Source organism: Oncorhynchus nerka, linkage group LG27 (assembly GCF_034236695.1).
Source record: "Oncorhynchus nerka isolate Pitt River linkage group LG27, Oner_Uvic_2.0, whole genome shotgun sequence".
Classification (NCBI taxonomy): Eukaryota; Metazoa; Chordata; class Actinopteri; order Salmoniformes; family Salmonidae; genus Oncorhynchus; species Oncorhynchus nerka.
Genome location: NC_088422.1, coordinates 51,315,172 through 51,459,350, shown reverse-complemented (window position 1 = coordinate 51,459,350; position 144,179 = coordinate 51,315,172). Strand labels below are relative to the sequence as shown.

Here is a 144,179-nt window from a genome sequence, read left to right as displayed (position 1 = left end):
GCCTTGCGGAAGTATTCGGCCCCCTTGAACTTTGCGACCTTTTGCCACATTTCAGGCTTCAAACATAAAGATATAAACTGTATTTTTTTGTGAAGAATCAACAACAAGTGGGACACAATCATGAAGTGGAACGACATTTATTTGATATTTCAAACTTTTTTAACAAATCAAAAACTGAAAAATTGGGCGTGCAAGGTATCCTCTCACAACGTTGAACGTTTTGGTCTTCATACCCACCATTCATTGACTGAACATGTTTAATAAAGTGTTGAATCTTCTCACATGTATGTAGTGATGAGTACCAAATACTGCCTATGAGTACTGTATGTCTAAGATCTGAGTGTACCTTATTTTAAAGTGACAGACCTACAAACATAACGGAGTTACCAAAATGTATATACACTACCGGTCAAAAATGTTAGAACACATACTCATTCAAGGGTTGTTATTTATTTTAACTATTTTCTACATTGTAGAATAAATAGTGAAGATATCAAAACTGTGAAATAACACATGGAATCATGTCGTAAACAAAAAAATGTTAATCAAAATAGATTTTATATTTCAGATTCTTTAAAGTAGCTACCCTTTGCCTTGACAGCTTTGCACACTCTTGGCATTCTCTCAACCAGCTTCACCCGGAATGCTTATCCAGTCTTGAATGCGTTCCCACATATGCTGAGCACTTGTTGGCTGCTTTTCCTTCACTCTGCTGTCCGACTCATCCCAAACCATCTCAATTTGGTTGAGGTCAGGGGATTGTGGAGGCCATGTATCTGATGCAACACTCCATCACTCTCCTTGGTAAAATAGCCCTTACATAGCCTAGAGGTGTGTTGGGTCATTATCCTGTTGAAAAACAAATGATAGTCGCCCTAAGCCCAAACCAGATGGGATGGTGTATCTCTGAAGAATGCTGTGGTAGCCTAGCCATGCTAGTTAAGTGTGCCTTGAATTCTAAATAAATCACAGACAGTGTCACCAGCAAAGCACCCCCACACCATAACACCTCCTCCATGCTTTATAGTCAGAAATACACATGCGGCAATCATCCGTTCGCCCACACCGTGTCTCACAAAGACATGGCGGTTGGAATCAAATATCTCCAATTTCCAAGGACACATTTCCACCGGACTAATGTCCATTGCACGTGTTTCTTGGCCCAAGCAAGTCTCTTCTTATTGGTGTCCTTTAGTAGTGGTTTCTTTGCAGCAAATCGACCATGGAGGCCTGATCCACAGTCTCCTCTGAACAGTTGATGTTGAGATGTGTCTGTTACTTGAACTCTTCGTCTTCCATTCCTGTGGCGGTCCTCGTGTGAGCCAGTTTCATCATAGTGCTTGTGATGGTTTTTGCTACTGCACTTGAAGAAACTTTCAAAGTTCTTGAAATTTTCCAGATTGCCATAATATGGATTTAGTCTTTTACCAAATAGGGCTATCTTCTGTATACCACCCCATACCTTGTCACAACACAACTGATTGGCTCAAACGCATAAAGAAGGAAAGAAATTCCACAAATTAACTTTTAAGAAGGCACACCTGTTAATTGAAATGCATTCCAGTGAAATGTCTATCTGTGGTTAATATTTCCTAGCTAGCTAGGTACGACAAAGGTGCTAGCAAACGTTAGCTAGCTGAGCAGCATGCTAAATTATACAGCAGAACTTCTGTATTCAAAAGTGAAACAAATTACATAGAGGATTTCTCCTGTGTGAAAATGTGTATCTTGTGAACGTTTCTTTCGCACAATCTCTTCTCTCTGGCCTTTACACACTTCTCATAACCTCGTCCATCATGATTCTTCACGACGCACTGTCACATGATGTCAGTGTCAACAACATTCTGGGCACGTTCTAGGTCGTCTTTATTTCAAGCCTGTTTCACAGGGTATTTTTCAGAAACCCGCAAACCACACCAATAATATGACTTGAGATCTTGAGATATAGAGTTAAAGTGTACCAATGTATCATCAGGGTTTCAGATGTAAGACCCATCGTGGGAGTTGACCTTTGGTCTGAAACCAAACATTTCTGTTCCTGGAACAGAGCAAGAATGCATCACATCCAAAAGTGAGAAAATAAATATTGTTTAACTATGCAACCATTGGGAAAAAGTTTGCATGATACAGTACATAAGCGTTCAATATTATACGCATTTGTAAGTGTATATATAAATGGTTAATAGTTGGAGGTAAATAGTAGCTCACTATTTGGCAAGCACTGACTGGCTATCACACTGTTTTGACCAATTTGTTATAACCCATTTATTAATGGCTGATAATGCATTTACAAATGATTAATTAACAGTTAATAACAATTACAAACCCTTTACAAATGGAACCATATTGTAAAGTGTTACCCTTTCTTGTTTATGTGCAATCAAGATTATTATTAGCTCATTGTGGAGCTCCGGTTGTGACCACTGTTAGAAATCTGACGCTGACACGCAATAGCACTTTACAATTGCCCCACCATGTTTAAAACTATGATGTTGGTGTTGTATCCATAGCTCCAAATGAATCTAAAAGTGGTTACATTTCATCAGCTCTATTAATTTACAGTGGCAGGGTCAGGCTGTTGAAATTACAGATTGTCCCTTTTAATATATCAAAACCCTTTTACCTCTAGTCTATGTTTGGAGGGGTGTCAATTCATTAGAAAAATACATATTATTATTAATCAGTCCACTACTAACATCACATCTGCAGATAACCATTAGATTATCATTGCAGTACAAATCCTACATGAATGCTGGCTAGATAATCAGAAGCTGACTTTCAAAATCAAGTTTTCATGCCCTTCCTCAATCTTTAATTGCAAGAATATCCTTTTCAATATAGTCTTTAGACAATAATCCAAGCAGTATCGGATAATACCCACTTATCCTCCATAACTTATGAGTTATCCTTTCCATATTATAAGAAATAACAGGAACATCCAGCTCTTTCTTTAATCACAGACGAGTAGTCATTTGTGTGCAGTGTCCTGTGTGTCTGGCTCCTAGTTGGCACATAGACGCAGTATGCACACTATGTACTCAGCATGCCAAGTTGGGACAGGCACTGCATTGCAGCGCTGTGCATTTGCCCAAGTCTTGGCACACAGGCTGTCTGATCACACAGTGTAGATCATCTACTGTAAAGAACATAAGTCGACAGTATTATACCATAGTGTGCGTGACAACCCGTATGCCGGAGCTCTTCATCTGTCCTCTGTATTTTAGACGGTCTCAGTAACAATGAATCTTCCGTCTTATTAATCTCTGAAACAGATGAGGTATGTAATACATGTCTCCATTTCCCAGCTCTATAGTACACAGTCACCCTCTGCAGGGCAGTTATCCGCATTAGCTCTCTCTATGTCCTTAAATGACTCCTCCTCTCCGTCTCACACCCTCCCTTCCTCTGTCTGTGTCTATAGCCTACCCCCCTTTCCCTGTGACACATACGCTAGACGTTGCATTGATTGTGCATAGAGAACCTCACCCTCTTCTACCACCTCAGTCTCGAATGGAGAAGGAGAGAATTGGAGTGCTTCTGTTCTTTCTGGTGGGCAACCTTATCTTTATTCTGAATTTATGTTTGACTTGTTTAGAGAGGACTGTGCAGTACAGGTTAGACACTGTTTGTAATAGGAGGATGAGTGTTGGCTGACTTTCTGTGCAGGTAACAGTTAGTACAGTCTATTGAATACCTGAAAGCATATGCAGAGCAGTTCAAAACTTGCATCTCATTCCTCTGTATTAACTGTATAAGTTCTGGAAAATAAATGTTAGCTTACTGACATTTTTTGTTGGAAATAGTTGCAAAGATACTGTGAACTCTTACTCTTTTTTTAAATAGCATATTAATATGCATGTTGTCTTGTCTGAATGTGGATAACTTTTTTTTCCATCTCCTCTATCTGTCTTTGTCGGCAGATGCCCTTTCAGCCGGTCCTGTCTCCAGTGAAGACCTGCTCTCATCATAATGTCCCAGCTCCTGCATGTGGAGATCCCCAACTTTGGAAGCTCTGTGCTGGAGAGTCTGAACGAGCAGCGCCTGCAGGGCCAGTACTGTGATGTAGCCGTCATGGTCAACGGCCAGTCCTTTAAGGCCCACCGCGCCGTGCTGGCCGCCAGCAGCCTCTACTTCAGAGACCTGTTCAGTGGCAGCTCTCAGGGCATGTTTGAACTACCCTCCTCGGTCACCCCGTCCTGCTTCCAGCAGATCCTCTCCTTCTGCTACACGGGCAGGCTGACCATGGCCGCCAGCGAACAGCTCGTGCTCATGTACACGGCCGGCTACCTCCAGATCCAGAACATTGTGGAGCGCAGGATGAATCTCATGCTAAAGGCCAACTCTCCACACTGCGATTCCCAGACGGCCACCACCGAGGATCTGGGCTTCGAACCGTCAAGCCCCAACTACAACCATCCGGCCCTGTTGCCAGGCGACACACTAATGGCCACTTGTAGGATTAAGCAGGAAAGATGTGAGTCCCCAATGAGTGAGGAGCACACAGCTAAGGGCCTCAAGGGCTACGCCACAAGGAGCAGTGCGCAATGTTACATGAGGGCAGGAGGGAGTGGTATTGTACCCGGAGTACAGTCGTACCCTATGGCCTCTGGTGAGCGCTCTAGCCCAGGGGCCTCCAGCCTCCCAGCCACTGACAGCCCCAATTCCCACCCCAACGAGGAGGAGTTTGAAGAGGAGTTCTACGGCAGCAGCAATACAAACGGGGTTTATGGGCAGAATTATGGGCACCCAACCAACTCCTACAGCAGTAAATTATCCATCCTCTGTGTTACTTTTTTGAAGCACCAGTAGTTCTCATTTGAAACACAACTTCAGCTTTTGAATACACTGTCTAGTATTGAAATTCTGCCTCCACTTGTTCCCCCCAGTGCAGGATAAGTTGGACGTGTTGTCCCTACCTCTGGCCACTGAGAGGCGCTGTGTGCTGATCGGCAGGGACACGATGGCGCTGCCACCCAGTCTCATCAGCCAGATTGGCTACCGCTGCCATCCCACCCTGTACACAGAAGGGGATCCCGGGGAGAAGGTGGAGCTGGTGGGAGGTAAGACATAAGCAGTGACCCCTGATATAGGCCACTCTATAATATGTATGTCTATGGTGCATCTCAGCTCGCCTCAAGCACTGACTCAGTTAACACTAGAACCGCTGGGCCTTTCCGCCTTTAAGGACCCGCTAGAGAACATTGCCGGGAGTCTCCTTTAGCGTCCGCATCAGATGAATATCAACCTGCAAGGTGTGCAAACATAAGCACCAACTCTTGAAAATATATTGTAAAGGTTCAACTCTATAAAGAAATACTAATAGAAATATATACATGTAAAAATATAACAATAGTTATTTGTTTAGATGGTGTCAAGTTTTTTATTTTTTATAATTCTACTGAGTCCTACTGAAAAACGTAAAGCCTATTTTAATTTCCTTTATAATAAAACATTAGTGTAATACATGTGATACATTTATTTCTAGGTTTGATTAGTAATAGAGTTATAATAAGTATTACAGTCCAGTTACAGATTCTTTTGACAAAGTAGAAACAGAAAATCCAGGTGTGCAGGTGAAATGATTTGCCATATTCCTCAACAGAAGTGCCAGTGCATGAATAATTGTAAAGGATTAATTGCATGAATAAATATTTGTGGAAGTATATACAGTGGAGCAAAAAAGTATTTAGTCAGCCACCAATTGTGCAAGTTCTCCCACTTAAAAAGATGAGAGAGGCATAGGTACACTTCAACTATGACAGACAAAATGAGAGAAAAAATCCAGAAAATCACATTGTAGGATTTTTTATGAATTTATTTGCAAATTATGGTGGAAAATAAGTATTTGGTCAATAACAAAAGTTGATCTCAATACTTTGTTATATACCCTTTGTTGGCAATGACAGAGGTCAAACGTTTTCTGTAAGTCTTCACAAGGTTTTCACACACTGTTGCTGGTATTTTGGCCCATTCCTCCATGCAGATCTCCTCTAGAGCAGTGATGTTTTGGGGCTGTTGCTGGGCAACACGGACTTTCAACTCCCTCCAAAGATGTTCTATGGGATTGAGATCTGGAGACTGGCTAGGCCACTCCAGGACCTTGAAATGCTTCTTATGAAGCCACTCCTTCGTTGCCCGGGCGGTGTGTTTGGGATCATTGTCATGCTGAAAGACCCAGCCATGTTTCATCTTCAATGCCCTTGCTGATGGAAGGAGGTTTTCACTCAAAATCTCACGATACATGGCCCCATTCATTCTTTCCTTTACACGGATCAGTCGTCCTGGTCCCTTTGCAGAAAAACAGCCCCAAAGCATGATGTTTCCACCCCCATGCTTCACAGTAGGTATGGCGTTCTTTGGATGCAACTCAGCATTCTTTGTCCTCCAAACACGACGAGTTGAGTTTTTACCAAAAAGTTATATTTTGGTTTCATCTGACCATATGACATTCTCCCAATCTTCTTCTGGATCATCCAAATGCCTTCTAGCAAACTTCAGACAGGCCTGGACATGTACTGGCTTAAGCAGGGGACACGTCTGGCACTGCAGGATTTGAGTCCCTGGCGGCATAGTGTGTTACTAATGGTAGGCTTTGTTACTTTGGTCCCAGCTCTCTGCAGGTCATTCACTTAGGTCCCCCCGTGCGCTTCTGGGATTTTTGCTCACCGTTCTTTTGATCATTTTGACCCCACTGTGTGAGATCTTGTGTGGAGCCCCAGATCGAGGGAGATTATCAGTGGACTTGTATGTCTTCCATTTCCTAATAATTGCTCCCACAGTTGATTTCTTCAAACCAAGCTGCTTACCTATTGCAGATTCAGTGGAGTTTGGAGTGTGACTGTTTGAGGTTGTGGACAGGTGTCTTTTTATACTGATAACAAGTTCAAACAGGTGCCATTAATACAGGTAACGAGTGGAGGACAGAGGAGCCTCTTAAAGAAGTTACAGGTCTGTGAGAGCCGGAAATCTTGCTTGTTTGTAGGTGACCAAATACTTATTTTCCACCATAATTTGCAAATAAATTCATTAAAAATCATACAATGTGATTTTCTGGAGAAAAAAAATCTCATTTTGTCTGTCATAGTTGAAGTGTACTATGAAAAAAATTACAGGCCTCATCTTTTTAAGTGGGAGAACTTGCACAATTGGTGGCTGACTAAATACTTTTTTGCCCCACTGTATATGACTAGATATAAAAACAATAGTTCTTTTTTTGGATAGAGTCAAGGATATTTTTTGTATAATTCTACAAAGTCCTAGCGAAAAAGGTAGGCATACAGCCTATTTTCGTTTCCATTACAATAATAACATTAGTGCAATACATTTGAGCAACTTTATTTGTAGATTAGTAATAGTTATAGTAAGTATTACAGTCCAGTTACAGCTTCTCTGACAAAGTAGAAAACAAAAATATATAATAATATAAACAGTCAGGTGCTCATGTGAAGTGATTTGATGTATTCCTAAATAAAACCACCAGTGCATGAACAATTGTAAAGGATGAATTACATAAAGAAAAAGTTGTGGAAATATATCAATGACAAGATTTTTTTTTTTTAAACAACGTAATTTGACATTGTCCTCTTTTTCCCGAGTGGGAGCTATGGTGCGTAGGGAAAAGGGAGAGCAGGACGCGCTGCTGCCTTGGCGGCTGTAGCTGCTTTCTTGGCGTTCATGTGGTTCTCACGAAGCTCACATGCCAGGTCCATGATGAAGTCTCTACTGACTATCTTGTCAAGGCATTGCTTGTACAACAACACATGCGCATTGATAGCAGCCACGTCGATCACGTTGTAGGACACTGCAACAGGCCAGCGGCAAGTACCTCCTTTTACAGAGTACAGTCTTGCCATCTGGTCGAGTGCATCCACACCAAGCTATTGCATAAAACAAAATAGAATAGAAAAGGTTTGAATTATATATAATAAAACTAATAGTAATATCAATAATATTAACGTAAGACAATATAATGAAAGGAGAAAATATTTGTTGCATGGCAGATGGAAAGGCTATCTGTATACCTTTGTGCGATTGTAGTCTGTCACTGTCTCCGATGTCTTCTTCTGGTAACTGCTGGTGGGATGCATGGTGCTGAGGGTTGCAAACACTCTTGTTTATTTTCCATCTGTACACTGTGAGTGTTGCTTTTACCACTCTCCATCACTGATGTGGAGTAAAGCTCCGCTGGTATGTTGTTTTGTGCAGAGGGCGGAAGCTCCAGTCTCTGTTTGTTCACTGTTCCGCGCAGGCTAGTTTTCTTTGCCAGACTCGTCTCACTGTGGCAGGTAGGATCACCGTCTCAGTTGGCCCTGTTCTGGTTTTGCTGCGGCGAGGCTCAGGCATCAGAGGCAGAGTCTCGAATCAGATGAATAATCTTCATCAGAAACGTTGATCTCAAGCTCAATATCCGATCCTCCATCCGATTCCAGCTCATCTAAATTCTACAGCATGTGCAATGCTGTCCGTGTGTCCATTCGTTTGGTTCGGCTTGCCATTGTGAACGACACACATTGTGTGTTGTTCTCAGTTTCTGATTTGACTCTCTGAGCTGAGATTATACAATTTCCAGGTTTTTAGAATCAAATAATTAGACCTCCCCACAATTCTTTATCATCATTACACTATTGTTCTAAATTCAAACCCCTTCTCCCTCCTCATTCAGGTCATTAAAATTCAATCACCCTCTTCAGCTTCCTCCTCATCATTCAAGTTCATTCAAATTCAGTTGTGAAGTCACGTGCACAATTATCGGTTTTTATCTGGTTTCTATCACCCATTCATCCATTGACAACACTCATTCAGAGTGAGGAGAGAGATGCATTAGAGCCTCTATACCAACACCCTTCGGCACGTTTGTCTTGGCCCCTTAAGTTAGAAGAAGATATGAAAAAACAACAGGTAAACAGCCTCTAAATACCTTTCTGTTTGTGATTGAAAAATTCTGACAACTGAGCAATGTAAAACAAATATTTAGGAAAAGTCAGGGAAGGTAGCAGGGCGTTGCTATTTTGGGGGGGGGGCAGATTTTTTTTAATTGACAAAATCAAACGTCAGTGGCCATTGGCTGTTGTAGTGTTGAAGACCCAATCCCTCACATGCAGACAGCATATTTTCTTCTTTACAACTGTATCATACAACACAGAGATGTTACCATGGACATAGAGATCATTAGGGAGGCCCGCCATTTTATTGTTTTCATCATGGATGTGAACGTGAGCAGCATTGCACTGTCCTTTTCCCCAGGTTCTGGTGTATATATGACTCGTGGCCAGTTGATGAACTGTCATTTGTGTGCCGGCATTAAGCACAAAGTCCTGCTGCGTCGGCTGCTCGCCACCTTCTTTGACAGGTTAGACTGTTAAATTATACAGTGCATTTATAACTATATTGTCGTAGCCAGATTCTGGACCTAGACAGTAGGCTCCTAGCTCTTTATAAAGCATATTTTGTCATTTTAGACAGAGAAAATGAGAGAGGGGGGCAGAGAAAATGGTAGAAAGGAGAAAGGGAAAGCCCTATATGGATACTGATTATGCTATTGTATACATAGAAACACACTGGCCAATAGCTGTGGAACTGGAATTCGCTCCTCCACCAATGATCCCAGCCGAAAACCGTTGGACAACCGAGTCCTAAACACTGTCAAACGTAGGTGCCCTTCTGTTTTCTCGGGTGTTAAACACCATACTGGATTAATTTTGGCTCAACACTGTATGTAACGTTGACAATATGCATCTCTTTCAATGTTGTCTTGTCTCTTTCCTCTCGTTTGCAGTCTACTGCCAGAACTTTGCACCTAATTTCAAAGAGAGTGAGATGAACGTGATTGCAGCCGACATGTGCACAAACGCCCGGCGTGTGCGAAAGCGCTGGCTGCCCAAGATCCAGTCCATGCTCCCAGAGACCAAGGAGAGCAGCAGAAGCTCCTGCAAGGGGCAGTCCAGGGCCTGTGCGTCATCCCAGACAAGTGTGCTGTCGTCGGCCTTGCCCTTTGAAATGGACTTCAGACACCTGACGTCGTCCTACCTGACCCTAGAACAGCAGCTCTACGCCGAGAGCCGCAAAGAGACTCTCCTACCTCACCTGCAGTTTGTGGGAACCACCAGGTCAGAGGAGGGGGCTGCAGCAGCAGAGCTGGCTGAGTCCGAGACAGAGCATGGGCCTGAGCGAGGAGGACGAGGAGCCCAGGCGGGCCAAGGAACTGAACGCCTCTCTGAGTGCTTGGAGAGAGCAGCTGAGGTCCCCTCCCTCAGCACACAGGGTAAGGCTGGGGCCGGGGGCTCCCCCTCCTCCAAACACACAGGACAGCAGGAGGACAAGTTGCTAGAAGATGACCAGTGAGGTCCTAACATCCCTCTTCTCCACCAATCTATATATGTCTATGTATGTGTATTTAAGCTTTGGCTACTCAACTGCATGTAACATCGCAGAAATTGCAGAAAAAATGAAATGCAGTATAATAATTCCTTGAAGGAGAAGAGAAGAATTGCTACTACTGTGGCACCTTGATGGACTCGCTGATAGATAAGGTGGGTGAACAGACATGGGGCGAATGAGGAAAAATGTTGAGTTTTTAGTTGTCGTTTGTACTCTTGTAAAGCCTACAAGACCAGAGGTCTAGGATTGTCTTTTATGTGCATTTCCCCTCTACTACACCACTGGTCATAATGTACGACTCACTACTTCTACCAAAAGTTCGGTACCACTTTATTTTACAGTACAGAAATTACCTGGTATTTTACATAGAAATAGAAATACATAGAAATTGCATTGTAAAATGCAATTAAACAATTATAATAACCTATAACCGACATTTGTTTATTTGAGGCTCAATGCAAGTAGCACCACTCAGCACCATTTGGTACCAGGTAGTTACCAATAGTTTAAAGGTCTTTGAAGTAAGTAGCAGAAAGTACCCATTAATACCTCACAATTTCCTAGAAAATACCAAGCAATTTCTCTTCCTTAAAATAAAGTGCAACAAACACTTCTTTATTGAATTCTGTTTTCTAATTGTTCTGCTTCCACCTAATTACCTCTAATGTGACATTATGTTCATCTATATAATCAACTGTTGGCACTGAATAAGACAAACATTACCAATAACAAAATGAGGAGGCCACATAATATTGCTTCTATATTCCTTTATTTTAATCAGCTTCAAACTGTCGGTCCACTGCGATGCATTGAAGGTATAGCCCCAGTGAGATTGATCTGTTCTTTACCTTATATCCAGTACTGTTTTGATATTACTGATTGGAATATGTTGAAAGATTCATCCACCCAGGACTCATCCATCAACATTGAGGAATATACACCATCAATCAGAGGCTTCATTAGGAAATGTGTTGATATTGTTCCCACAATAGCAATCCGGACATGGCCCAACTAAAAACCCTGGATCAACAGAGATCTCCGTACCATGCTCAGAGCCCATACTGCAGCATTCAATGTCAGCAGAACGGACCCTGATGACTCGGTGGGGCGCGATGCGTACAAGGCAAGCAGTTACGAGCTCCTCATCCATAAGTGACGCAAAAAGACCGTGCAGACTCAAACTTTAATTGATGTTTGACAACCTAGACTCGCGACACGTGGCAAGGACTACAGACTACAAAGGCAAATCTAGCTGTGTGGTGCCCACCGAAGCCTCCCTCCCAGATGAGCTTAACACATTCTATGGTCGCTTCGAGGCAGACAATACCGAGCCATCCAGGAAGACACTCGCTGCTCCGGACAACCAAGTGCTTTCACTCTGAGGCTGACGTGAAGAAAACTCTCAAAAGAGTGAATACTCACAAAACCGCCAGACCAGTTGGCATCCCTGGCCACATTCTCAGAGTGTGTGCTGACCAGCTGGTGAGCGTCTTCTCAGATATCTTCAACCTCTCCCTGGCTGTAGTCCTCACCTGCTTCAAGGAGACTACCATTGTCTCAGTGCCCACGAAAAACAAGGTGACATTCCCAAATGACTACCGACCAGTCTCACTCACCCCAGTCATCATGAAGTGCCTCGAGAGGCTGGTCATGGCCCACATCAAGGCCAGCATGCCAGGCACACTGGACCCACGCCAATTATCCTACCGCTCCAACAGATCCATGGAAGATCCCATTTCCATCGCTATTCACACGGCCCTAACACATCAGGACAAGAGGAACACCTATGTGAGAATCCTGTTCATTGACTACAGTTCAGCATTCAACACTATTGTTCCCTCAAAGCTTGACACCAAGCTCAGAGCACTGGGTCTGGGCAGCACCATCTGCAACTGGGTCCTGGTCTTCCTGACGGGCAGACCACAGGAACAACACCACTTCTATACTAACTCTTAACACAGGGGACCCTCTGGGGTATCTCCTCAGCCCTCTGCTGTACTCCCTATTCACCCATGACTGCGTGGCTTTGCATGACACCAACTCCATCAAGTTTGCTCACGACACCACAATTGTAGGCCTGGTAACCAACAATGACGTGTCAGTCTATAGGGAGGTTGTAAGTAAACCGGCATTGTGGTGCTCCCAATTCAACTGTGGGAGCATGGCGGCTCTCAACACCAGGCAACAAAAAGAGCTGGCCACTACTATATGAGAGATTGTTTGTGAGGAGATTACCTCTGCCCTCGTCTTACAATTAAAACCGATAATTGAATCATTGGCTGTGCTCACTGCTAACGTGGATACCTATTCTAAAGTGGAAAGCCTGGAGAAGGCAACCAATGCGACAGAGGTGTGACTCCATGACCTGGAAACAGCGCAAGCTAAGTTGGAAGGGATAATCAAACTCCTGTAAATTCAATGTGCAGGTCACAGGACTTGAAACTGGTGTGGAGGCGGGCAACCCAACTTCCTTCGTGAGCAAAATCTTTTCTATGAGCTGTTCGGGCGGGAGGTCCCATGTCGCTGATTAACAGTGAGCACTGCAGCGGTCAACTCCAACGGCTCTCACTGTATGATTGTACGGATCCACAGCTTTGAAGTAAAGCGGAGAATTGTTCACCTTGTAGTGTAATCTGGGGGTTTGACTATGCAGGGAAGAGGATCAACATCTACCCAGACCTGAGTGCCAAAATGCTAAAACACAGGGAAACCTACGACAAGGTGCGATATCAGCTACGCAAGCTAAACCTGAGATTCGGCTTCATCCACTCGACAAAACTCCTCTTGACCTTCCAGAACACCACACACATGTTTTCCACTGCCAAGGAAGCTCAAGACTTCTTCAAGAAGCACATCAAACCCAACACACAACGGGACAAGCCAACAGAAGGAACCTCATGACTGGCACATTTTTTAAGGTATGCTATCCATGCACAATCACGCGGCCTAGCCTATGGCTATAATGCTGCCCTCAGCATAAGACAATGATGACACCCCCTAATGTTTGGGTACAAGGAACAATAATAATATTATTGCTGAGCATTAAACTTGTTATAAGTATATTGCCTATGGTCCTGGACATTTACACAGTAATGGCACCACACCAATTAATGAGCAATGGACAATATAGTTATATATAGTCAAGTAGTTTAAGTTAGTAGCTATTCCCCTACTATTTTATGTTTCATTTTGTATAGATGTTTTGCTACTGCCAAGGAGAGATGGCCAGTCCAATACGGGCTACTACTATACAATAGCTGTTTTGTTTTTGCTTTTTTTCCTTCTTGTTGATTCCTTTCCCCCTCTATTTAGGCACTAAATGTATCTCCCAGGGAGGACTTGCCCTACAGGCAATGATAAATTATTATATACAGTAGCATCTAGAGTATAGACTTCACTTTTTGCACATACCCTCTTATTTGTTTTGTACATAGAACAGAGCACTTAAAGGAGGGCAAATATATGTTTAAAGTCATTCAAAGCATATTGCTAATCATTTATGCATATCATGGATTAAGATCTATTGCTCCTCCTATTTTTGACTGTTTAGGCATTAGACTTGCATATCTGTCATCTTGTTTTTATTTTCTTTATTTTTTCCTTCATTCCCCACCCTTACTCATCAAGTCTGCTAACTTAACTGTAAAGGTCTAAATTGGTTGCTTATTTTATGTTTTATTTAACAATAATAATGTGTTTTTTTAATGTTATAGCTTAAGACCCCCCCCCCCCCCCTGCTGCTTAAGAGAAACAGGAGAACAGGAGAAGGAGGGCTGGGGGAACAAGAGAAGGAGGGCTGGGGGAACAGGAGAAGGAGGGCTGGGGGAATAGGAGAAGGAGGGCGGGGGGAACAGGAGAAGGAGGGCTGGGAGCTACATAGGAAGGAGGGGCTGAGGAAGGGGGGACAGGGAAGGGGGAACGGTTTATAGAGACCCAGTGGGTCGTGCTATTTTATTTTACATCCATGATCTTATCAACACTAAGGATAACAATTACATTTTAGAAAAACAATGGCAACACTAGCTATTGTCTCATGGAATCTGAAAGGCTTTAATAATCCTATCAAACATTCCAGCTGTCTTGATATTCAAGCAAGAAACCATATTGATATAGCAATGCTCCAAGAAACACACTTTCTCCATAAGGACGCACATAGAATAGAGAACCATTTGTACAAACTGGCGGCTTTTCAATGAGCCCCAAACAAAACTAAGGGTGTTATCATAATGATGCATAAGAAACTCAAAATCACAGTATCCCTGGTGAAGGCGAAGACCAAGAAGGCAGAATCACTTTCCTTAAATGTCCATAATGGGAAGAGAATTGCCTTTATCAATGTGTATGCTCCAAATTCATTTGATCCCAAGTTTTTTTTAAATTCTCTGACCAGTATATTGTTAGAATTGACTGAATTCCAACTGGTTATTCGGACAGACATGAATGCCATTTTGGACATGCGGGACAAATCTAATGAGACCAACATACTCTCCAACATACGCTGTATTCAGAAAGTATTCAGACCCCTTGACTTCTTCCAGATTTTGTTACTTTACAGCCTTGTTCTGAAATTAATTAAATTGTTTTTATCTCTCGTCAATCTGAACACAATACCCCACAATGACAGAGCAAAAACAGGTTTTCAGACATTTTTGCAAATGGATTAAAAAAAACTGAAATATCACAGTTACGTAAGTATTCAGACCCTTTACTCAGTACTTTGTTGAAGCACCCTTGGCAGCGATTACAGCCTCGAGTCTTCTTGGGTATGATGCTACAAGCTTGGCACACCTGTTTGGGGAGTTGCTCCCATTCTTCTCTGCAAATCCTCTCAAGCTCTGTCAGGTTGGATGGGAAGCGTCGCTGCACAGCTATTTTCAGGTCTCTCCAGAGATGTTCGATCGGGTTCAAGTCTGGGCTCTGGCTGGGACACTCAATGACATTCAGAGACTTGTCCCAATGCTACTCCTGCGTTGTCTTGGCTGTGTGATTAGGGTCGTTGTCCTGTTGGAAGGTGAATCTTCTCCCCATTTTGAGGTCCTGAGAGCTCTGGAGCAGGTTTTCATCAAGGACCTCTTTGTACTTTGCTCTGTTCATCTTTCCTTCAATCCTGACTAGTCTCCCTGTCCCTGCCACTGAAAACCATCCCCACAGCATGATGCTGCCACCACCATGCTTCACCGTAGGGATGGTGCCAGGTTTCCTCCAGACGTTGACGCTTGGCATTCAGGCTAAAGAGTTCAATCTTGGTTTCATCAGACCAGAGAATCTTGTTTCTCATGGTCTGAGAGTCCTTTAGGGGCCTTTTGGTAAACTCCAAGCGGGATGTTATGTGCCTTTTACAGAGGAGTGGCTTCCGTCTGGCCACCCTACCATAAATGCCTGATTGCTGGAGTGCTGCAGAGGTCGTTGTCCTTCTGGAAGTTTCTCTCATCTCCCAGGAGGAATTCTTGATCTCTGTCAAAGTGACCATTGGGTTCTTGGTCATTCCCTGACAAAGGCCCTTCTCCATCGATTGCTCAGTTTGGCCGGGCAGCCAGCACTAGGAAGATTCTTGGTGGTTCCAAACTTCTTTCATTTAAGAGGCCACTGTGTTTTTGGGGACCTTCAATGCTGCAGGCATTTTTTGGTACTCTTCCCCAGATCTGCGCCTTGACACAATCCTTTCTCGGCGCTCTACGGACAATTCCTTCGGCCTCATGGCTTGTTTTTTGCTTTGATATGAATTGTGGGACCTTATATAGACAGGTGTGTGCCTTTCCAAATTATTCCTAATCAATTAATTTCACCATAGGTGGACTCTAATAAAGTTGTTGAAACATTTCAAGGATGATCAATGGAAACAGAATGCACCTGAGCTCAGTTTCGAGTCTCATAGCAAAGGGTCTGAATACTTACGTAAACAAGGTATTTTTGTTTTTATTTGTAATAAATTAGCAAGCATTTATAAAAATAAAATAAAACGTTTTTTTGCTTTGTTATTATTGGGTATTGTGTGTAGATTGATGAAGATTTTTATTTATTTAATCTATTTTATAAAAAGGGGGGGGGGGATCTGTTATTCAATGCGTTTGTATGGGCTAATAATAGTAAGGCCAAATAAAATTGTTAATCAAACTGGGTCGTGTTTTGGAGGACACATGACTCTCGACCTTCGCCTCTCCCGAGTTTGTAGGGAAGTTGCAGCGATGAGACAAGACTAACTATCAATGGGATATCATGAAATTTGGGAGAAAAGGGGTAAAAATATATATATATTTAACATTGGTCATCAAATATTAATTTTTAATATATTTTTTATACATCAAGGGTTCTTAAAATTATGATAATTTAAATTAATATGAAATAACAAAACGAACCCTGGTATGACCTTCTTAAAACAATTCCATATACAGTAGCTTAGTAGAATCCCCCCCCCATTGAGCCCCTGGCCCAGGCAATTCGACATTCAAAAGAAGTTACACCAATATGCCTCAATTCTACGGCTCAAATCATCTCATTATACGCTGAAGATGTATCTCAATCCCTCCCAAATGCTTTGAAGATCATAGACAAATTCCCACTCCAGCTCAAGTTATAAAATAAATCTAACTAAATCTCCCCTACTCCCCCTCAAGAACCTGAAAAGAGTACCCCAACTCTACTCTTGAATCCCAATCGTTTCCCATTTTAAATATTATATTTAGGAATAGATATATTTCCTTCGTTAGGCAAAACCATTGTCTAAACCTTCAACAGAATGCTCAGTGAAGATGCGGGAGGAGGTGTGCTTGGTAGGGTGGGAAGGGGTGGGAAAATGGTTTCTGGGTGGGGAGGGAGGGAGGGAGGATGCAGGTGTGTGGATATGGACTGAGGGGGTGGGGGAATGGTTTGGTGAGGCGGAGCCTTTTTTGTTTATTTTCCTTGCGTAAAAAGTATTACAAAAATGTTGATACACAAAACTATTGATACTGTTCTTTATGCATGTATGCATTTCTCTGGTTGTTTTTTTTCTTCTTCTTTCGAGTGGCATCCCACAGGTACAAAAAAATATGAAAGGAAAATATGATAACTGAATACATCTGAATTGATTTGACTTTGAATGTTATACCGGTACCTGTAACCCCCTTCTGAAAAAATGACCAACAAAATAAAAAAATGTGTTAAAAAAAAGGAAGCAGAGGACGGACACATGCCCTGATCCACATATATGGGATTGCAGTAAAAAGAGTCAACAGTTTTAAGTTCCCGGTGTCCACATCACCAGGGACTTGACATGGACCAACAGCACCACCACTCTTGTCAACAGGGCGCAATAGCGTCTCTACCTCCTAAGGCGGCTGACGATATTCCGCATACGGGTTTGTATTGCACAAAGATTGGTCTGGCTATTGGAATATTTTCAAAACCTAATGGCTGGCTGTTTGTCACACATGTTATTTTAATTACACTTTTGCTATACAGTATTAATTGAGTATTGTTTGTAGAAATACATGTCAATACTTATACTACCCAAAACATACTACTACACATACTACTGTACCTTGGATAACTTGAACATTGGAGGGTGAATGTTCATGTGTCATTGTTGTTTTGTGATGCTTTTTTGTGAGGTCCTTCTGGTCCATGAGCTTCTCCAGGAGGAGGACGTGTCCCTAAATGTGAAGAGGAGGTTCCGAAACGTCCAGACAGTGTGGAACTGGTTGTTCTGTTTGAGGTGGTTGTTCTCCAGGCGAAAGAGATACACCGTCTGGAGGAAGAAGAACGAAAAAACAGGCTTCTGGCAAAAAAGTTGTGGCAAACCTTTGGCCAATTTGCCAAAAATGTTTGCAAATTTGTTTTGTGGCAAACTGTTGCAGTAAATATGCGGCAGCTCGTACAACTTCTGGCAAACAATTCTAGGAAACTTGTGGCGAACATTGTGACAAACAGTATGAATATGCAAATTAAATCCGTTTTTTGTTATAATGTGTTAAACAATTCAAATTTATCTACATAAACCAAATCACATAACTTTAAATTAATTTACACTACAGATCAAAAGTTTTAGCACACCTCCTCATTCAAGTTTTTATTTTATTTTTTACTATTTTCTACAGTGTAGAATAATAGTGAAGACATCAAAACTATAAAATAACACATTGAATCATGTAGTAACCAAAACAGTGTTAATCAAATCAAAATATATTTGAGATTCTTCAAATAGCCACCCTTTGACTTGATGACAGCTTTGTACACTCTTGGAATTCTCTCAACCAGCTTCATAAGTTAGTCACCTGGAATGAATTTAAATTAACAGGTGTGCCTTCTTAAAAGTTAATTTGTGGAATTTCTTTCCTTCTTAATGTATTTGAGCCAATCAGTTATGTTGTGACAAGTTAGGGGTGGTATACAGAAGATAGCCCTATTTGGTAAAAGACCAAGTCCATTTTATAGCAAGAACAGCTCAAATAAGCAAATAGAAACGACAGTCCATCATTACTTTAAGACATGTAGATCAGTCAATATGGAACATTTCAAGAACTTTGAAAGTTTCTTCAAGTGCAGTCGCAAAAACCATCAAGCACTATGATGAAACTGGCTCTCATGAGCACCGCCACAGGAATGGAAGTCCCAGAGTTACCTCTGCTGCAGAGGATAAGTTCATTAGAGTTACCAGTCTCAGAAATTGCAGCCCAAATAAATGCTTCACAGAGTTCAAGTAACAGACACATCTCAACATCAACTGTTCAGAGGAGACTGTGTGAATTGCTGCAAAGAAACCACTACTAAAGGACACCAATAATAAGAAGAGACTTGTTTGGGCGAGCAATGGACAGTAGACCGGTGGAAATTTGTCCTTTGGTCTGGAGTCCAAATTGGAGATTTTTGGTTTAGAATTCAAGGCACACTCAACCATCATGGCTACCACAGCATTCTGCAACAATACTCCATCCCATCTGGTTTGGGCTTAGTGGGACTATCAATTGTTTTTCATCAGGACAATTACCTCCAGGCTGTGTAAGGGCTATTTTACCAAGAAGGAGAGTGATGGAGTGCTGCATCAGATGACCTGGCCTCCACAATCCCCCGACGTCAACCAAATTGAGATGGTTTGGGACGAGTCGGGCTGCAAAGTGACGGAAAAGCAGCCAACAAGTGCTCAGCATATATGGGAACTCCTTCAAGACTGTTGGAAAAGCATTCCAGTTGAAGCTGGTTGAGAGAATGCCAAGAGTGTGCAAATCTGTCATCAAGGCAAAGGGTAGCATTTTGAAGAATCTCAAATATAAAATCAATTTTGATTTGATTAACACTTTTTTGGTTTCTATATGATTCCATATGTGTTACTTCATAGTTTTGATGTCTTCACTATTATTCTACAATGTAGAAAATAGTAAAAAATAAAGAAAAGTCCTTGAATCAGTAGGTGTTCTAAAACTTTTGACCGGTTGTGTACTTCACATAGAGAAGAAAATGAAACATACTAAATGTAGTAACTAAACAACATATATTCAATGTCTTTAACAAAAAAAAAATAATAATACAATACAACTTGAAATCATCAGCATGGTAAACGAAGAAAATAGCTAAGACTGGATATTTCCCAAATAAATAGTTTATTTAATCTTGTTATGTATAAATAGAACATTTACATGAGAGGAATGTGAACACTATCAGGATGTTGACCTTAGTGTTCACATTGTTGTCACACATGCTAAGGTCAACATCCTGATAGTGTTCACATTGTTGTCACACATGCTATCAGGATGTTGACCTTAGCATGTGTGACAGCCAAATACATTTAAACTCAGTTTTTCACAATTCCTGACATTTAATCCTAGTAAAAAATCTCTGTCAGAGAGAATACAGTAGACGGCACACGTCAAAAAGTGATTGAGTTATTTTATGGGTCACGTTGTTACGCCCATATATGTACATCCTGTCCTTCTGTTCTCACGCTATGGAGTGAGTGTTTATGCCCATATATGTGCATCCTGTCCTTCCATTCTCACGCTATTGAGTGAGTGTTTATGCCCATATATGTGCATCCTGTCCTTCCATTCTCACGCTATTGAGTGAGTGTTTATGTTAAAGCTTGAAGCTGTCATGATGATTGATGTGTAGTGACCTCGTTGAACTGTGGAATGTGTTTGAGCCTTTGAAAGAGTATGGCCCCTGTTCTAGTGAACTTAGGGCCTGGCTGTTGTATATGAAACAGTAACGTCCGGGGTATTGGTCAACCGGAGTATAAGTAAGAGCTGTGAACACTACTAATAAACCCCAGAACACTAAAGAAGAAATTAAACATGGATTTTTTTTATCACTGACACACCCATGATGACCTTAACAACAGAAGCAGGACCCTGGTTAAAACATAGAGAAAGGGAAGTGTATAAAGCATCAATAAAAAGCGTTTTCCAAATATGTATAGAACCCAAATGCCGCCCGCAACTGTGTTGAAAGATCAAGTGCTGATGTCTAATGGACAACTATGGGCTTATCTGTTTGATTACCCAGCCTGTAGAGTGAAACTCTATACTGTAGCCGAAGGAGAAGAATTTACAGACCAGACTTTAGGAGTGGACTACAGGCTTGAAGACTGGCATGTATTTCGCAAGGTGGTATGTCCCGAACTGAGAGTTATCACAAAGGGTTATAGCTTGTTCACGGGCTACGAGACCCGTTGGGAAGGTGCCCCTGACTCCTCAGGAAGAATATTTCATAGGGTCAAAATACAAAGAAAGAATGGACGACCATGTGGGTGCGTGGAGTTCTATATCAGCAACGAGAAAATCCGCAACGGTAACATCCATGATGGTGGACTAACTGGGATTTTAGGTTGCGTATGCTGATTCCTTTTAAACGTTGGGATATAATGGAATTGAAAATGTTAGTTTAGTGGATGCTCTTTTTGTACAGAGCCAACAAAGGCAGAGTATTGTTAAAACTTCTTATTTCGAAGTTTGACGTCTGGATGAGAAGAGTGCCCAAAGTAAACTGACTGTTACTCAGGCCCAGAAGCTAGGGTATGCATATAATTGTTAGATTTGGATAGAAAACACTCTAAAGTTTCCAAAACTGTTAAAATACTGTCTGTGAGTATAACAGAACTGATTTGGCAGGCGAAAACCTGAGGAAATGTGGGTAGTTTTCAATTGAATGCCTAATAGAGTATCCAAGGGGGTAGGACCCAGATTGCAGTTCCTATGGCTTCCACTAGATGTCAACAGTCTTTAGACATTGTTTCAGGCTTGTTTTCTGAAAAATGAAGAAGAATGAGACCTTTCTGTTAGTGGACTATAGAATCATGCAGTGCTGGTTTGCACGCGTGACCGAGTGCGCGCCCTTCATTGTTTTTCCTTTCTATTGAATACGCTATTGTTCGGTTGAAATATGATCGATTATTTAGACAATTGACAACCTGAGGATTAATTATAAACATCGTTTGACATGTTTCGACTTTACCGGTAATTATTAGGATGTATTCGTCTGCATGTTTTGACCGCCTTTAAGCCAGTGGATTACTGAACAAAACGCGCCAACAAAACTGAGTTTTTGGGATATAAAGAGGGACTTTATTGAACAAAACAAACATTTATTGTGTAGCTGGGACTCTTGTGACTGCAACCATATGAAGATATTCAAAGGTAAGTGATTAATTTTATTGCTATTTCTGACTTTTGTCATTCCTTTACTTGGTTGTAAAATGTTTGTCAGCGGGGCGCTGTCCTCATATAATCGCATGGTATGCTTTTGCCATAAAGCCTTTTTGAAATCTGACTAAGCGGCTGGATTAACAAGAATTAATCTTTAAGTCAGTGTATAACACTTGTATTTTTTATGAATGTTTATTGTGACTATTTCTGTATTTTAAAACACGCCTGTGCCAGAAAGGTTAAACTAAGGAAGTGCATGATATATATGAATCCTAAGGATTATGATTCAAAGGAACCCCCAGAAGGGTCATCCTCAGAAGGGTCATCCCCTGAAAAAAACGAAGTATGTGGCTGTTACATCCACGCCCCTATACCAAAGGAATGGTTCAACAATAAAAAGGGTGACCATAAAGCCCTCTGGTTCTTCATTTCAGCATATACCATGGATATTCATATACCATATCGGGACTCCAATACGTCATGGGTACCAGACCCTAAGTACTCTATGCCTCACAGCCCTCCTTTCTACTCCCCCCAGGGAAGCCCCCTGACACCCCCTACATGTACACAGCCTGAGGATGTGTTTGATGGGGTGGGCAGTAGTATTTTTATGGACACCATCAAGGCCTCTGTAGCCACACTTTTAGATGTGGTGATCGGAGAGTATATAAGAGAGAAATGCCACGGTCGTGAGATCAGTCACCCCCAGCCAACGACGACCTCCATGTTTATATGACCCACCCAGGTACTTCTTCAACCACTGAGGAGCTGGTGAAAAGACTGTGGTCCTGCTGCTTTATACCATTGATGGTCAGAGCCCTGGAGTCTATGGGTCTTGTGCCATCTATTCCCAGGGCTTACGGTGTAACCAAGGCTTTCCTACATGAACTGAAGGAGGTGATCCTACATCCATGAGAAACTCAAAGAAATCAGGCACGCACTGGTGGACGACAACAAATACATGGAAGCTTTGGTGGCTGATGTGGTGACTTTCTGGGTCTGTAAACCCCAAGAGAACGAGTAACAATATATATATGTTTTATTTAGATATAAAGCAATGGGTAATTACTCTATATGAATACGATGTTAGAAAATTAATACATTTTTTCTTTTGAGAGGATTTACAAATGTTATGCAGCAAATTATTGAAAATAAAGTGAGCAATGTATCGCTCTACACAACCCACAAAACAGGGGTTAATGCAGAGCGTGTGCTAAAAATGGAACAAATCATGAGTCGTGTACGACATACATACATACGGGGGAGACTCTACAATGGTCACAACTGGTATCCCGTCTTCTGGATGATTCTGAAGAAATAGAAACATCCTTGTCTGAGATTTTAGTTTATTTGTTTGAAACATCATTTAATTGTAACATGTATCATATTTGTTGTTTATCTACTTATAGAACGGATGTATGTGTTTTAAAAATTCAGCGATATAAGCCTGTAAATGTAAACCAAGTATACAAGGTGTTGCATGCATGGGTCATTGAGAAAACGGGACATAATATTCTGCTACGTATCCTGAATTGTATGGATGTGTCACGGTCTTCATAAAGAGGAGACCAAGGCGCAGCGTGGTTAGCGAACATAACTCTTTAATAAAAGAGAGAACACTGAACAGAACTAAACCAAACTAACCGTGAAGCAATATGGCTAATGCAGAACAGGCAACTAAACATAGAATAACAACTCACAAAATAACCAAGGAATATGGCTACCTAAATATGGTTCCCAATCAGAGACAACGATAAACACCTGCCTCTGATTGAGAACCAATCAAGGCAACCATAGACATATAAACACCTAGACTAGAAAAACCCCTGGACATACAAAACCCCCTAGACAATACAAAAACTAAACAAACCACCCTTGTCGCACCCTGACCTAACCAAATAATAAAGAAAACAAAGATAACTAAGGTCAGGGTGTGACAGGATGCGTAAATACTTTTTTTTAAATTGCAGAAATAAAATGCAAAATGAAAATGAAATGTTCTCGTTATTTGAAAGGGGCTCATTAATGTTATTGTACATCAGATAGGCAAGAATGATGGCGGAGCAGATTATGAAAAACATTTATTATACCCCCTCTAACCCAGGATCTAATGGGGGGGGGGGGGAAGAGGTTCCAGAGAGCTATAGCTGAAGAAACAGGTAGCAGGTTAGGCGCTGCTCAAGTGATTGATTGGCTAGCAGAGCAGGATGCTTATACTCTACATTAACCTGTGCGAAAACAATTTCCACGAAATAGAGTTTTTTCTACTCATCTCTTGTCCCAGTTTCAGGCAGATCTATGGGATAAGCAGGCCCTTGCAGATAGAAAATTATGGAAATCGATACATGCTAACGGTTATAGATATTATCCTCTAAAATAGCATTTTGTAAGGGTCTTCAAAAATAAGAGTGGGGCAGAGGTGACCCGGGCCTTTGAATCTATCTTGAAGGAAGGAGACTGACGGTGCAGACTGACGGTGGTAAAGAATATTTTAATAATACTTTTCAGAAACTCATGAAGAAGCACAATATCGTACATTTTGCTACAGGTTCGGATACAAGTTGAAAGCTTCAGTTGTTGAACGCTTTAACAGAACTTTGAAGGAGAGGATGTGGAAATACTTTACGGCTCACAACACCCATAGATATGTGGATATAGTTCAAGATTTAGTAAAGGGTTATAACTACTATAACTAGTTAAAGGAGGTGTGAGTGTGTGGGGGGTGTTGAAGATGTGCTCTCATTCATTTGGTTAATTAAGGATATGAGTTCAGGGGTGACCTCTGATAATGGGTGTTCATGTGTCTGAGTTATTGATGGTGAGGGCTGTTGTGGGGAGGTTGGCCCTGTCTGGGTCTTGGACTTCCTGACGGGCCGTCCCCAGGTGGTTAGGGTAGGTAACAACATCTCCACCCCGCTGATCCTCAACACTGGGGCCCCACAAGGGTGTGTTCTCAGCCCTCTCCTGTACTCCCTGTTCACCCACGACTGCATGGCCATGCACGCCTCCAACTCAATCATCAAGTTTGCAGACGACACTACAGTGGTAGGCTTGATTACCAACAACGACGAGACGGCCTACAGGGAGGAGGTGAGGGCCCTCGGAGTGTGGTGTCAGGAAAATAACCGAACAGAACACAAGACTGGTAGGAGACCTGAGGAAGGTTGTTATGTTTGTGACAGCAGCAATCAATTGCACAGAAATATTTCAATCAAGGACTAAGAAGATCAAGATCATAGTGCAGCAGGCAGTGAGGTATCTTGGGATCACAGGACTGACATGGGGAAATGTACAGGATGACCTCAATAAGATTGAAAATCAATCCAGCCAGGAATCATATATTGGTTCATTTGCATTATGATGGAATGCCAGAAGTTTGATGGCTAATGGGCAAGAGTTCAAACAGTTTCTTGAGTTACCAGCCAAACCTGATATAATATGTAACCTAATTCAGAAAACTAGGCATATGTCATAAGTAACAACTTCACAGGAGAGCCATTTGAACGTAAAAAATATTTTTTTAATCTAAATGAGTTTTTAGGCAGAAATGCCTTCTCGAGCATGTGAACTTTCATGTGCCTTAATAACAAACTTGCATGCCATCTGTAAATATGAATACAATTGATACATTTATGAGCCTTGTTTGTTAAGCCACAGAAAAAGTCAGCAACCTTCCCCACTAGCCATGATTGGCTGAGATAATGAGTGGGCTGGACATGCCGAGAGAGGAGTTCAGATTGGTCTGCCATAGAAGCTCGTCAGTCTGTGTTGGTAATCCTGTCGAACGTGTCTTTTTTAAAAATGCATTGTGTAGTGGAGTTGCATAAGTGTTGCTCTCCACTTTCTGGAGGATCAAGTATTAAAGTATGATAGCTAAAGAGATGGAGAAAACACCTGTCTCCGGATTATATCTTCAAACTAAGGGCAACTGTGGTATGGCATTCCTGACAGGCAGACGTGTCCATGCACAATGATGTATACAGGTAAGATAGTCTAGTGTTAGCTAGCTACAGTACATTTTCAGATATTAAACGTCTTCTAATTTTGACAGAAAGTGGTTTCATTTCAAGCTAAAGTGTACTGTTAGTTAGCTAGCTAACGTTAGCTGGCTGGCTCCCTAGCTGACATTATTATTTGTTTCCCAGAGCCCGTTTGCTGTCCTAGTCAGAGCCTAATGTTAGCTAGCTAACATTGAACATGGCTGGTTAGCTCCCAGCACTGTGGCATTGTTGGCACTGTTCATTGTTGTTTAACTAACTAACGTTGGCTGGCTGGCTCATTAGCTAACGTTGCGTGACGTGTGTACGACACCCATTGAATATGGCCAGTGTCAGTAAATGTCTGCAAAAAGCATAATGAAATTGTTGCCAGCAGAGCTGGTTAGGCTGTTTTCGTGTTATCCAGAGGTAAACAAATCATCGGCCAGAGTGTCACGTGTGCGCTTCAAGAGCAAAATGAGATGGGTGAGGCTAAAGCTTAAGAGGGTGTGAACGATGCTGAATGGGTGTAGACAAAGAAGAGCTCTTCACTAGATACCAAAACATTCAAAGGCGATTTTCTCAAAAGTGAGTTTACAAGTTGATCACATTTCAAAGCAGAATTATTTTTCCATTGTTCCTCAAATGCAGTGCATGATATACCATTATTATGTAGCTCTAAGTCTCTACTTTTATCTAATGTGAAAAACACAATTTCAAATTTTGCTACATAAGACAGAATCCAGGTGGTGAGTCACATATGTCTCCAGGAGACATGGCTAAAACCTACGCTAGATTTTGTATTACAAGGTTATGTTGCAGCCCGTAGAGATAGGGGGAGGGTGTGCTTCCTTTATAAAGCGTGGGATCCCATATAGGTGTGTGGGAAAGGGAGTTGAAGTGGTAGAGGTGTGGTTGGGAGGGGGGGAATATGGTAATAGTGAACTTTTACAACCCGTATAAGAGACTGGAGTTTCTGGCCCCTGGGAATGTAGAAGGTCAAGATAGGAGACAGGTAATGTGGTGTGGGGACTCATAGCACGCTCTGGGGAGGGTTATGGACTGATGTAAACGGACAAGTGTTGGAGGAACTACTGGATGAGATAGGGCCTGTGATGGCCGGGGAACCAGGATTGACCCAGTAACAGGAAATTAATCTGCTCTGGATCTTACTTTGATCTCAAGTTCAATGGCAGGTAGATGCATTTGGGAGGTTTTGGAGGAATCTACAGTGTCACTATCCTATCTTGTGCACTGTAGGGTTGAGGGAGGAAGAATCAGTAGGAAATGGATTGAGGAGATGGATTTTTGGGAAAGCAGAGTGGGGTCAGTTTCAGGAGATCTTAATTCAGATATAGAAACAGTCAATGATGGAATTAGAGGAGCAATAGTAAGGGCCCGCAAGGCAGGTGATTCCTATGGGTACAGGGCGAAGAAAGAGAAACGCAGTCCCCTGGTGGAGTGAAGAGTGTGGAGAAGTAGTGAAGAGTCAGAACAGTGCTTTCAGAATGCTGAAAAGGTCCCTTAATTACCAGCACCCGATTCAGTATAAACACCCCAGGGAATTGTCATTAGTCCTTTGTTGTTCTCCATTATGATTGACGATGTATTCTCTCAGGTGAGACCTGATGTTGGGAGGTCATTGGAGCGCTGTGGAAGAGTGGGAGAAATATTACCCATTTAGCCAGAAGAGTTAAAGAAGCGATTAGTGAAGTAGAGCAGTGGTCCCTCAGGTGGGGCTTCAAGTTTTCAGTTGAGAAAACACAGACAGTTTTTTTCTAGAAGGAAGGTTGGGGAGGAAATATACTTGAAGTTGTATGGAAGGAATCTGGAGAGGTTGGGAGTGTTTAGATTCCTGGGGGTCTGGTTTGACACTCGAATGACACAGGCAGAGCATGTTAACAGAGTAGTTGTCAAAGGAAAGAAAATATTGAATGTGATACGTTGCTTGTCAGGAATGGAGTGGGGGGGGGCAGATAGAATGCCGTTGAAAATGATATACAGTGGGGCAAAAAAGTATTTAGTCAGCCACCAATTGTGCAAGTTCTCCCACTTAAAAAGATGAGAGGCCTCTAATTTTCATCATAGGTACACTTCAACTATGACATACAAAATGAGAAAAAAAAATCCAGAAAATCACATTGTAGGATTTTTAATGAATTTATTTGCAAATTATGGTACCTGTAGTATGTACTGTCTTTACACACTAGGTAAGACCTGGGCGGACCATCCCCTGTGTTTTGGTTAGTGCACCATGTGGTGCTAGTAAGGTAGGAGAGGGGGCTCTTTAACTTTAACTTTCTTTGCTTTGGTTTCCTCCAAACATAACGATGGTCATTATGGCCCAACAGTTCTATTTTTGTTTTCTCCAAAAAGTATGATCTTTGTCCCCATATGCAGTTGCAAACCATAGTCTGGCTTTTCATGGTGGTTTTGGAGCAGTGGCTTCTTCCTTGCTGAGCGGCCTTTTAGGATGTGTCGATATAGGACTCGTTTTACTGTGGATATAAATACTTATATCTGTTTCCTCCAGCATCTTCACAGGGTCCTTTCCTGTTCTGGGATTGACTTGCACTTTTCGCACCAAAATATGTTAATCTCTAGGAGACAGAACGCGCCTCCTTCCTGAGCGGTATGACGGCTACGTGGTCCCAAGGTGTTTATACTTGTGTACTACTGTTTGTACAGATGAATGTGGTACCTCCAGGCGTTTGGAAATTGCTCCCAAGGATGAACCAGACTTGTTGGAGGTCTACAAAAAAAGATTCTGAGGTCTTGGCTGATTTTCTTTTTGATTTTCCCATGATGTCAAGCAAAGTTTGAACGTAGGCCTTGAAATACATCCACAGGTACACCTCCAGTTGACTCAAATAATGTAAATTCGCCTTTTAAAAGCTTCTAAAGCCATGACATTTTCTGGAATTTTCCCAGCTGTTTAAAGGCAAAAATGTGTATGTAGTGTATGTAAACTTCTGACCCACTGGAATTGTGATAGTGAAATAATCTGTCTGTAAACAATTGCTGGAAAAATGTTGTGTCATGCACAAAGTAGATGTCCTAACCGACTTGCCAACATTAGTTTGTTAACAAGAAATATGTGGAGTGGTTGAAAACAAGTTTTAATGACTCCAAACTAAGTGTATGTAAACTTTCAACTTCAACTGTATGTGGTAGTGGTGGAGTAGGGGCCTGAGGGCACACAGTCTGTGAATGTATTGTAATGTTTTTAAAATTGTATAAACTGCCTTAATTTTCCTGGACCCCAGGAAGAGTAGCTGCTGCTTTGGCAGCAGTTAATGGGGATCCATAATAAATACTACAGTCCCTAGTTTGAATCCAGGCTGTATCACATCCGGTTGTAATTAGGGGTCCCATAGGTTGGTGCACAATTGGCCCAGTGTCATCCGGGTTTGGCCGTCATTGTAAATAAGAATGTGTTTTTAACTGACTTGCCTAGTTAAATAAAGGTTAAAATAACTAAAACAATTAAATAATACAATCAGGGCACAGCAGAGGAGAGGGAGAACTCTGCAGTGTTGATTTATAACATTTGAATGTGCCTTAGATGGCAACAAGATCATATTGTACAGGTAACGTGAATACAAAGCCGGCTAGAGGTGGGTAGAATAGAATGGGAGGCCAGGAGTCCGTGTAACCAATAGAGAGTCAGTGTCCCGAGTGTGGGAACACACACAGACTGTCCCACGGTTGGGTAAACAAGCAAGTTCCTTGTGAACAAAGCATGCAGGAGTCATGAGGCAAATGGCATAAAGCACAAGAGAAAAATATATCAACTTGGGGCTAGCCATTGTTAGTTCAGAGTCACTCGCCCCAACAGTGCACATGTGCTGGAGGCGAGCGAACGCTCGGGAGCGAGGGGGGAGTGTGATGGGGGTACCTGTACCAGACAGGGGGAGACAGGCCAGGGCAGACAGTGAACGAATCAAAGCTGCAGTGGGAGCAGGCAACGGGAGTATGTCTCACACCCACTTGGGAGAAGCTTTTTTCGGGAGGCAGATTCCTTGTAGAAAGTCCCGGCTAGCAAGTTAACATAGCTAGTAAGTCTCTATCCATCTTTTCCACGTGGAAAAGGAGGTCGTTAGCTAGCTATATCTTTTCAGTGTCGATGAGGATATCTTTCAGTTTTGTGTTGGATGGTATTTCCAGGTTCCGCTGTGTTTCTTCTGCAGGTTTTGGCTTGTTAGAGGTTTTTTATTGATCATCTGTGGTAGTAGTAGTCCATTCAGGTAATTTAGTCCAAAATCAAAGTTGTAGGTATGGAATTGTGATCTGGATTCAAGGTTTTGATGTTGAGGTTAGTGCCATGTATAAATCCTTGTAAAAAATAAATAAATGCAGGTACATCTGCTGCTTCCTCTGCTGGAGCTTAGTCCACGCTCTCTTCCACTCTCCTATTCTCTCTCTTTCTCACATAAAACTCCATCTGTTTCCCTGTCCTCTCCTTCAAAACTAGACAATTCAAGACTTTAAACCTGTTGCATTGATATAAAACAATGACGATGTATCTTAAATTGCTAATCTACAAAGTTTATAGTTGGCTTACTTATTTTTGCTACTACGCCGTGCATCTGATGCAGATCCAGGGGGTGGATTCCTGCAATGTATTCTGGTAGGTATTGCCTCGGAGGACAGTGTCTTCCATTGAACCCTGTTGAAAGAGACATTTTCAACAGAAAAGTTTCAGATATGACTGAAATTCATTTTTATTGATAAAGATAGTAGCTCTACATAATCATAATAAAACACTCTTCAAGGTGCTCCTCGCACACAGCATAAACCCCTTCAGGTCTTTGAAGGACTTCTGCAGACTGATGTCCCTGATGTCTGATGTTTAACAGCCATATCTTCCTCCTGAGTAATTGAAACGTTTGTAAGGTTTAATATCACATTTATTGAATTCACAGCAGAGGTGTGTCTGAACACACACTGACTGAGATCCTTATTTTAATGTGTTAAATTAAGTGATTTGTGTGTAGCCAGCACATTTATATGTGAAGCTTGTCTTACTTCAATTCTATGTTCTACCTTCTATTAGTATTCATTAGTTGAATATTTCAGAAGCATGTTGTTGATACATGCTATGTTGCTCATTGGTAGTGTTTGGTTGGACTGGTTGACTGGTAATCTTTTGTCTTTCTAAAACGTGTGTAATTACGGTCTTTATGTTTTCCATTTTATGGAAATATGACTGGCTAATGTGTTCTCTTTCTCTCGCACGACAAGAGCAGCTTCTACCCTTTCCAGGAGCAGAAGAGGCCTCTGGAGTTTCTGGTGTTAGGTTCTAAATATCAGAGAAAGAACTCGACGGACACAGTTTATTCATCCCAAAGGATCGAACAACTAAACAGAAAAATACATATTCACACAAGCACTGGTATTTAACCCTTTCTCCTATGCTGAGTCTCCCTCTACACATCTGAACAGCCAATGCATCTCTGTTGCTAGACAGAGCCTTAGTGATATCTGTTCTTCCTCACTTCATCTGACCTGACCTCTGTCCCAACGCGCTCACTCAACTCCAAATCACAGCGGTCATGGTGACTGATACCAGACTGTCTCTTCTCCTCCCATAGGATCCCTGATGGCTAAAAATAACAAATCCTGACGTAATGTAAACATTATACATTCCCCTCTCTCCCTCAGTGACATGAATAAGTACATTTTATGATTTCATATAAGTCAAGAAATCAGAACCCATCACTGGGAATCAGTTGTTTTTAAACCTCTTCTCTGGAACCCCCAGTCATTGTGTGTAAATAGGCCAGTACCAGTGTTTTTAAGTTTAATTAAAGTTTATGGTTGTGTTCTAGATCCTTGTTCTCTTATTCTTCTACACAATACACTGAAGTTTAAGAAGTCCTTTAGAGCCTAAGGACACCACCTTTTTACATTTAAGTCATTTTAGCAGAAGCTCTTATCCACTCCTTCTGTCACCTGAACCTGCTGCAGAACTACATTTGGCATCTGCTGGGGTTGTGGGTCTATGCTTATGGTCTCCTGTTCTCTCCTGTTCTCTTTCTCACCTCTACTCTAGTTTCTGCTGGATGTCTCCCGTTTCCTTATTCCCTCCTAACACCTCCTCCCCTATTCTCATTTCCTCACCTTCTGCCCCACCTTGTCTCCCGTTTCCTTATTCCCTCCCAACACCTCCTCCCTTATTCTCCTTCCCTCACCCCCCCTTATTGGCCGCCAAGATCAGTCCGACTGTTAAAATGAGGATGCTTAAGGTCTCCTGTTTTATAGTTCATTTAGTAGTGTAGTTATTGTTATAACATCTGTGGTAGTATATATTGTAGTTTGTAGATAATAGTTTATGGTTATGTCCTCTCCCTGTTATTCACCCTGATTTAAAAAAATAAAAATTGTACTCCGTAGTTAATTTAAACAGCAGCCACGTAGTTTTTCTCTCTATGTATAAGAGGAGTATGACGTAGACCACAGAAGTCAGCAGAAAGGCAGCCTTACTTGCTACTCTTTTGACCCAGAACCCAAATGAGGATCTTAGTCTTTACTGATCGTGTCCTGCCATAGTTGTGTACAGTACGTTCGGAAAGTATTCAGACCCCTTGACTTGTTCCACATTTTGTTACATTACAGCCTTATTCTAAAATGGATTAAATATACCCCATAATGACAAGTCAAAAACAGGTTTAGACATGTTTGCTCATGTATAAAAAATAAATAAAAACTGAAATATTATATTTACATAAGAATTCAGACCGCTGCACAGCTATTTTCAGGTCTCTACCGAGATATTCGATCGGGTTGAAGTCCGGGCTCTGGCTGGGCCACTCAAGGACATTCAGAGACTTTGCCTGAGGCCAATCCTGCGTTGTCTTGGCTGGGTGCTTAGGCTCGTTGTCCTGTTGCAAGGTGAACCTTCGCCACAGTCTGAGCTCCGGTTTTTATCCAGGACCTCTGTACTTTTCTCCGTTCATCTTTCCCTCAATCCTGACTAGTCTCCCAGTCCATGCCGCCGAAAACATCCCCACAGCATGATGCTGCTACCACCATGCTTCACCGTAGGGATGGTGCCAGATTCTGACAGACTTGACGCTAGGCATTTAGGCCAAAGAGTTCAATCTTGATTTCATCAGATCAGAGAATCTGGTTTCTCATGGTCTGAGAATCCTTTAGGTGCCTTTTGGCAAACTCCAAGCGGACTGTTGTCTTTTACTGAGAAGTGGCTTCCGTCTGGCCACTCTACCATAAAGGCCTGATTGGTGTTCTGCAGAGTTGGTTGTCCTTCTGGAAGGGGTCTCCTATCTCCACAGAGGAACTCTGGAGATCTGTCGGAGTGACCATCAGGTTCTTGGAAGACTCTCAAGGAAGAGTCTTGGTGGTTCCAAACTTCTTCCATTTAAGAATGATGGAGGCCACTCTGTTCTTGGGAACCTTCAATGCTGCAGACCTTTTTTGGTACCCTTCCCCAAATCTTTGCCTCGACACAATCCTGTCTCTGAGCTCTAAGGACAATTCCTTCGACCTCATGGCTTGGTTTTTGCTCTGACATGCACTGTCAACTCTGGGACCTTAAATAGACAGGTGTGTGCCTTTCCAAATCATGTACAATCAATTGAATGTACCACAGGTGGACTCCAATCAAGTTGTAGAAACATCACAGATGATTAATGGGAAAAGGATGTACCTGAGCTCAATTTGTAGTCTGAATACTTCTGTAAATAAGGCATTTGTTTATTTAAGAAATTTGCAAAAATTTATGAAAACCTGTTTTCACTTTGTCATTATGGGGTATTGTGTGTGTGTGATTTTTTTATTTGTATTTAATCCATTTTACAATAACATGCAGACCAGACCGCACACACACGTGCGTCCATGTGCACAATAGCGCACATGTTGATATTTAAAATCAAATGAAATGTTGTCACATGCGCCGAATACAACAGGTATTTCACCTTACAGTGATGCTTACTTATAAGCCCTTAACCAACAATGCAGTTTTAATAAAACACCCCAATTTTTTTCTTTTTCAAGTAGAGACAAGAATAACAAATAATTAGCAGTAGCAGTAAATAACAATATCGGGGCTATATACAGGTGGTACCGGTACAGAGTTGAAGTGCGGGGGCACTGTTGTCAAGGTAATTGAGGTAATATGTACATGTAGGTATAGTTATTAAGGTGACTATGAATAGATAATAATAGCGAAGAGCAGCAGCGCAGAAGCAAATAGCCTGGGTAGCCATTTGATTAGCTGTTCAGGAGTTTTTTGGCTTAGGGGTAGAAGCTGTTTAGAAGCCTCTTGGACATAGACTTGTCACTCCGGTAACCTTCTTTTACCAGGTAAATTAACTGAACACATTCTCATTTATAGTAATGACCTGGGGAATAAGCTCAGCAAAAAAAGAAACGTCCTCTCCCTGTCAACTGCGTTTATTTTAAACTAACTTAAATATTTGTATGAACATAAGATTCAACAACTGAAACAAACTGAACAAGTTCCACAGACATGTGACTAACAGAAATAAATCCGACCATCACCCCTGGTGAGACAAAACCGCGATTCGTCAGTGAAGAGCACTTTTTGCCAGTCCTGTCTGGTCCAGTGACGGTGGGTTTGTGCCCATAGGCAACGTTGTTGCCTGTGACGTCTGGTGAGGACCTGCCTTGCAACAGGCCTACAAGCTCTCAGTCCAGTCTATTGTGGACAGTCTGAGCACTGATGGAGGGATTGTGTGTTCCTGGTGTAACTCGGGCAGTTGTTGTTGCCAACCTGTACCTGTCCCACAGGTGTGATGTTTGGATGTACCGATTATGTGCAGGTGTTACACGTGATCTGCCACTGCGAGGATGATCAGCTGTCCGTCATGTCTCCCTGTAGCGCTGTCTTCGGAGTCTCACAGTACGGACATTGCAATTTATTGCCCTGGCCACATCTGCAGTCCTCATGCCTCCTTGCAGCATGCCTAAGGCACGTTCACACAGATGAGCAGGGACCCTGGGCATCTTTATTTTGGTGTTTTTCAGAGTTAGTAGAAATGCCTCTTTTAGTGTCCTACGTTTTCAGAACTGTGACCTTAATTGCCTACCGTCTGTAAACTGTTAGTGTCTTAATGACCGTTCCAAAGGTGCATGTTCATTAATTAGTTATGGTTCATCAAAAGCATGGGAAAGTGTTAAAACCCTTTACAATGAAGATCTGTGAAGGTAATTGGATTTTTACTAATTATCTTTGAAAGACAGGGTCCTGAAAAAGGGACGCTTTTTTATGCTGAGTTTAGTTACAGGGGAGAGGAGGGGGATGAATAAGCCATTTGTAAACTGGGGATGATTAGGTGACCGTGATGGTATGAGGGCCAGATTGGTAATTTAGCCAGGACACCAGGGTTAATAAATATTAATTTGGGGACAGGTCAAAAAGCATTAAACGTATGGCAATTTAGCTAGCTAGCTTGCTGTTGCTAGATAATTTGTCCTGGGATAAAATCATTGGGTTGTTATTTGACCTGAAATCCACAAGTTCCTTTACTCAATTAATCCACGAATAAACGGGTAAACTGAGTTTGTTTCTAGTACTCTCTCCTCCTTCAGGCTTCTTCTTCTTCTATGGACTTTATATGGCGGTTGGCAACCAACTTTAAGGTGAATTACCACCACCAACTGGACTGAAGTGTGGACCTCTGTTCATCTTTCAATCACCCATGTGGGTATATGCTCCTAAAAACCAATGAGGAGATGGGAGAGGAGCCAAGTTCTATTTTAGCGCTAAGCTACAAAGATTGTCGTTGACGCGTGCGAGTAGTGTGGGTGCAATGATTGAATAACCTGTATGTGTACATTTATTTTAAAACGTTCACACACGCGACGCAGGTGGTGTGGTCAGCGCGTAAGGCTGTAACGTAACAAAATGTAGAAAAAGGGAAGGGGTCTGAATACTTGGACTCTATCCATGTAGTCTTCCGACTTCTGGGGGTCTACATCACACTCCTTATCTTCAATCAAAACTAACACATTCCTCTCTGAGATACCACCATAACAACCATTGTCTGATTAGAACAGATTCTAGAAAGAAGATCCACACTTTAGCTTATCCTATGAAACATTTTCAGTTGCTGCTGCCGTGAACCTCCTGATTGCTCTTTTTGAAGCGATGCTCTAATTCTACACATGGTGCATATCTGTCTTTTTTTTGCATCGTGTTCCTATTGAGAGGGGATGCTCAGCGTGTTCATCCAGGTTGTGATCAAATGCTCTTTATTCTCATGGTGTCTATATGTTCCACCACGTTAACTGGCCTTTCATAAAGATCTGCTAAATGTACAACTTTTTGAGTTTTGTCTATTTTCTGAAGATGCATATAATTATAGCATTTTTATGGTATTCTGAACTAATCTGATCACAGGGCAAAAGAACTGAAGTTGTTTGCCGATACAATGTCTTACAGACATCAACCATAACTTAAGAGGTACTTAACGGTGTTCTACGGCTGGATAAATTGCTTTGCAATGACCCAGTGTCACAAATGACAGCTCCTATTGGTTGTGCAGCATACCCTTGGATGTATTATAGCTGGGCACATTAGTCAACTAACGTTAGCTAGCCATGCTGCCTCATGCTAGTTGTGTTATACTCGGCTATTGTTTCATTGCTGGTAGCATGTTTTATCTATCTGTGATCATTGCTTTAGTGATTGATTAGATGGGTAGTCATGGATACAGCACACTATTGATTACAGCGAAAGACATGTGCCTCACCATGCAATAATTAATCCAAATGCATCTAATCTTTATTTATTATATACCTTTCAACATCTGTTGGAAATTGGAAAACTGATTTTCCTCCCTTCCTCTGGACAGTATTGCAGCCTATTCATGCACATAGATGAGGCTATCTTGTAATAATTGCAGTAGTTATTGGAATCTTTGACACAAATGTAACAGTATAACTTTAGACCGTCCCCTCGCCCATACCCGGGCGCGAACCAGGGACCCTCTGCACAGATCAACAACAGTCACCCAAGAAGCATCGTTATCCATCGCTCCACAAAAGCCGAGCAAGGGGAACCACTACTTCAAGGTCTCAGAGTGAGTGACGAGTAAGTGACGTCACCGATTGAAACGCTATTTAGCGCGAACCACCGCTAACTAAGCTAGCCGTTTCACATCCGTTACACAAACATGAGATTCCAGCTAAACAATTTCATATTAAAGCGAGAAATTAGCATTGCGTAATGATTTGTTTTTAAATTTGCTTCCCCTCCCCCAAACAAAATCATAGAGAACATTTTACATTTATTGATGACGTATGTCTTATCGTGAATTTATTTTATTTTCCGCGACGGAGGACTAGTAGTGGAAAAACGTACAAAGACATCGATTTCTAGCTGTTTAAGCCAAGTATGTTTTTTTTGTAATTTGTGAGTTGAGAATTAGCTAGCTATCACCTAGAAGAGGTCAAGTACCATTTGTGCGCTACTGAATATGCATGACATTTTTCATTAGGAAAACGTCCAGTACGTAGTGCACTCGTCCTAAACAAAGTAATCTCTATAAACAATTAGGTAAGTCTACCAACCTTAGTGCACTCTGTTTGATACAGATTTTAGTTTTGGAAACAGAAAACTGTATGTAGATCAAATGTTTAATTGATTAGAAAATGTGCAGAATGTCGGCCAAAATCCATCTTGTTCCAGTTTCACCCACTGTGGCCAATGGGCTTCCTCACATCACCATATTTGGTAGTGAGTGGAAACGCCAACCTGATGCTTCACATTTATACATCCGGTGAAATCGGTATCCTTGTTCTATCTGTGAGATTATGGGTGTGTTCGTAAATTCACTTTGAAGTGCCAGAAGGCGTTTGTAAATTCAGAGCATAGTCAGATTGTCCAAATCAAATGTTTTTGGTCACATACACACAGTAGCGTGCCGTGGGCCTTCAGTGAAGTCCTACACAGTCCCACCTGAATTAATCCACCTCTTATTACCATCATTATGGTGCCATGGCTCTAGACACTATACATTTAGACAGAAACGCAGTATAACCAGGCGTTGTGTCACCTTGAAATTGACATTTTTATTCAGAGAATTGCAGGGGGAGAGTACAATACCAAAGTACGGCTGGGCACTTCGTTGCCCTGCACGCTTGTTCGTTGAGCTGTAGATCCACTCGGGTGTCTTCAAAAGCACCATTGCTTGTAAGTGCCCAGCCGTACTTTGGTGTCTCGTTGCTGCCTTGGTTAGACAACTCAAGTTTGCAAAGCCAGTGTGGCTCCAAACACCAAATCGATCACTTGCAAATAATAGGCATTCCCAGCAGTACAGTTTGCAGTGCTTCTCGGAGCCTGTGAGCCATTGATAGCGCTCGTAGTTGGAACTTTGAAAGTGGCGAACGAACCCCTTTCCCGCCTGTGACAGGCTTTGTAGCGTCGGCGTCGACCTCTCCTGACAATATCTAACTTTTCTTGAAAAGTTTGTCTTGAGAATGGCGTTATAATTATATCCTCGACCAAATCGATATATTCTCCTTCCGCCATTGTGGGTTGAAAAAACAGCTTAGTAGTACGCAAATTAATTTGTTTATCAAATTCAGTTTCCTAGTTCTGAGATTCTGCATAGACCTGCCCATATAGGACCTGCCTCTCAATATTGGTAATCCAATCAAAAGACGTGCACGCACTACGCCTGCTAGCTGGCTCCTGTGTAACACTGGGGCCAGCCAGCAGGCGTACAATAGCCAACTCTAAAGCTGATTGGTTGACACAAAATTTTTATTTCCATTCACTTTAAGCTACAAGCGCCCGCACTGTTGATTCTGAAGGCCTGAGGGCAGATTTTAGACCCCTGGCAACACATGATGGCTGAATATGATTGGATAAAAGATCTAACATAAAGACCAGCCCTCCAAATCTCAACCTGGGGCTGGAAGCAGTGCAACCAAGAGGAAAGCTATGAAATGAAAAGTATAACTCTTACTCTGGGGAATAATTTAATACATATTTGTGAGAAAATATATATATTTTTTAAGTATATTCTGATGATGTTTAGGCCAGCAGAGAAGGCCTTGCTGGCCCTGACGGCCCACCACTGCATACACATGGTTAGCAGATGTTATTGCTAGTGTAGCGAAATGCGTATGCTTCTAGATCCGACAGTGCAGCAGTATCTAACAGGTAATATCTAAGAAATTCCACATCAGCCTAATATCTAACAATTCCACAACAAAACCTAATACACACAATCTAGTAAAGGAAATGGGATAAGAATATATAAACTATATGGATGAGCAGTGACAGAGCGGCTAAGATGCCATAGATAGTGTTGGATACAGTATATGCATATGACATAAGTAATGTGAGATATGTAAACATTCTTAAAGTGGTTTTATTAAAGTGTTCCATTTATTAAAGTGGCCAATGATATCAAGTCTGTTGGTAGGCAGCCGCCTCTGTGCTAGTGATGGCTGTTTAACAATCTGATGGCCTTGAGATTGAAAAACAGCTTCTATCTCTGTCCCAGCTTTGATGCACCTGTACTGACCTCACCTTCTGGATGAAAGCGGGGTGAACAGGCAGTGGCTCAGTTGGTGGTTATTGTCCTTGATGATCTTTTTTGCCTTTCTGTAGGTGTCCTGGAGGGCAGGTAGTATGCTCCCGGGGATGCGTTTTGCAGACAGCACCACCCTCTGGAGAGCCCTGCGGTTGTGGGCAGTACAGTTACAGTACCAGGCAGTGATACGGCATGACAGGATGCTCTTGATTGTCTACCTGTAAAATTTAGTGAGGGTCTTCGGTGACAAGCCACATTTTTTTCAGCCTCCTGAGGTTGAAGAGGCGCTGTTGCGCCTTTTTCTCCACTCTGTCTGTGTGCTTAGACCATTTCAGTTTGTCTGTGATATGTACACCGAGATGGCTGGTTTCCTACCTTCTCCACCTGGGGGCAGCCTGTCAGGAAGTCCAGGACCCAGTTGCGCAGGGCGGGGTCGAGACCCAGGGACTCAAGCTTTATGATGAGTTTGGAGGGTACTGTGGTGTTGAATGCTGAGCTGTAAGTCAATGAGCAGCACTCTTACATAGGTATTCCAACTACATAGGTAGTCCGTTTGTAAATTCAGAGCATTTCGCTCTGGGAGTTTTCAGTGCAGCACACTGGACAAGGAGTAGGGTGGATCTGAGCTTTCTGACCTCACTGGCAGTCAAGTACCCAAGCTAACTGGGTAAAGTTAGCCTGCTAGCTACTTCTGTAAATAAATGAGAAGAACACCCCACGCTGACCATTTTCCTCGCCCTAGCAGAGCTGGTTAGGCTGTTTTAATGTTATCTAGACTAGAGCGTTGGTAACTAACTGTGCTGCTGAAGTCTAATTAATTACGTTTTTTGCCGACGTTTACTGACACTGGTCATATTCAACAGGTGGTTTACGTTCGTAAATTCCTCAGTGGACACTCAGACAAGAGCGCTCTAATATCGAATAGACAGCCAGAGTGAATTTACGTTGACTACAACTTTCGGCCATTTTGGAGGCTGTCTCTAGTTCATATGACGCGTTCAAAACAACAGGGAGCTCGGTCCGTCTGAGCGTTCAAACAATTGGGAACTCGGAAAAAAAACTAAATCCAACTGGGAAAATCGATTTGAACGTCCATCCCAACGCGGAATTCCTACTCGTGAACTCTGGCCTCTTTCTAGAGCTCCGGCCTGAAAATCACTGACTTCTTGATTTGTCCTCGTATTTTTCCGAGTTCCTAATTGTTTTGAATGCGGCATTAGTATTGCTCAATGCTCTAAGGACGGTATGTGACGTCATTATAGAAGTCTTGTGAACGGCGGGGTCGACTATTCGATAGAGTACGGTACTTTCATAGTTACCACGTTATATTAGCGTGCGCTAAAGTTATCGTATAAGCATACTGACTTTACATGTGTATCTAAACCAACCTGTTTATACGTTGTTTCCATCAAGGTAAACTCAAAAACATGGCAGAAAGTGACTGGGATACCGTGACCATACTGAGGAAGAAGGGACCAACTGTCGCACAGTCGAAGTCGAAACAGGTAGCTAACGTTAGTGAGGTAGAGGCAGGCTTGGGCTAATGCGTTTGCGAACGTTAGCCGATTACTAGCGTAGTCTGGCTAGCCAGCGTCTGAACACGCTTGTTAGTGAACTGGGACCTAGTTGGCTTGGCTATCTTTTTGCGTAAACTATTTTCGTTTTTTTTCAAGTCTTACTAGCTGTCTACCCTGCTAGCTTATTTGCATTCGAACTTGTAATAAGTTGGCCAGAAATGGTTCCAAATGTACCTAGCTAGCTAGTAACGTTAGCTAACTAACGTTACTATACTGTAGCTAGTTATGTTAACCAAATATGGTGGTTGTATTATTATTGACTTTCCCTTTAACGGTGTGTGTCTTGTAATGTGGCTAACGTTTAACAAGTTAAAATGTATGAACTTTCTACACAGTCAGGACACATTGACACAACAATGTGACACGTTTACTGTCGTTTAGGCTGTTGCAGCAGCTCAAAGACGTGGAGAAGAACTTGATACCACTAAGAAATGTAAGAACTCCCATCAATTTGCTCTTGTCCTTGTATTATCTTTTGGTTTGGTAGGATGTTGTGCCATGTCTGTTATTTTTTTCACCTTTATTTAACCAGGTAGGCTAGTTGAGAACAAGTTCTCATTTGCAATTGCGACCTGGCCAAGATAAAGCATAGCAGTGTGAACAGACAACACAGAGTTACACATGGAGTAAACAATTAACAAGTCAATAACACAGTAGAAAAAAAAGGGAGTCTATATACACATTGTGTGCAAAAGGCATGAGGAGGTAGGCGAATAATTACAATTTTGCAGATTAACGCTGGAGTGATAAATGATCAGATGGTCATGTACAGGTAGACATTGGTGTGCAAAAGAGCAGAAAAGTAAATAAATAAAAACAGTATGGGGATGAGGTAGGTAAAAATGGGTGGGCTATTTACTGATAGACTATGTACAGCTGCAGCGATCGGTTAGCTGCTCAGATAGCAGATGTTTGAAGTTGGTGAGGGAGATAAGTCTCCAACTTCAGCGATTTTTGCAATTCGTTTCAGTCACAGGCAGCAGAGAACTGGAACGAAAGGCGGCCAAATGAGGTGTTGGCTTTAGGGATGATCAGTGAGACACACCTGCTGGAGCGCGTGCTACGGGTGGGTGTTGCCATCGTGACCAGTGAACTGAGATAAGGCGGAGCTTTACCTAGCATGGACTTGTAGATGACCTGGAGCCAGTGGGTCTGGCGACGAATATGTAGCGAGGGCCAGCCGACTAGAGCATACAGGTCGCAGTGGTGGGTGGTATAAGGTGCTTTAGTGACAAAACGGATGGCACTGTGATAAACTGCATCCAGTTTGCTGAGTAGAGTGTTGGAAGCTATTTTGTAGATGACATCGCCGAAGTCGAGGATCGGTAGGATAGTCAGTTTTACTAGGGTAAGTTTGGCGGCGTGAGTGAAGGAGGCTTTGTTGCGGAATAGAAAGCCGACTCTAGATTTGATTTTCGATTGGAGATGTTTGATATGAGTCTGGAAGGAGAGTTTACAGTCTAGCCAGACACCTAGGTACTTATAGATGTCCACATATTCAAGGTCGGAACCATCCAGGGTGGTGATGCTAGTCAGGCGTGCGGGTGCAGGCAGCGAATGGTTGAAAAGCATGCATTTGGTTTTACTAGTGTTTAAGAGCAGTTGGAGGCCACGGAAGGAGTGTTGTATGGCATTGAAGCTCGTTTGGAGTTTAGATAGCACAGTGTCCAAGGACGGGCCGGAAGTATATAGAATGGTGTCGTCTGCGTAGAGGTGGATCAGGGAATCGCCCGCAACAGAGAAAAGAGTCGGCCCGAGAATTGAACCCTGTGGCACCCCCATAGACTGCCAGAGGACCGGACAGCATGCCCTCCGATTTGACACACTGAACTCTGTCTGCAAAGTAGTTGGTGAACCAGGCAAGGCAGTCATTAGAAAAATCGAGGCTACTGAGTCTGCCGATAAGAATATGGTGATTGACAGAGTCGAAAGCCTTGGCAAGGTCGATGAAGACGGCTGCGCAGTACTGTCTTTTATCGATGGCGGTTATGATATCGTTTAGTACCTTGAGCGTGGCTGAGGTGCACTCGTGACCGGCTCAGAAACCAGATTGCACAGCGGAAAAGGTACGATGGGATTCGAGATGGTCAGTGACCTGTTTGTTGACTTGGCTTTCGAAGACCTTAGATAGGCAGGGCAGGATGGATATAGGTCTGTAACAGTTTGGGTCCAGGGTGTCTCCCCCTTTGAAGAGGGGGATGACTGCGGCAGCTTTCCAATCCTTGGGGATCTCAGACGATATGAAAGAGAGGTTGAACATGCTGGTAATAGGGGTTGCGACATTGGCGGCGGATAGTTTCAGAAATAGAGGGTCCAGATTGTCAAGCCCAGCTGATTTGTACGGGTCCAGGTTGTTCAGCTCTTTCAGAACATCTGCTATCTGGATTTGGGTAAAGGAGAACCTGGAGAGGCTTGGGCGAGTAGCTGGGGGGGGGGGGGCGGAGCTGTTGGCCGAGGTTGGAGTAGCCAGGCGGAAGGCATGGCCAGCCGTTGAGAAATGCTTGTTGAAGTTTTCGATAATCATGGATTTATCGGTGGTGACCGTGTTACCTAGCCTCAGAGTGCAGTGGGCAGCTGGGAGGAGGTGCTCTTGTTCTCCATGGACTTCAGTGTCCCAGAACTTTTTGGAGTTGGAGCTACAGGATGCAAATTTCTGCCTGAAGAAGCTGGCCTTAGCTTTCCTGACTGACTGCGTGTATTGGTTCCTGACTTCCCTGAACAGTTGCATATCGCGGGGACTATTCGATGCTATTGCAGTCCGCCACAGGATGTTTTTGTGCTGGTCGAGGGCAGTCAGGTCTGGAGTGAACCAAGGGCTATATCTGTTCTTAGTTCTGCATTTTTTGAACGGAGCATGCTTATCTAAAATGGTGACAAAGTTACTTTTAAAGAATGACCAGGCATCCTCAACTGACGGGATGAGGTCAATGTCCTTCCAGGATACCCAGGCCAGGTCGATTAGAAAGGCCTGCTCACAGAAGTGTTTTAGGGAGCGTTTGACAGTGATGAGGGGTGGTCGTTTGACTGCGGCTCCGTAGCGGATACAGGCAATGAGGCAGTGATCGCTGAGATCCTGGTTGAAGACAGCGGAGGTGTATTTGGAGGGCCAGTTGGTCATCAAGGCCTTGAGTTTTTACATTTTTGATCTTTACTGCCAACTAGATTTTCATGATTTTCCAATGAAATCATGGCAGTATTGAACAAATGTTTGAATTGTGTACTGAAGGGGAGTAAACTTATATATTTAAGCACAAACGCACACATTTGTCTGCGACATAAGTCTAGAAATCAAGTTATTTAAATCTGCCAATACAGGTGGTTAGAGACATTTTGTATATTCATATAGTGCCATTTTGTATGGTATGTAACTAAAGGGGCCACCCATTGTCTTTCGACAACTGTCTTATATCACAGTTTTACAGCAATGTCAATCTTGATTCTTGGGATCCACAGGGTGTGCTTTTCCAGCCTAATTGTAACATTGATTAAACTCAAGTGCTTTATGATTAGTTGAGTCAAAGTGTGTCTACTGGGCTGAAACAAAAGCCTGCAGACCATTTGGGTCCCCAGGATTAGGAATGAAGAACAGAGGGTGGTCCTTTTTGTTTCAGTCTTGTATCCTAAAATACATAGTCACAATAATTAGATCTTGTTGTTGAATTTGTTAGCTTATTACCCAGTTTCCCAAACTTGGTCCTCTGGACCCCAATGGGGGCACATTTTGTTTTTTGCCTTAACACGACGCAGATGATTCGAATTATCAAAGCTGGGTGATTAGTTGATTATTTAAATCTGTGTAGTGCTAGGGGGAAAAAACAATGTACACCCCTTGGTCTCGAGCACTGAGTTTGTGAAACCTTGCTATTACCTTTCTCTCCCTCTCTCAGGGGCTGCAGGACAAAACAAACAGCACGTGATCACCAAGAATACAGCAAAGCTTGACAGAGAGACTGAAGAGCTTCAACACCAAAGAGTATCTCTGGAGGTGGGCAAGGTCATCCAACAAGGCCGGCAAAATCAGGGCCTGACGCAGAAAGACCTGGCCACTGTAAGTGCACTCTCCCAAATGTGGATTAAAGAGTTTACAAAATAGGAACTTGGTTCATTTTCACTGAGGGTTGTTTATTGAAGTGTATTTACCTTGGCTTAGCAGGGCTTGCACCAAATAAATGTTCTTTACCAGTCATGGATATGTTGTTGGTCTTTTTATTTTGTTTTTAGAAAATCAATGAAAAACCACAGATAATTGGAGACTACGAATCTGGAAAGGCTATCCCCAATAACCAAGTAATGGGAAAGATTGAAAGAGCAATTGGTGAGTTTTATTTTCAGCTATTTTTTCTGTCATAGCTTCATATCACCCTTCTTGCACCATAGGCCTGTTTGACACCATTATTGGGTTATTTTTGTACTAACTAGTCTGATTACAATTGTATTTTATTATCAGTATCACTAATGGAACAATAAAGCCCAGGTGTTTGGAGGTGGTGTCAACAAAAATCTGAGCGATTTTCCTCCATGTTATCCATAGGACTGAAGTTGCGTGGGAAGGACATTGGGAAACCCTTGGAGGCAGTCCCAAAGAAAAAGTGAAGGCAATGCCTTGAAGCAGCTTAGCCTACAGTACTACCACCACAGCTGACAGCCTTGTCAATTCTCTGGAGCGCTAGCACATCTTAACCAGTTTATTTAATTAACTCGGGCTGCTACTTTCTTTTACTGCCCTGATTCCAGTAATGAATGTCAAGCTTGTGGGACCTGATTTAAACAATTTTGCATAACTAAATTCAAATTTATTGTGGTTTTGTTTTGCATCTGGCTTTCAGCGAACCACAAGAAGAGAATGGATTTTACTGAATGGTTTTAATGTCTTCAAAACTATATTCTATACTCCCTGAGGTCTGTCTCCATGCTCGTTCTGTGGTCATTCCCTTTCAACTAGACATGGATAAGTTTGGCATTTTGGCTTAAATGTTTTATTGTAGTGTATGCTTTTCAAACATTTATGCAAGAATGCTGCTTTCATGGGCTGATATCTCCAGAAAAAGTGATTTATTCAATCTCAAGGGCCTAAAAAGTTAAACTAAATAATAAAATATGGTATATGGAACCATTGTCTTAATCAATCATTCTACTTCGATTGATTTTTTTGGACACAATGTTGCCATATACAGCTTCTGTCTTTGGTACTGCTTGTCTACCAGATGCACATTTGTTTTGCCATATGTTTTTTTTGCTGGATGTGTAGCCTGCATTTTCCGTACTATATGCACATGTGCTTCGCACGGTTGCAGAATGGTTTGCAACATGGAGAAGATCATTTTCGCCCTGGTCAACCAAAGCAAATGATTATAACAGATTCAAGTTATTCTCCTATTGACCTACTGGTTACATTAGGCTGGGTGAGATACTAACAGACTGGTGTGCATTACAACAATTCATTACTGAACAAAAATAAACATAACATGAAAAAATGTAAGATTTGACTGAGTTACACTTCATATGAGGAAATCGGTCAATTGAAGTAAATTCATTAAGCTCTAATCTATACATTTCACATGACTGGAACTACATCTACAGCATCAGTTGTTCACATACCTTTAATAAAATAAGTAGTGATGTGGAACAGAAAACTAGTCAGTATCTTGTGTGACCATTTGCCTCATGCAGCACGACACATCTTTGCATACTGTAGATTGTGGCCTGTGGAACATTATCCCACTCTTCAATGGCTGTGTGGAGTTGCAGGAATTGGAACACACTGTCGTACACATCAATCCAGAGCATCCCAAACAAGCTCAATGTGTGACATTTCTGGAGAGTATGCAGACCATGGAAGAACTGGGACGTTTTCAGCTTCCAGAAATTGTGTACAGATCCTTGTGCCACGGGGCCATGCATTATAATGCTGAAACATGAGGTGATGGCACGACAATGGGCCTCAGGATCTCATCATGGTGGATCTGTGCATTCAATTGCCATCGATAAAATGCAATTGCGTTTGCTGTCCGTAGTTTATGCCTGCTCATACCATAACCCCACAGCCGCCATGAGGCATTCTGTTCACATTGACAACAGCAAACCGCTCTCATACAACGTGCCAAACTCTAAAACAACGTTGGAGGTGGCTTATGGTAGAGATTAACATTACATTCTCTGGCAACAGGTCTGGTGGACATTCCTGCAGTCAGCATGCTAATTGCACACTCCATCAAAACTTCAGCCATCTAGCAGGGGTGTAAACAAATTTGTGCACAACATTTGAGAGAGATACTATTGTTGTGCGTATTGGAATGTTTCCAATATATTTTATTTCAGCTCATGAAACATGTGACCAACACTTCAAATGTGTTTATGTTTTTGTTCAGTATAGTTTTCTTGTCTGTCTCAATCCCTAGCAACATCAATATATTTAACTGGTTTTCAATTCACTTGCTTGCCCTGCATGATGGCATGCTAAATTACACAAGTCCTTCAGCCGGTGTCTTCTTGTCTCTAACTACAATTAGTCATAATTTTGGCCTCTATGGTGACTCTTCCCCATAGGGAACTTTTACGAACTTCTGTTTGTACCACCGCACGGTAATACAACGTACGAGTTGAAAATATTGAACTCGCGGTACGCACCGCATCCTAGTGCTGGATCCCAAATTTAGCGTTGCGGACTGCTCCATTGACAATGAATGACTTCCGCCGGAACGCAGAGTTGACACTTCTGGTGAAACTTAAGCGTTGACTTAACTGGCAGCAGCGACAAATACATCTCGGCTCAGCCATGTCTGATGAATTTGTGCTGTAAAACCTGCGTCAATATTGCAAATCACTACGGAATCGCACTGAACAAACCCAGTTGATAGACGTATATGTATTTTTTTTAAGGAAGCTGGATCGCTAACAATGACTGTTACGTTAGCAACAAGCTAGCTAACGTTATCTATATCCACAATTACGTGTAGTCGTCAACGTTTTACACGGTTGGATGTCACAAAAGAATGGTTGGTGACGGTGTCATTTACTAGCTACTGCCAACCAGAAAATCTAGCTAGCTAGCTGCTTAATCTGTCGCGCAACCCGAACCGTTTTCTTCGAGAACTACGACAACGCTACCCCAGCACTGCCCATCCAGGCAGTCAGTGTTAACAAAACAAGAGATTGGAGCGATGACGGCAACATCATGTCTGGGAGATATCCTTTAGTCGAGAAAGCCCTCTCAGAGGGCTATGCTCGGTTTAGGTTCAAGGACACGTCGCTGCTAATTTGGCAACAGCAGCAAATGGAGCTGGAACAGGGACCACCGAGTAACTACCTCAGTCGGAGTCAAAGTACGTGGTACAGTCAGTATGGAAACCAGGCAGTCGTGGTACGGGACAAACGAACTGTCACAGTGGATCCAATTGCTGACGCTGGAAGTTCCAGAATATGTTTGATTATGTGACAGTTATAGTGACACATACATTTATTCATATGCCCTACGCTTCCATATTTGTAAACTGTTTGTGCAAAAATATATGGTGCAGACTGAAGTTGATTATTTGTGTCCTGAAAGACGTCTGCCATAAACATGTCATGACCATTCACTGGCCGACTATGTGGTGGTCAAAGTAAGCCTGTGCATGTACATTGGGGTATGGCAGTGTTAGCTAAGGCTTACATTGGGGCAGCAGGTGTCCTAGTGGTTAGGGCGTTGGACAAGCTGACAAGGTAAAACACGTCTTTCTACCCCTGAACAAGGCAGTTAAACTCACTGTTCCTAGGCCGTCATTGAAAATAAGAATTTGACTTGCCTAGTTAAATGTAAAGCATTTTTAAAATCATTTATAGCATTTTTGCATTTCAATGCAGTATTGTCAATATATGCGCTTGTCTCTCACAAACACTTGTAAACAAGACAATTGTTGCAACAGCAAGTGGAGGTTGATTATGTGCATTGTCCTCTGAAATAAGTCTCCACTTTCAATTCAATTTCTGTCTGTTACATACCATAAACCTTTAACATAGCTAATGCCCCTGCCAGCTTTAACAGCTGTGATGTGGATAATATACAAAGACTCCAGGAGCTCACAATTGTATGTAGTTTATTCATTAAAACAAACTCAGAAAATAAGGGATCCCATGTAAATAATTACATCAAATATTCACTTTGTTTGCCCTGCATCCCCATATATTTTCACCCTTAAAACAACATGAATCTTACATTTCTCAAAGACATGTCTACAGAAGTTACTATACTGTGTTACAAAATATTTAAGTTGCAGCAGGAGGGTATGCAAATACATACAATTGTTTTGAAATAAAAATGACCTATGACCAAGAACTAAAAGGAACAAATCAAGTGAATATGGTGAAAACCCTTTAGAAAGTATTCAAACCCCTACTTTTGCCACATGCTGTTGTTATAAAGGGGTATTCAAATTAATATAGTTTTCTGTCAACGATCTACACATGTCAAAGTGGATTTTTTTTTAAATCAGTAAAGAAATCAAACTCTTGATTAGGTAAATATTCAACCCCTGAGTAAATACATGTTATACTGAACAAAAATAAAACGCAACATATGTCTAAACCTGTTTTCGCTTCATCATGGGGTATTGCGTGTAGATTAGAGGAAAAAATTATATTTAATCCATTTTAGAATGTGGCTAACGTAACAAAATGTGGAAAAAGTCAAGGGGTTTGAATACTTCCCGAAGGCACGGTAACATGGTCAGTTCCAATACCATAATGCTCTGGCTCCAACGGGACTCTGGAAACATGGCTCTCGGTCAAGATACCCCCCATGGCTATCCAACTTGATGGAGTCTCCATTCACTGCGCACAGGACAGTGGAGTCAAGGAAATCGAGGGGGGAGGGGTTTGCCTCTACATCAACTGGTGTGCTAACTCCAGTGCGATGGAAGTGCCGACCCACTATTCCCTCGTCTTGGAATTACCTGATGGTCAAATGCCAACCCTTCTACCTCCCGAGGGAGTTTTCAGCTGTGACTGTTGTGACTGTTGTATACATTCCACCCCAGGACAAGAAAAATAACAATCTGGCACTTAACGAACTGTACAAGGCTATAAACAAGCAAGAAAAGCAGCCTCGATGTAGGTTCTGGTTGCCGGCGATTTTAATTCCCAGTCACTAAGACGTGTGATACCCAACTTCCATCAACACGTCTCCAACGCCACAAGGGGCGATAAAGTCAGAGATCACTGTTATTCTACCAGCAAGCAAGCATACAAGCCCCTCCCTCGTCTGCCATTTGGTAAATGACTCCGTAGTCCTGCTTCCTGTTTACAAGCAGAAACTCAAACAGGAAGTACCTGTGACTCGCTCTATTGAGAAATGGTCACCAGAATCAGAGATGCTACAGGACTCCTTTGCCACCACTGATTGGAATATGTTTAGAGACTCCGCCGATAACATTGAAGAGTTAACACACCTTCGTCATTGGCTTTTTTGAAAATGCATCGGCAACGTCCCCACTGTGAGGGTTCGCTGCTTCCCCAATCAAAAGCCCTGGATTAATACAGAGATTGACACTAAACTAGAGGACAGGGCTACCGCATACTGAGCTAACGTAGACAACCCTGTCTATGGCTGAGGACAGGAATAAGTACAAGAAGTCCTGCTATGACCTGGGTCATGGCAGAGTCATCAAACAAGCAAATGGACAATATAGGAATAAGGTGGAATCATATTACATAGGCCAAAAACCGTCTCAGAGATTAGGGTGAGGGACAAATACCAAACAACTCGATGGCGGAGAGAGGGGACAAGAGAAGTTAATAGGAGGGGAGGCCACAGATGAATCCCTGTTTCAACTGTACCGAGCAGACAGTGTGTATTGCGGCGTGTGGGCGAGCGGTTTGCTGATGTCACCGTTCTTCCATGGCCTACACTCAGAAATGTCACCCATTGAGCATGTTTGGGATGCTCTGGATCGACGTGTTCGACAGCGTGTTCCAGTTCCTGCCAATATCCATTAACTTCACACAGCCATTGAAGAAGAGTGGGACAACATTCCACAGGCCACAATCAGCAGCCTGATCAACTCTATGCGAAGGACATGTTGTGCTGCATGAGGCAAATGGTCACACCAAATACTGACTGTTTTTCTGATCCACACTCTTACCTTTTAAAAATAAAAAGTATCTGTGACCAACAGATGCATATCTGTATTCCCAGTCATGTGAAATCCAAAGATTAGGGCATAATGAATTTATTTCAATAGACTGATGTCTTTATAGGAACTAACTAGGTAAAATCTTTGAAATTGTTGCATGTTACATTTTTATTCAGTGTAGAATCACCTTTGGCAGTGATTACAGCTGAGATTTTCCTGGGTAAGTATTAGCTTTGGACACCTGGATTGTACAATATTTGCTCATTCTTTTTAAAATTCTTCAAACTCTGTCAAGTTACTTGTTGATCATTGCTAGACAGCAATTAAAGTTTTGCAATAGATTTTCAAGACAATTTAAATCTAAACTGTAACTAGAACTTTCAATGTCGTCTTCGTAAGCAACTCCAGAGTATATTTGGTCTTGTGTTTTAGGTTATCCTGCTGAAATGTGAATGTCTCCCAGTGTCTGTTGGAAAGCAGACTGAAACCAGGTTTTCCTCTAAGATTTTGCCTCCGCTTAGCTCTATTCAGTGTCTTTTTAGCCTAAAAAAACTCCCTAGTCCTTGGCGATGACAAGCATACCCAAAACATGATGCAGCCACCACCATGCTTGATAGTGATACTCAGTGATGTGTTTTTGAATTTGAACCAAATTATGTGCAGTTTTATTGAAAACAGGATGCATGTTTGAGTATTTTTATTCTGTACAGGCTTCCTTCTTTTCACTGTCATTCAGGTTAGTATTGTGGAGAAACTACAATGTTGTTGTAGTTTCACAACCATTAAACAGTGTAACTGTTTTAAAGTCACCATTGGCCTCATGGTGAAATCCCTGAGCGGTTTCCTTCCTCTCTGGCAACTGACTGAAGTACGCCCGTAACTTTGTAGTGACTGGGTGTATTGATACACCATCCAGTGTAATTCATAACTTCACCATGCTCAAAAGGGATATTCAGTGTCTGCTTCTTCCAATAGGTGCCATTCTTTGCGAGGCATTGGAAAACCTCCCTAGTCTTTGTGTTTGAAATTTACTGAGGGACCTTACAATGTGTGGGCTACAGAGATGAGGTAGTCATTCAAAAATCTTGTTAAGCACATTTTTACTCCTGAACTGATTTAGGCTTCCCATAACAAAATGGATTGAATACTTATTGACTCAAGACATTTCAGTTTTCATTTAATTAATTTGTAAAAACATAATTCAACATTGACATTATGGGGTAGTGTGTAGGCCAGTGGATCTCAATTTAATCCATTTGAATTGCAGGCTGTAACGCAAAATGTGGAAAAAGTCAAGGGGTGTGAATACTTTGAAGGCACTGTATATACTTGTCTCAACTCGTATGACATCACTCAGGCACACCAAGCTGTTTTTAAATGTTTTAATGTAAGAGGTTGTCTGTGTTAATGAGAATTTAGCTGTTAAAAGTAAAAAAAAATAATCACCACTACTAGCAACTAATTTAATGATCTCAGATTCATGAACTGCCATTGTAAATTCTCTAATCGATCGCAAATACATTTACCACCTCACATACATAATAGTAAAAACCCAGTCACAGCAGGTGTATTTGTAAAAGGGTAAACACGCACTTTGAATACATTATTCTGAATTTGGACTACATTGTTTATTAGGACACTTAACTACACTAAACAAAAATATACACGCAACATGTGAAGTGTTGGTCCCATGTTTCATGAGCTGAAATAAAAGATCCCCAAAATTTTACATATGCACAAAAAGCTTACTTCTCTCAAATTTGTTTACATCCTTGTTAGTGGGCATTTTTCATTTGCCAAGATAATCCATCCCCCTGACAGATGTGGCATATTAAGACGCTGATTAAACAACACGATCAGTACACAGGTGCACCTTGTGCTGGGGGCAATAAAACATCAGGTCTAAAATGTGCAGTTTTGTCACAACACCACAGATGTCTCAAGTTGAGGGAGTGTGCAATTGGCCTGCTGACTGCAGGAATGTCCACCAGAGCTGTTACCAGAGAATGTAATGTTCATTTCTCTACCAATGTCGTTTTAGAGAATTTGGCAGTACGTCCAACCGGCCTCACAACCTCTGACCACGAGGAACCACGTCCAGCCCAGGACCTCCACATCAGGCTTCTTCAGCTGTGTGATCCTCCAGCCTGCTTGATGAAAATGCGGGTTTGCACAACCGAAGAATTTCACCAGAACGTATAAGGGAAGCTCATCTGCGTGCTCGACGTCCTCACCAGGGTCTTGACCTGACTGCAGTTTGGCGTCGTTTCCGACTTCAGTGGGCAAATGCTTCTCTTAGATGGCCACTGGCATGCTGCCGTTCATCCGCCGCCATCACCTCATGTTTCATCATGATAATGCACGGCCCCATTTTGCAAGGATCTGCACACAATTCCTTCAAAGCTGAACATGTCCCAGTTCTTCCATGGCCTGCAAAATCACCAGACATGTCACCCATTGAGCAGGTCACAATTAGCAGCCTAATCAACTCTATGCGAAGGAGATGTTTCGCACTGCAAATGGCGAACCGACTGGTTTTCTGATCCACGCCCCTACCTTTAAAAAGGTATCTGTGACCAACAGATGCATATTGGTATTCTCATTCATGTGAATCCATAGATTAGGCTTATATGAATTTTAACTCAGTAAAATCGTTGAAATTGTTGCATGTTTATATTTTGTGTTTATATTTTTGTTCAGTGTAGCTTTGTTTACAGAGGTCTTTGCAATGCTCAAATGTTGCCAAAATAATTTGGTCTTGAGTAAACCAATTGAGTTTTTATACATTTTGTGTTTAGTCGATCACCCAGATGAGATGGAGAGCCCATTGCTCTCCACTCAAAAGAAACAGGCTATACTGTAAGTGTTAATTCACCTACATGTGGAATATAACCATCATGTTCAATGAAAGACTAGCCCATACACAGACAATGGAAATAGTTATTTCATTCAATAATGAAAGTTGTCAGATATGGCACATGCCAAATATACAAACAGGCCAGGAAACAAATCACAAGAGTATGTGATGCGTGTCTAAACATTTTAGGAGAGGAGCATTTAACATTAAACACTGGCTGCATAGATACATGTAAAGGACAATAGAAGTGTCAAGAACTATCGAATAAAATTGAGAAAAACATAGAACTCAGTCTCAACTGCTTGATAAAAGAAAATCACCTGACAAATCATCAGGTGAACTCTTTATAAAGAAGTATATGTTAAAAGGTATGAGTACATCTAGTAATACATTACTTTGGGAAGTATCAAACCAAACAAGTTAATTTGTATATGCTCCACATTCTTGATGCAAAATATCAAAGCAAAACACTGCTAAGAAAACAAGACACAAAAATGATAATTAGACAATCAGCAAAAGGTGTTCGAATAGCAACTTTACTTTGCCACAAATGTGTATATAAAATATCCTCAGGAAATACAGATAGGGCCATGATTAAGTCAATGTTCTATTCAACTGCAGTCTAGTGTTAACCCACAACTATATTTTAACAGACCCTTGAGACATAACAGATTTAAATACTGATTGGAGCATGGAAGATTGATAACAAAAATAAATTCTTTGCGATAGATGACTAGTAACCATTTGTTTTGCATTGTCAATGGAAATGAGATTTATGCTCATAAAAATAACAATCGTCTTAATTTCTTCAATATAGCTGTATACATAAAGTAAAACAAAATGGAATGGAATGTTGTGAGGTGGCAAAGGTCAAACTACAGGCAACAGCCTTCCCAGGAAGAGAAAAAACATTTGTCCCTTGAGACAATGTTGTCCAAACCAAAATCAATCTTAGTGTTTTTAAAGATGTCCTACTGGTATAACAGTCTTTCAAAGTTGATTCAGCTACGAGCACCCATGTAAAGCAGATTTTTTTTCTCTCTTCAATTAAAATAACTAACATGTGGTTCTGGTGATACCAGGCATTTCCCTTTGAGGGCCAGCAAAAACAAACCCTGACTATGTCAGCTATATCTTCTTACACGTTTTCCTACTTTCTAAATACAAAACATGATCAATATCTTCAGTCATCGAAAGTCTTCATTATCTTATAAAAGTAATCCAGGGGAAGAAAAGAAGACAATACCCTACTAGCTAAAAAGGAGGGTAGATTACCTAAGGTGAGAGAGGGACTCAGGGTATGGGGGTCTTTCTCTGATCAATCGGAGTCGCTGCTTTCTGAGCTGGAGCCACTGGAGCTGCTACTGCCAGAGTCAGAGGAGCTGCTGCTGCCGCTCAGCCGAGAGGCGCCCCCTGCTGGCGTCGAGGAGCCTGCCTTCTCTGCAGAGAAGAAGGAAGGAGGACAGGGTTAGTCTCTACCTTTAACCTCTACTTTTTTGAACATTTTGTTAAAAATCGCGCAACATTTCAGCGCCCTGCTACTCATGCCAGGAATATAGTACGTTCATATGGTTAGAATGTGTGGATAGGAAACCCTTGGACGTTTTTAAAACTGGTTAAATCACGACTGTGGCTATTACATAACGTGCGTTACATCGGAAAGCGCAGGAAAACCTGATCACAGAAAATGGAAATAAATATCCTTGCGCCACTTCCAGCAATTGTTAACAGTGAGCCGAATTAGATAAGACCGAGCATTCAACTCCCACAGCATCCCCATGTTGTCTAGAGTCTTGTGAATTTAATCATCTTTGATTCTTGGTTGAACCGAAAGAGGGGCACCGCTTACCTCCGGTCTCCGCCCAGATCATTCCGGAAGAGCTCTCTCCTGAAATATTTTCCAAGACGACAGCTAATGATATATACATCGCCTACGGATGATTTTTATCGCTTATTAACGTTTACTAATACCTAAAGTAGCATTACAAACGTATTTCGAAGTGTTTTGTGAAAGTTTATCGTCTACTTTTTGAATTTTAAAAAATGACGTTACGTTGTGAAATCGCTGTTTTTTTCGTTTATCACACAGTCTACATATAACGATATCTTGGCTTTATATGGCCCGATTTAATCGAAATAAAGACCCAATAGTGTTTATGGGACATCTAGGAGTGCCAACAAAGAAGATGGTGAAAGGTAATGACTGTTTTCTATTTTATTGTGCGGTTTGTGTAACGCCGAAATGCTAATTATTTTGTTTACGTCCCCTGCTGTGCTTTTCTGTTGTAGTGTATTGGTGCATGCTATCAGATAATAGCTTCTCATGCTGTCGCCGAAAAGCATTTTAAAAATCGGACTTGTTGCCTGGATTCACAACAAGCGTCCCAAGTAGAGGCAACAGGTTAATACTAAGGCACACAGTCAAACACAGACATATCAACTAGAGAAAACAGACAATCCTTTTCACAGAGAGCATCAATGGACAGTATATTATAAACAGCCCAAAGCGGCATAATTAGTAATAGGCCATATTTAGTCAATACTACTTACTACAATGTCAATACTATTGACATACTATTGATATTGTTCAATGACTAACACTTTTGAGGTGCATGGTTAGAGGAGAAAAAGAGGTAGCCATCCAAGCAGTCAGAGAGTTTCTTACAGAAATGTCTGAATCTGTTCTATTTCCCTCCATGGCTAAAGCTTAACGCAGAAACACTGAAAACGTGTCCCATTTAGGGCTGTCCCCAACAACAACAACAAATCTTGGTGACCAAGAGTCCTCTGTTCCTTCGACCAATCGAATGGTAAACATTTTAAAATGTGTATTTTTCCATATATTGACACAGACGGTCTTTCCACCCTCAGCATCCGACGGATTGTCTCCACCTTCCACCACCATGCACCAAATACTCTGACTGTTCACAGCCATAAACGTATGTGACAACAGTTCACTCATAATAACGTATTATTTGTTGAACAACAATTACAGTCCATCCATTCTAGCTGACCCCATTCCTCACTTGAACCCCATGTAAAGTGACGTGCTCTACAATACGTCTTCTTATTTGTCTCTCCACCCTCCCGCCTCTCTAATGGACTGTCTCCACCGTACGCCAAATACTCAAAATGTGAATCTGAAGGCCGGCACCCTGAGCTGGTGTGGCTGTACAGTAAAAGGAGTCGACCTCAAATATGAAAACTGTTCAAGGGTGTGTAGACTCACTAGACACTGTATACCCATTATAGAAATCTATAGAAACATCTATTCTACCATTTCTGAATGGTGTTCTGAAGTATCCAATCTAACCAGGAAATACTTTGATATTCGGGGAAACGCAACCAGAGTGACTCTGATGAACTCTCCAGCAGACGGACTGGATTCCAACAGAGAAGACAACAATGACATAAATATATACTTGCATTTCAATGTACATAATTTTAGATTGTGTGTAATGAATCCATTCGTCTTTCCCACTCTGTCCCACCCCATTCCCTTTGTCCACCAAGCCGTCGTATCAGCTTAGCCCACTAGGGACTCTTTCCTATCATTGTTAGTAACCAATATCTACTGTTTGTTTATGTATTTCTGTGATTATTTAGTTAGTAAATAAATAAATAATTGAGCCAATTGGTGTAATTTGAACATTTTCCATGGTGCCCCGACTTCCTAGTTAATTCAATTTACATGATTAGTTTAATCACGTAATAATAATGACAGAGAATTGATTTGATAAAATAAGTTCTCACATTTAATGACAAGCCAGAGACACGACAAAACTCAAATCTTGATATAATGGATTGCCAGTCCTTGGATCCATAGCTCCTATATGTTTATCACCCGTGCTATCTGGGATCCTTGGGACGTACCTACCCCAAATCATGACCCTTCCCATAACCTTACATATAACCAAATCCCATACCTAACCTTAACTATTTTTTAAATGTCAACTGACCAATAAACAATGTGGGAATGTTCTGGCACATAAAATCAGATGCAGATATTTGTATTGTAACCAAACTTGGTACACATGTTCCAAACCCTGTCAAGACTCAACATATGCATGCACATTCATATTGACCACACAGTGGTGCTACAACAGGCTTATATTTAAATCTCTTGATCTGTTTTGAAATTGAAAACCTTTGTGGTTATTACGTTGATGTGCTTCCCATTTGAGGTCTGGAATCCTAGGATTTTTGTGTGGTGTCAAATCTGACAAATTGTTGTAACTACTTTTGCTATTTTTTTACGTTATTCAAAGGTGCTGTCAGGAGAAACACTCACATCCAAAGCTACAGATATAGAGCTGGAGAAGTTCATCATAAGGTGGCTGCAGCTTGCACCAGACAGAGGCAGAAAGGAAAGGACCAAATACAGCAAGGAAAGGGCGGATAGACCCAGAGACATAGATACATTTAAATTTACACACACACGCACAGTTGAAGTCGGAAGTTTACATACACTTAGGTTGGAGTCATTAAAACTCATTTTTTCAACCACTCCACTAATGTATTGTTAACAAACTATAGTATTGGCAAGTCGGTTAGGACATTACTTTGTGCATGACACAAGTAATGTTTACAGAGATTATTTCCCTGTATCAGAATTCCAGTGGGTCAGAAGTTTACATACACTAAGTTGACTGTGCCTTTAAACAGCTTGGAAAATTCCAGAAAATGTCATTGCTTTAGAAAGCTTCGGATAGGCTAATTGACATCATTTGAGTCAATTGGAGGTGAACCTGTGGATATATTTCAAGGCCTACCTTCAAATTCAGTGCCTCTTTGCTTGACATCATGGGAAAATGAAAAGAAATCCACCAAGACCTCAGACAAACAAATTGTAGACTTCCACAAGTCTGGTTCATCCTTGGGAGCATTTTCCAAACGCCTGAAGGTACCACGTTCATTTGTACAAACAATAGTACTCAATTATAAACAAAGGGACCACGCAGCTGTCATACCGCTCAGGAAGGAGACGCGTTCTGTCTCCTAGAGATGAACGTACTTTGTTGTGAAAAGTACAAATCAATCCCAGAAAAACAGCAAAGGCCCTTGTGGAGATGCTGGAGGAAACAGGTACAAAAGTATTCATATCCACAGCAAAAATTTGTCCAATATCGAGTCCTAAAACACCGCTCAGCAAGGAAGCCACTGCGCCAAAACCGCCATAAAAAAGCCAGACTACAGTTTTCAACTGTAAATGGTGAAAAATATCGTCATTTTTGGAGAAATGTCCTCTGGTCTGATGAAACAAAAAATAGAACTGTTTGACCATAATGAACATCGTTATGTACGCTTGCAAGCCGAAGAACACCATTCCAACCGTGAAGCACGGGGGTGGCAGCATCATGTTGTGGGGGTGCTTTGCTGCAGGAGGGACTGGTTCACTTCACAAAATAGATGGCATCATGAGGATGGAAAATTATGTGGATATATTGAAGCAACATCTCAAGACATTAATCAGAAAGTTAAAGCTTGGTCACAAATGGGTCTTCCAAATGGACAATGACCCCAAGCATACTTCCAAAGTTGTGGCAAAATGGCTTAAGGACAACAAAGTCAAGATATTGGTGTGGCCATCACAAAGCCTTGACCTCAATCCTATAGAAAATTTGTGGGCAGAACTGAAAAAGCATGTGCGAGCAAGGAGGCCTATAAACCGGACAAAGTTACACCAGCTGTCAGGAGAAATGGGCCAAAATTCACCCAACTTAATTGTGGGAAGCTTATGGAAGGCTACCTGAAATGTTTGATCCAAGTTAAACAATTTAAAGGCAATGCTACCAAATACTATTTGAGTATGTAAACCTCTGACCCACTGGGAATGTGATGAAATAAATAACTTTTATCTATTATTCTGACATTTCACATTCTTAACATAAAAGTGGTGATCCTAACTGACCTAAAACAGGGAATATTTACTGGGATTAAATGTCAGGAATTGTGAAAAACTGAGTGTAAATGTATGTAAACTTCCAACTTCAACTGTACATGTAAGGGATAAACACTGATGCTTTGTACATTATCTGGAAATAATGGATGACTTGGTCCTGCCCGTGTTTATTAGTTCCAGAAATTGTACAGAGCAGAGGCGTTTATCCCGCTTATACCACGGTTGCCAAAGAAAACAAGCACACATTTACTGGTAAAAATGACATGTAAATTCATACCATTTCATCCTTCCACTTAACCTGGTTGTTAGTTCTATAGGTTAGGTTGCTAGAGAAGCTGACTTGTTCATTATATTTGTTTGATTGCTATGCAGGCTGGCAATGTTCTTATCCCTTGCTTGCTAGCTAGTCATGTCAAATCTGCAGATACAATTACATCAAAGTAGCTGCATTTGCATTTGTTTAAGCTGTTTTCTAGTGCATTTATTTGGGTACATCCATGCTACTGTACATGCGTGTAGTGCCTGTTGAGGGATGACACGCACACAAAGTCAATTTCATCTATTTAACTAATTAGAAAATGTCATGTATTTTTTTATGTTTATGTTGTTCATATTTCAGTTGATAACTGCAATATAACTACCTACATTTAATATAACATTACTAACTACATTTAACAATGTTTTAGTGGGGGAAGGGTGGGGTAGAATTGAGTGGGTTTGGGACATTGCTGGGCCGATTCTGGCCCAAAAATAGCACCTTTGGCTGAGTTAAGGGCTCCCGAGTGGCGCAGCAGTCCAAGGCACTGCATCTCAGTGCTAAAGGCGTCACTACAGACCCTTGTTCGATTCCAGGCTGCATCACAACAGGCCGTGATTTGGAATCTCATAGGGCGGCACACAATTGGCCTTCCGTCGTCTAGCTTAGGGTGTGGCCTGGGTAGGCAGTCATTGTAAATAAGAATTTGTTCTTAACTGACTTGCCTAGTTAAATAACAAAGAAAAACAAAGTTCAGGCTACCAGATCTGGGCCGAATGACTCGGGCCTAGTCTGTACTGTCATTCATTTCGGACTCGGGCCGGATACAACTGCATTTGGCAATTTTGAGTTTGAACGCACAAAAGCATTCACTGTGAAAGTTGATAGGCTACATTTAATGCCATTCATATATAGCTTATACGCAATTTATTGAATCGCTTCATGTTTTCTTGCGCAAACTGTGAGCAACTCAGACATGTCTCAAAACACAGGGATTTCGATTTGCACCGGACTAGTATTATCAGAGGACCTTGGAGTACGTTATTCTGGCTGGAATTGATGCTCTCCTGCCATGTTAAAAATTATTGATATAGTAGATTCGGACGGGACTACAGATGTGGTGTTTTGTGCTCGTGCACATACACTATAGTTCAAAAGTTTGGGGTAACTTAGAAATGTCCTTGTTTTTGAAAGAAAAGCACAATTTTTGTCCATTAAAATAACATCAAATTGAATAACATCAGAAATACAGTGTAGACATTGTTAATGTTGGCATGAGAAAATGTGAGAAAATGTGCTTTTCTTTCAAAATGCTAGTGTAATTACATTACTGATCTCCCCCAGTAAAACAAATCCCGTCCGAATAGGGCACAATAGAGCCTGACCTATAGCACATCATAATCACTTCAATAAATTGGTTATAACAATCTGAACACCATAACACGTGACAGAAAAATGGATGCCGAGGATGTGACAAAAACTCGAAACGGGGGAATGTTTACTGTTTGCTCCGGGGGTAAAGGGAAAGTTGTGTAGAATCATTGACTAGTGAAAAATACTGGAAATCAAGAAAAAGAAGGTAAGGAGCAAGCGCTGATTATAGACCTAATTAAATTGGAGTTTCCTTTCCTCACTTTTCCTAGAAAATAAGGCAAGGGCTGTTTTCCTCCTCTGCATTGTTCTCAACGCCAATATGCTTGTTAAATTTGCTTATATTCACATAGCAACATGGTCTAGGAAAAGGCGCCAATTCAACAGCACACTGATGTGTTTCTGAACTGCGGACAGCGGCCAATATCCAATGCAGGAGGAAGTGCATATCAAATAACGTTATTTTTATTAGTGTGGCACCATTGTTCTTATGTAATATAACCATATACAATTTCAGTAGCACGTCTTAGACTGATGGACTGTGTCATCCCCACGGCCTCCTCAATGACTCAGTTCACTCAGACAGGTGTTACGTACACCATGATATTTTAAAAAATATATGTTTTGCTACTGCTCTACTAAAGAAATCTGTCTGTCAGTCAACAGCCTATCGACCAAACAATCGACGAGTCGACTCACTGGGGTCTGCCCTAGTCCCATTCCATGTTTGTATTATTTCTAATGATTGTCTATCACTATGTGCCATCAGGGTGATTGCCCACGAAACTCGAACAAAAGAGGACCATGTTTCTTTTGATTTTCACAGATTTTTATCCATAAAAGGATCCTTTGGAAGAAGGTATGATTAAATTATTTGACATTTGTATCTTAAAGCACAATTGAGAAATAATTCATTTAAGTTTTGGCCTTACTCAGGAACTACTTTAGACACCATAATGTTTCATCTGTCATATGAAGCTTTACCACTTGCTCTGTAATATGAGTAATATTTAGATTTTTTAAATGATTTTATTGCATTCATTTATGAATAAAGATCAATCTAAACATGAATATTGAAAAACATTTTCCAATATGTTGTTGATCATAATAAATCTACAGCGGGGGTTCTTATTTTTTTTTAGCTCGTGACGCAAATGAGAAATGAATTGTCCTCCTGTGACCCAAATCGACCCAAATGAATTATAGATGTATTTTCATAACTCGCAATCCACCTCTCACATGCCCAGGGCCCACTTTGGGTCCTGACCAATAGTTGAAGAAAGAAAACCTGATCGACAGGCATATTATATCAAAGTTCCCAAGTGGGATCTCACCTAGTTTTAGAGTTATGATAAAAATTGCAGCATTATGATCCAATCCTCTTGTAGCACATACAGATTAAACATGGAGTCTTAAAGGAGGCCTGGGTAAGGTCAAACTGTCACAAATGTTCCAATTTAAATTAAAGGAATAATCCACACAAAACCACAAAGTCGTAAGATTTACAGTGTTAAATAAGCGGGAACAAGTTATATATAACAATGTTATAACAAGATTCGTAGCAGCATGTGAAAATCTGTTGCAGCACAAGTCGACTACAAAAGCTATCAATTTAGGAGTCCACAATCTCATCATGTTCAACTTGCAGTTCCTCTCAGTCTGCCTCAATGTGCAGAGTGCAGACGTTGCTAGCTATGACAACGGCCCTTTCCTACAGACCCACAGGGAGCATTGTGTGATAAGAGTTGAATCATTTGGTACACTGTTTAGATTGAGGACATCTAACTGAAATATATACTTTGTCATGACGATATAAAACGGATGATGGTGATCTGGAGTGCAAGTAATTGTTTTAAAAGCGTTATGAAATGTTATGTTGTGTCCCCCCCCATCTCCAGTGATGAGTACCGTATATGTATGACGCGTTCCTACACAATTTCCTGATTTCATAGACAGACCACTTAAAAGTTAAAACATGGTGAAAATAGTTATTTTACACACTCATAAAACATTCAAAAAATTGACAGGAGTTTAAAGAGTTTATTTTCTGGGGGTGAATTATCCCTTTAATTATTTCTCAATTATACTTTGACACAAATGTCAAATATCTGTCAACAATCCTTCTTTCAAAGGACCCTTCTATGGATGCGATTTCATGAAAATCCCCCAAATCATGGTCCTGTTCTAGTTCGGTGAGGAATCACTCATCATAAAGCTACTGGACAGTGACGACTCAAGTAGGTCTATGCCACTTCCTGACACGGACCTCTATGCCTAGGCAGTCGCTAGGTCGGGGGGGGTAACTGATTCTTGAAAGTAGAGAAACATTAATTCTACAAAGCATCAACAAAACTGCCATCAACGCCTCAACTAGGCCAGTGAGAACTTTTCACTTGCCCATCTCTTGCCTATACTATTCTAGTCCATTTGGCAGCCTGTTGCACCTTGTGAGCTCTGAAACACCGGTATCTTTGTCAAGCGGTTTCTTGTTGTGGTTCAGTTGTCCACTCACATCCCGTAGTCTCTTTTCTAACTCTTCTTTTCCTGAACCAGTTCTTCCTTAGAATTGGCACTGTTTTCCTCAATGCCCTCTCTCAATGAGAGACACACAGTGCCCTGCAATAAGTTCCCACATGCTGTACCTTGCTGATGTGGTAACGAGCTGCATGTCTTGGTCTCTCTAACATCCATTACTTTTTCTGTGTTTTGGTGGTGGTAATGAGTCCACTTAAAATTCTATTGGACCAAAACAATAGTTCCAGTTCAAGTCAGTTTTGCTCTCTTGAATTAGGATATATTTCTATTGTCGCATTCAACACAAGTACTCTACGTGAATTGCCAAACTGCTCTGCATATAAGAGACAATTTTATCTGAACTGAAGGTTAATTTTCAATGAACCACTAAAACCAGGCATGCAAAGAATGGGAGGGTGAGTAACCTCAGTTCAAAAGGGGGAGGAAGGAACAAATGCAAGGGAGCTTTAAAGCATTTAGGCAACAGACAGAGAAAGGAGAGGTTTATCCCTGAAGAAGCCGTAACCATTAGTGACTGGAGAAGGGCATCTGTGAAAACACCAAGAAAGAGTAATAGTTCACGACTTACGTAAAAGTTTCCGCTGCTTTTTCTGCAAACAGGACTTGACGTATCGTTCGAGCTCACGAAGGGTTGAGGGTTTGAGTGTCTCAAAGTCTATCTCTATCTCGTCTGGATTGGAGTCACGCAACGATGGCTCCCGGGACTGGATGATGTGGACCACCCTGCCCAACTTCTCACCCGGAAGACGGTTGATGTCAAGGCTGAGCTGGCGCTTCTCGTCGTACGACATGGGAAGGGATGGCTCCTCTTCTGACTCGTTGTTCGCCACCACCACCTTGGACCCTTTCTTCGGTTGCCTGAAATTGTTTTGGTCAGATATTTGTTAGGCCTACAGCTTTTGCCTCTCTCAGGATGTTCAGCTTAGCACTGAGAGAAGTTCAAAGAACAGATGATTCGTGACAGACTGACATGTCTGGATCAGGCTACATGGGGATACGAGTTAAAGTGTTAACACAGCAGTACGTAACACTGTTGGAACAATGATTCATCCAAAAGCAAAAGTTACTGGCAGTATTGAGCAAATTACTTGTGATGCTCAGGACAGTGTGATGAATTACGAAACACAGATATGAAAAGACTGGGCAGTAGTACCTGGTAGCCACCACCATGCTGTTTGGTTTCCGGGCTGGAGCCTTTTTCTGATTAGCTGGCTTGACTTGGGGTGCTGACTTGGGTTTCTTCTTGTCATCAGCCTTCCCCTTGTCCTTCTCTTTCTTCTCTTTTTCCCTTTTCTCCCTTTTCTTTGGTTTACTTACTGGGGCCTGTGACAGAACAGCCAGCTGTTCGTGAACGGCCTTCAGCTGAGGAGAAAAGCAGAGTCAAGAGTCACCTATGAGTCCAGATGTTGGTGTATGTAGGGTGAAGCTGATGGAGGGACTGGGGCAAGATACTGGGAGTGATGGCAAAATACAGGCATCGATGGTTAGCTTAATGTGCGATGTTGGCACGTGTAACCTGTTGCAGAGAATTTGCACCATTATGTCTTGGACCATCTCATGTCACAATTATGACAGTGATATTAGTTATATTTTAGCCCTGGGAGGGACATTTTCTTTTCCCTTTGAAGGAGTCTCATTTTATAGCCAATTCATGCTTGATTGACTTTTGTTGCATCTTGAATAAGATAATACATAAATCATCCTCAAGTTATGTGCATTAATTAATGGAGTACACAGTACTCATGTTTCTGCATATCTTCTCAAATGAAAGCTCAAAATATTAATAGAGGAAACAATCAAGTGTGTGATGTGTATAATGTACATTGATTTATGTCAGAAAAACAGAATACTGGCATGCAAATGAGGCGTCTCGATAAATAATTTCCCATTGGCCTGGGAAAAAAGCGGTAGGAAAAGCACACCGGGACCACCCAGCCTGTACTGTAGCTATCTAACACTTTAAAACCAGACGCACATGCTGACTCCCCAAGTGACGCATTGACTGATTGCTTTTTGAAGAAACAAGTATGTAATATAGAACAAACAAAAAAATATATATAATAACTTTGAATTGTGAACACCCTAATAAAACACTGACATTTCCTGGTCTTCAGCACAAAAACATTGGTCTTTTTTATTCCACTTGAAAAAAGGAGGAAATATTTTAAGTGAAGCTACAATGCGGAAAAGGCATCATTGCCAGAATCATAAAAATAAAAAAAAACACTGCTAACTCTATCACCATTCGCCACCAGCCAACACTGTCACAGTTTTATTAGTCGTATTTACAGGATACACATGGTTTACATCGTCCGACGAAATGCTTACCACCATGAAAACTAACATTTCCTATGAAAAAACAACACTAAAATAATGCAACAATGGAGGGAAAAAGTAACTATCAACAAAATCTTAGAAAAGACATGACAAAGAGCAAGCTGACTACTGAGGGAAAGATCATCTGCTAGGGATGGACAATAGTTTTCAAATACTGTAACACGGAAAATTGTATTGCAATATCCATGTGACATTGTAACATACTACAAAGATATACCATTACATTTCAAACGATTAATAAAACAAACTTTTCAATGTAGTTTTTATGACATGCGCCCCATAAAAAGACTGGCAGCCGACGGGTAGCACTCAGTGGGTAGCTTGTTTTTAATGTTGGCCCATCAAAGTGGCAAAAAGGCTCAATGTAATTAAAAGTTAGAGATATAAGAGTAGGCTACAACGAGAAACCAACAGGTAAGCGGTTTAATCTTAATGGGGTTGGGTAGAAAGCGCATTCAGAATACATTCAGACCCCTTCCCCTTTTCCATATTTTGCTACGTTACAGCCTTATTCAGAAATGGTTTAAATATATATTTTTTGACATCAATCTACACACAATACTCCAAAGCAAACAGGTTTAGAAATTTCTGCAAATTTCCAAAACTTAAAAAAATAAATATTTACATACGTATTCAGACCCTTTGCTATCAGACTCAATAGAGCTCAGGTGCATCCTGCTTCCATTGATCATCCTTGAGATGTTTCTACAACTTGATTCGAGTCCACCTGTGGTAAATTCAATTGATTGGACATGATTTGGAAAGGCACACAACTGTCTATATAAGGTCTCACAAGCCATGAGGTTGAAGGAATTGTCTGTAGAGCGCAGAGACAGGATTGTGTCGAGGCACAGATCTGGGGAAGGGTACCAAAAACATTCTGCAGCATTGAAGGTCCCCCAAAACAGTGGCCTCCCTCATTCTTAAATGGAAGAAGGCCTGGCCAAACAGAGCAATCGGGGGAGAAGGGCCTTGTTCGGGGAGATGACTAAGAACCTGATGGTCACTCTGACAGAGCTCCAGACTTCCTCTGTGGAGATGGAAGTACCTTCCAGAAGAATAACCATTTCTGCAGCACTCCACCAATCAGGCCAGACGGAAGCCACTCTTTAGTAAAAGGCAGAGTTTGCCAAAAGGACTGTCAGACCATGAAAGAAGATTCTCTGGTCTGATGAAACCAAGATTGATATGTTTGGCCTCAATGCAAAGCGTCATGTCTAGAGGAAATCTGGCACCATCCCCTATGGTGAAGCATGGCGGTGGCAGCATTCGTGCTGTGGGGATGATTTTCAGTGGCAGGGACTGGGAGACTAGTCATGATCGAGGGACATATGAAAGGAGCAAAGTACAGAGAGATCCTTGATGAAAACCTGCTCTAGAGCACTCAGGACCTCAGACTGGGGTGAAGGTACACCTTCCAACAGGGCAACAACCCTAAGCACACAGCCAAGACAACACAGGAGTGGCTTCGGGGCAAATCTCTGAATATCCTTGAGTGGCCCAGCCAGAGCCTGGACTTGAACCTGATCAGACATCTCTGGAGAACTGGAAATAGCTATGCAGCAACGCTCCCCATCCAACCTGACAGAGTTTAAGAGGATCTGCAGAGAAGAATGGGAGAAACTCCCCAAATACAGGTGTGCCAAGCTTGTAGCGTCATATCCAAGAAGACTCAAGGCTGTAATCACTGCCAAAGGTGCTTCAACAAAGTACTGAGTAACACTTACATAAATGTGATTTCAGTTTTTACTTTAAAAAATATATATAAAATGTGCAAAAATGTCTAAAAACAACATTTTTGCCTTTCCCTTATGGGGTTTTGTGTGGAGATTGATGATAAAAAAAATGTTTTAATCAATTTTAGAATAAGGCTGTAACGTAACAAAATGTGGGGGAAAAAAATCATGCGGTCTGAATACTTTCCGAATGCACTGTAGCCTCAATTAGCCTAGCTAGCTGTAGCTGAAAAGCTTAGCTAGCTAGCTTGTCTGGGCTAATCCAGTCAAGAAAGGCACGGTTATATCATAGGAGGCGCTATAGGAGGACAGGCTCATTGTAATGGCTGGAATGGAGTCAAATATGTTTCCATGTGTTTGATGCATTTGGTACCATTCCATTCCAGCCATTACAATGAGCCCATTCTCCTATATCGCCCCCCCCCCACCAGCCTCCTCTGTGTTTTATGGGACGGTAAATAACATTGGGGCTGCTACAAGTTAGTTAGTCTTGGCTGTAGCTGAGTTGCCTTGGCTAAAGTTACTTGGTCTCTCTCTCTCCCCTCCGTCTGCTCGGCTTGCTCCCTCCCATCTCACACACAACGGCCCCTCCGGAGCTGCAGCAATAGCGTGCCAATGCCTCTCCCTCACTCAGCAGTGCTCAGATTAAAAACATTTAAAAAACACATGTATTTCGAATATCCCACATTTTGTTTCAAACCCCCATCCCTACCATCTACCAAGCACACTTACAATCCGTTTCAGAGTGCTGGTCCCTCTACCGCTCTTTCAACAAGGTGCAATACAAAAATATAAATAGTTTTGTGGGGACGGGGAAGTAAGAGATAAATCACCTGAAAACGTTTGGCACACCCGTTTTTTTCCCCCGCCCTGTTACCATTGGGGTGCTCCACAGTGATTTGCTGGTAAGAAAGCCAAAGGGGAAATCAGTGGACAAAGATAGAAAACTCCAAAGTTCATGTTAACATCCTAGCAGCACAACAAACTATTTCATCATCAGAGCTAAATATTGTCACCATTGGTATGAATGAAATGTAAAACATTGCGCTAAAATGTGAGCTCTACAGTTACAGTATGCAAGCCACGATACCAAGATATTCTAACAGTTTGTGGCGGTAGAGGGTTAACTATGTCACTTTTACTTGTGGATCTCTGAACATCATGTAGTGGCTTTGATTTTTAAGTGGTAGCGGTCTAAATCTGATGTGGGGGACGAAGGGGGCATCTCCCTGTTCATCCATCCACGGGTTTTGGATCTTGGTCCTTGGTTGTGAGAACCCACCTGTTCCGAACCCACCTGTTCCTGCAGTTCGGCGAGCCGCATGGCCCGCTCCTCCTCTGAGTCCGAGCTCTCCGAGCTGGAGGTGTTGCCGCTGCTCTCACTGCTCTCTGTACTCTTGCTTACCACCGGCGTGGTGGAGGGCTGGGTGGCGTCAACGGGCTCGTCTGGCATCTTGGCAAATCGCATCTCAAACACATCCTGAGAAACAAGAAGACATGGGGCAGTTCAACCGACAGTGCTCCAATGAGGTGAGTTAAAGATCTGATGAACTTTATCCTACCTGTAGCTTCCTGGCCATGGCTACAACCTCGTGGTCGGGGGGGTTGTACTTGTAGCAATTTGAGAACATTAACCGGACGTCCGTCGCAAAGCTTTGGGCATCTGGGTAATCTTGACTGTCAATTTTTTTCTGTGGACACAGCACAAACAGTCAGAGTCTTATTACTGAGAAAGCTCTCTTCAAAACTCAAAAGCAAATCTACTAGCAAAACAAATGTAATCATCCTCCCCTTAGCTGTTACGGTGTCGACTGTCGTTCAGGGACAGTTTTAATCACGAAATAAAAAAAAACAGGGTCAAATTATTTTCTTCCACCAAGTAAACAGCCAGACTTTGGAGGGCAATTTAGAAGAGTTAGGGGTGAGTCGAGGGAGTGAATAGGGGACCTACTTTGACAGTGCTGAGGTCCATGGGGTGCTTGATGATCTCATGGTAGTCATGCAGTTCTAGCGCCTCCGCATCTACAGGCTTATAGAAAGGCCAAGCGTAGGCTGCATGCTTCTTGGAGAGCATCTCCTTCAGGATGAAGTCGCAGTGCTTGAGCTGCTCGCCGGGCTTGCCTTTCTTGCCACCGAGCAGTGGCACCTCTCCGTCCTCGGTGCCCTTCTTGGGGGGTTTAACGGGTCGCACCGTGCTCTCCCGCCTGGATGAGACTTTCCCCTGTTGGGATTCCAGGAGCTGGGTAGGGGAGTCACTTCTACTGGCCGAGATTGCTGAGGTTGTGGGAGTTGTTGTGTCTGCTTTCCGCTTCACCCCCTTTTTCTGTGAAAATGACAATGACCAAACACAAAGACCTCAGTGGCTTGCGTCTCTTTATCAAGACATGGCATATTCAACATTTTCTGATTTCTAATAGATTATTACATCCTAAGACAACATTTTGAGGAGCAGAATTGTAAAATACGTTCCCCACACAAAATCCCATTAGACTGTAGAATTAAATAAAAAGACCCCCGGGAGAGACCAGTCTTCCTGGACTTAACATTACTTTTTTTTATATAATTCAAAAAAATTACATACATACAGTTGAAGTCGGAAGTTTACATACACCTTAGCCAAATACATTTCAACTCAGTTCACAATTCCTGACATTTAATCCTAGTAAAATTCCCTGTCTAAAGTCAGTTAGGACCACCACTTTCTTTTAAGAATGTGAAATGTCAGAATAATAGTGCAGAGTGATTTATTTCAGCTTATATTTCTATCATTACATTCACAGTGGGTCAGAAGTTCACATACACTCAATTAGTATTTGGTGGCATTGCCTTTAAATTGTTTAACTTGGGTCAAACATTTTGGGTAGCCTTCCACAAGCTTCCCACAATAAGTTGGGTGAATTTTGGCCCATTCCTGCTGACAGAGCAGGCGTAACCGAGTCAGGTTTGTAGGCTTCCTTGCTCACACACGATTTTTCAGTTCTGCCCCAAAAGAATTCTATAGGATTGAGGTCAGGGGTTTGTGATGTTGTCCTTAAGCCATTTTGCCACAACTTTGGAAGTATACTTGGGGTACTTGTCCATTTAAAAGACCCATTTGCGACCAAGCTTTAACTTTCTGATTGATGTCTTGAGATGTTGCTTCAATATATCCACATCATTTTCCTTACTCGTGATGCAATCTATGTTGTGAAGTGCACAGTCCCTCCTGCAGCAAAGCACCCCCACAACATGATGCTGCCACCCCCGTGCTTCACAGATGGGATGGTGTTCCTTGGCTTGCAAGCCTCCCCCTTTTTCCTCCAAACATAAATGGTCATTAAGGCCAAATAGTTATATTTTTGTTTCATCAGACCAGAGGACAATTCTCCAAAAAGTATGATCTTTGTCCCCATGTGCAGTTGCAAACTGTAGTCTGGCTTTTTATGGCGGTTTTGGGGCAGTGGCTTCTTCCTTGGTGAGCGGCCTTTCAGGATATGTCAATATAGGACTCGTTTTACTGTGGATATAGATACTTTTGTACCCGTTTCCTCCAGCATCTTCACAGGGTCCTTTGCTGCTGTTCTGGGATTGATTTGCACTATTCGCACCAAAGTACATTCATCTCTAGGAGACAGAACGCGTCTCCTTCCTGAGCGGTATGATGGCTGCGTGGTCCCATGGTGTTTATAATTTTGTACTATTGTTTGTACAGATGAACGTGGTACCTTCAGGCGTTTGGAAAATGCTCCCAAGGATAAACCAGACTTGTGGAAGTCTACAATTTGTTTGTCTGAGGTCTTGGCTGATTTCTTTTGATTTTCCCATGATGTCAAGCAAAGGGACACTGAGTTTGAAGGTAGGCCTTGAAATGCATCCACAGGTACACCTCCAATTGACTCAAATTATGTCAATTAGCCTATCAGAAGATTCTAAAGCCATGACATCATTTTCGAGAATTTTCCAAGCTGTTTAAAAGGCACCTTCAACTTAGTGTATGTAAACTTCTGACCCACTGGAATTGTGATACAGTGAATTATAAAAGTGAAATAATCTGTCTGTAAACAATTGTTGGAAAAATTATCTGTGTCATGCACAATGTAGATGTCCTAACTGACTTACCAAAACTATAGTTTGTTAACCACTCTTGGGTAGTGGGCAGTATTTTCACGTCCAGGTGAAAAGCGTATTCAGGCCCAGAAGCTAGGATATGCATATAATTGGTAGATTTGGATAGAAAACACTCTAGTTTCTAAAACTGTTAAAATAATGCCTGTGAGTATAACAGAACTCATATGGCAGGCGAAACCCCGAGAACAAACCATCTCCCCCCAAAACAATTCAGCCTACCACTATTTTCAATGGCTGTCACTTTTATTATAAGGCCAAGTCCTCCTAAATTGCAGTTCCTAGGGCTTCCACTAGATGTCAAGTCTTTACAAAGAGTTTACAGGCTGTTTTTTGGGGGGGAAAATGAGCCAGAAATTCAAGTTTTTCTAGGTGGCTCCCATTTTGACTGTAAAAAATAAACAAATTAACATTTACAGTGGCTTGCGAAAGTATTCACCCCCTTGGCATTTTTCCTATTTTGTTGCCTTACAACCTGGAGTTAAAATAGATTTTTCGTGAATTTGTATCATTTGATTTACACAACATTGAACATTTGATTTACCACTTTGAAGATGCAAAATATATTTTATTGTGAAAAAAAAAGAAATAAAACTAAAAAACTAAACTATTCACCCCCCCAAAGTCAATACTTTGTAGAGCCACCTTTTGCAGCAATTACAGTCTCTTGGGGTATGTCTCTATAAGCTTGGCACATCTAGCCACTGGGATTTTCTCCCCCATTCTTCAAGGCAAAACTGCTCCAGCTCCTTCAAGTTGGATGGGTTCTGCTGGTGTAAAGCAGTCTTTAAGTCATACCACAGCTTCTCAATTGGATTGAGGTCTGGGCTTTGACCTGGCCATTTCAAGACATTTAAATGTTTCCCCTTAAACCACTCGAGAGTTGCTTTAGCAGTATGCTTACAGTCATTGTCCTGCTGGAAGGTGAACCTCTGTCCCAGTCTCAAATCTCTGAAAGATTGAAACAGGTTTCCCTCAAGAATTTCCCTGTATTTAGCCCCATCCATCATTCCTTCAATTCTGACCAGTTTCAAAGTTGCTGCCACCACCATGCTTTAGTGTGGGGATGGTGTTCACAGGGTGATGAGGTATTGGGTTTGCGCAGACATAGCGTTTTCCTTGATGGCCAAAAAGCTCAATCTGACCGGAGTACCTTCTTCCATATGTTTGGGGAGTCTCCTACTTGCTCCATGGGATGTTCAAAGTTGTGTATATTCTTTTTTTAGAACCCAACCCTGATCTGTACTTCTCCACAACTTTGTCCCTGACCAGTTTGGAGACCTCATTGGTCTTCCTTGTGCCGCTTGCTTGGTGGTGCCCCTTGCTTAGTGGTGTTGCCGACTCTGGGGACTTTCAGAACAGGTGTATATATACTGAGATCATGTGAAATCATGTGACACTTAAATAAAGTCCACCTGTGTACAATCTAACTAATTATGTGACTTCTGAAGGTAATTGGTTGCACCAGATCTTATTTAGGGGCTTCATAGTAAAGGAGGTGAATACACCACTTTAAACAAGTTATTTTTTTCCATTTCACTTCACCAATTTGGACTACTTTGTGTATGTCCATTACATGAAATCCAAATTTAAAAAATAAATAAATTACAGGTTGTAATGCAACAAAAAAGGGAAAATGCCAAGGGGGATGAATACTTTTGAAAGGCACTGTACATACATTTTCACAAACACTAATGACATCACACTTGCTCAGACCCACATTCACACCCAACGCTGTTTCCAATACCTGAAAGACTTTCTGGACTTACTTTGATGACTGGCTGTGCTGTGGGAACCACAGCCATCATGGAGGCAGCGGGAGACACAGCTTGGACAGGGATAACAGAGATGATGGTTGGCACTGGCGTGGCTGCTATGACAGGAGCCTGACAAACAGGTGGAGGGGAGCTGGGATAAGTGGATGGGGGTGAATCTGTTGGCTCAGCCTCTGCTTGGCTGCCTGAAAGGAAGATGCAGGAAGCAAACTTTTGTAAGTGACAGACATTTCCCCTCAGCGCACAAGTCCCTCCCAACTGTGAAAAGATTGAGTTACCTGCACTAATAGGCCCTCCTGGTTTGTGGGCAGCTTTAACTTTGGGGGCCGGTGGTAGCAGCTCCACCTCCTCCTGAGGCATTTGAGACACTTTCTGTAAGAAGATTTTCTCCAGAGCTTGGGCCATCAGCACAATGTCATCTGTAGGCTGTGGGAATACAAGAGGGAATGAGTTATGGGTCAAGATGAAGGCGAAGGTCAGACGGAGCACCTGATCAAAATTATCACAGTTACAGTATCAATAATACCTAGAAAGGTGATGGGGCGCCTCTAGACAGAGTAGAGAAAGTGTAAATACTTTTCAAATCCCAATCCTCATCTTGATGAGTCAAAATAATGTACACAAGTTAAAATCAATGTCACTGGAAAACTGTGTGTGTACATGTCAGTTTATGTGATCCTGTGAAAAAAAAAAAGTATGCTCTTTGAACTACTTGTTATTGCTGGTTTTTGTATTTCGATTTGGAATGAATGGTAAAGGAGAATTTACCTTGTTGTAGATGTAACAGTTGGTAAACATTGTGTTGAAGTCCTGCATGCACTCGCTGGCGCTCCAATAGTAGTTATTCTCTAGCCTCTTCTTTATTGTTCCCATGTCCATTGGGCTCTTGATAACTTTATGATAGTCCTATATGGCAGCATCAATTGGAAAACAACGTTCAATATGAGGGAGCAATAAAAATAAATGGCCAGGAAATAAACATGTTTTATGATGAATGTTGAACAATGAGGGGTTCATCCTTTCACACATCCTAAGTAGTAGTAACATTACGAACCACACAAAAATGTACATACATCCACACAGAGTATTTACATTCAAATATAAGAGCCTACTTCTACCCAGAGCCAAATGTAGCATTAAAGCTAGAATCCTTAGCTGTTACATCCATTTCTGGACTTATAAATGGATGACATATACCCATTGATGCTTTGAGAATATCTTATAAATGCCTCATGTGCTTATTTAAACTGTCATACCCTATTAGAATCCAAAATATAAGCTTGTTTTACTCCAATGTTTGTAAAAGTAAAATCTAAACAAACACATAGCCTCAAAACATGGTTTAAGGTCCAATGCAGACCTGTTTTATTTCAAAATAAAATAATTTCTGGGTAACAACTAAGTACCTTACTGTGATTGTTTTCAATTAAAATTGTGATATAACAAAAATAGCTTCTTAGCAAAGTGGCATTTCTCAAGAAGTTTGCTAGGACTGTCTGGGAGTGGTCTGAGTGGGGAGGGGAGAACTGAAAATGAGCCGTCATGGGTGGAGAGGTTTGGAACTCTTATGGGTCTGGCACCAGGCAGGCCAAAACTTCATCCCACCAAAACAGTCCTTTCAGTACAAGGGAATTATAATTTTCACAGATTCTAGCATTTAGTCTGTTAGTCAACCGAGATTGTTTTAGTCGAGCGGGAACAAATAATATAAACTCAGTAACAAAAGAACGTCCCTTTTTCAGGACCCTGTCTTTCAAAGATAATTCGTAAAAATCCAAAGAACTTCATTGTAAAGGGTTTAAACACCGTTTCCCATGCTTGTTCAATGAACCATAAACAATTAATGCACCTGTGGAATGGTCGTTAAGACACTAAGCTTACAGATGGTAGGCAATTAAGGTCACAGTTATGAAAACTTAGGACACTAAAGAGGCCTTTCTACTGACTCTGAAAAACACCAAAAGAAAGATGCCCAGGGTCCCTGCTCATTTGTGTCAATGTACCTTAGGCGTGCTGCAAGGAGGCATGAGGACTGCAGATGTGGCCAGGGCAATAAATTGCAATGTCCGTACTGTGAGACGGGTAAGACAGCGCTACAGGGAGACGGGACGAACAGCTGATCGTCCTCACAGTGGCAGACCACATGTAACAACAACTGCCCGAGTTACATCAGGAACGCACAATCCCTCCATCAGTGCTCAGACTGTCCACAATAGGCTGAGAGAGGCTGGACTGAGGGCTTGTAGGCCTGTTATAAGAAAGGTCCTCACCAGACGTCACCGGCAACAACGTTGCCTATAGGCACAAACCCACCGTCACTGGACCAGACAGGAATGGCAAAAAGTGCTCTTCACTGACGAGTCGCGGTTTTGTCTCACCAGGGGTGAAGGTCGGATTCACGTTTATCGCCAATGGAATGAGCGTTACACCGGGATCGATTTGGCGGGATCGATTTGGAGGTGGAGGGTCCGTCATGGTCTGGGGCGGTGTGTCACAGCATCATCGGACTGAGCTTGTCGTCATTGCAGGCAATCTCAATGCTTTGCATTACAGGAAAGACATCCTCCTCCCTCATGTGGTACCCTTCCTGCAGGCTCCTCCTGACATGACCCTCCAGCATGACAATGCCATCAGACATACTGCTCGTTCTGTGCGTGATTTCCTGCAAGACAGGAATGTCAGTGTTCTGCCATGGCAAGCAAAGAGCCCGGATCTCAATCCCATTGCGCACATCTGGAACCTGTTGGATCGGAGGGTGAGGGCTAGGGCCATTCCCCCCAGAAATGTCCGGGAACTTGCAGGTGCCTTGATGGAAGTGGGGTAACATCTCACAGCAAGAACTGGCAAATCTGGTGCTGTCCATGAGGAGGAGATGCACTGCAGTACTTAATGCAGCTGGTGGCCACACCAGATACTGACTGTTACTTTTGATTTTGACCCCCCCTTTGTTCAGGGACACATTATTCCATTTATGTTAGTCATGTCTGTGGAACTTATTCAACAACTGAGACAAACTGAACCTTGTTTTGGTCATACAAATATTTACACGTTAAGTTTGCTGAAAATAAACGCAGTTGACAGTGAGAGGACATTTCTTTTTTAGCTGAGTTTTTAAAAAATCAATTAAAAAAAATCCTGTTTCCATTTACAATAGTCATTTACAACATTAACAACATCTACACTGTATTTCTGATCAATGTGATGTTATTTTAATGCCACACAGCCAGGTCCATGCCACACAGCCAAATCAATCAAGGTGTGGATGGAGGACCACCAGATCAAGACCCTGTCATGGTCAGCCCAATCTCCAGACCTGTACCCCCATTGGAAACCTCTGGAATGTGATCAAGAGGAAGATGGATGGTCATAAGCCATCAAACAAAGCCGAGCTGCTTGAATTTCTGCTCCAGGAGTGGCATAAAGTCACCCAACATCAATGTGAAAGACTGGTGGAGAGCATGCCAAGACACAAATATTGATTTCTGAACTCTTCCTAAGTTAAAACATTAGTATTGTGTTTAGAAATTAATGAACGTATTTCTCTGCATTATTCAAGGTCTGACAACACTGAATCTTTTTTTGTTATTTTGAACTGTTGTCATTTTCTGATAATAAATTATCTAAATGACAATATTTTTATTTGAAATGTTGTCAGTAATTTATAGGATAAAACAAAACATTTCATTTTACCCAAACACCTGGCAACATTAGATGAGTAATGGCAGAATCTACGAAAGCCAGCAGGAGAGGAAGGAGAATAGTAGGGTCAGGTTACGTTTTTTTGATTCTGGTTATCTAGATCTCTGGCGCACTCTTGCGGCATTCGTCTTATTTCATCAAACTGTAAGCATAAAGCATCAGACAAGCACAATGCATATATTTGATGTTATATGGAAAAATACACTTTAAAAATATTTACCAGTAAATTGGTTCGAAAAAACAGACAACTTTCGGTGGACCAAGGTTTTTTTCTGTTGGGGACAGCCCTACTAGCTTAAAGGATCTGCTTCTACCTATTACTAACTACCAATAACAAAAGAGAAAACTACGGAGTGTGGACTTGACTTACAGCAAGACATAATTTGATGGTATCCACAGGTGTATAAAAGGGCCACGCAAACTGATGTTTCCATAGAGTCTTCACCACAACATTCTGCATGTACTGTAGTTGGTTAGTTTTCCTGCCAGGCTTGTTGGGGTTGAAGAACTCTGGTGGCGGTGGATTAACAAGCGTCGGGACGGCCGCAGGAACAGCCGACATACTGGCAACAGGAGAACACTTCTTCCCAGTTCTGCAAAACGTCTGAGTGTTTTCAATGGATACTTTGCTCCTCTTTCAGCTCCTTATTCCTCCAGCAGTACACACATCCCATCTCATGACCTGAGTGTCTGTGCCCTGCAAAACAAAATAAACAAATATTGGAATTAGAAAATTAAGGGAGCTGCAGTTCAGAAAATATGAGACACTCAGAGTTAAAGATAGCATCCTCACAGACAGTAAAGTTTACTTGAGTCAATTAGGCTAACATTTTATGACAAAGACTGAGCTATCAGTGGTAGCTAAATTATAAACAAAAAAATGTAATTAATAAAAAAATGTGAGTATACATTACATCTAGCCTAAGTAATATAGCCTGCACAGACACCTGATCACTTAGAATTTGTCAAATGGGCAAAGAATTTAGCATTTAGCTGGGCAACAGCTAGCTAGATTGTTACACCAGATAATGTACCCTCAAAAATTGGTATCCATTACTGGGAGTTACAGGTTAGGTACTGTTTGCTATACAAAGAGTGGGTCTAATCCTGAATGCTGGTTGGTTAAAAACGCATTCCAGCCGGTGTCTATTCCACAAATTTACCACCTGCTAAATCTACGACGTTTGTATAAACCTTACTGTCTGTCTCTTCAACATTTGCAACATAGTTTCAATATTCAAATTCTATCTCCAACGGTCTCATAATAATGAACGCGTCAGGGTCGGGAGGAGAGAGGCAGGCAGCGTTTCTCAGCCTGTAGAAATCATGAATCAGCTGCCATAGTTTTTATGGATATATACAAAGAAATGTCAATTGAAAAAAAGGTATAAAGAAACGAAGTGCATCTAGTTTGCAGTCTTCCAGACAACACCCGTGCCAATATATCTTCCAAACACCGGCTTCTTTTATCATTTACTTTAAGTGTAGCACAGAGAATTTCCGACCGACCTTAACAATACTTTCTTCACTCTCAATTCGCCCAAAATGTAGAATCTAAAATGTCCGTGTCCAGTTGCAGGTGGAGCGTTAGAACTAAGAAAATGCTCCATTATTAAAATAAAATGTTTTGCTCCATGAAGTCATCCAACGCTGCCATCTTGTCCATTTCAAATATTCTCCTATTAATCGAGACAGGTGGGTGTCCACCTCAAAGTGCTGCATGTCATGACAGCCCTGTCTCGATCAATGAGAGAACACTTGAAAGAGACAAGATGGCAGTGTATACACATTTTTGGATGACTTCATGGAGCAAACATGTATTTTATTTTAATAACGGAGCATTTTCAAAATTCAAACGGACCCCCTGAAAATCATTTTATGAGACTCCCGTTTCCACAAATCGAGAACGAAGATTGTATAGCCAATACCAGTTTAGCATAAAATTATCTTGCAGCTTCTGTATAGACAAACCTGTAATTACATTATATGGTGTTACAATCTGTAGCTACACCAAACAGTACCAAACCTGTAACTCCCAGTAATGGATACCAACGATATTTGGTTAAATCACATCTGTAGCTAGGCAACAACGATGCAGAGATAAAACATTCCCAAAAGCACATTTCCCCCCCCACGCTTAACAATTAAAATGCATATTGCTAAATGTACACAACTACTTATCCACCCTTTATCTCACAAAATAGTAGCTATTTTACATGTAGCGATGGTGTGCATGATGATTACGTAGCATCACAATCTATTCCTTTAAAAAGATGGCGGGCAGGGCAACGCAATGCTAGCTTGCTAACTATCCTCTCAATCGGCAAAATCCTAAATGTGCATGCCATGCAAAGAGCTAGCTAGCAACGTACATACTCCACTAGTTCGCGTGAAGTAGCTACACCTAAAATGTTGAGTGGTGTGTTATAGAAGAGCTGAACATGATATAATTAGATAGACAGCTTCCCATTTACACTTCGCATATGATAAATGTAGCTTCAGCTACTAGCCTAACAAATCCTAGCAGCTTTGTAGCTGTGCATTGTTTCAAGGCGCGGAGCGGGCCGGCCTAGATTGACAACCTAGATTGAGTGTATTTGAGAAACACTTAGATATGTATCCTGTCATTTAAATTACACAAACCAGAACAAAATAACATTTTACTTTATCACTCTCTCCTCAAATGGCTCCAGTGGTGGTTCGCTCGCAGTTTTCAGGTACCTTTTATTTCAGCGAAGTAGCTAGCATATTAGATGAGTTATCAGCATAGAGCTAGATAGAGGACAAATATTTTTTTGTATCTGTTCCATTATAGCGTCTGTGGCAGCGCCATTAGACTATCTCCAATGTGAAGAGGTCAATTTTCTTCTTCCACGATTGGCTGATCACTATGAGGACCCGGTTGGACATGACTACAACAGGGTCACCAGGAGGGCTCAGCCAATGAAATTGAATTCCCACCCAGTTGACCACATTAAAATGGTGGAAGCACTCATTGGCGCTAATAAAGTATTTTGGCCATAAGATGCGGCTATCATTTTTATGGTCATCAGCTTTCTGCAATATCTATGCGCAATTTCGAGCAGCATCATGGTCCTTGTTGTGTTTTGATGGTTAAAGCATTTAGAATTGGAGGCATGTCCCTAAATTACCTACTACATATCCCAAGATGCACCTCCTTATTGCACAAGCCATGTTTTGGCTAAACATGTCGTCATGAAGGGAAACGTATTGTTCGAAGCTGTCAATTGGCTTTGAAACAACATGATTAAATATAGAATCCGATATTACCCACAATTATACATAACTTATAGGAACAATGGATTTAAAGTAAATGTGTCCGATAGAATGCTGTAATTGCACAACTCCATGCATTCCCAGCTAACAGGTCTAGGGAGAGAACGTGTTTCTAATGTTACCTGTAATGTTCCCTAATGTTTTACACAGAACCCAAACCTGCTGCTGCGCGCGTGCGCTATCGTGCATACATTTATTTTGTCCCCCCTCCACCAAACGCGATCACAACACACAATATCAAAACAAACTCTAAACCAATGACATTAATTTGGGGACAAGTCGAAAAGCATTAAACATGTATGGCAATTTAGCTAGTGTTAGCAATTGGATATGTAGATGGGTGAGCCGGTCAAGGATCGATTCAGACTAAGTGGTAAATTTTATGACAAGTAAACAGTTTATTCAGAGTGAAAATATGTAGTACAGCGTAATTACGGCTCTTCCGTTAGTTCGTGTTGGAACCGCAGGCAGAGAGCGCGTAAACAGTCAGCACAGCCCTTATATACACGTCACAGAAAGTAGGTTGACTCTAGGAAGATCGGATCTCCGGATTGGTTCAGCTGGTTGTAGTCTGTAGTCTTCCGCCATTGGCTCAGTTGTCTGTCCGTCATCGTAGAATCTTCTTCGGGCACACAGTGTTCGTTTAAAAGGGAGATTATGTGTGTAATGTGGGAGCTATCCTGTAGGGGACCCCACAGGCTTTACTGTGAAAATACGTTGCTATGTGTTCTCAGTTATAACAATGCAATAGCCATGTATTTAGCAATAGATTGGTCTCCTGCATAATAGCAATTCTTTACAAAACCCTCTCTTCACGTCTCACCAGAGACGTGACACAACCTAACTAGATCCAGACACAAAGAGAAACTTCTCCCAAAAGGACTATGAAATAAGGCACGGTATTAAACAGAAATAGATATTTATGTATTACCATCATGTTCTCCATTCAATCCCACTATGTACTAAATTGGCTACCAGCCACCTAGGAACTTACAACCCTCATTTAACAGAGCGGAGAACAGCTCAAAATAAAAGTAAAAATTATTGTCCACATTAGCCAACTTTTTCCAGCAGGAAAAAGTTTCTGATACCCTCTCTTCACATCTCCTAAGAGATGTGATATAGTCCAGATACATTACTCCAAGCAAAAACGAAGACATAATCCAAAAAGGAAAAATATCCTAAACTAGGTATGTCTATCCGGAAATGGCCCACAAAGAAAAATAATCTCCCCCTCTTCCCATCCCAGATGGGACACGACATACAATGGAGAAGCTTAATCAATAAAAGCAACTGGATCCCCCTCCCAAAATTGCTGCAAAAACTGAAAGATGGGTCTCATGCTCCATACCGTTATCTCGCACCTGGCTCCTGTTATCTAACCAAAAAGACCGCTTGTTCTCGCAACCCCACGCTCTGAATGTGCCCTCCCTTCTGTATTTTTCCAGCATGAGAAAGTTCCATGGCCCTGATACTTTTAACAATGTTTCAAATCAGTTAGGTAGCATAACACATACATACATCCACACAAGGCAACAGCAGATAATATTCAATCATATATATGGTAATGGCTATAATGTAAAATAACCCCAAGGGTGTGAACAAAAACTCAGCAATGAATCATATAACAGTTACAAAGTTTAAACTACCTTCATGTCAAAAGAGAACAGCTCATTCAAAAACAGAACAAAAGAAAATAGTGTGAAATTTAGGTCCCCCTTTTGACTCCTGCTAGGGTGTCACTCAATTATCCTTTATTTCAGCAGTCATAGCATTTCATGAAAATAATAAAAAGTTTATTACTAATAACAAGTTATATATGCCTTTGTTGTATGCTTTTGTTCCTCCCAAGGGTGTCACTTATCAAAAACAGGATAAAACTTTATTGCTATTGACATGTAAGATGTAGGATAAAACTTTGGTCATGGAAAACAGAGTAAAGAATTATTAGATACCATCTGGTCCTCTCAGCTACTCCTATCCTGTACCAGGTGGGCTCCTTGCCACCCAGGGACTCCAAACCATGTGTCATCCTCAGTCAGTCCCATCCTCCCTTGAAAGCATGCTTCCGTATCGGCATCGCCAACTGGAGCATCAAGCAAAGGCATATGCCTGAAGCCCTCACCACATCTGTAACAGACTTCTCAAAACACGGTATGATGCAAGCAGCACATCACATCAATAACAAATAATACAAGAATTAGGGTCAGAAATCCAGTAACCATCATACCAGTGTACTTACCAAACCAGGCCAAGAGAACAGACTCCTCCACCCCCCGTGGACCTCATCTTAGCAGATAGTGCATCAAGCCCGCCTTAGATTGTGAAGTTTAAAAACTATCATCTGGACTGGTATTATTAGGAATATATGTGCAACATTGTTTACCGAACATCTTGCAGACGTCCCCCTGACTGGCAAGAAGCATATCCAAGGCAAGTCTATTCTGTCTGGAAACCCCAAATGTGGCCTCAAGCTGTTCAGACATACTAGTGAGTGCATCACGGGAGTAATTCACAAAACGCTGTTGATTATAGTAGATATAATTAATCCATGCAGTCTGTCTAGCATCCACCATGGCTGGACCCATAGTAGGTAGTAAGTGCCAGAGTCCATCATTCCTACCCAAGGCCTGAAACTCATGAGGAATCACCACTGGCACTCCCAACAGGTTAGTGTGTATGTCAACTACATCCTCTGTCCATGGAGCACTACTACATCTATGTCTCCCATGGGATGGAATGTTTTCAGGTCCCCTGGTTACAGAACTCAGCAGCTGTTCAGCAACAACATCAACAATGGTCCGTGGAATTATCAAACTGGTCAGACCACACGTACCTTGCCATTCTCCTCTAAGAATGGGTCTCAGCACTCTTTTTGCTCCACTCATCCAACATACATCAGCCAGACCACTAGTTTGGTTTAGGCCTGTAACTGGCCAAGTGGAATTAATGGTTATGTTACTCCTGCAATCAGCTTCAGGCAATCTCCCATAATCAATGCCATTACCTGTACCCGTGATGCACTCGTAATTGCCCCCATATGCCTCAACACCCCAAGAGGCCCGATGAGGAGGTACTGCAGGAAACACAAGGCTCAAAGAGGAACAGAGGGTTGAATTGGGCTTCACCTGGTAAAAACTTCTCAAAATACACAACCACCCCCCTCCTTCTCCTACAGCAAATGGGTGTGTAGCCAGAACAGGTCTATCATGACTACAAATAATACAGTCCTTTCTTCTCAGGGTTTTAGCTGTGTACCTCATATAAAGACAGCCACAAATTGTCCCTACTATCAAAACCAGTCTCAGTTTCTAATTGATCCATAGCCGAATAGTCTCTAACATTAATTACCTGAATGGTATTTTTAACACAGTGGTGGTAGAGGAGTGTGTCCGGTTACCTCTGGTCTTGGCAGTACCTTAATAGAAAACACACCCATCATGTCTGTCCTCGTCCTTTGTAGTCCGAGGGTATGAGTGCCTGCATCAGAGAGCTTAATAGTTTTGATGGTTAGTAGGATTTCATCACCTTTACAAAGTTCAACATTGCTCCCAGGTTTCCCCATATCATGGAAAACCTATCCACCCTTGTGGGATCCCCATGCTATAAGGATACCCTCTTCTCCAATCCTAGAACTGTCCGAAGTCGGTTATCATGTAATCTCTACTCTAACTTCTTGTCTACCCAGATCTAGGGATTTCTTATGCTTATTTTGGAACAAAATACACATCACTTAGCCAGAGCCAGACACATCTTCACTTCTATGAACAAAAACAGGGGTGATAGGACAGGTAGGGTTACTTCATTCGAGAGTTGGCCCCGAATTCTGTTAATTCCAGTTCTTCTCCCGAACTCTGTTTATTGTCCGACAGTGAAAAAATGTCTTACCCTTCCGCCGTGCGATATGAATCTGGGTAGCTCTTTCAGCTAGCTGTCACCAGGGGTCTCCTATGGTCCCCAAGCCTCTGGGACTGGATTGAGTGACTTCACCTGTAGTTCACCTGTAATGCATAAAATCCTGGACATACAGGCTTGGTTAACAAACAATTTCTCATATGTTTTATCTGATTATATCTTTAACTTCTATTCCCAATTGTTAGCTTACATTTTTTTTTAAAATTTTTTTTAGTTTCTTATCCAATAAGCCCCATCCTATCCTAGACCACAATTTACCCATCCCCCTTTTGATACCTGACTCTGCCCAGGTATCAACCTTACCTACTCTAAATAATGACTTAGGTAAGATTGGTCAAAAAATTCAAAACAAATGCTTATCATATCAAAATCCTTCCTTCAAGGACCCTCAGTATTCTATCCGACAATAACATGAATTTAATATATGTTGCAGAGTGCAGAATTCCTTATCTACAGTAATTTATCACCCCTAAGAACTGAAACTTATTTTTCTATTTAATTCCCTGCCCTATTGGCTTAATATATATCCTATCCTAACCTCCTAACCTAAACTCCTTTATAATGAATTTACCTTAAAACTAGTAACTCTATATGACCACATTCATTATACCAATGACTCTCCCCTAAGGCTGATCAGACCTTAGAAGACAGTCATGATAAGGTCCATGAGTCAACCCGCCCTTTTACAGTCAAGTTCTATACTACACTAGACATATTAAAGAACCCTTTATCCTTAAAATCCAAATTCACTTGTGTAATTTAAAACTCATAAAATAAAAACTCATAAAGTTCCATATTTGAGCGTGTCTCTTTAAAATACCTTTGCACCAAAACAAATAGTCCTAACAAATGTTTTATGTGTATATATTTGCAAACCTTAATGATTAATCAAAACTTCCAGGCCTTTCCAATTTAGTCGTTTATGGCCTCATTCTCCCCAAGATTATAATCCCTGATATTTAATAAAAATAACGTATTTTCCCTTGGCTCCTTCAACTCACATTTACATCTCAATAAAACAAAACACCATCTGCGTGTTCCTCAAGGAAAAACAACTTGCCCCTGTTACGTATGTCTACGTATCAAGGGAAATGTTCAAATAACCAAATTCAACCTCGCTAGTTTACCGAAACATGTACAATTATGTTTTACCATAGAGGTTGCTTTTCACCATTAATACCCTGACACCGTTCCACATAATGGAAACAGTGCTCAAATTCACTGGTGCTATTCAAACGATCAAACCAAAAATCAACAACCATCAGAATCCACCATCACGATGTTTTATGACTCAGACATCCAATCCCTCTCTCACGGCCCAATTACAGTCCAAATAAACTCCACAAATCAATGATACCCACCCAGCGAATCAGCTGCTAGTTTTTAGCATCTTTCCTGACGATTTACATACTCCTTTTAAAAATGTATTTCGAAATGTTTATCAACTTCTGAAAAGTGACTCAACATTAATGGCCGCACCTCCTTTTAAAGGACACTAACCATTTTCTCTGTCACCCCCAGTCAAGACATCATTTCCGTGGCGACGGAAACCTCGCGAGTGATGTCATCAACAAGCGCTCAATCTTGACTCATTTCGCAACGATTTTCAACTCATTGTAAATAATGGTTGGCTGTCTGCAACAACAGTATTTCGGGTTCGATAAACCAAACCTAATTTATCACATCTGTTGAATCCTGATTTAGAGTTTACAACATCAATCAACATCTCTCAATTCGCTAATCTTATAAAAACATTTCGATGGACACAAATCTATCGTAATTGTTCCCCCGTTATTATTCAGAATTAATTTGATTTAAGTTACTGTCTCGTCTTTGAATTAGCATTTTAATTACGACTCTTTTCCCAAAGTATTATTCCCAACAAATTATTTAGTGAACAGACATCGCCTTGCATCAAAATCTCCGTTCTTATATTAAGTTGAATGAATTAGTCTTTCAATTTGAACCAAACAAACTATTTAAAACGTTCAGTTTATATCTTATACCAATACTAGTGACTATAACTTTCTCTGCAAAACAATTAGTTTAATTAAAACCAAAAACTCAGACATATATAACTACTCTTCACACCTCAGCTGGGAACCGAACCCCGGCCTCCCACGTGGCAGGCGAGAACTCCACCACTGAACCACCAATGCTATGGAACTGAGGTTCTCCGCAAATAGACCCAATTTTCAGTTATCTGCATTTGTTACTCCGGCATCTGAACAACAGAAAATAGCACTAATTTAAACGCCCAAAGTTTTCCCTCAATTAGGATTCTCATTAATCTCGCTCCCTTCGTATCTGACCCTTCTTTCTTAAATACGTGAATTTTGTTCTTTTCTGCCTCTTTCTCTCTTAACCCACATTCCATTGTTTTCAGCTGAACTGCGGATGGCGGTTCCCCTCCTAAATTACCTTCCTGTGTCCATTTTAGCTTTAATCCCTCCCAAACTTTCTTCATGTGCTTCCATTGTTTCTTTCCCCCTGATCTATATTCTATTTTTTGTTCTAGGAACTCATTAAACCTCAGCTTTGGAGTATTGAGGGTCGCCATTGTGAATTTTTAATCGTGATTTTATTTAATTCAATCGGAATTTAATCGTAGTTTTAATCGGAATTCTCTCCTTCTATCTGAATATAGTTAGCATATACTTCGCCCGACGTTGATTAATACCCACGATGTACTCGAAGAGACACTGCTGCACGTGCTCTGTCTTATCTCTGAGCTTCTCCTTTGTATGTTTTAGTTCGAGAAAAACGCATGGGTCGGTATGGGATTTGTGGAGCGCACAACCAAGGGATCTATTCGACTATTTAGTCTCAATATTTAAATATTATATTCAGATATTATTTCAATTATACATCAGTCATTTTGTTCCTGATTATACATTTAAATTTGAGCGATTCTATAGCAATCTATAGCAATCTCTTTAGGCAATATCAACAGAAATGAAAAAAGCGAAAATCAGTGTTTTAGCCCGGCGGCTGTCAATCAAGTTTGCACGGCCATTCGACTACTGAGGTGGCCTTGTCTATCAGCACGTGTGCATAATAGCCCAGTTACGTATCCCCACCTAGCGGTTTACTCCGCGACAAACGTTTCTCTCAATTTAATTTCCCCGGTCTCAAAATCATGGAACGCAAACTCTGGTTAATATGTTTTCTCAATACTACAGTCATTCATACGAAATTCACATAGAATTTCCAACATTCATAATCGTGTCCTTTACATGTTAAAACACAGCCTCTGCTTTCCCTCACCTCTATACACAACCCAATATATATATAATTAGGACAGTTTTCTATGCAGATTTCAGAACAAACAGGGTCCCGAAGGAATTTAACATATTGGTCAATCACAATTCACTCATTCCTATTAAAATAACTCAGTACAGGCCAATTAATAAAATTCTATAACAACTGTCAGAACACAGAAGTCATAGGTACATATTAACAGTTACAAATAGACAAAACATACAAATACTGGTTATATCTCTGACCTCTTATTAAATCGACCCCTATCAGACCGAGCTAAGCGGATTTACTGGATAGAATTCAACTTCTAGAATCCAATTCTATCCCCTACTGATCCCTATCGAAGTTAACCCCTATCAGAATTAATACACGTTCTCTCTGACCCCTGAAAGCCGATCCCTATCGGTGAATCTCTTATCAGTCTAGCCTCGACCGGTTCCCGGGACAAAATTGCAATTTCTCCCTCGGCGTTAGGTTTAATGAATAGTAGTTAACTATCCCCTGACTGATCTCTATTCCCGACTCTTATCAGTGAATTTCTCAGACTAGCCTCTACCGGTTCACGGGACAAAATTGCAATTTCTCCCCCTCGGCGTTAGGTTTCTGACTGATCTCTATTCCCGACCCCTATCGAAACTTACCCCTATCAGAATTGATACACATGTCCGATACACATGTCCGACCCCTATCGAAACTGAATTTATATATGTTCGACCCCTATCGGAACTATCTAGGCCTTTAAGTGATCTCTCATCAATTGAAAGCTATCAGACTGACTGATATCTCATCAGTGATTCATATCACACCGGCCGTCGCCGGGTCGTTACTAGATATGTTCACTACACTGTTCTTTCGACTCGTCAGCAAATTATAAATTTACACAAGAATTCATACTTACTCGGAAATACTGATCAAAATTTAGGCAGACTATACGACAATATGCAAAGTTTGATTTAACAGGTTTTGCTTACCTTATTTATGGTGCACCTTTAGATCAGTTTCCCGAGTTGAGCAGAATTGTTGTCCACCCCCCGAAAATCAAATCACCCGTCCTTCTCGAATCTTCCTCTCCACCCCCTCTCTCACACCCAATCTGCTCGCTTCGACTGGACCGTTAGTTAACCATCCTCTGCGTACCATTTCTGTTAGCAATTGGATATGTAGATGGGTGAGCCGGTCAAGGATCGATTCAGACTAAGTGGTAAATTTTATGACAAGTAAACAGTTTATTCAGAGTGAAAATATGTAGTACAGCGTAATTACGGCTCTTCCGTTAGTTCGTGTTGGAACCGCAGGCAGAGAGCGAGTAAACAGTCAGCACAGCCCTTATATACGTCACAGAAAGTAGGTTGACTCTAGGAAGATCGGATCTCCGGATTGGTTCAGCTGGTTGTAGTCTGTAGTCTTCCGCCATTGGCTCAGTTGTCTGTCCGTCATCGTAGAATCTTCTTCGGGCACACAGTGTTCGTTTAAAAGGGAGATTATGTGTGTAATGTGGGAGCTATCCTGTAGGGGACCCCACAGGCTTTACTGTGAAAATACGTTGCTATGTGTTCTCAGTTATAACAATGCAATAGCCATGTATTTAGCAATAGATTGGTCTCCTGCATAATAGCAATTCTTTACACTAGTTAGCTTTACCAGAGATGGAAAAGGACGTGAGAAATCCCACTCGCTAGTTTTTTCTGGTTCATATAGAGTCACTGAACTAAGCAGACCAGACCCAGTTGCTAGTGCATTGCTGCCTATGGGAGAGCCACCCCCTTAAGCAAACCGGAACTTACTTTTTTTTTTCAATGGTAAATGTGACTCACCACCTGGATTCGGTCTTATGTAGCAACAATTATTGAATTTCTGTTTTTTACATTGGATAAAGTTGAGACATAGCTACATCATACCATGCATTTGAGGAAACAATTGGAAAGTAATTCCGCTTTGAAAGTTGATCAACTTGTAAACTCACTTTTGAGAAAACCGTGTTTCAATGTTTTGGTACTACTATTGGAGAACCATTCTTTGTCTACACCCATTCAGCATTGTAAGGGTTGATCTGACCATTGTGTACTAATTTGCCAGCTACTTCAAGACACCTAAGAGAGAGAGAACAGCTCACTGAACATTATTAAGCAGAGCTGGTTAGGCTGTTATGTTATCCAGAGCATTGGTGACTGCAACTGTGCTGTCAGGTTGTCCATTCGTAATTCAGAGTGTTTCGCATTCAGAGAGCACACTGAACGCTCTGGCCAATACAGTGGGGCAAAAAAGTATTTAGTCAGCCACCAATTGTGCAAGTTCTCCCACTTAAAAAGATGAGAGGCCTGTAATTTTCATCATAGGTACACTTCAACTATGACAGACAAAATGAGAAAACAAATCCAGAAAATCACATTGTAGGATTTTTAATGAATTTATTTGCAAATTATGGTGGAAAATAAGTATTTGGTCAATAACAAAAGTTTATCTCAATACTTTGTTATTATATACCCTTTGCTAGCAATGACAGAGGTCAAAACGTTTTCTGTAAGTCTTCACAATGTTTTTACACACTATTGCTGGTATTTTGGTCCATTCCTCTATGCAGATCTCCTCTAGAGCAGTGATGTTTTGGGGCCGGACGCTGCGGGAGACTGCGGCAGCGGCGCCGGACAGGCGGGAGACTGCGGCAGCGGCGCCGGACAGGCGGGAGGCTCCGGCAGCGGCGCCGGACAGGCGGGAGGCTCCGGCAGCGGCGCCGGACAGGCGGGAGGAGCCCCAATACTACTCCGGCGCCGGAGCCCCTCAGCCCAGAGGCGCCAGAGCCCCTCAGCCCAGAGGCGCCAGAGCCCCTCAGCCCAGAGGCGCCAGAGCCCCTGTCCCTCTGTCCCGAGCCCCTGTCCCTCTGTCCCGAGCCCCTGTCCCTCTGTCCCGAGCTCCTGCCCCTCTGTCCCGAGCTCCTGCCCCTCTGTCCAGAGCTTCTGCCCCTCTGTCCCGAGCTGCCCCTCTGTCCAGTGGGGTCATTGAGAGGGGTGGCCATGGTGAGAAAGCCACGGAGGCGGACAATAAGGCGGACTAAGACAATGTTGAAGTGGGGTCCGCGTCCCGCGCCAGAACCGCCACCGCGGACAGACGCCCACCCAGACCCTCCCCTATAGGTCAAGGTTTTGCGGCCGGAGTCCGCACCTTTGGGGGGGGTACTGTCATTCATTGAGTGTTCAGTTCATGTTTTTAAATAAACAACCATGGACACTTACCACGCCGCATATTGGTCCTCTGATCCGTTTCGCCTCTCCTCTTTGGAAGAAGAGGAGGAAAACCATTACAGGCTGACTAAATACTTTTTTGCCCCACTGTAAGTAGGGTTGTTCTGAAAGCTCTGACCTCACAACCACTGTCAAGTTCCCACTCTGACCTTTTTACTCTCCCTAGCAGAGCTGGTTAGGCAGTTTTCATGTTATCCAGAGCGTTGGTGACTGTAGTTGTGCTGCTGCAACATTTTAATTACACTTTGTTGCCGATGTTTACTGACACCGGACATATTCAATGGGTGCTGAGCGTTCAAAAACAAATCAGTTATTCTGCGCTCTGGCACACTAAGATGAGAGAGACTTTTGTATGGGTCTCTTTTCCAAGCTTAAAAGGATAATCATTCAATATTGGCCATGCTGTCAATCCACGTTCAAAACAACTGGAAACTCGGAACTGTGAAATCAAAGACTGAGTTCAAGACAACTTGAAAATCTGATAAAAATGAGCTCTGACAGGGAAAATACGTTTTGAACGGTCATTCAACCCGGAATTCCAAGTTGGGAACTCTGGCCTCTTTCGAGAGCTTCGACCTGAAGATCACTGATGTCATGATTCAACCTAGTTTCTTTTCCAGAGTTCACAGTTGTTTTGAAAGTACCATAAATCCAGAGAATGCCAGACTTTGATGACAAAGTTTGATGACAAAGTTTGCCAGTGAAGGACCGCCGTGCCACCTTCCAGTTCAAGTGAGCACAGTAAAACAAGACAATTCCAAAAATGTCTTGTATACTGCTACATAAATTATATAATATGCCAGTTAGATAGGTATACTGTAGCTAAGAATAAATACTAAGTGTATGCAATGTGGTAAACTGTTCGTAGCCCATGTGCCCCCCCCTAATAATTTGGTCCCTTTCCTCATCATAATTTAGCCTACTGTTCTGACTTGGTGGTGCACATTTAGCCTATAGCCTGTTTTAGAGAAATGTCATCATCAAATGTTGTAAGAGCTTTCATTGTCTGCTTATATGCCCCCTTTATTTATCCTATGGTTCTGACTTGGTGTACAGGGAGAATACTGTAAGAACGGCCCATGTTCTGTATTCTGTCGCTGTACATTTCAAAAGTGCTGAACAAATAGTTATATTTAAAACGCCTGTCCTAGCTCGCTCATTAATATCGGAATCTAAATTACGGATTGCCTCTTGGCCCCTCATCGTCCCCTTATGCCATAGTTTGTACATCTCAATTGTCAGTAGAAACCACATTTGTTTAAGCAAGTCAGCCATATCAGCTATGCTTTTTTAAAAGGCAGAAAATGAGTCTGAATTAACTGTTTCGCTGCCAGACAAGGCTCCGCTGATAGCCGGGTGTAGCAGTGGTAAGGTGTTGGGACTGCTGTTGGGACTCTGCTGTTTGTGATAGCTTTATGTAGGTCCTAACAGTTTGTGGGCACAGTTTGTCACCTTTATGGTGCAATCAATGTATTGTTTAATGTTGTGTAGTGGCTTTGCTGGAATGCATACATTTTTGGGGGGAAGGTTCTGGAGAAAAAGGTGTTTAAAATTGTCACAATCATTACAAATGGTCCAAAATACATCAAAGGCATATTGAATGCAATGTTTGATGTTGAGTTCTGATATTTGGCAAGCATCGCAAGGAATACAGAAGTAGTTCATCCTAGGGTGGTGTGTCCAATTTGTTCTAATGGTGGCACATTGCTTCAACCCCTGCATTGCTGCTTGCAGCTTTAATGACTGTTATAACTATACCTATTCTGCCATTATTGTGAGAAAAAAAAAAATTCTCGTGAGATAATAAGACCTAGGGGGATGCACATTTATGATGGTAAAGGGCCATGAGCAACACCCTCTCATGCAATGCCATGCCAACTGGCCACATGGCGGCGCTATAGCAAACGATTGAAAATGATAACTTTGAAAGCTCACACCCCACACTCCCTGTGATCTAGAGTCATGCAATTCGGTACTCTACTGACAAGGAACAAATTTGCTGAAGGACCCCTAAGGTCCGCCATTATGGATTTTTTGCAATCTTTTATTTGATGAAAAATGCTTAAAAGCTACTCCTCTGGCACCTAATGACCGATCTACACAACAGTTCATAGGTGGCATCTATGGACCAAGGTCTCACAACGCAATATTTTCCAGACTTCTACCAAAAACAACATGTCCTCTATTGACCAATAATGGGCATGACCTGGCACATAAATGCCAATAAATCAGTCACGGATATTCGTATCGTAACAAAGCTTGGTACAGATGTTTCAAACACTGTCAAGACACAACATATAAAAACACCTCCGTATCGAACACATGAAGGCACTATAATGGAACATTTTTATATATCTTGAGCTGTTTGACTCACAGGGAGGAAATTTGGAACACATGCTCAAGGATCTGAATCGAGCTAACCTATAAAGTATAGTGTTGGACAGCAAAAACCATTGATGCAAGTTCATTGGCTCATATTGTTTAGCTACAATCCCTAAAATATTTATTTCACAGATGTGCATCCATAGATTCTATACCAAATTTGGTGCCGATCGGTCCAGCAGTTCTGGAGAAGAAGACGTTTAAAGTATTCAACATCATAAATAATTGTCCAAAATACACCAGAAGCATATTGCATGTTCAGTTTGATTTTGAGTTCTGACATTTGGTAAGCGTGGTAAACAGTGCAGAAGTAGCTCATTTTTAGGGTGATGTGTCCAATTTGTCCTGAAGTTGGCAGAGTGGTCCCACAGCTGGACCCCGGTATTGCTGCTTGCAGCTATATTTTATATATATATATATATATTTATTTATTTATTTATTTATTTATTTTACTCCATATACAAACTTAAACACACAAACAACTTACAAAAGCCCACAAACAATGACTACATCTCATCTGTCCAGGCTCGCATTGCTCACACCCCCATCCCTAGTGCCTACATTATTGTTTGTGTTTTCATGAACAAGTACTTGATGAATAGTTCTCTTGTAAACCCATATGGGCTGGGCACCAAATGGTGTATGACACTGAAATAAATCAATATAAAAAAATCTAAATTACATGAAACACATATGGCCATAGGTCAGTTATTACATGCCCTGCATTCTAAAAGGATGTGTGCAGGTGAAGAGCTTTGTGTCTGATTACTTCCTGAAAACACAGGATGCCACAGAGGTGGGGATTTGTTTGAATCTCTTTAAAACTATATACAGCAGGTTGTGAGGAAAAATGTTTAGCACTTAATTATGCTAATGCTAAGCTGTAGCGAATCCCTGGATCCATACTGTAGGTAGACCTCTATGTAGGTATCAATAAGATGAAATGGATTTGGGTAAAGCAATCCTTTAAAGTGCATTAATAACTGTGTTCTCAGCCCTGCAGCAAGGGTTTGTAAGGCAGGTAAATTACGATTTATTATATGTGCTTTTTTTTCATGTGCAATAGCAGTGCAATAACTGTGTTCTGGGATTCCTCAGGGAGGTGTATAACTTTGTGTTGGAGTTCAGCAGCAGCCAATCTGAGCTGCAGATGGTGCTCCATGATGCAGGGGGGCTGCCGGGGGAGCCCAACGCCCTCAAGCTCCTTGGCCAGGCCATCGTGGCCTGCGTGGACCTCGTGGTGTGGGCTGTCAAAGACGAGCAAGGTAATTCATTAGCTATAACAATGTTGATAACTTCATTCTTGCCTTATGTGTTATTACATCATTGACATCGCATAACGTTGTCAACAGGTCAGAGCCATACAGACAGAGTTTGATAATCATCCATCATTTTGACAACAGCATTCATGCTTGAACGTTAAAAAGGGACATGTCCTGGTGGGCCTTCCATGGTCATGGGCCACTATTTCAGTGCCCCTAGAGATCCGGGGCTTTAACAACTGCTGCCTACCTCCTCTTTCCTCCCTTTACACTCGTAGGAGCTGAGAACCTGTGCACCAAACTATCCAAGAAGCTGCAGTACAAGACCTCCAGTAAAGTCATCATTGCGCACATCTGCTGTCATCATCTGCTGTCTACAGGTAATGTACTCCACCTCCTCCTTTCCCCACTCCCTGTCCCTCCTCCTTTCCCCACTCCCTGTCCCTCCTCCTTTCTCCACTCCCTGTCCCTCCTCCTTTTCCCACTCCCTGTCCCTCCTCCTTTCCCCACTCCCTGTCCCTCCTCCTTTCCCCACTCCCTGTCCTTCCTCCTTTTCCCACTCCCTGTCCCTCCTCCTTTCCCCACTCCCTGTCCCTCCTCCTTTCTCCACTCCCTGTCCCTCCTCCTTTTCCCACTCCCTGTCCCTCCTCCTTTCCCCACTCCGTCCCTCCTCCTTTCCCCACTCCCTGTCCCTCCTCCTGTCATGGCTCTGCTCGCTCTGCTCTGTGTATGTCTGTAGGTTCTGAGACATCTTTTTGAGAGGTTTCCGGTAGTCGGCCCCTCTGCTTTGTGTCAGTCTGTATGGTTAGGGCAGGCCTAATTTCTTCATCCCGCTTCCGCAGCTTTTCATCCCGCACCACCTGCTCTCCCTGACTTCTTGTCCGACTCCCACCCGCTCCAGCAAGAACTGGTCCTGAACCCGACCTCAGTCCTGCAAATGTTATTTTAGGCATATATGTAAGAAAGCTTGCTTGGCAGCCCAGGCCAAGCAATTTTGTGCCATATAGGCAAGATCAAAATACGCAAAAATAGCCCCAAAAAATACCTGAGATTCTCACATGGCCCATTTATCTTAGGCTATCTGTATTGTTGGGCTATGTCAGCCAATAGGCTAGATAGAAAATAGAATACTTGTACTTGACTTGAGTGAGCTACGTTTTGAGCTACATTTTTTAGGAGCGGGACGATTGGCAGACAGAGTAAAAATACATGTGTTATTCATAATTATTTCCAGTCAACTTAAATACTACATAGATATATCAAATCAAATATCAATTCAAATCAAATCAAATTTTATTTGTCACATACACATGGTTAGCAGATGTTAATGCGAGTGTAGCGAAATGCTTGTGCTTCTAGTTCCGACAATGCAGTAATAACCAACAAGTAATACATGTATTACATAAGGATGCAGTCGATGATATAGAGTACAGTATATACATATGCATATGAGATGAATAATGTAGGGTAAGTAACATTATATAAGGTAGCATTGTTTAAAGTGGCTAGTGATATATTTACATAATTTCCCATCAATTCCCATTATTAAAGTGGCTGGAGTTGAGTCAGTGTCAGTGTGTTGGCAGCAGCCACTCAATGTTAGTGGTGGCTGTTTAACAGTCTGATGGCCTTGAGATAGAAGCTGTTTTTCAGTCTCTCGGTCCCAGCTTTGATGCACCTGTACTGACCTCGCCTTCTGGATGATAGCGGGGTGAACAGGCAGTGGCTCGGGTGGTTGATGTCCTTGATGATCTTTATGGCCTTCCTGTAACATCGGGTGGTGTAGGTGTCCTGGAGGGCAGATAGTTTGCCCCCGGTGATGCATTCTGCAGACCTCACTACCCTCTGGAGAGCCTTACGGTTGAGGGCGGAGCAGTTGCTGTACCAGGCGGTGATACAGCCCGCCAGGATGCTCTCGATTGTGCATCTGTAGAAGTTTGTGAGTGCTTTTGGTGACAAGCCAAATTTCTTCAGCCTCCTGAGGTTGAAGAGGCACTGCTGCGCCTTCTTCACGATGCTGTCTTTGTGAGTGGACCAATTCAGTTTGTCTGTGATGTGTATGCCGAGGAACTTAAAACTTGCTACCCTCTCCACTACTGTTCCATCGATGTGGATAGGGGGGTGTTCCCTCTGCTGTTTCCTGAAGTCCACAATCATCTCCTTAGTATGTTGACGTTGAGTGTGAGGTTATTTTCCTGACACCACACTCCGAGGGCCCTCACCTCCTCCCTGTAGACCGTCTTGTCGTTGTTGGTAATCAAGCCTACCACTGTTGTGTCGTCCGCAAACTTGATGATTGAGTTGGAGGCGTGCGTGGCCACGCAGTCGTGGATGAACAGGGAGTACAGGAGAGGGCTCAGAACGCACGCTTGTGGGGCCCCAGTGTTGAGGATCAGCGGGGAGGAGATGTTGTTGCCTACCCTCACCACCTGGGGGCGGCCCGTCAGGAAGTCCAGTACCCAGTTGCACAGGGCGGGGTCGAGACCCAGGGTCTCGAGCTTGATGACGAGCTTGGAGGGTACTATGGTGTTGAATGCCGAGCTGTAGTCGATGAACAGCAATCTCACATAGGTATTCCTCTTGTCCAGATGGGTTAGGGCAGTGTGCAGTATGGTTGAGATTGCATCGTCTGTGGACCTATTTGGGCGGTAAGCAAATTGGAGTGGGTCTAGGGTGTCAGGTAGGGTGGAGGTGATATGGTCCTTGACTAGTCTCTCAAAGCACTTCATGATGACGGAAGTGAGTGCTACGGGGCGGTAGTCGTTTAGCTCAGTTACCTTAGCTTTCTTGGGAACAGGAACAATGGTGGCCCTCTTGAAGCATGTGGGAACAGCAGACTGGTATAGGGATTGATTGAATATGTCCGTAAACACACCGGCCACCTGGTCTGCGCATGCTCTGAGGGCACGGCTGGGGATGCCGTCTGGGCCTGCAGCCTTGCGAGGGTTAACACGTTTAAATGTCTTACTCACTTCGGCTGCAGTGAAGGAGAGTCCGCATGTTTTCGTTGCAGGCCGTGCCAGTGGCACTGTATTGTCCTCAAAGCGGGCAAAAAAGTTAATTAGTCTGCCTGGGAGCAAGACATCCTGGTCCGTGACTGGGCTGGATTTCTTCTTGTAGTCCGTGATTGACTGTAGACCCTGCCACATGCCTCTTGTGTCTGAGCCGTTGAATTGAGATTCTACTTTGTCTCTGTACTGACGCTTAGCTTGTTTGATAGCCTTGCGGAGGGAATAGCTGCACTGTTTGTATTCGGTCATGTTGCCAGTCACCTTGCCCTGATTAAAAGCAGTGGTTCGCGCTTTCAGTTTCACGCGAATGCTGCCATCAATCCACGGTTTCTGGTTAGGGAATGTTTTAATCGTTGCTATGGGAACGACATCTTCAACGCACGTTCTAATGAACTCGCACACCGAATCAGCGTATTCGTCAATATTGTTATCTGACGCAATACGAAACATATCCCAGTCCACGTGATGGAAGCAGTCTTGGAGTGTGGAGTCAGCTTGGTCGGACCAGCGTTGGACAGACCTCAGCGTGGGAGCCTCTTGTTTTAGTTTCTGTCTGTAGGCAGGGATCAACAAAATGGAGTCGTGGTCAGCTTTTCCGAAAGGGGGGCGGGGCAGTGCCTTATATGCGTCGCGGAAGTTAGAGTAACAATGATCCAAGGTTTTTCCACCCCTGGTTGCGCAATCGATATGCTGATAAAATTTAGGGAGTCTTGTTTTCAGATTAGCCTTGTTAAAATCCCCAGCTACAATGAATGCAGCCTCCGGATAAATGGATTCCAGTTTGCAAAGAGTCAAATAAAGTTCGTTCAGAGCCATCGATGTGTCTGCTTGGGGGGATATATACGGCTGTGATTATAATCGAAGAGAATTCTCTTGGTAGATAATGCGGTCTACATTTGATTGTGAGGAATTCTAAATCAGGTGAACAGAAGGATTTGAGTTCCTGTATGTTTCTTTCATCACACCATGTCTCGTTAGCCATAAGGCATACGCCCCCGCCCCTTTTCTTACCAGAAAGATGTTTGTTTCTGTCGGCGCGATGCGTGGAGAAACCCGCTGGCTGCACCGCCTCGGATAGCGTCTCTCCAGTGAGCCATGTTTCCGTGAAGCAAAGAACGTTACAGTCTCTGATGTCCCTCTGGAATGCTACCCTTGCTCGGATTTCATCAACCTTGTTGTCAAGAGACTGGACATTGGCGAGAAGAATGCTAGGGAGTGGTGCACGATGTGCCCGTCTCCGGAGTCTGACCAGAAGACCGCCTCGTTTCCCTCTTTTTCAGAGTCGTTTTTTTGGGTCGCTGCATGGGATCCATTCCGTTGTCCTGGCTGAAAGGCAGAACACAGGATCCGCGTCGCGAAAAACATATTCTTGGTCGTACTGATGGTGAGTTGACGCTGATCTTATATTCAGTAGTTCTTCTCGACTGTATGTAATGAAACCTAAGATGACCTGGGGTACTAATGTAAGAAATAACACGTAAAAAAACAAAAAACTGCATAGTTTCCTAGGAACGCGAAGCGAGGCGGCCATCTCTGTCGGCGCCGGAAGTAATAATATATAATAATAATAATATATAGTAATAATATATATATATACTACATAGATTTCTTCGAAAGACAACTGTGCCATGCTTCTCCGTCCGTGCAGCCTACAAGGCTATTTAACTGAGAACACATAATAGGATAGGTGCACCTGTTCTCACATGCCTGGCAAAAGACAGGAGGTGGGCTCCTGAACTTGAAGCAGCAAGAATTCGTCAATTCGTTTTGTGAATATTGCGATAAAGAGGTGATTTTAATACAATAGAAAAGGTATGCAAAACAGAAAGACAACCCTTTAGAAAACAATCTTGCATAGCTTTTAGGAGCAGGACGATTTGCAGGCGTAGACAAATGCATTATTGATATTCAGTCAATGTTGGAGCCTCAACTATAGCTTATCATAGGAAGCTACTTCCCTTGACAAGACAACTTCGTCATGCTATTGCGCCCATAAAGCCTAGAGGCTATTTAATTGAGACCATACAGAGGCACATTTTATCTCACATGCCCAACAAAAGAGAGAAGAGTATAGGCTAGAACTTGAAGCAGCAAAAATTAGCATATGACAGTTTGTGAATAGTGAGGTATGTAAGAGGTGCTTGTAATACAATAGAAAACTCATTCAAACAGAAAGACAGCCATTTCAAAAATCCGCAGGACAAAAAAAATGATTTATGTTCCAAAGCTTCCTGACCGCAGCATGAAAAAATGCTGATAGCGCCACAATGATCTCTGTTGGGGTCCACGCCCAGTAGTAGCTCACTCTGATCTCTCTCGGTGTCTGTCTGTCTGTAAGGTCTAGGATGCCTGTGTGAGAGATTTCCAGTAGCAGCCCACTCGGCTACCACGTTGCACAGAGACTTTCGGTCCTCGTCAAGTTCTACAAATACCATAGCCAGTACAACCCAGGTAACCATGACTACCAACGCCATACACTACCAAAACATTTAAGAGTGGATTTATATCTACCAGTTACAGGACGACTAATTACCATCTCTTATATGTGAATTAGAGTTTGGAACAGTCTGACCGCGCAGCAGATGCCTTTCAGACATTCATTAATCACACAGTATAAGTTGCCTGTCGGGCACGTTGGGAAAAACTCAGAGGTGTTGGTGCTGGGACTGTTGTTCCCAAAATCTCCACAATATAAATCCACTATTTATCATATGCTATTGTCCAGGGTGACTTACAAATCAGTGCGTTAACCTAAAACAACAACATATCATGTAAAACAATGACATATCACCATCATTTCAAGTAAAGTATTTGCAATGGAAAGCCAAATCATCACAGCCAAGTCTGTACAGGACAGGAAGAACCAAATTACAGATGCTGTAATCTAATTACTAAATGACATGTTGGGTTGTTACATAGGCTACATGTTCTGCTGAGAACTGTGTCACGTGCCAATCCCATTTCCTGTTGAGCTGTCCCGCTTCAGTGGAGCATATTCCATGTCTGAACAGATCGATACACGGTTTAAGTTATTGATTCCAGTTGGCAAAAGCCATACAGTATGTAACAACTCACTATTACAGTACTACATCTACTAGTCTGCTATTATATCTTGAGACATTTTTTATTTCAACATTTTTGATATCTCTCTCTCTCCTGCGCTCTCTCGAAGTGGCGACAGAGATCAGGATTAACCTGACTGAGGAGTATTCTCAGTCCACCTTCAACATCATGTCTCACAGGAAGGACCAGTCGTCCACGTATGAACAGCTCCGGGACATCTCCATCGGCAACATCTAGAGGTACCCACACGTGGTGCACTCAAACATCTTACGCCCACATAGGTGTAGGGTGAAGTTGGCCCTAGATGTGGATTTTGGGTCAGTTTTGCATCTTCCCAACTAATGGTTAAAGTTAGGATTGCGGTTAGGACTTCCACATACACCTGGGAGGCCCCCTCCAATTGATTACTTATAGCATTAAACAATCTTAATCCCTTTCTCTCTATCTCAGGTGTCAAAGTAGAGGCTTTCCTGGCCAGCCTGTCCAACCGTCTCTAAATCTCCCAGGAGAATAACAAGTACGTTTTTAACATGATGATGATGATGATGAAGATTACTGTGGATATGATGACGAGATCCCTTATTGCCCCTTTTACTGATGTGTCACGAGTCCGACCGAGGGTGGCTCCCCTTCCCGGTCGGGTGGCACTCGGCGGTCATCGCCGCCGGCCTATTAGCTGCCACTGATTGTCTTTCCTCCCCCTCCTTGTATGTTTATTGTTAGCACCTGTTAGGGAATCATTAGTTGGGCTTTATTAGACAGCCGGCCCGCCTGTTTCTTTGTGCACTTCCGGCGCCGACAGAGATGGCCGCCTCGCTTCGCGTTCCTAGGAAACTATGCAGTTTTTAGTTTTTTTACGTGTTATTTCTTACATTGGTACCCCAGGTCATCTTAGGTTTCATTACATACAGTCGAGAAGAACTACTGAACATAAGAGCAGCGTCAACTCACCATCAGTACGACCAAGAATATGACTTTCGCGAAGCGGATCCTGTGTTCTGCCTTTCACCCAGGACAACGGAATGGATCCCAGCCGGCGACCCCAAAAAACGACTTCGTAAAAGGGGAAAACGAAGCGGTCTTCTGGTCAGACATCGTGCACCACTCCCTAGCATTCTCCTCGCCAATGTCCAGTCTCTTGACAACAAGGTTGATGAAATCCGAGCAAGGGTAGCATTCCAGAGGGACATCAGAGACTGTAACGTTCTTTGCTTCACAGAAACATGGCTCACTGGAGAGACGCTATCGGAGTCGGCGCAGCCAGCTGGTTTCTCCACGCATCGCGCCGACAGAAACAAACATCTTTCTGGTAAGAAGAGGGGCGGGGGCGTATGCTTCGTGGTTAACGTGACGTGGTGTTGCCACAACAACATACAGGAACTCAAGTCCTTCTGTTCACCTGATTTAGAATTCCTCCCAATCAAATGTCGACAGAATTATCTACCACGGGAATTCTCTTAGATTATAATCACAGCCGTATATATTCCCCCCCAAGCAGACACATCGATGGCTCTGAACAAACTTTATTTGACTCGTTGCCAACTGGAATCCATATCTCCGGAGGCTGCATTCATTGTAGCTGGGGATTTTAACAAGGCTAATCTAAAAACAAGACTCCCTAAATTTTATCAGCATATCGATTGCGCAACCAGGGCTGGAAAAACCTTGGATCATTGCTATTCCAACTTCCGCGACGCATATAAGGCCCTGCCCCGCTCTCCTTTCGGAAAAGCTGACCACGACTCCATTTTGTTGATCCCTGCCTACAGACAGAAACTAAAACAAGAATCTCCACTACAGTGCCACTGACACGGCCCGCAACTAAAACATGCGGACTCTCCTTCACTGCAGCCGACGTGAGGAAAACATTTAAACGTGTCAACCCTCGCAAGGCTGCAGGCCCAGACGGCATCCCCAGCCGTGCCCTCAGAGCATGCGCAGACCAGCTGGCTGGTGTGTTTACGGACATATTCAATCAATCCCTATCCCAGTCTGTTGTTCCCACATGCTTCAAGAGGGCCACCATTGTTCCTGTTCCCAAGAAAGCTAAGGTAACTGAGCTAAACGACTACCGCCCCGTAGCACTCACTTCCGTCATCATGAAGTGCTTTGAGAGACTAGTCAAGGACCATATCACCTCCACCCTACCTGACACACTAGACCCACTCAAATTTGCTTACCGCCCAAATAGGTCCACAGACGATGCAATCTCAACCACACTGCACACTGCCCTAACCCATCTGGACAAGAGGAATACCTATGTGAGAATGCTGTTCATCGACTACAGCTCGGCATTTAAAACCATAGTGCCCTCCAAGCTCGTCATCAAGCTCGAGACCCTGGGTCTCGACCCCGCCCTGTGCAACTGGGTACTGGACTTCCTGACAGACCGCCCCCAGGTGGTTAGGGTAGGTAACAACATCTCCACCCCGCTGATCCTCAACACTGGTGCCCCACAAGGGTGCGTTCTGAGCCCTCTCCTGTACTCCCTGTTCACCCACGACTGCGTGGCCACGCACGCCTCCAACTCAATCATCAAGTTTGCGGACGACACAACAGTGGTAGGCTTGATTACCAACAACAACGAGACGGCCGACAGGGAGGAGGTGAGGGCCCTCGGAGTGTGGTGTCAGGAAAATAAACTCACCCTCAACGTCAACAAAACTAAGGAGATGATTGTGGACTTCAGGAAACAGCAGAGGGAACACCCCCCTATCCACATGGATGGAACAGTAGTGGAGAGGGTAGCAAGTTTTAAGTTCCTCGGCGTACACAACACAGATAAACTGAATTGGTCCACCCACACAGACAGCATCGTGAAGAAGGCGCAGCAGCGCCTCTTCAACCTCAGGAGGCTGAAGAAATTTGGCTTGTCACCAAAAGCACTCACAAACTTCTACAGATGCACAATCGAGAGCATCCTGTCGGGCTGTATCACCGCCTGGTACGGCATCTGCTCCGCCCACAACTGTAAGGCTCTCCAGAGGGTAGTGAGGTCTGCACAACGCATCACCGGGGGCAAACTACCTGCCCTCCAGGACACCTACACCACCCAATGTCACAGGAAGGCCATAAAGATCATCAAGGACAACAACCACCCGAGCCACTGCCTGTTCACCCCGCTATCATCCAGAAGGCGAGGTCAGTACAGGTGCATCAAAGCTGGGACCGAGAGACTGAAAAACAGCTTCTATCTCAAGGCCATCAGACTGTTAAGCAGCCACCACTAACATTGAGTGGCTGCTGCCAACACACTGACTCAACTCCAGCCACTTTAATAATGGGAATTGATGGGAAATTATGTAAAATATATCACTAGCCACTTTAAACAATGCTACCTAATATAATGTTTACATACTCTACATTATTCATCTCATATGTATACGTATATACTGTACTCTATATCATCTACTGCATCCTTATGTAATACATGTATCACTAGCTACTATGCCACTTTGTTTACATACTCATCTCATATGTATATACTGCACTCAATACCATCTACTGTATCTTGCCTATGCCGCTCTGTACCATCACTCATTCATATATCTTATGTACATATTCTTTATCCCCTTACACTTGTGTCTATAAGGTAGTAGTTTTGGAATTGTTAGCTAGATTACTTGTTGGTTATTACTGCATTGTCGGAACTAGAAGCACAAGCATTTCGCTACACTCGCATTAACATCTGCTAACCATGTGTATGTGACAAATAAAATTTGATTTGATTTGATTATTGTGACCTTCGGTTATGTAGTAGAGGAACGTGTTTGTTCCTGGTCGTGTATTAAGCTGTACTATTTTCGTCCCCCGTGTTTGGGGCATTTTGGTTTTGAGCACCCAGTGTTGCGTTAGTGCATTAAAGAGCACAGTATTGCACTCTCTGTTTCCTGTGTCTGACTCCACACCCACGACACCCGGAGCGTTACATGTATTTATTCTTTAACTAGGCAAGTCAGTTAAGAACAAATTCTTATTTACAATGACGGCCTACACCGGCCAAACCCGGACAACGCTGGGTCAATTGTGCGCCGCCCTATGGCACTCCTAATCATGGGCGGTTGTGATACAACCTGGATTCGAACCAGGGTGTCTGTAGTGACGCCTCCAGCACTAAGATGCAGACCACTGCACCCCTCAGGAACCCTATTACTAATCATAACCCTGCCCATGAATGATTGACACACACTCTGACCAATCCAGTGTTTCTCGCTCTCCCTTTTACTAATGATAACACTACCCATGATTGACAGCCACTCCGACAAATCCGTTGTCTCTCTCTCTCTCCCAGAGAGGCCACCTGATCCTGGACCACACAATCAGGGCGTTGGGTCACATCGTGCTGGCTCTGAGGGACACTCCCTGAGTTATGGAGCCCATCCTGCAGCAGAAGTTCTGCCAGCCGCCCTCTCAATGTTCTCATCATAGACCAACTGGGCTGCATGGTCATCACAGGCAATGTGAGTTGTCCATGCACGCACGCACGCACGCACACACTCGCACGCAAACAAATTTCCCCCTCAGTGAATTCACTCCCTTCTTTCTCAGTAAACTCACTTCCCCCTCTCTTCCTCTCTCTCTCTCCGTGACCCTGTGTGGCTCAGTTGGTAGAGCATTAGAGCATGGCACTTGGGTTTGATTTCCACTGGGGCTACCCATACATAAAATGTATGCATGGATGACTGTACGTCGCGTCGGATAAAAACATCTGCTAAATGGCAAATACTATATATATATTCTCCTTAGCAGTATATCTACCAGGAAATGTGGAACCTGTTTCAGCAGATCAGTGTGAATGCCAGCTCAGTGGTGAACTTCTCCACTAAGGACTACAGAGACCATGGACACAGGTGGGGGTTTTCTTCAAAGGAGTACAAATACCATCATGGGTGTCGAAAGGGCTTCATGGGCTTTCATGAAGTGTTGAAATGACAAAGTTGTGGTACTTGTGTATACTGCAGACACTGCTCCCTGGCTGTGATCAATGCTCTGGCCAATATCTAAGTCCATTTCCAGCAGGTGGACCTACTGGTTTATGAGCTGATGATCCATGTGCTGGAGCTATTTGTCCAGCTGGGGATGGAGGGCAAGAGAGCCACCAAGAGGGACTTGGACAAGGGCCCTGAATTGAAGGTACAAACACACACACACACACACACACGCACACTCACACTCACACTCACACTGAGGGCAATAACAGGTGATTGGAGACCACTTTAGAAACATGTTTCATCTGAAGAGTTTTGGCAAATAAATGTTGACTTGAATAAATGAGGTAATACTGTAATAACAAGTGTCTTATAGTGATTTCCCCTCCTCCTTCAGGCATCCAGCAGTGCAGGCATCCTTGGGGTTCTTATTCCAGTCATTGCTGTGGTAAGTACGTCCATTGGCGCTCAAATCACTCATTCGCACTCAGACAGGCATCACGATCGTGCGAGTATCTGAAGTAAAGGAACGAGTGTGTCTTAGGGGTATTGTCTATCGACGATTGACAGCCATAGTCCTATTTTCTTAGCCTATTTCAATAAATATGTTATGTACAGAACACAAAAGAGGTATGTGGGCCAGACAGAGCAGAGAATTCCACCAAAGCAGCACAAAATGTCTAGTCAGAAAATATTTGTTTTCTCTCTCTCGGTCGAATGCATGGGCATTAGCCTATAGACCATACCTATTTTTTTTAAATAACGAACACTCCTTAACTGTATTGTGTCTATCTATTTACATTTTTTAAACTTATATTCCCATATCTTTCCAGTCGATAGGCTATGAATATGACTTTGGGCTATAGGCTACACTTTCATTGTTTTATGCGTGGCTTTCTTCCGATTCAACTATGAATACATCTAACGGAGTTCCTGCTCAAAAAGTTGTCTGAATAGACTAAAAATGTAAAGTAGTCAGGGGACTAACAATAAGAGAGAACAAACCATATTGAATTAAAAGTTTAATCAAGCATATTAAGAAGGAAATCATCCGGGCGGGGCTAGGAAAACTATCCATGCGAGGTTGAACACCAGATAGCCAATAAACTATCCTCCTACTAAGCTGATTCTAAAAGCTTCAAGACAAGTTCAAGTTATGAACATTAGCATATTTACCAAATATTCTAGATTCAAAAGGTGTTGTCCTAAAGTTGCCGCTTTCAAAAAGAAGAAGAATGAAAGTCTATAAACCCAGCAGTGTTTCCCCTATATTTATTTAGCAGTAACGGGCCGCCGACACTGCTAATTCTTTGCCACTCCTTAGAAATATAATTTTTTTAGTTGTTTTATTAGAAAAACATTTTCATAGTGGTAAATCATTGTCAGTCTAAACGTATATGACTAACACCAGATATAAACTATGTAGAAAAGATAAAGGAGCTATATACTGTATTTTTCAATAAGATCATCGTTGAAAACTAACAATCACCAATGAAAATAGACTGTCAGAAAATCTAACATTAAAAAAATGTAATGGCATGGGGCCTCCCAATTGATTTTGTTATAATGTTTCCTCACTCAAATTGCATGAGAACATGGTAAAATGTGTAGAATTTAAAAACGGCTAATTTTCTTTCAGCCCAATTGCAAAATGTGTAGAATTGCAGGAAATTTGTTTTTTAAACGGATTTCTTTTCTCTTACATTTCAAAGATGATAGTACAAAAAAATATGTTTTTTTCTTTGTGTTATCTTTTACCAGATCTAATGATATTATATTCTCCTACATTAATTTCACATTTCAACAAAGTTCAAATTGTTTCCTTTCAAATGGTATCAAGAATATGCATATCCTTGCTTCAGGTCTGAGCTACAGGCAGTTAGATTTGGGTATGTCATTTTCAGCGAAAATTGAAGAAAAGGGTCCGATCCTTAACCGGTCTCCTCCACTTCATCTACACTGATTGAATCAATAAAGGATCATAGGATTCACCTGGTCAGTCTATGTCATGGAAAGAGCAGGTGTTCCTAATGTTTTGTGTATAGTGTATATACGGGCAGCTTCATTAAATAGTCCCCTTAAAACACCTGTCTCAATGTCAACAGTGAAGAGGCGACTCCGGGATGCTGGCCTTCTAGGCAGAGTTGCAAAGAAAAAGCCATTTCTCAGACTGGCCAATAAAAATTAAATATTAAGATGGGCAAAAGAACACAGATACTGGACAGAGGAACTCTGCCTAGAAGACCAGCATCCTGGAGTCACTTCTTCACTATTGACGTTGAGACTGGTGTTTTGCAGGTACTATTTTTAATAAAGCTACCAGTTGAGGACTTGTGAGGTGTCTGTTTCTCAAACTAGACAGTCTAATGTACTTGTCCTCTTGCTCAGTTGTGCACTGGGGCCTCCCACTCCTCTTTCTATTCTGGTTAGAGACAGTTTGCACTGTTCTGTTAAGGGAGTAGTACACAGCGTTGTACAAGATCTTCAGTTTCTTGGCAATTTCTCCCATGGAACAGCCTTCATTTCTCAGAACAAGAAAAGACTGACGAGTCTCAGAAGAAAGGTCTTTGTTTCGGGCCATTTTGAGCTTGTCATCGAACCCACAAATGCTGATGCTCCAGATACTCAACTAGTCTAAAGAAGGCCAGTTTTATTGCTTCTTTAATCAGGACAACATTTTTTAGCTGTGCCAACATAATTGCAAAATGGTTTCTAGTGATCATTTAGCCTTTTAAAATGATAAACTTGGATTAGCTTGCTGATAATGTGCCTATGTAGATATTCGATAAACAATCAGCCCTTTGTTTCCAGCTCCAATAGTCATTGTCAACATTAACAATGTCTACACTGTATTTCTGATCAATTTGATGTTATTTTAATGGACAAAAAGTTTGCCTTTCTTTCAAAAACAAGGACATTTCTAAGTGACCCCAAACTTTTGAATGGTAATGAAAATATATGCATATATAGAGTACCAGTCAAAAGGTTGGACACCTACTCATTCAAGGGTTTTTCTTTATTTTTACAATTTTCTACATTGTAGAATAATAGTGAAGACATCAACACTATGAAATCACACATATGGAATTATGTAGTAACCAAAAAAGTGTTAAAGTTTTTAGTTTTTATTTGAGATTCTTCAAAGTAGCCCTTTGCCTTGATGACAGCTTTCCATACTCTTGGTATTCTCTCAACCAACTTCATTAAGTAGTCACTTGGCATGTATTTCAATTAACAGGTGTGCCTTGTTAAATGTTAATTTGTGGAATTTCTTTCCTTCTTAATGTGTTTGAGTCAATCAGTTGTGTTGTGACAAGGTAGGGGTGGTATACAGAAGACAGCCCTATTTGGTAAAAGACCAAGTCCATATTATGGCAAGAACTGCTCAAATAAGCAAAGAGAACCGACAGTCCATCATTACTTTAAGACATCATGGTCAGTCAATGCGGAAAATGTTAATAACTTTGAAAAAGTTTCTTCAAGAACAGTCGCAAAAACCATCAAGCAATATGATGATACTGGCTCTCATGAGGACCGTCACAGGAAAGGAAGACCCAGAGAATAAGTTCATTAGAGTTACCAGCCTCAGAAATTGCAGCCCAAACAAATGCTTCACCGACTTCAAGTCACAGAGACCTCTCAACATCAATTGTCTAGAGGAAACTGCGTGAATATGGCCTTCGTGGTCGAATTGCTGCAAAGAAACCACACGAGCAATGGACATTAGACCGGTGGAAATCTGCCCTTTGGTTTGTTGAGTTCAAATTTGAGATTTTTGTTTCCAACCACAGTGTGAGATGCAGAGTATGTGAATGGATGATCTCTGCAGGTGTGGTTCCCAACGTGAAGCATGGAGGAGGAGGTGTGATGGTGTGGGGGTGCTTTGCTATTGACAATGTCAGTGATTTATTTAGAATTCAAGGCACACTTAACCAGCATGGCTACCACAGCATTCTGTAGCAAAACACCATCCCATCTGGTTTGCACTTAGTGGGACTATCATTTGTTTTTCAACAATGACCCAACAGGTGCCAGGCTGTGTAAGGGCTATTTGAACAAGAAAGAGAGTGATGGAGTGCAGCCTCAGATATTTGGTTCCCGAGTGGCGCAGCGGTCTAAGGCACAGCATGTCAGTGCTAGAGGCGTCACTACAGACCCTGGTTCGATTCCAGGCTGTATCACAACCTGATTGGGTGTCCCACAGGGCGCCGCACAATTGGCCCGGCGTTGTCCGGGTTAGGGGTTGGCCGGGGTAGGCTGTCATTGTAAATAAGAATTTGTTCTTAACTGGCTTGCCTAGTTAATCAAAGGTTTAAAAAATCTGATGACCTGGTCTCCACAATCACCTATCCTCAAACCAATTTTTGTTTAACCTTTCTTAACTAGGCAAATCAGTTAAGGACAAATTCTTATTTACAATGACGGTCTAGGAACAGTGGGTTAACTGTCTTGTTCAGGGGCAGACGACAGATTTTTACCTTGTCAGCTCGGGATTCAATCTTGCAACCTTTCATTTACTGGAACAACGCTCTAACCACTAGGCTACCTGTGGCTACCTGATGGTTTGGGATAAGTTGGATGGCAGACTGAAGGAAAAGCAGCCTACAAGTGCACATCATATGTGGGAACTCCTTCAAGACTATTGGAAAAGCATTCCAGGTGAAGCTGGTTGAGGTTGACGCTGTCATTGATGCTGTCATCAAGGCAAATGGTGGCTACTTTGAAGAATATATAATATAGAATATTTTGTGTGTGTGAGATGGATCTGATGGTGCCATTACATACCAACCCAAAAAGATCTGAGCTCCATCTAATTAGAGTTTAACTCAGCCGACAAATATTTACTCTTTGCTAAATATGTAACTGGGTTTTTATCTTGTAGCGTTTGTTTTCACCCTTTATTGGAAAGCTTACTGTATTTGTACGTTTTCTTTATTTTAACATAATATATGTCATTTTAGCCGATGATTTTATCCAAAGCGACTTAGTCATACATTTGACATATGGGTGGCTACTGGAATCGAACCAACAATCCTGGCAAGCGCTACCGACTGAGCCAGACCGGATTTTGAATTAGGTCATTTTTTTGTATTGCTGAAAATGTGCTAGAGAAAAAAAATGTTGCACCTGTATTTTAACTTGTAAAGCCTTTAAATGTTTGTCATACAACACAAAAGCATTTTCAACAGTCTCAAATGCTTTTGTTTATTCTTTTATCTAACATTCTAGACAGAACTTTACATACACAGTAGCTAAACACTTTTCAGAAAATCCAAACATCAAACATTTTTTTAAAAACTAAACAAGAAAGTCGTGGTCAAATTGACTATGTTGTTTTCCCCTAAAACATTTATTGAATAGCCAAAGCTTAGTGTTTCTAGTCGAACAACTTCCACTGTAGATGTATAGAGAGATGGAACATTAACAGACAGCAAATATCAACACTCCTGACTAACCTCTCTCAGACTCAAGTTCATACAGTTCGCCATGACAGCTAGTAGTCCCATTGTAGGATCAGCAGAATTTTGTTACCAGGCCAATATTTTTGAAAGGCCTTCCTACTTTGGGTGAATGCTAGCTGAAAAGAACATTTAAAAAGATAGTTCATAAAAATAAAAACAAATATTTTGTTAATTAGTCCACTGTTAATACAATCCTAAAAAAAGTATTAATGTTAGTAGGTACATTTTTCTAGATAGAATGAACTACAGAGTTACGAAGCGTTTAGCTCTGTGAGGGGTCGACCACGCGGCCCATGAAGACGAGGCAGTCTGTGCGGTGCTCGTAGATGAGGAAGAGGAATGGCCGGTCTATAACGAATCGTATCTGTGAGGAGAGGGGCATGAACCCCACCTGGGTCAGGGCCGCAGCCTCCGTCCCCTCCTCGTTCACCGTGATCGTCCCCTGGTGCTTCAACTGGTGGGGAGAGAAGAGAGAGAATCGAGTTATGACCCAATGGTTATCTTATCTAACATTTTTAGATAAAAAGTTATTTGGTTTTGACAGCGTATTGCTGGTGTTAGCATCGAGCAGTGAAAGTTAAGATTGTGGTGTTTGCTCTCTTGGAGGTTTGTTTACCCAGTTAATAGTGATCTTCTCTGAAGTCATCCCAGTGAAGTCACCCCTCTCCTCAAAGAGGTCTATGAGGCCCATCTCCTTAAGGTTGTCTATCAGGTCATAACTCTGCTCCAGCTTAAACCTAGGGAAGACCACCTCACGCGTCCTTGGGTAGAGACCAATACAGAATATACTCTTTAGACCCATAGACTGGTTTCAGAAATTATTAAATATTCCTTGACTTACTCTACATTATCTCACCCATCTACACACAATACCCCATAATGATCTCACCCATCTACACACAATACCCCATAATGGTGGGATTTTATTTTATTTTTTATTTTTGACAAAGGGATATTTTTTTTATAGAAATGTATTGGAAATGAAATACAGAAATATTGAATTTACATAAGTATTCACACCCCTGAGTCAATAGTTTGTAGATGCACTTTTGGCAGTGATTACAGCTGCGAGTCTTTCTGGGTAAGTCTCTACGACCTTTCTACACCTGAAATGTGCAACATTTACCCATTTTTTTTATTTATTAAAAAAAAAGGTTTTAATCTTCACGCAGAACTAGGTTTTCCTCTAGGATTTTGCCTGTGCTTAGCTCCATTATGTCTATGCTTGAAAAAATGGAGAGTGCTACTCAGTAAGTGGATTTGCCCATAGCACTTTGTATTCAGATTTGTATTCTGTACAGGCTTTATTCTTTTCACTCTGTTAACTAGGTTAGTATTGTGGAGTAACTATAATGTTGTTGAGCCATCCTTGGTTTTCTCCTATCACAGCCACAGCTCTGTAACTGTTTTAAAGTCAACATTGGCCTCATGGTGAAAATCCCTGAGCTGTCACCTTCCTCTCCGGCAACTGAGTTAGGAGGAACGCCAATATATTTCTAGTGACTGGTTGTATTGATACATGATCCAAAGTGTAATTTATAACTTCACCATTCTCAAAGGGATATTCAATGTCTGTTTAAAAAAAAAAAAAAATGTAATCTACTAATCTGTGTTTGAAATTCACTGCTCGACTGAGGGACCTTAGAGATCATTTTATGTGTGGGGTACAGAGATGTGGTAGTCATTCAAACATTATTTTAAACACTATTGTGTACAGAGTCCAAAAAACGTTTTATGTTACTTGTTAAGCACATTTTCAGTCATTAAGTTATTTAAGGCTTGCCATAAAGGGGTTGAATACTTATTGACATTTGAGCTTTTCACTTTTTATAAATTTGTAAAAAATCTAAAAAACATAATTCTACTTTGACATTATGGGGTATTTTGTGTAGGACAGAAAACATCTCGATTTAATAAATGTTAAATTCACGCTGTAACACAACAAAATCTAGAAAAAGTGAAGGGGTGTGAATACTTTCTGAAGGCACTGTGTCTCTTATCCCATAGCTTCCATAATGTGGTCGTTCTGGCCCTATACTCTAACCTAGTGGTCATCTTTTGTTCATACCGTTACGGTGCTTATTCCTGCTCACCTTGGGCCAGGTCTGTTCATCTTGGGCCAGGTCTGTTCACCTTGGGCCAGGTCTGCTGTTGTCTTGTATGGTCATGTGTGCTGTTCTCTTTTATCGTGTATGCCTGTCAGTCAGTCAGGTTCTTACCTATTGGTCAGATGTGGTCATATGTTCTCACCTGTTGGTCATGTTGCTGAGCCATTTGTTGACCACTGTGGGGGAGATCTCTTGCTCCAGCTTCCTCATGCCGGAGAACTTCCTGGGCAGGGCGATGAGCATGCTGATGTTCCCCACATAGGGGAGCTAGAATAATCATGACGATAATGAAATGACAATCTTTTTTGAGACGGTCTTCATCCATAACCGTCGGTTACACATTTATACGGTAATTGTGCCAGCCCTGTACTGTAGGCCTAAATTGCACTGCACTGAATCTTCTTCTTTTTTTGTTTGTTGATATAGCTCACTTCCCTGAACTAAATGTCTACCACCCACCTGTAGGATGTCACACTGCAGTTCGTGGTCTGCAGCCGCCAGGTAGTTCCCTTTGTTCTGCATCATTGGCACTCGAACGTTTATCTTCTCATTCACACGGAAGTTCCGGTAGTGAGTCATCTCCTTTGGGAATTTCTGCTCCCACGTACCTGTTTGTGTGGGTGGGGGTTTGTTGTTTGTGTGGGTGAGATATTGTTTGGCTTGTGTCAATAAAATGTTTCTACAATTTTCTTACAAAGAGAGGATTTTAAGTTTGTTGTTAAAATCTAGGCCTAATGGAAATATAAAATAGACCATAATGTATCACTTTAAAAGATTTGACTTAATGTTGACAAAATATAATCAGAGACAGACAGATACTTGGTGCTTGGTCCATAGAAATGGCATAGTTGAGTCTTATTGCTCTGATGTTATCTTTACCTTTAAAGTAGAGGTAGTTGAGTAGCATCAGCACCATATTGGGGTCCACATTTTTTAGTGGTTCTCTGATCAGTCCTTTGGTCAGCTTCGAGATGCGCCGGTTAGCCTTGACCAGAAACGCCTTGTCCCTGAAATCCACCGATTGGGGCTCTGCAAAGTAGTATGCCTTGGTGTCTGCCCGGAAACTCGGTTCCACCGCCACCTCCTTTTTCACGTACAGGTCATTAACGGATCGCAGCGTGTACCCGAAATTGCGTCGGAAGAGTCTGTGTGTGAGCTTCCGGAACAGCTTGTGCACCGTGGCGTTGTCGTAGTGATTGCTGGCGTTGACGAAATTGGCGAATCCCAGCACCCGGTAGAGCTGAGAATGTGTTCCAGGCCCCGCTCCCAGTGACATCATGCCCATGGCGATGGAGATTCCGGCGGGCGCCAGCAGAATGTTGTGGGTCTGGTTGACGTTGTTCCGAAGGCTGCGGTAGAGGTTGAAGCCAAAGTGGGCGTTGACCACGTTGATTCGTTGGAGGCGTGAGCGGTCGTGAAATAGGCTCAGGAGTCGTGCGCGCCGTGTCTTTGGATCTGAGGGCTCAGCGAAGATGTCGATATGCGGAGCGGGAGTTGCGATCTCATCAATCTCATCCCCCTCACTGTAATAATATAAATATTATGAAAATATGGTCATTTAGCAGAAGTGTTTCATCCAAAATGATTTACACAGTCAATCAAACTCACAAGCATGCACCATGCTCCAAACACTGCAACCAATGGATTTTGTGTCTATGGAGCGTCCCAGTGCTTAAATCCCTTGACATCGTTACAGGATTAGTAAGTGTGTATCACCCACCTGTAGTCGTCCCCTCCCTCAGCCAGGATTTTGTCAAAGTCGATGTAGTCTTCGTCCTCAAAGCCTTCCAGGGGCAGATCATTGGTCACCGTGTTCTCTTTGTGGAACTCCAGAGGAATGTTCTCCATGTCCAGAGCTCCACCCCGGCCGAGGCCTCGTGGGTCCGGCTCAGTGTTTGGGGTCGGACTCTGGTCATAGAAACTGAAGTGAGAGGCCAGGTCCTTGACCCCGGCGAGAGAGGGGCCGACAAGGACACAGGACACAGCGATGACCGTGACAACCCACATCTTGACACGTACACAGCAGACAGATATAGAAGGCATTTATTCATCTAGAACAAACCACCGTCAACATCACGACAGACAGAGCCCGAGGAGATTGATCAAACTTTTCTATTGTGACTCAAAATAACCTAAAACCAGTGTTTCTAGTCTAAGTCTTCAGCAAAGGCATGAGTCACGACCCACCATTTGAGAAACACTGACATAATGTATTTATCAAGAACCATGATCAATATCAATTGCAACATGCTTAGCCTTCTTTTGGTTGAAGGCATACACACTAAAGAACATCCAAAAAAGTATTCTGCAGTTGTTCAAAACTTGCAAACATTTCTGCTTAAATTTCAGAGGAACTTTTCAGTTAATAAATAGGAGTTATGTACGAACGCGACAGTGATAGTCTTTATCTTGTTAGGATTCACGTATTTGACGGCAGTCAGTCAAGTACTCTAAAATGGCTTACCTGTGCTTTCTCTGTGATGGCGGGAACTGGTCTGTTTGGTCTGTTTGCAACACTGTGAAGAAAGAGCAGAAAGCCCAAACTGAACTTTGATGTCCTCTTACCCTGAACAAATAGCTCAGATCAAACAACAAAGTGTACAAAGTGCTGGATCTGTCTGAAATCTTTAACTCTGCCCCAGTCACTTGATCACTTAATACCGTATCTGTATTTTTTTGACAAATTTGGAATTTTGACCATTTAACTGGTAACTTTAATTGATACGTTGACGGCAATTATTGGAGATTACACAGTTTTACATGTTTAATCACTAATACAGTAAAAATGTGCTATTTTGTTAAGAAAAAAAGTTTGACATATGCCCATACATTGTTACTCTAGATTTTACAATGCCAATGCAATACAGATTCACTGGCCTTCATTGGAAAAATGGCACTGTGGACCACTGAGTTCTCCTCAGTGACATTCAATCTCTGTCATCCATCTATACCTGTGCAAAGCCTGTGGGCTAGCGGTAACGCTCCCAGCCTGTCTCCCCTTTGCTTTCAGCTGTCTGAATAAAGTGTGAAATTTAAAAAATATATATCTCTATCCATCTCCCTTTTCTCGTCCTTTACTGCTGACCAGACGGCTGCTGCCAATCATTGAGGCTAATCCACTCCTTCAGAAGCTCTTCAGGGACTTTTGGCTGTACTATGTTGCAGGGATGCAAACTGTTGAGGCCCCAAAAAGGTGACTGAAACATGCAAAAAAAAACATCCCTGCTAGGGGGAAATGCAGGTTTTAACTAATTATACAACAAAGAAAATTATCTACATGATCAGTCTCTGTGTTTAAAATAAAACGTAGTTAATGTAAAACTAACTCACAGCTAAATTTTTTTAAAGAAAACAATCCAATGTTATTTGTTGCCTAGACTTTACTGCAAATGACACACAAGTCTTGAGAAAAAACAATACACCAATATTGCAGTTAGCCATGACGGCCTTTATAATAGAACACTTGTGACCACACACATCTAAATATTGCACTTGGGGAAAAAAACATCTTAAAGTAGAAATAGAATGAAAAAAACAGGCATTCTATTTTTGCTCTATTATAGTGTCCCAATATAGCAGACAACGATCAAGTGCACAAGGCTACATGTGTGCAAAAATAACGTTCACTGAGTAAAACATTAAATAATCCCCCCTCACTCACACACAAGTATCAAGTTCAATACAACAAAAGCAATATCTTCGGGCACATGATTACTTTGTACACTTTCTGCCTGTGGACATCTGTTCTACATAGTGCCAGCAGAGCATGATATCCTTTGTTGGCATAATTGATCTCTTTCAGGCAGGTATTGAAAAAGTGAGAAAGAGGGAAAGTGTGTGGGGTTCCTTTCACCTATATAGTGGCATCCAGCTTAAGCCAGGCCCAGCTCCAGCTACACTTGATCCCTGAATCCACTGAATCCATAAGCAAAGTCTAATTTTCACCTCATTCTCTCATTCTGAAAATTAACCACATTGTGTAGTAGTTCACAGATAGTAGTTAGTTCATTAGCTAGTTAACTAGTTAATATTTCACACAGATTGCCAGGGTCCAGTAAGCAACTAACACGTTATAACTTGAGGAATGGCAAGGAGTCAGAAACCAGTTAATACTATAGCGAATTGGTTAGGTTACTAACGTTAGCTCATCTGATGTTGTAACCTTAGCTAGCTAACGTTAGATATCTGAATTTATTAACCAGCAAATTTTCACACCATAAACTGAATTATTTGATCAGTTAAGTTGGCTAATGTTGCTCAACATTTCTCTGGCTAGCTAACGGAGAATTCGATCCAGCTAGCAAGATACTGTAACGACCCTGGGTTTATAAGCGCGGAAATCGACTCTGTCGTTCGAGCATGCTTTTGCGGCACAGTCGATAGCGCGCCGGACCTCGGGCTCGAAGGTCGAGGGTTCGAGACCTACTCCCTGCTGTTTCATTACAATACTTAACCAGTTATGCATTAGGGGGCGCTATTAAAATTTTGGGATGAAAAACATTCCCGTTTTAAACAAGATATTTTGTTACGAAAAGATGCTTGACTATGCATATAATTGACAGCTTTGGAAAGAAAACACTCTGACGTTTCCAAATCTGCAAAGATATCTGTGAGTGCCACAGAACTGATGCTACAGGCGAAACCAAGATGAAATTTCAAACAGGAAATGCCCCAGATTTTGGAGGCGCTTTGTTCCAATGTCTCCTTACATGGCTGTGAATGCGCAAGGAATGGGCCTACACTTTCTGTCGTTCCCCCAAGGTGTCTGCAGCATTGTGACGTATTTGTAGGCATATCATTGGAAGATTGACCATAAGAGACTACATTTACCAGGTGTCCGCTTGTTGTCCCCCGTCGAAATTATTGCGTAATCTCCAGCTGCATGCATTTTCCCATGTGGTTTAGAGGAGAAACCAAACTGCCACGAATGACTTATCATCGAATAGATATGTGAAAAACACCTTGAGGATTGATTCTAAACAACGTTTGCCATGTTTCTGTCGATATTATGGAGTTAATTTGGAAAAAAGTTTTGATGACTGAATTTTCGGGGGGTTTTCTCAGCCAAACGTGATGAACAAAACGGAGCGATTTCTCCTACACAAATAATATTTTTGGAAAAACTGAACATTTGCTATCTAACTGAGAGTCTCCTCATTGAAAACATCCGAAGTTCTTCAAAGATAAATGATTTTATTTGAATGATTTTCTTATTTTTGTGAAAATGTTGCCTGCTGAATGCTAGGCTTAATGCTATGCTAGCTATCAATACTCTTACACAAATGCTTGTTTTGCTATGGTTGAAAAGCATATTTTGAAAATCTGAGATGACAGTGTTGTTAACAAAAGGCTAAGCTTGAGAGCCAATATCTTTATTTTATTTCATTTGCGATTTTCATGAATAGTTAACGTTGCGTTATGGTAATGAGCTTGAGGCTATAATTACACTCCCGGATATGGTTTTTTTTCTTAGCCAAACGTGATGAACAAAATGGAGCGATTTCTCCTACACAAATAATCTTTTTGGAAAAACTGAACATTTTCTATCTAACTGAGAGTCTCCTCATTGAAAACATCCGAAATTCTTCAAAGGTAAAGGATTTTATTTGAATGATTTTCTTGTTTTTGTGAAAATGTTGCCTGCTGAATGTTAGGCTTAATGCTATGCTAGCTATCAATACTCTTACACATATGCTTGTTTTGCTATGGTTGAAAAGCATATTTTGAAAATCTGAGATGACAGTGTTGTTAACAAAAGGCTAAGCTTGAGAGCCAATATATTTATTTCATTTCATTTGCGATTTTCATGAATAGTTAACGTTGCGTTATGCTAATGAGCTTGAGGCTATACTTAAGATCCCGGATACAGGATTGCTCGTCGCAACAGGTTAACAATGCTAACAATACTTGTTCCACCACACTTTCTCCCTCACCTCAAACTTTCCAAATGCTAGTTGTTTTTCGATTACAGCTCATGAAGTACACTTCATCACCTGTCTCTTCTCTCTTCAGTCGCGTGATGCATTCTGTTGTTATGAGAATGATTGGCTGACCCTTGGATACAGCCAGTATTGCTCCAAACTTCTCATCGGATCTATACGAACCATGTAGGTCACCTATTTTGGATTCAAAATGGCTAATTTCGCCGAAAGGTTACTAGTTTGCATCTCCGTTGTTGTCATGGCCTTTGCTGTGGAGGGCTTGGGTCTGTGGCCAGAGGAGTGGTATGAGGGAGTGTGTGAGATCGCCACCAAGTCTCCTCTCCTGATCTTCCCCAGTGGTGAACCGCTCCACTCCGAGAGTACAACTCTGCCAGACACACACAAAGACCAGCACAGTCAGGTGGTCAAGTCACCTACCCTAAATAATGGCACCTGTATGTTTATTGGAACTCTACTTGTCCCCTTTCGAAGTCTTAACTTTACCTGTCTCCTTTCTGTGAGTATAACTACCTGTCTATCACCAAGGCCGAGCTTAGTGACCTACAATCCACCATCATCAACTTGTTAGACCCCTCCCCTGAAGGATCTGCTCTGATCAACAAACTAGACTTCGCCATGTCAACGTACCTACTGTCTGTTTACTGGCTAGAGTACATGAGGTGATGTTCCGGTACTTTGAGGATAAAGCCATCCAGAAGGACATATCGGGTGGGTGTAATTTACTATTATGGATCCCAGCTACTCCATCTATTATTATTACTCCATCTATTATGGAGTAATAATAATCTACTCTTTCTGGGGTCCAGCAAAATTAAGGCAATTTATACAATTTTAAAACATTACAATACATTCACAGATTTCACAACACACCCTGTGGGCTCTCAGGCCCCTACTCCACCACTACCACATATCTACATTATTAAATCCATGTGAATGTATAGTGCATGTGTGTGTGTGTGTGTGTGTGTGTGCGTGTGTGTGCGTGCTGTGTATGCATGTGTCTGTGCCAATGTTTGTGTTGCTTCACAGTCCCCTCTGTTCCATAAGGTGTTTTTTTATTTGTTTTTTTTTTATCTAATTTTACTGCTTGCATCAGTTACTTGATGTGGAATAGAGTTCCATGTAGTCAATGGATCTATGTAGTACTGTGTGTTTCCCATAGTCTGTTCTGGACTTGGGGACTGTGAAGAGACCTCTTGTGGCATGTCTTGTGGGGTATGCATGGGTGTCTGAGCTGTGTGCCAGTAGTTTAGACAGACAGCTCGGAGCATTCAATATATTAATACCTCTCATGAATAAAAGTAGTTATGAAGTCAATCTCTCCTCCACTTTCAGCCAGGAGAGATTGACATGCATATTATTAATATTAGATCTCTGTGTACATCCATGGGCCAGACATGCTGCCCTGTTCTGAACCAATTGAAAGTCCTTTTTTTTGTGGCACCTGACCATGGGACTGAGCAGTAGTCAAGGTGTGACAAAACCAGGGCCAGTAGGACCTGCCTTGTTGATAGTGTTGTTAAGAAGGCAGAGAATCACTTTATTATAAACAGACTTCTCCCCATCTTAGCTACTACTGCATCAATATGTTTTGACAATTACAGTTTACCAACTAGTGTTACTCCAAGCAGTTTAGTCATCTCAATTTGCTACATTTTTCACGTTATTTATTACAAGATTTAGTTGACATTTAAGATTTAGTGAGCGTTTTGTTCCAAATATAATGCTTTTTGTTTTAGAAATATTTAGGGCTAATTTATTCCTTGCCACCCACTCTGAAACTAACTACAGCGCTTTGTTGAGTGTTGCAGTCATTTCAGTCGCTGTAGTAGCTGACATGTATAGTTTTGAGTCATCCGCGTACAGAGAAACTCTTTACCTTTTACTCAGTCAGTGGCATGTCGTTAGTAAGATTGAAAAAAAGCAAGGGGTCTAAACAGCTACACTGTTATCTGTGTTCTATGTTTAATCTTGATTGTATATACTTTTTTTGCTCCTCGTGAGGTAGATGACCAGGTTTTTTTTTCTGTTTCTGATTCAATGTATCATTAGGTTTGATGCAGTGTGTGATCTGTGTTGCTGATAAAATCTTCGATGTCTTCCTCAAAATTATGGCTGAAAAAGGTAGGTGTGTTCTTGACCTTTTCACATATGAGTTCCAAATATCTCTAAGGATCGTCCCAGCGTGAGTTTGTTTTATACGTGATGTCAAAATGCGCTCACTATTCCAACATGCGATTGTCACTCAACAGGACAGTTAATCCGTGCTGCCCTCAAACTAAGGCACTCTGCCTGCTTTTTATTTATAGGCTGTTTCATATTGTCAATTTCAAGTTGTGTTTTCTAACAACAGTTTGAATTGAGGTGTGTTCCGCCTCCTCATTAATTCACATAAAAGTAGGCCATTTCACTTTTGTGGACAATACATTTTTGGGGGGCATTACTGAGCCTGAAAAACTTCCCCAAGCACTTCGCCATTGTTTACGCAGATCAAGTATGCAGACATTTGCGTATCTCCAAGATTGATTCTATACTTAGTTTGAAATGTTTCTAAGACCTGTAATATAACTAGCCATGCCCTAGGGAGCACAGAGAGCATGTCAGCATGACGTAAACGGCCCTTTTTACCCAAGGGTATAAAAGATTGAGTTAAGAATTAACATACTAGACTAGAAGGACTACGAGCTGCAGCTAGGTCTACATTGGTCACGACCCTGAAACACACGGTTAAAGAAGACAAAGGAGCCTCTAACAATCAAGGTTACGGTTGAGTAGCTGTTCTAAGTACTGTATCTAAGAAAGTGAATTTAAGTAGGACCATCCGGTTACTTTTTTCAAATCATCAAATCATCATACACTGCTTCCATCACCCCGTCTGGGGATCATTGACACGGCTGATTAGCTGTCCTTAAAAGACCACTCTTGGTGGGTCAGAACAGAATTTAAAAACTGCCCAGATGAAACATGAGATGAATTCACGTTTTCACCAGCAGGTGGCAGCACACATCACAACATACTGTATCACCGTTCTCAGAGAGAGACCCTATGGTCTCAGGCACACAAACACTACACTAAAAGAAAGACATGCTGAATCAGCAATGCAAATAAATTAATAAACATTTTTTCAAGTAAAAATGGTATGTTGATATGTGAGACTATAGTGGTGCTGCAAAAGGATATCAGAATGATTCTTCAAACATTAGCTGGATTTACTAGGTCCTTAGAGCGCTTAAAAGGAGGGGGAAAAGCCATGAAGTTACATCTGTTAAACAGAAAACAATGCTCTCTCACTCTTGCACTCTCCCTCTTTCTCTATGCTTTTGAAGTAGCTACAAATGTCTGGTGGATGTGAATGGGGGTTTACCTGTGCTTACATGTTTCTGCTGGTCTATGTAAAAGAAAGTGAGCAGGCACTGTATCTGAGTTGCACTGGTGAAGGCCCAGGTCTTGCAAAACAGGTTTGGTAAAAGTAGCTTACTCCACAGTGATATGATTTCATTATGACATTTTAATTGAATTTTAATTAACTGAAAGATGAGGATGAAGAAGGTGACTAATTATAGTTTTGGTAAGTCGGTTAGGACATCTACTTTGTGCATGACACAAGTAATTTTACCAACAATTGTTAACAGACAGATTATTTCACTTACTGTATCACAATTCCAGTGGGTCAGAAGTTTACATACACTAAGTTGACTGTGCCTTTAAACAGCTTGGAAAGTTCCAGAAAAGGATGTCATTGCTTTAGAAACTTCTGATAGGCTAATGGACATCATTCGAGTCAAATGGAAGTGTACCTGTGGATGTATTTCAAGGCCTACCTTCAAACTCAGTGCCTCTTTGCTTGACAACATAGGAAAATCAAAACCCCAAGACCTCAGAAAAACATTTGCACACCTTCACAAGTTCATCTTTGGGAGCAATTTCCAAACCCCTGAAGGTACCATGTTGATCTGTACAAACAACAGTATGCAAGTATTAACACCATGGGACCACGCAGCCATTATACCGCTCAGGAAGGAGACACGTTCTGTCTCCTAGAAATGAACGTACTTTGGTGCGAAAAGTGCAAATCAATGCCAGAATAACAGCAAAGGACCTTGTGAAGATGCTGGAGGAAACAGGTACAAAGTATCTATATCCACAGTAAAACTAGTCCTAAATCGACTTAACCTGAAAGGCCGCTCAGCAAGGAAGAAGCCACTGGTCCAAAATCGCCATTAAAAAGCCAGAATACAGTTTGCAACTGCACATGGGGACAAAGATCGTACTTTTTGGATACATTTTCTCTGGTCTGATGAAACAAATATAGAACTGTTTTGCCATTATGACCATCATTGTGTTTGGAGGAAAAAGGGGGAGGCTTGCAAGCCAAAGAACACCATCCCAACCATGAAGCACGGGGGTGGCAGCATCATGTTGTGGGGGTCCTTTGCTGCAGTAGGGACTGGTGCACTTCACAAACTAGATGGCATCATGAGGAAGAAAAATGTATGAATATATTGATGCAACATCACAAGACATCAGTCAGGAAGTGTTGATGGAATTTATAGGTTTAAATGACTGACTAGAATATTCCACACTGAAGCCATATGAATGAAATGGATTAGAGTCATGAGATTATTCTAATGATGTGTGTGGTTTTAGCCTGTAGAATTACATATCCGTGAGTGTAGTTTTTAGTCAGAAGTAGGGTATGACAATATAGCTGTACCATAGGTCTATAATAGTATCTTAAACACAGACTGTCTGAGCAAAATTCGGTGCTGACCCGACTAGAGATTTGAGAAAGGACAGGGAGTACGTCTCAAGGTCTCCCTAATCTTTGTCGGCTGGGTAGTGGGACAGTATGTGCATATGATATCTACTGTTTGTGTGGAAGTATGTGCGCAGCTATAAAATGGATGTCTTTGTATTCTTGACTTTAGAACGTTCTCTGAATTAACTGTACTAACCTTTTGAGTCTTTTTTGTTTGTTGCATAAACAGACTAATTATTATTATACCCATGGTCTTACAAACCTCGAGGATTGGTCAGAGCTATTTATTGTTAGTTATTCTCATTGGGATTGAAAATTCTTGCGACAGGAAGTTAAAGCTTGGTTGCAAATGGGTCTTCCAAATGGACAATGACTGCAAGCATACTTTCAAAATTTGTGGGGGCAGTATTTTGTTGTTTGGATGAAAAACGTACCGAAATAAAACCTATGCCTATTTCTCAGGCTCAGAATCTAGAATATGCATAGAAATGTCAGATTAGGATAGAAAACACTCTAAAGTTTCCAAAATTGTCAAAATATTGTCTATGAGTGTAACAGAACTGATATTGCAGGTGAAAACCTGAGGAAAAAACAACCTGGAATTGCTGTTTTTCCTGAAAGCTCTCTGTTCCATTGCCTGCCTTTGCTCCATTTAAAGGGATATCAATCAGATTCCTTTTCCTATGGCTTCCCCATGGTGTGAACAGTCTTTAGACATAGTTTCAGGCTTTTATTTTGAATAATGAGCGAGAAAGATCACACCGCGTCATTGTATGGCTGGGTGCCAGCAGCATTTTGCATGCGCAACAGCTTTGAGCAGACATTTTCTCTCTCTCCTATTGAAGAAGGTACAGTCCTGTTGAAATATTATCGATTGTTTATTGTAAACACAACCTGAGGATTGATAATAAAAAATGTTTGACATGTTTCTACGAACTTTGAGGATACTATTTGGAATTTTCGTCTGCCCGGTCGTGACCGCTCGAGCTTGTGGATTTCTGAACATAACGCGCCAACCAAATGGAGGTATTTTGGATATAAATATAATCTTTATGGAACAAAAGGAACATTTATTGTGTAACTGGGAGTCTTGTGAGTGCAAACATCCGAAGATCATCAAAGGTAAGTGATTCATTTGATTGATTTTCTGACTTTCGTGACCAATCTACTTGGCTGCTAGCTGTTTGTAATGTTTTGTCTGCTGAGAGAGATGTCCTGACATAAACGCTTGGTATGCTTTCGCCGAAAGTCTTTTTTGAAATCTGACACGCCAGGTGGATTAACAACAAGCTAAGCTGTCTTTTGCTATATTGCACTTGTGATTTCATTAAAATTTTATATTTTTAGTAATTTAATTTGAATTTGGCGCTCTACAATTCAGCGGATTTTGACAAAAATGATCCCCTTCACGGGATGGGTGCATCAAGAAGTTAAATGTATTTGGCTAAGGGATATGTAAACTTCCGACTTCAACTGTATATAAAAGCCCCTTAGATATTCTCACAGATCAGATTTGCCCAAATGAAAAATGCCCTTTAGATATTGATTTAGAATACTCTAATATTCTAAATGTAATTATTGGCAGAGAGCCACGTCATTGAAAAACATATTTTTTGATACACCGTAGGCGACATAAGTCTCACTTCTGTTGAGTAGTGTGCTGTTAACTTGTTGGTACTACCCATCCAGGGTCCGGGAGCATTGTCATCAACTGACACTAATTAGCATAACGCAACGGACATAAATATTCCTATTCATGAAATCACAAGTGAAATATATTGAAACACAGCTTAGCCTTTTGTTAATCACCTTGTCATCTCAGATTTTCAAAATATGCTTTACAGCCAAAGCAAGACAAGCATTTGTGTAAGTTTATCGATAGCAATCAAATTAAATTGTTTACCTTTGATGAGCTTCGGATGTTTTCACTCACGAGACTCCCAGTTGGATAGCAAATGTTCCTTTTTTCCCAAAATATTATTTTTGTAGGCGAAATAGCTCTGTTTGTTCTTCACGTTTGGCTGAGAAATCGACCGGAAATTGCGGTCACGACAACGCCGAAAAATATTCCAAATTAGCTCCATAATATCAACAGAAACATGACAATATAATCAATCCTCAAGGTGTTTTTCAAAAATCTATTCGATAATATATATCCACCGGGACAATTGGTTTTTCAGTAGGACCGATTAGAAAAATGGCTACCTCTGTATTTTAAGCAAGAATCACTCGAGAGCCATCAGGTGACCACTTCCTTAATGTAGCCGCTTACGCTTATTCTTCAACATAAAGGCGTAAAACTACGTCACAATGCTGTATAGACACCTTGGGGAATACGTAAAAAAAGTAATCTGGTTGATAGCCCATTCACTGCTCAATAGGGACGCATCGGAACGCAGAGCTTTCAAAACATGAGTCACTTCCGGATTGGATTTTTCTCAGGCTTTCGCCTGCAATATCAGTTCTGTTATACTCACAGACAATATTTGTACAGTTTTGGAAACTTTAGAGTGTTTTCTATCCTAAACTGTCAATTATATGCATATTCTAGCATCTTGTCGTCCTGACAAAATATCCCGTTTACTTTGGGAACGTTATTTTTCCAAAATGAAAATACTGCCCCCTAGTCACAAGAAGTTAAACTTAATTCTCCACTACATTGGCATATCTGAATTTCTTTAGCAATTATATACCACACTCCACACACAACCTGTTCTTCAGTTTTTAGATTCAGCATACAATGTTAAGTCATTATAGCAAAAGATGACACTGATTTTAACCTATAAGTCCAGCTATTAAGTCCCATCTGCACATCAGGATAAGTCAACTACCTCATGCCTTTTCTCATTTCTGTTGTTTCCACCTCAACATTTCCAATAAATTGTCATTAACTTTAATATTAATAATGTGACTTACTTCAAATGACTAACCTGTAGATGCCTTCATTTCCATGTGTCCTTCATTCAGGAGTGAGCAACATTCTTTAATTCTATTTTTTCTCAGGTTTTTGCCTGCCATATGAGTTCTGTTATACTCACAGACATCATTCAAACAGTTTTAGAAACTTCAGAGTGTTTTCTATCCAAATTTACTAATTATATGCATACTCTAGCTTTTACGGCTGAGTGGCAGGCAGCTTAATTTGGGCACGTTTTTCATCCAAGCTACCCAATACTGCCCCCTACCCCAAAGAAGTTAACACCATAGTACCCTCCAAACTCGGCAACAAGCTCGAGGCTCTGGGTCTCGACCCCGCCCAGTGCAACTGGGTACGGGACTTCCTGACGGGCCGCCCCAGGTGGTGAGGGTAGGTAACAACATCTCCACCCCTCTGATCCTCAACACTGGGGCTCCACAAGGGTGCATTCTGAGCCCTCTCCTGTACTCCCTGTTCAACCACGACTGTGTGGCCATGCACGCCTCCAACTCAATCATCAAGTTTGGGGACAACACTACAGTGGTAGGCTTGATTACCAATAATGACGAGACTGCCTACAGGGAGGAGGTGAGGGCCCTCTGAGTGTGGTGTCAGGAAAATAACCTCACACTCAACGTCAACAAAACAAATGAGATGGTCGTGGACTTCAGGAAACAGGGAGCACCCCGCTACCCACACCAACGGGACAGTAGTGGAGAGGGTAGTAAGTTTTAAGTTCCTCGGCGTACACATCACGGACAAACTGAATTGGTCCACCCACACAGACAGCGTTGTGAAGAAGGCACAGCAGCGCCTCTTCAAACTCTGGAGGCTGAAGAAATGCAGCTTGTCACCAAAAGCACTCACAAACCTTTACATATGCACAATCGAGATCATCCTGTTGGGCTGTATCACCGCCTGGTACGGCAACTGCTCCGCCCACAACCGTAGGGCTCTCCAGAGGGTAGTGAGGTCTGCACAACGCATCACCGGGGGCAAACTACCTGCCCTCAGGACACCCACACCACCCGATGTCACAGGAAGCCGATAAAGATCATCAAGGACAACAACCACCCGAGCCACTGCCTGTTCGCCCCGTTATCATCCAGAAGGCGAGGTCAAACTGAAAATAGGTTCCTATGAAATATCCTTTGGCAAAGACAATTCAGCGAACAGGGGGGGGGGGGAGATTCTGAACAGTTAGTCCTCGAGGTTTTGCCTGCTACATAAGTTCTGTTATACTCACAGACATGATTCAAACAGTTTTAGAAATGCCAGAGTGTTTTCTATCCAGATATATGAATAATATGCATATCTTATATTCTTGGCATGAGTAGCAGAAAGTTGAAATTGGGCACGCTATTTATCCAAAAGTGAAAATTCTGCCCCCTATCCCCAAGAGGTTTAAACTATGCCATTTTTATGTTTACATACCCTACATTACTCATCTCATATGTATATACTGTACTATATACCATCTACTGCATCTTGCTTATGCCGTTCTGTACCATCACTCATTCATATATCTTCATGTACATATTCTTTATCCCTTTACACTTGTGTGTATAATGTAGTAGTTGTGGAATTGTTAGGTTAGATTACTCGTTGGTTATTACTGCATTGTCGGAACTAGAAGCACAAGCATTTCGCTACACTCGCATTAACATCTGCTAACCATGTGTATGTGACAAATAAAATTTGATTTGATTTGAAATTTTGATTTGTCACATTTTATTGCGTTACAACGTGGGATTAAAATGGATTTAATTCCATATTATTTTTTGGATTCATTACAAATAACACACTAATATACTTTGATTAGTATTCAACCCCTTGAGTCAATACATGTTTAAAACACCTTTGGCAGCGATTGCAACTGTGAGTCTTCTTTGGTAAGTCTCTAAGAGCTTTGCACACCTGGATTGGGCAATAATTGACCATTATTCTTTTCAAAATTCTTCAAGCTGCTTCAAGGTGTTGGGTATAATGGCTAGACAGCAATTTCAAGTTTTGAACGATCAATGATTGATTTGTTATTGTTACCCATCAACCAATCACCACCCTTCTTTATTAGACTTTTGCAAAGCTCCCTGGTCTTTGTAGTTGAATCTGTGCTTGAAATTCAATACTTGACTGATGTACCTCACAGATGTCGCATGTATGTTATTTCACAGAGTAAGTCCATGTAACTTATTATGTGATTTGTTACGCCCAATTGTACTCTTGAACTAATTTAGGCTTGCCTAGACAAAGGGGCTGAATACTTATGCAACAACTACGTATATTTCAGTTATTACATTTTATTAATTAGTACAAATGTGTATACGTTTATTTTCACTTTGACATTATGACCAAAAAAATTTGAGAAAAAATTACAATGAAATCTATTTCAATACCACCTTGTAATGCAACAAAATGTGAAAACATATTTTTTTGCACACGGATGGTTTAAAAGAGAGCACTCATATTTTTCTCTGAACTTGAGCCTGGCCTCCCACAATTTAATTGTGAGGAAAGTTTTATTTACATACTTTTAATTTTAATACCTAAACAAAGCAGTTTTATTTTGATGTTATTTAAATGTATACAGTGCATTCGGAAGGTATTCAGACCCCTTGACTTTTTCCACATTTTGTTACGTTACGGCCTTATCCGAATATGTATTATTCTTTTTTGGGTTGAATGGTACACACCTGTGTCAGAGAAAAAAACAAGTCATGAGGTCGAAGGAATTTTCCATAGAGATCTGAGACAGGATTGCGTTGAGTCACAGATCTGGGGAAGGGTACCAAAACATTTCTGCAGCATTGATTTTCCCCAAGAACAAAGTGGCCTCCATCATTTTCAAATGGAAGAAGTTTGGAACCACCAAGACTCTTCCTAGAGTTGGCTGGACAAACGACGATGGTCACTCTGACAGAGCTCTACAATTCCTCTGTGGAGATGGTAGAACCTTCCAGAAGGACAACCATCTCTGCAGCACTCCACCAATCAGGCCTCTATGATAGAATGGCCAGACAGAAGCAACTCCTCAGTTAAAGCACATGACAGCCCACTTGAAGTTTGCCAAAAGGCACCTAAAGACTCAGATCATGAGAAACAAGATTATCTGGTCTGATGAAACCAAGATTTAAATATTTGACCTGAATGTGAAGTGTCACGTCTGGAGGACACCTGGCACCGTCCCTACGGTGAAGTATGGTGGTGGCAGCATCATGCTGTATGGATGTTTTTCAGAGACAGGGACCAGGAGACTAATCAGGATTGAGGCAAAGATGAACGGAGAAAAGTACAGAGAGATCCTTGATGAAAACCTTCTCCAGAGCACTCAGGACTTCAGACTGGGGCGATGGTTCACCTTCCAACAGAACAATGACCCTAAGCACACAGCCAATTCAACGCAGGAGTGGCTTCAGGACAGGTCACTGAATGTCCTTGAGTGGCCCAGCCAGAGCCCAGACTTGAACCCGATCTCTGGAGAGTCCTGAAAATAGCTGTGCAGCGACGTTCGCCATCCAACCTGACAGTTCTTGAGAGGATCTGTAGACGAGTATCGTGGCAGAATCAGAATTAGTTGGGTAACATAGATAAGATGTTTTATTTTCATAATATGTTTGTGAGATACTTGTCATTTAGAATGTATTTTGTTGTACTATAGTGTTGGCCGTTTGCAGTTATCTGTTCTCTGTCAGGGTTCAGTTACTTGGGCCACAGAAAGGGGAGAAGGTCAAGCTTGTCTTCATATGTAAACGTATCTTTTAAACCATGTGAAGGGATGATTGAGGGGGAACCAATTATCTCTTGGCTTCACAATGTCTGTGTGCCAGTCACTCCCTACTTTTCCCATCGGAGAATGGAGGATGGCAGTGTCTGGAACCATTATGTTCCCTCTGAGGTTGCCCTTATCTTGACCTAGAGTGTCACTCTCCTCTCCGTGAGCTTGTTCAGGATGGGTTGTATTTGGGATGGGAGTGTCTAAAATGACAATTGATATATACCATTGGGTGAGGTAATGTCTTGGTACTATTTTGTACCAAGAACGAGATAAGAGCTTCGTTTAGAAGACCAAACTGAACGATAATTTATAGCTAAATACTGTCTGGTGATGGGATACTCCTCTCTCAAGTAAAATATTTCTTTGTATAATGTTCTTAAGATCTGTTATTTGTCACGTCGACTAGGGGGGTGGATCTTTGCTATAAAGGATCTCAGTTGCCATTATGTTGACACTCTCAGATAATTATTTTATAGACACTGAATTGATCTGAGAGTCACAGGATTGTGATGGAGCTCATATAATTAATGATGGACTTTATGATAACTCTGACTTGTGTGTGGTTTGCTCTCATGATTTGATAATACAGGAAATTTCCACTACAGAAGAATGTTAGAAACTCCCCAAATACAGGTGTGCCAAGCTTGTAGTGTCATACCCAAGAAGACATGAGGCTGTAATCGCTGCCAAAGTTGCTTCAATAAAGTATTGAGTAAACTGTCTAAATACTTATGTAAATTATTTCAGGGTTTTTTTCCCCCGTTTTTTTTCTAAAGACCAGTTTTTGCAATGTCATTGTATGTGTTGTGTGTAGATTGATGAGGAAAAAACAAACAATGTTTGAATAATCAATGTATGAATAAGGTTGTAATGTAACAAAATGTATTCAGAACACTTTCCAAATGCACTGTAATTTGTTTCATAATTAGGTTAAATTAATAATTCCTTTGCTATTGCCAATATCATTATTATTATTATTATTATTATTATTATTTCATTATTATATTATATGACGATAAAGCTACCCACCATAACCTAACTTGCAATTTAGGGAAAAGGTCATTAAAATACTTGGCAATTATTACCGGTTGGGAAAAGATCTATGTCTCTCTGTGTCTCTCTTTCTTTCTGTGTCTCTCAGTCTCTCTGTCTCTCTCTCTGTGTCTGTGTAACTCTCTGTGTCTGTGTCTCTATCTGGGTCTCTCTCTCTCTATTTTTCTGTGTCTGTGTCTCTCTCTGTGTTTCTCTGTGTCTGTCTCTCTCTGTGTCTCTCTCTCTGTCTCTCTCTCTCTGTTACTTTGTGTCCCTCTCTAAGTGTCTCTGTGTCTCTCTCTGTGTCTCTGTGTCCTCTTTCTGTCTCTCTCTCTCTCTCTCTCTCTCTGTTTCTTTGTCTCTCTCTCTGTCTGTGTCCTCTTTCTCTATCTCTCTCTCTCTCTCTCTCTCTCTCTCTCTCTCTCTCTCTCTCTCTCTCTCTCTCTCTCTCAATGTCTCTCTCTCTCTCTCTCTCTCTGTGTCGCTGTTCCTCTCAATTCAATTCAAGGGGCTTTATTGGCATGGGAAACGTGTTAACATTGCCAAAGCAAGTGAGGTAGATAATATACAAAAGTGAAATAAACAATAAAAATTAACAGTAAACATTACACATACAGAAGTTTCAAAACAATAAAGACATTACAAATGTCAAATATATATATATATATATATATATATATATATATATATATATATATATATTGTGGCAAAGAAGGGGGACGAGTGATAAATGGCAGATATGTGAGAGCAGAACTAATAAACGGGTTCTGCCCGATCACTAAAATGGCCGCCCCTGTCAGAACTACAGATCACAAAATGGCCGACCGCCATAACTACATGTCCCAGAAGCAAGGGGAACCCTCAGAAGGTGGAGCCGACCCAGAGATAAAGGGTCAAGGAAAACCAGGAAGGGGAAGAGAGAGTGCTGGAAGGATCTATGAACAATAGAGAAAGAGACAATAGAGATTGGCTGGATTTACCGTGTATGAGCTGGATTGTTTTGGACTTACCTGTTGGCGTTTGGACCTGGACCTACCGAGAACCCGATTCGTGTACCGAACCCTGCTATCCTTGACCTCGCCTACGGCCTGGGTGGACCAGGACGGAGAAACAAACACACAGGTACTGTCCTATTCGAAAGAATCTAAAAATCTATGACTGATTCAAGTATTTTTAGCCAGATCCTAATTGGTTTGTTGAAATTTATGTTCTTGCCTTGTCTCTCAGATCGTTCACAGCTTTGTGGAAGTTACCTGTGGCGCTGATGTTTAGGCCAAGGTATGTATAGTTTTTTGTGTGCTTTAGGGCAACCGTGTCTAGATGGAATTTGTATTTGTGGTCCTGGCGACTGGACCTTTTTTGGAACACCATTATTTTGGTCTTACTGAGATTTACTGTCAGGGCCCAGGTCTGACAGAATCTGTGCAGAAGATCTAGGTGCTGCTGTAGGCCCTCCTTGGTTGGTGACAGAAGCACCAGATCATCAGCAAACAGTAGACATTTGACTTCAGATTCTAGTAGGGTGAGGCCGGGTGCTGCAGACTATTCTAGTGCCCGCACCAATTCGTTGATATATATGTTGAGGAGGGTGGGGCTTAAGCTGCATCCCTGTCTCACCCCACGACCCTTTGTGAAGAAATGTGTGTGTTTTTTGCCCATTTTAACCGCACACTTGTTGTTTGTGTACATGGATTTTATAATGTTGTATGTTTTACCCCCAACACCACTTTCCATCAATTTGTATAGCAGACCCTCATACCAAATTGAGTCGAAGGCCTTTTTGAAATGAACAAAGCATGAGAAGATTTTGCCTTTGTTTTTGTTTGTTTGGTTGTCAATTAGGGTGTGTAGGGTGAAAACATGGTCTGTTGTACGGTAATTTGGTAAAAAGCCAATTTGACATTTGCTCAGTACATTGTTTTCATTGAGGAAATGTACGAGTCTGCTGTTAATGATAATGCAGAGGATTTTCCCAGCGTTACTGTTGACGCATATTCCACGGTAGTTATTGGGGTCAAATTTGTCTCCACTTTTGTGGATTGGGGGGGGATCAGTCCTTGGCTCCGAATATTGGGAAGATGCCAGAGCTAAGGATGATGTTGAAGAGTTTTAGTGTCGCCAATTGGAATTTGTTGTCTGTATATTTGATCATTTCATTAAGGAGACCATCATTTTTGGGTTGGAGGATTTTATTTTGTCCTGTAACTCATTCAATGTAATTACCAGAACCCACTGGATTCTCCAGTCTTTAAAAGTTGATTCTAAGATTTGTATTTGATCATGTATATGTTTTTGCTCTTTATTCTTTGTAAAAGAGCCAAAAAGATTGGAGAAGTGGTTTACCCATACATCTCCATTTTGGATAGATAATTCTTTGTTGTTTGTTTAGTGATTTCCAATTTTCCCAGAAGTGGTTAGAGTCTATGGATTCTTCAATTACATTGAGCTGATTTCTGACGTAATGTTCCTTCTTTTTCCGTAGTGTATTTCTGTATTGTTTTAGTGATTCACCATAGTGAAAGCTTAGACTCCGGGTCTCTGTTTTTGGTTGGACAGGTTTCTCAATTTCTTTCTTAGATTTTTGCATTCTTCATCAAACCATTTGTCATTGTTGTTCATTTTCTTTGGTTTTCTATTTGAGATTTTTAGATTTGATAGGGAAGCTGAGAGGTCAAATATACTGTTAAGATTTTCTACTGCCAAGTTTACACCTTCACTATTGCAGTGGAATGTTTTACCCAGGAAATTGTCTAGAAGGGATTGAATTTTTTGGTAGGTTTCCAAACTGCATTCCTTCCATCTAATAGCATTTCTTAATGTTACTCAGCTCCTTTGGCTTTGATGCCTCATGATTTAGTATTGCTCTGTTCAAGTAGACTGTGATTTTGCTGTGGTCTGATAGGGGTGTCAGTGGGCTGACTGTGAATGCACTGAGAGACTCTGGGTTGAGGTCAGTGAAAAAGTCGTCTTACATGAGCTATAGGTGTACCTACCATAGGAGTCCCCTCGAAGCCTACCATTGTCTGTGTCTCTCTCTCTCTCTCTCTGTGCCTCACTCTCTCTCTTTGTGGATTGGGGGGGGATTAGTCCTCAGTTTTGAGTTGGCAGGACTTGGGGCAGCAGGTAGCCTTGTGGTTAGAGCGTTGGGCCAGTAACTGAAAGGTTGCTAGGTCAGATCCCTGAGCTAACCATGTAAAAATATGACATTCTGCTCCTGAACAAGGTAGTTAACCCACTGTTCCTAACCTGTCATTGTAAATAAGAATTTGTTCTGAACTGACTTGTCTAGGAAAATAAATAAAATAACCACAGCTTGACTCTAATACAATAGTTGCTGCATAGACTGTCAGATAACCAGATGTTCTCTATTAATTTAGTTAGATTGGTAAGAGCTTATTAGCAGCAAGGGGAAAACGCATAGAGGAGAATTAGCTATCTGCAGCTAGATGTTTTCTATATGTCGAAAATATAAGGTCTAACAGTTGACAGTGTATGTCAGAGCAAAAACCAAGCCATGAGGTCGAAGGAATTGTCCATAGAGCTCAGAGACATGATTGTGTCAAGACACAGATCTGGTGAAGGGTACCAAAACATTTTTGCAATATTGAAGGTGCCCAAGGACACAGTGGCCTCTTCCTTAAACAGAAGAAGTTTGGAACCACCAAGACTCTCCCTAGAGCTGGCCGCTAGGCCAAACTGAGCAATCGGGGGAGAAGGGCTTTGGTCATTTCAAAATAGCTCTACTCTGAGAACTACTTTTAATCACAGAGTGGAAAACATAGAACCATACTGTGTGGATCACAATTATGGGTGTATTCTGGAATAAGACAAACCTATACATAGAGCTGGAGTCTGAGTGTGTGTACACACAGCCACCTCCTTTAACCACTCTTCAAAATATTTGGCAGCCTTTGAGATGGAGAGGCAGGAGAATGAGTGACAGAACAAGAGTATAATAAAAGCATGACTTCTCTCCCACTCCTGCTCACAGCAGCAGTGCAGTGGAGTATCTTCAACAGCCATAGGCCCAGGGATTTCACAAGGTGTGGTGTTTTTATTCTTTGTCCCCAACTCTCTAGACGACCAGTTTTGATAGCCTTTAGCCGCACCCTCATACTACTCCTCCTTTGTTCCGCGGGTGATGTGGAGGTAAACACAGGCCCTGCATGTCCCCAGGCACCCTCATTTGTTGACTTCTGTGATCGAAAAAGCATTGGTTTCATGCATGTCAACATCAGAAGCCTCCTCCTCCCTAAGTTTGTTTTACTCACTGCTTTAGCACACTCTGCCAACCCTGATGCCCTTGCCGTGTCTGAATCCTGGCTTAGGAAGGCCACCAAAAATTCAGAGATTTCCATACACAACTATAACATTTTCCTTCAAGATAGAACTGCCAAAGGGGGAGCCTACAAAGTAATGACATACTTTCCAGGTCCATACCCAAACAGTTCAAACTACTAATTTTTAAAATTACTCTCTCCAGAAATAAGTTTCTCACTGTTGCCGCCTGCTTTACCGACCCCCCTCAGCTCCCAGCTGTGCCCTGGACACCATTTGTGAATTGATCACCCCCCCCATCTAGCTTCAGAGTTTGTTCTGTTAGGTGACCTAAACTGGGATATGCTTAACACCCCGGCAGTCCTACAATCTAAGCTAGATGCCCTCAATCTCACACAAATCATCTAGGAACCCACCAGGTACAACCCTACATCTGTAAACAAGGGCACCCTCATAGACGTTATCCTGACCAACTGGCCCTCCAAATACACCTCTGCTGTCTTCAATCAGGATCTCAGCGATCACTGCCTCATTGCCTGTATCCGCTACGGGTCCGCAGTCAAACAACCACCCCTCATCACTGTCAAACGCTCCCTAAAACACTTCTGCGAGCAGGCCTTTCTAATCGACCTGGCCCGGGTATCCTAGAAGGATATTGACCTCATCCCATCAGTTGAGGATGCCTGGTCATTCTTTAAAAGTAACTTCCTCACCATCTTAGATAAGCATGCTCCGTTCAAAAAATGCAGAACTAAGAACAGATATAGCCCTTGGTTCACTCCAGACCTGACTGCCCTCAACCAGCACAAAAACATCCTGTGGCGGACTGCAATAGCATCGAATAGTCTCCGCGATATGCAACTGTTCAGGAAGTCAGGAACCAATACACGCAGTCAGTCAGGAAAGCAAAGGCTAGCTTTTTCAAGCAGAAATTTGCATCCTGTAGCTCTAATTCCAAAAAGTTATTGGACACTGTAAAGTCCATGGAGAACAAGAGCACCTCCTCCCAGCTGCCCACTGCCCACTGCACTGAGGCTAGGTAACACGGCCATGCCTTCCTCCTGGCTACTCCAACCTCGGCCAACAGCCCCCCCCCCCCCCTGCAGCTACTCGCCCAAGCCTCCCCAGCTTCTCCTTTACCCAAATCCAGATAGCAGATGTTCTGAAAGAGCTGCAAAACCTGGACCCGTACAAATCAGCTGGTCTTGACAATCTGGACCCTCTATTTCTGAAACTATCCGCCTCCATTGTCGCAACCCCTATTACCAGCCTGTTCAACCTCTCTTTCATATCGTCTGAGATCTCCAATGATTGGAAAGCTGCCACAGTCATCCCCCTCTTCAAAGGGGGAGACACCCTGGACCCAAACTGTTACAGACCTATATCCATCCTGCCCTGCCTATCTAAGGTCTTCGAAAGCAAAGTCAACAAACAGATCACTGACCATCTCGAATCCCACCGTACCTTCTCCGCTGTGCAATCTGGTTTCCGAGCCGGTCACGGGTGCACCTCAGCCACGCTCAAGGTACTAAACGATATCATAACTGCCATCGATAAAAGACAGTACTGTGCAGCCGTCTTCATCGACCTGGCCAAGGCTTTCGACTCCTTCAGTCACCATATTCTTATCGGCAGACTCAGTAGCCTCAGTTTTTCTAATGACTGCCTTGCCTGGTTCACCAACTACTTTGCAGACAGAGTTCAGTGTGTCAAATTGGAAGGCATGTTGTCCGGTCTCTGGCAGTCTCTATGGGGGTGCCACAGGGTTCAATTCTCGGGCCGACTCTTTTCTCTGTATATATCAATGATGTTGCTCTTGCTGCGGGCGATTCCCTGATCCACCTCTACGCAGACGACACCATTCTATATACTTCCGGCCCGTCCTTGCACACTGTGCTATCTAACCTCCAAACGAGCTTCAATGCCATACAACACTCCTTCCGTGGCCTCCAACTGCTCTGAAACGCTAGTAAAACCAAATGCATGTTTTTCAACCGTTCGCTGCCTGCACCCGCACGCCCGACTATCATCACCACCCTGGATGGTTCCGACCTAGAATATGTGGACATCTATAAGTACCTAGGTGTCTGGCTAGACTGTAAACTCTCCTTCCAGACTCATATCAAACATCTCCAATCTAAAATCAAATCTAGAGTCGGCTTTCAATTCCACAACAAAGCCTTCTTCACTCACGCCGCCAAACTTACCCTAGTAAAACTGACTATCCTACCGATCCTCAACTTCGGCGATGTCATCTACAAAATAGCTTCCAATACTCTACTCAGCAAACTGGATGCAGTTTATCACAGTGCCATCCGTTTTGTTACTAAAGCACCTTATACCACCCACCACTGCGACCTGTATGCTCTTGTCGGCTGGCCCTCGCTACATATTCGTCACCAGACCCACTGGCTCCAGGTCATCTACCATTCCATGCTAGGTAAAGCTCCGCCTTATCTCAGTTCACTGGTCACGATGGCAACACCCACCCGTAGCATGCGCTCCAGCAGGTGTATCTCATTGATCATCCCTAAAGCCAACACCTCATTTGGCCGCCTTTCCTTCCAGTTCTCTGCTGCCTGTGACTGGAACGTATTGCAAAAATCGATAAAGTTGGAGACTTTTATCTCCCTCACCAACTTTAAACATCTGCTATCTGAGCAGCTAACCGATCGCTGCAGCTGTACATAAGTTCATCGGTATATAGCCCACCCAATTTACCTATCTCATCCCCATACTGGTTTTATTTATTTACTTTTCTGCTCTTTTGCACACCAGTATGTCTAACTGCACATGACCATCTGATCATTTATCACTCCAGTGTTAATCTGCTAAATTGTAATTATTCGCCTACCTCCTCATGCCTTTTGCACACAATGTATATAGACTTTTTCTTTTTTTTATACTGTGTTATTGACTTGTTTATTGTTTACTCCATGTGTAACTCTGTGTTGTTGTCTGTTCACACTGCTATGCTTTATTTTGGCCAGGTCGTAGTTGTAAATGAGAACTTGTTCTCAACTAGCCTACCTGGTTAAATAAAGGTGAAATAAAATTAAAATCAGGCACTTTTTTTCAGAAAACCGATGGCAGCGTCTATCATTGCTCTTCTATCATCTATCCCAGCATTTTTACCTGTAGAAACACATTCACATAACCTTTTTCAATGTATCAATTTAACATTGACAGAAGTGTCCCTAAAAGTTAGCTCCTTAATTGTTTGCATAAGAGTGAGCTTGACTCTTAAATGTAACATTTCGTTGTTTTTTTGTAACCTTCAGATATTTAATGGATAATAATGCATTTTCCTTCAGTCGATTTATGTTTATGTAACAAATACTGTAAACATGTACTTTAGTATATTGTTTTCTCATAAATATGCCATTTTTTTATTGATGTTGAAGAAAAAAACTGTAAATAACAATGAATAAGGAAAACATTTGTACTTGTAAAGTAGTTGTGTTTTCATTGGATTTTTTTCAGCCTAATTGTAATAAAGTGTTTTGTTTTTATACACAATATCTGGTCTGACCTAAGTAGTGATAATCATATCTTTACGTTGTAAGTTTGAGCTAGTAGTCTGAAGAAAGCTTGTGATTGTGTCTCTGGCACCCGGATAAGCACGCATCCTACGTTATCTCCCAAGGCAGGCAGTATTACCACTGCACTGGATAACCTAGCTATTTATAGTAGCAACCAGCTAATATTTTCATTACATAAAGTGCATTCGGAAAGTATTCAGACCCCTTGACCTTTTCCACATTGTTACATTACAGCCTTAATCTAAAATTGATTCATTCGTTTACCCCCCCCCCTCTACAGATAATAAGAAAGCAAAAACAGGTTTTAGATTTTTTTTTTTAAAACAACGATGTACTAAAAATAAAATACTGATATCACATTTACAAATATTCAGACCCTTTAACTCAGTACTTTGTTGAAGCACCTTTGGCAGCGATTACAGCCTCGAGTCTTCTTGGGTATGACGCTACAAGCTGGTACACCTGTATTTGGGGAGTTTCTCCCATTTCTCTGCAGATCCTCTCATGTTCTGTCAGATTGGATGGGGAGCGTCGCTGCACAGTTTTTTCAGGTGTCTCCAGAGATGTTCGATCGGGTTCAGGTCCGTGCTCTGGCTGGGCCATTCATGGACATTCAGAGACTTGTCCAGAATCCACTCCTGCATTGTCTTGGCTGTGTGCTTAGGGTCGTTGTCCTGTTGGAAGGTGAACCTCTGGAGCAGGTTTTCATCAATCTCTGTACTTTCTCTGTATCTTTGATCCTGACTAGTCACCCAGTCATCTTTCCCAGGATCCTGATGGTGCCAGGTTTCCTCCCAAATTCAGCCAAAGAGTTCAATCTCGGTATCATCAGATCAGAGAATATTGTTTCTCATACCCTTCCCCCAGGTCTGTGTTTCTTTCCAAATCATGTCCAATCAATTGAATTTACCACAGGACTCCAAACAAGTAGTAGAAACATCTCAAGGATGATCAATGGAAACGGGATGCACCTGAGCTCAATTTCGAGTCTCATAGCAAAGGGTCTCAATAATTATTTAAATACGGTAATTCTGTTTTTATTCTTAATAAATTTGCTAAAATGTTCTACACTTTTCGCTTTGTCATGAGGTGTTTTGTGTAGCTTAATGAGAGGAAAAAAATCAATTGTAACAATGTAATGTAACAATGTGGAAAAAGTCAAGTGGTCTGAATACTTTCCGGATGCACTGTAAGTTTACTTTTTATAACACATTTCCTGTGATATAACCGTTGGGAAATAATTGATACTACTACCGTATAATAGGTTAAATCAAAAGATGGAATATGCTGCAATAGATAAAAGCCTTTCACAGTGTTTTAGTCATGAGGGAGAAAATGTCTTTCCCCCTGCTGGCTGCTGACAGTGGCAGATATATCAGAAGAGAAAACATTTATTTGGGCGGGAGGGCAGAGATTCAGGCCTAAAGCCACTCAGAATATCCTAGATCACTGGATCAGAGGGCATGTCACACAGTGTCAGAAGAGTCAGACGTGTAGAAGGGCTATACACACACCACTATAGTTCATGTTGCTATCACTGCTAACATTTAAAAGACCAGTATTGTAATCTGGTCTGTTAACGGGGCGGCAGGGTAGCCTAGTGGTTAGAGCGTTGGACTAGTAACCGGAAGGTTGCAAGTTCAAACCCCCGAGCCGACAAGGTACAAATCTGTCGTTCTGCCCCTGAACAGGCAGTTAACCCACTGATCCTAGGCCGTTATTGAAAATAAGAATTTGTTCTTAACTGACTTGCCTGGTTAAATAAAGGTAAAAAATAAAATAAAATAAAAACGGGAGCACATAAGACAAAGGCCAATTTAATGCAATGAATGACGTTTAATAAATTGTCTTAAGTTACTTGGTCTTTAAGGACTGTTTGAAGGGCTTGAACAGGCCTTTGGAGATGGCAGAAAACATCCTGACGAGAAGTGGACGTTTGTGAGGCGTCTCCTGTTGGGAGCTGGCGGGGAGATCCTTTGGCAGTGCAGACATGGCAGCATGTGGCATTATGCTGGGCACTAAAGAAAAGAGAGAGAGAGAGTTGACATGCACTTTCATTTAGAAATGATACAACTCAACATAACTGGCACTGATAAAGGAGAACCAACAGCTTGAGTTTTGGAGAATATAATTACTTTTACATAAGAGATGACTACTGATTTGTTAGGTTATTTTGAAATGGCATTTCTTTGTACACCAATATCTCAAACAGACAATGTCCTGTTGTGTGAACTTACGCATGCCATCTTCAGCAGTGGTCTGTACTTGTTCTGATTCAGAGCGGTGGGAATCCTTCTTGTTCCCCTTCTTGAATAGCTAAGTATTTAAAGAGAAAAACATGTTTTAAAACATGTCACAGCTGAACAACCTCATGATGATAACAATCACACCTACCACACCAGCACAACAACATTTATGATTGGTTTTGGAATGAACGGATGGTTTTACATTTTTTACACTGAATAGCATTGTTTACTCACATTATCTCCCACAACTGTTCATTTAAATATATTTGCTGTACCTTTTAAGTTGCTTGTCAGCCTGACCAGCCTTTGTAGAAAAGATAATTTCCCGCTGCTAGCCCTCACATCCTCAGCCAGTGGAAGGCCCGGTGGTTTTGACTGATGTTCTTGAGGCTGCCCTCAATGCATCATTACATCTGTGGAGAAGCACTTCACTCAAAGACTTGACAAGAATCCTATCAAATGAAGAGTCCTGAGTCGACACTGCCTGTTTGAGGATTTTCTCTGAGCCAAACTCCTCCAACAGACTTTTATAGACGACTCTGTAGACTTTATGAATCCTCAAGTTCTCTGGATAGGCTTGTGTCTCAGAGCAGCCTGACCATGCACAGAAGACCTCCATAACTTTGGGGATCAGGTCTTGTGACTTGCGTGTGACATCAACTGGGTAATCTTCTGCTGGGGTTTGGATTTCTGTTAGAATTCTCATTACTAACATGCTGATGAGGCCGGTGACGTCATCATCACTGCCCAAGTTATCAGAGGATGGGGTTGGAAGTGTGACATATTTGACCATGTCTGGGCTGGTTGACATATCGTCCCTGACAATGTTTTGAGCTACACCAGAATGACTGGTGGTATCCGCTTCCTTTCCATCAATGTTGGCCTACATCAGATATAGTGGTTTCAGATGTTTGGAGAGATTCAGTTGGAGAGGATCCTCTACTTTCTGCATCAGAATCCACAGAGTACATGACCTGGCTTACCATAACTTTGGTAAAGAGACTGACTGTGTCACTAAATACTGATGAAGAAGAAGAGCATGAAATTCTATCTTCAGACACTCTAGCCAACACCTTGGCCCCCTGAGCCAAACTCATTGAAGTTGAATAGGGCACAAAACTAGGAAGCAGGAGGCACTTAACAGACTCCTCTATAAACAGCTGGAACCAGCTCGTAAGTTGTGGGCTTCCCCACCTTGTCATTCCACTTCAAGCTTCGAAAGGATGGTATCAGATGCACTCTTTCCAGCCGCCACTGTCTGTCCCAGAGGGGTCACATTGCTATCAGAAATTATGTGGTTGACTTGGTGACTGAGATCACGGGAGAGAGCACCAATCCTACCCTAAGATATGAGCTCCTCCAGTCTAACTATTGCATCCGTTAGATCAGGGTGAGATGTAACCTGCCCTTGTGCCTCTGGATATACGTTCTTCATGATGGTATCGATTATGGCAAACATGCTTGTTCTGGCATCACACACCATTGTTTTTGGCTTAGTAGATTCGCTCATGTCAATGACTGAGCAGTACACTCGGGTAACTCAGAAGGAATGGGAGTGCCGTTATTTGGTTTTAAGAATTTTTTGTCGCCCTCTTGTGGAATTATTTAGGTACAACAACAATGTGTTGTGTAGGATCCAAATGATTGTTTTCTCCTCATCCCTGTGTTACGTCCTATTATCAGTCATAAACAGAGAGCAAAACACTTTAATAGTAAAGGGGTAACACTCTTTGTTCAAAGAAACAGAATAGCTGTAAATGCGCTGCAATTATTTGATACACCGCAAGGGGGTATTGTGTTGTCAGCATTAGGTTCGTGTCTCGTGTACTTTTCGTATTTTTTGTGTGTGTGTATATATATATTTTTTTTTCAACTTTATTTTCAATCTCTTTTCGATTTTTAATTCGATTATACCTTGCGGTAACCTGCTTCAACCAATGTGATACGGTATCGCTATAATTATTATTTTATTTTTAATTTTAGAACACATTAAAGAACCTCCAG

General features: G+C 41.9%; 4 protein-coding genes, 1 long non-coding RNA gene and 1 pseudogene across 10 annotated transcripts; 3 read left to right on the top strand and 3 right to left on the bottom strand.

Moving 5' to 3' along the window:
* Nucleotides 1-2,869: 2,869 nt before the first annotated feature.
* LOC115111966 (nucleus accumbens-associated protein 2) lies at nucleotides 2,870-13,754 on the top strand. Its single transcript, XM_029638546.2, has 6 exons — nucleotides 2,870-3,549; nucleotides 3,921-4,765; nucleotides 4,887-5,060; nucleotides 9,244-9,349; nucleotides 9,551-9,648; nucleotides 9,776-13,754. Exons 2-6 carry the CDS (start codon nucleotides 3,970-3,972, stop codon nucleotides 10,339-10,341), a joined length of 1,740 nt encoding a protein of 579 aa, XP_029494406.1. The 5' UTR covers nucleotides 2,870-3,549; nucleotides 3,921-3,969; the 3' UTR covers nucleotides 10,342-13,754.
* On the bottom strand, nucleotides 7,320-8,521 carry LOC135565332 (uncharacterized). The gene is made up of 2 exons (XR_010461539.1): nucleotides 8,022-8,521; nucleotides 7,320-7,877 (listed from the first exon to the last, which is right to left on the bottom strand). It is a non-coding gene; the product is annotated as an uncharacterized LOC135565332 (long non-coding RNA).
* Nucleotides 13,755-40,695: 26,941 nt separating the features above from the next.
* LOC115111965 (endothelial differentiation-related factor 1 homolog) lies at nucleotides 40,696-46,554 on the top strand. The gene is made up of 6 exons (XM_029638544.2): nucleotides 40,696-40,796; nucleotides 40,912-41,003; nucleotides 41,457-41,508; nucleotides 44,963-45,123; nucleotides 45,297-45,390; nucleotides 45,607-46,554. The coding sequence occupies exons 2-6, from the start codon at nucleotides 40,926-40,928 to the stop codon at nucleotides 45,666-45,668; spliced, it is 447 nt and encodes a 148-aa protein (XP_029494404.1). The 5' UTR covers nucleotides 40,696-40,796; nucleotides 40,912-40,925; the 3' UTR covers nucleotides 45,669-46,554.
* A 5,998-nt stretch (nucleotides 46,555-52,552) lies between these two features.
* LOC115111962 (bromodomain-containing protein 3-like) lies at nucleotides 52,553-80,676 on the bottom strand. Of its 6 annotated transcripts, none has more exons than XM_029638536.2 (12): nucleotides 80,421-80,676; nucleotides 78,127-78,453; nucleotides 74,826-74,963; nucleotides 74,336-74,483; nucleotides 74,052-74,242; nucleotides 70,130-70,501; nucleotides 69,741-69,869; nucleotides 69,461-69,658; nucleotides 69,012-69,080; nucleotides 65,259-65,467; nucleotides 64,674-64,963; nucleotides 52,553-55,481 (listed from the first exon to the last, which is right to left on the bottom strand). In XM_029638536.2, exons 2-12 carry the CDS (start codon nucleotides 78,316-78,318, stop codon nucleotides 55,360-55,362), a joined length of 2,058 nt encoding a protein of 685 aa, XP_029494396.1. In that variant the 5' UTR covers nucleotides 78,319-78,453; nucleotides 80,421-80,676; the 3' UTR covers nucleotides 52,553-55,359. The 6 variants fall into 6 exon arrangements, with proteins under 6 accessions (XP_029494396.1, XP_029494397.1, XP_029494400.1 ...); XM_029638537.2 differs by having other exon boundaries at nucleotides 80,478-80,676; XM_029638540.2 differs by having other exon boundaries at nucleotides 69,476-69,658; nucleotides 80,421-80,675.
* A 9,199-nt stretch (nucleotides 80,677-89,875) lies between these two features.
* Nucleotides 89,876-137,124, top strand: LOC115112504 (phosphatidylinositol 4-kinase alpha-like; annotated as a pseudogene).
* serpind1 (serpin peptidase inhibitor, clade D (heparin cofactor), member 1) lies at nucleotides 111,306-116,200 on the bottom strand. Its single transcript, XM_029638535.2, has 7 exons — nucleotides 116,149-116,200; nucleotides 115,405-115,691; nucleotides 114,564-115,207; nucleotides 114,144-114,292; nucleotides 113,827-113,951; nucleotides 112,193-112,337; nucleotides 111,306-112,030 (listed from the first exon to the last, which is right to left on the bottom strand). Exons 2-7 carry the CDS (start codon nucleotides 115,689-115,691, stop codon nucleotides 111,839-111,841), a joined length of 1,542 nt encoding a protein of 513 aa, XP_029494395.1. The 5' UTR covers nucleotides 116,149-116,200; the 3' UTR covers nucleotides 111,306-111,838.
* Nucleotides 137,125-144,179: the final 7,055 nt, after the last annotated feature.

Bases quoted from the DNA above. Each gene is read 5' to 3' on its own strand.
- LOC115111965 (XM_029638544.2), top strand. From the start codon at position 40,926: ATGGCAGAAAGTGACTGGGATACCGTGACCATACTGAGGAAGAAGGGA. The intron at 41,004-41,456 runs GTAGCTAACGTT...ACTGTCGTTTAG, and splicing joins CACAGTCGAAGTCGAAACAG to GCTGTTGCAGCAGCTCAAAG. The intron at 41,509-44,962 runs GTAAGAACTCCC...TCCCTCTCTCAG, and splicing joins ACTTGATACCACTAAGAAAT to GGGCTGCAGGACAAAACAAA.
- LOC115111966 (XM_029638546.2), top strand. From the start codon at position 3,970: ATGTCCCAGCTCCTGCATGTGGAGATCCCCAACTTTGGAAGCTCTGTG. The intron at 4,766-4,886 runs GTAAATTATCCA...TGTTCCCCCCAG, and splicing joins CCCAACCAACTCCTACAGCA to TGCAGGATAAGTTGGACGTG. The intron at 9,649-9,775 runs GTAGGTGCCCTT...TCTCGTTTGCAG, and splicing joins AGTCCTAAACACTGTCAAAC to TCTACTGCCAGAACTTTGCA.
- serpind1 (XM_029638535.2), bottom strand. From the start codon at position 115,691: ATGTGGGTTGTCACGGTCATCGCTGTGTCCTGTGTCCTTGTCGGCCCC. The intron at 115,208-115,404 runs GTGGGTGATACA...ATATTATTACAG, and splicing joins GAGGGAGGGGACGACTACAG to TGAGGGGGATGAGATTGATG. The intron at 112,338-113,826 runs GTGAGAACATAT...TCTCTACCCAAG, and splicing joins CTCAGCAACATGACCAACAG to GACGCGTGAGGTGGTCTTCC.
- LOC115111962 (XM_029638536.2), bottom strand. From the start codon at position 78,318: ATGTCGGCTGTTCCTGCGGCCGTCCCGACGCTTGTTAATCCACCGCCA. The intron at 64,964-65,258 runs GTACTACTGCCC...AAACAATTTCAG, and splicing joins AGCATGGTGGTGGCTACCAG to GCAACCGAAGAAAGGGTCCA. The intron at 55,482-64,673 runs GTAAGTCGTGAA...TCTTCTCTGCAG, and splicing joins AAAGCAGCGGAAACTTTTAC to AGAAGGCAGGCTCCTCGACG.